The sequence below is a fragment of the Canis aureus genome, chromosome 27, assembly GCF_053574225.1.
Source record: "Canis aureus isolate CA01 chromosome 27, VMU_Caureus_v.1.0, whole genome shotgun sequence".
NCBI classification, from domain to species: domain Eukaryota; kingdom Metazoa; phylum Chordata; class Mammalia; order Carnivora; family Canidae; genus Canis; species Canis aureus.
The window spans coordinates 24,236,117-24,380,295 of record NC_135637.1 but is presented as its reverse complement, the minus strand read 5'-3'; the positions used below and the strand labels follow the sequence as shown (position 1 = coordinate 24,380,295).

General features: G+C 48.5%; 1 long non-coding RNA gene across 1 annotated transcript; it reads left to right on the top strand.

Annotated features, from left to right (window-relative positions):
- Positions 1-60,552: 60,552 nt before the first annotated feature.
- Positions 60,553-131,156, top strand: LOC144298985 (uncharacterized). The gene is made up of 3 exons (XR_013365814.1): positions 60,553-62,072; positions 126,275-126,408; positions 127,447-131,156. It is a non-coding gene; the product is annotated as an uncharacterized LOC144298985 (long non-coding RNA).
- The last annotated feature ends 13,023 nt before the right edge of the window (positions 131,157-144,179 follow it).

Here is a 144,179-nt window from a genome sequence, read left to right as displayed (position 1 = left end):
GGCTGAGTCCACATTATCCAATGGTCAAAAACCCCACCTCAGATCCACCTTGCTTAGCTGTTTACACCCCTCAAGAGTTCCCTCCAAGAGTCGCCCAACCAGCCGCGAGGGCGAGCAAGCTCCCCCTCTCCTCAGTGGCAACCCCCTTGGGGAGGAGGGAGCAGATAGCAGAACCGTGCTATTTACAAGCTTTCAAATGGCTTATTGAATCATAAACTGAAATCACAGGCTGTAACCAAATCAGCAAGGACCAGATTCAATAAAGTAAACAGGGAGGGGGAATAAAAAAAAAATCCCACCTAGAAGCTTGTTAAAGCCTTTTCTCCCTCTCCCGGCCTTGGTTTCTTAACGTCTCATTGTTTCTGGTGAATAAACCCAGCCTGGTCTGGTTTGATGCCGGTGCTATTAATTCCATATGTGGTTTATGAGTGGAGGAAGAGGCCGTCATTACGTGCTGTTGGAACTTGAAAGGAATCCAACGGGTGCCTCGTCTCTGCCTTGCCGGAGCGGCCGATGACTTGGCTACACTGTGAGAGTCTTGAACTCTAACAAATGAACATTTCTAGGGCGGGGAGGCGTACGCTCCACCATCTGCGGTGACGGCGATGTCTCAGTGTACAGGGTCTCTGCCCCTGAGGAGGGCCCGACGGACATCCAGTGACTCCACTGGGGTGGCGTGCGTGCACAGGGCTTCACTGTTCGTAGAGCAACTTTGCATGTTTTACCTGAATTATGCTACGGGCTGAGCGTGCATCATGCCGGCACAGCACCTGGCCCAAAGGTGACGCCCCAGAATATCAGCTTCTGTTGGTGTTAGGACCATTATTTCCTATTAACTGCATGCCTACTGTGTGCCAGATGCTAAGCGTATGTTACCTCTAATTCTTCAATCAAATGCTGCAAAATTGGACTTAGTGCGCCTGTGTTACGAGGACTCCAAGAACCAGGCTTGCCCAAAGGCATCAGCTGGGAAGGGCAGGTGTCAGAATCAACCTCAGAACCACCAGGCTCCAACTCCTTGGAGTGGAGCTAACAGGGAGGCAGTGGCACCACTTCTCTTTATTCTGTTCATAAGGCAACTAATCTTGAGGCTCAGAGAGGTTAGGCGGGCACAGAGTGCAGCACAGCAGGCATCAGGGGACATAATGATGTCTCTTTCTGAACTAGCTGCACAGACCTTTACTACTCAAGAGGTCACATCGGTGCTGGCCAGCTGTCTTAGTTCAGGGATCAGTAAACTGAGGCTCAGAGATGTTAGTCCCTGTCCAAGGTCACCCAGCCAGGAAGTGGTCACAAGTAGGACCTGAACCTACAGCTCCCTGTCTCTGGAGCTTGCATTCCTGCCACGGCCGTGCCAGTTCTGGAGAAGGCATTGTGGTGACTCAGATGCCATTGTCCCTGGGAGGGCCTGCCAACGCCGGCTCTGCTCTGATGGAGGCAACTATGTCCTTCTCCAGCTTGAACTGGATTCCTTGGTCTGGAATCCCCCGCATATAGCCGTGACTTTAAGCTTTAGATCAGATTCGGGGGAGCAGAGTGCTTAAGAACCCAGGGCCTGGGTTCAAATCCCAGCTCTACCCACTTCCATCTGTGAAATTTGGGTCAAGTTATGATCTTCTTAAACCCACAACTTTCTCATCTTTAGAGATGATAGTAAGAGCATGTTTCTTATAGGGTTGTTGTGAAATCAATAAACATAGCTAATATCGAATGAGTCCCCCCTGGTACTCTTCTAAGCACTTTGCACATGTTGGCCCTCCCAATCCTCGATTTATCCCCATTTCAGAGATGAGGAAACCAAAAGAGTGAGGTGACCTGTCCAGGGTCCCACATAGGTGGGGTCTGTACCCTGGCAGGTGTGCTCCAGGACCCTGAGCTGGCTTTGGGTTTTAAATGAAGTAGTGTAATCACACATGGGGAAAAGCCAACCTGACACTTGTCACATCCTTCTGTATTCTGGAGGATGTTCATGTTTTGCTGGGCAAGAGGGGGCCTCCAGTTAACAATGGCATTGCCAAAAGCTGTCAGCTGCGGGGCTGGTCCTGGTACAGTGGGCTTGGAGGGAGGTTTACCTGGGAACCAAAGTCCACCTTCAGAGCACACCCAGCTAATCTGGGCGCCCTCCACTACCACCACCACACACACCACCAGGCCAGCCCTGCCTCCTGCATTCGCTCTCCATGGAAACTGCTGTTTCTTTCACTTCCCAATACACCCTACACCCCTATGAACATGCCCTATGCCCTATGCACTGTCCTGCCCCTGGGCCTTACACATGCCATCCTGGGGCCGGACGTCCTTCTCCGCTCTGGACTACCAGCAAACACATTCTTAGAGATTCAGCTCAAAAAAACACCTTCTTTTTTGAAGCTTCTCAAGAACCCCCCCAAGCAAGAATATTCCTTTCTCTGCACTTTGCACAAATGGAGTGACCCCCACTCCCCCATGGATCCTTACCCACCCTGGTTATCATGGCAAGTCTGTGTGTCTGCCTTCTCTTCCCAAGAAACCCTTGAGAGAAGGAACGGGGATGTGTTCATCTCTGTATTCCATGTCTATGGAAATGGAATAAAAAATGTTTATTGGATGGATGGATGGATGGATGGATGGATTGTAGCTGATGTCCAGTCATCCATCGTATGGGACCTGCACTCTGCCCCCAGCTTGGCAGTGGCCTTGCTGCATTATCCTAGTTGCTGGGTGTCTGGGTGGCTCAGTCTGTTAAGCACCTGCCTTCCCCTCAGATCATGATCCTGCAGTCCCCAGATGGAGCCCCATGGGGGGGGGCGTGGGAGAGTTGGGGGGTTTAGCAGGTTGGGGTGTGTTCAGCAGGGCGTTTCCTCCTCCGCCTCCATCTCTGCGCCTTGCTCTTCCCCCCACGCTTGTGAGCACTCTCCCTCACTCTCTGGCTCGCTCTCAAAATCTTTTTTAAAAAAAGGCACACTGATTTTCAGTACCTCAGTTTCCCCATCTGCAAATGAAGAGGAGGGTGCTGACTAGCTGGCCTCCAAAAGCATTTTGTGATCGCAGATTCCTCCTCTGCACCCCCCATCCCATGCCACCTCTCCCAACGTCCCCATCATGGCAGTGGCAGTGTCGCTTCCCTGCACCCCTTCTGTCCCTTACCCCCTAATCCCCATCAGCCAGAAGATTCTAGATCCTGGAGATGTCCCTGCCTAAATTCCCTGCAGAATCTGTCATCTTCTCCCCTGCAGTCCCTAATGCCGCTCTTCCCAAGTCCCAGCAGGCCACTGTCAGCATCTTCCTTGGGCCCTCCAGCCCCCTCCTCACGCAGGGTCACTCAGCAAAAGTGTCATCTTTTCAAATACACACGCTGCCTGGCCTCCCCCAGCCCCTCCCACGCGGCCCTGAGCCCAGGGCCAACTGGAGGCCTTGCTGCAGGGAGTGTGGCTGGCCCTCCCCAGGCCCAGCCCCCTGTGGGGCTTCTCAGCAGCAAGGCCCTTCCATCCCTGATTCTCTCAGCTTCCCTTGCTTGGTCCATCATATCAGCTTTTGCACGTGGTGTTCCCTCTGCCTGGAAAGTGCTCGGCCTCCTCCTCATGATCAGATTTCAGCCCCATCATCAGGAGCGTTAATCTGAGGATGCTCAGGGAAGCCTTGCAGGACCTCCCGGAGATCAAGCATTCCTATTACATCAGCTCTCCTGGCTCCCATTTCCTCCGTTTCTCAGCCTTTATCCGGGTTCCCGGTTTACTTGGGAGACGCTGCTGCACATTTGTGCCCACACCTGGACTCCAAGTCAGAGAAAAGCAGGGGACCCTCTCCAGACATTAGGTCTCCAGCCCTCATCCCCAGGCCCGCAGGCGCTCACAAACATCTGAAAAATGAATGGATGTGCTCTCCAGCTCAAGGGTCTGATTGTCCCTGCTCAGACCTCAGTTTCACCAACTCTGAAATGGGCTCATGATGTCCCATCTCCTGTCAGCACTCTGCAGGAAAGCTCCAAACTGGCCTGGAGCAGAGCAGGGTCTAGCAGAGGTGGAGCCAAGGGCCAGCTGTTGGGAGGACCCAGGCATCGTGATAACTGGGCCACCTCTGGATCTCGTGACCATCTGCTCGGCTTGCTGAGCCTTGGGAAACAGAACCAGGGCCCCGAGTCCTGGGAAGGGCTGGAGAACAAGGTGCTCTGTGTTCAGATCTGCAGGGGGACAGAGCAAGGTCACTTTGCCCCTGTTGCGGTGGTCACACTCTGCAAGCGTTGAAGCCGGGAGGAGCGGTGGAGGGGCTTCTCCAGAATTCCCAGAAGAAACTGTGGGCATGGGTGCTGCACCCACAAGACAGTCACCACAAGCTCGAGCCTTTCCAGTGCGGGTTGGCAAGCCAGAGTGTTCTATTCCCCAGTGAAAACTCTCTTTTCCGATCAGATACCTTAAAACAGACAGGATTCTTGTTTATCTGCAGTTGGTGTTATTCACTTAGAATGATTTTCCTAACACCAGGCGGGTCAGGCACTGCTGGCTCGGGGCGACGCTGCAGTCACGGGGGCAGACCAGGCCACCGTCTCTGCGGGGTCCACAGGGGAGCCCAGAGATAATGAAACCCGTGCTTGTGGGGTGCAGTGGGTGGGAAACGGGGAGCAGAGGCCCTGTGGGAGCAGCCTTATCGGGGGGGTGGGTAGGGAGTCACAAACACCTCCCTAAAGAAGCCTTTTTTTCTGTTGCTGTAAAACCTACATAATATAAATTTTAACATTTTAACCATTTTTAAGTGGATAGTTTGGCAGCATTAAGTATATCCACACTGTTGGGCACCCATCCCCACCATCTGACTTCAGAACTTTTTCATCTTCCCTAATTGAAACTCTTGGCCCAGCCAATTATCACCCCCTATGGGCCCTGCCCTCAGCCCCGCACCCACCATCCTACTTCCAGTCTCTATGAACTTGGCTAGTCTAAGCGCTCCGTGTTAGCGCGCTCCTACGGCTCCTGTCCTGTGTCTGGCTTATTGCACTCCACACGACTGTCTTCCAGGTCATCCCCGTGGTAGCACGTGTCAGGATTTCCTTCCTCACTAATCTGAAGAATAATTCATCACATGGACGTACCGCAATTTGTTTAACCATTTAACTACCGATGGACACTTGGGCTGTGGCCACCCTTTGGCTACTGTGAATAGTGTTGCTGTGAACTTAAGACGTCATGTTTCGGCCAAAGCCTGATGGCTTAGAAGAAAACATTGACGTGCATGGAAATCAGCCCATGAGGAGCGGGAGAATGGGCTTTAGGGTGAGACCTATATGCTCACGTCCCCCGGCTGTCACTTACTGGCTGTGTGACCTGGGGACAATTACTTGACCTCTCTGAGCCTCAATTTCTACACCTGTGAGAAGAGGGAAGGAACATCTCCCCATGTTGGTGTTCCGGTTAGAGCACCGAGGGTGGGGACTGGCCCAGAGCAGGTCATTCCATGCTCCTGCCCAGAACCACCACGCGCAATTATGCTAGGTGTTCAGTGCTTGAGGGCAGCTGGTCCTGGAACTTGACTTGCTGGTCTAAATCCAGGAGATAGGGGCACTGGGTGGCTCAGTGGTTGAGCGTCTGCCTTCGACTCAGGTCATGATCCCAGGGTCCTCGGATCGAGTCCTGCATTGGGCTCCCTGTGTGGAGCCTGCTTCTCCCTCTGCCTGTGTCTCTGCCTCTCTCTCTCTGTGTCTCTCATGAATAAATAAATAAATAAAATCTTTAAATCAATCAATCAATCAACCAATCCAGGGGCTATATTCTGCTGGAGGAGAATCTTCTCCCCCAACCCCTCAAAGGCACCTATGTGCTCGTGCAGACTGGATCTCCATCAGCATAGGCACACAAGCTTAGCCCCACTCTGGCAAGGCACGGAGAGGCTACTTAGCCAGCTTGAGGCCACACAGCAGCACTCAAACCCCTCCTGGTATGGGAACACCACTCTAGGTCTGAAGGACAGAGCAAGGCATGAAATCAGGAGCCTTCTGCAGGCAAGCAGAGGAGGGCCCTAGGCTGCCGCTCCACCGCTCCCCACCTCCCTCTCTCCCCCATTCAGAAGCAGAAACTGAAATGAAAAATAAAAACTCCATCTCATTCATGGCCAGGCCCCACCTGGGGGAGGTAGCCTCAGACTGGCCACCGAGACAGGGCTCTGCCTTGTGGACTGTGCCCCCCTCCCAGCCCCCTCCCCAGCTCATGCCTTCCATCCTGGGATCATTTTCCAGACAGCCCAGAGCCCAGCCCGCCAGACTATTTAGTCTGGGTTTGGTGACCCTCGTCTGACTGCAAGCAGGCTGCGCTCAGGTTTCGCGGCCTCCTCGGTACAATCACTGCTGGCCCCCTCCTGGCCCCCTGCCCCAGCTTCTTACACAAACACTCACCTTCAGGCAGAGGGCTTCCTGGCACACTTGTGTGAAACCCAGCCACCGGCTTCCAGAAGGGAGCTCCGCAGCCCTAAGACAGCCCTCTGTCCAGGGTTCCGTGGGTCCCCATCTGTTTGTCTCAAACACTGAGCCTTAGTGGCCAGTGTTTGAGATGGGTGCCATTCCCTTCACGGTGACTCTCCTGGCTCCCTGGGGCCCTAGCTATGGCACATACAAGTCCACTGAAAGAAAAAAACATTTATATGAATTCGGAATGTTTTGCCATCACTTAGTGGGTGCCAGAGCAGCTATTTGTCCTTGCTCTGTGTCTCAGATGTGAAAACAGAGGCCCCAGAGAGAAAAGGAAAAGAATGAGCACAAACCCATGAGGTGGGAAAAGGCAAAGCCAGGAATTGAACCCAGATCTTTAGACTTTCCATGTCATCTCAACTTTGATGCAAAGCAGTCGTTGCCTTACTCCCTCCCCTGCCACCACCTCTTCTCTGTTCTGGGTTCCTCACTGTCTTTTTTTTTTAAAGAGTTTATTTATTTATTTATTTATTTATTTATTTATTTATTTATTTATGAGATTGAGTGAGTAGAGGGAGGGGCAAGGGGAGCTAGGGAATCCCAAGCAGACCCCACACTGAGTGCAGAGCTGGATGCTGGGCTCAATCTCAGGACCCTGAGATCATGACCTGACCTGAAATCAAGATTCAGATGCTTAACTGACTGAGCCACCCAGGCACCCCTTCCACTGTCTTTTAACAACATGTTTTGAGAATCTCCTGACACCTCCTGAGACACTAGGGAATTGGGTGTCCTGGAAATAGAACTTCCTTACCCTTGTCATCTTACTTAGGTGCCGTAACATAGGGGAAGGAGATGTTGATGGCTCCCACATCCTAGAGGATTCTGATGTGATTAGCCAAGTTCCTTTAAAAACCTGTGTGCCTGGCACCTTGCCAGAACGGTTGGCAGTAACCAATATTAATGGCTCCTATTCTTTGAGTGCTCGGTGTATGCCAGGCACTGTGGAAAGTTCTTTATGTGCAATTCTCTCAGTAGGTTGAAGCAGGTACTGAGTCTACTCTCCATTTTACAGATAAAGAAACGTATGAGCAAGTGACTTGGAGAAAGTCATGCAGCCCACAGGCTGAGAAGTCTGAACTCTAGCCCGGGAGCCACACTCTTGCCTTCCAGAGAATTCCATTTCTGGTTCACCACTCACAGGTAGGAATGAGAGGATGGAGTGTATCAGTCTTTTATGCATTTCTGTGTTTTTTTTCTTCACCATGAACACGCTTGGATAATACAAAAAACAAAACAACATAATCCAGAATAACAAGAAGAAGAAGCAAACATGATCCATCTTGGTGCCCATTCTATTTTTCTTTAAATGCATTACATGTAACCAAGCCTCCTTTACTTCCCCCTTCATGCACACACCAGGACTAACTGCTGTTGACAGTTTGTTCTGTTTCTGCAGCTTTCACCCCCTATCAAATGCTAATATATATGCAGACGTATCGTTTTATAGGGCTTTCTAAGCTATACATATTTGCAATATTTGATTTTTAAAAGTCAATACGAAATGTATTGCTTTTGCTATGGGGAAGAGAATAAAGATATTAAAAATTAAATCAAATTTCAAAACATCCCTGGGTTGGGCTTTTCAAAGTTGTGAAGGCAAAGTTCTCTGTCTGAAAGTTCCACGCCAGAGAAGCTAGAATCCCCGCAGGGATGCTCAGAGCCTCATGGCTGGCCCTTGTACTTGTCTGGGGCGAGGAGTAGGGGGGATGCCTTCAATTCCCACCAGCTCGCCTAGCCACCCCCTCCCCGCTGCCCCCCGGTCGATGAGCATTGTGTTCAGTTTGTCGACTCAGCAAAACACACCCGCCCTGCTCACTCTCCGTTCGGATTGGAAGGTGATTGCCTACTAGCCAATTAATTCTGCTTTAATTGCTCCGGCTCTAAAACACAGGCCTCAACAGCTAATCTGGTGGTGGTGTTGGGGGGGGGGTTCCCCTAGCCTAGCAGATGTGCACCACCAGCTCTGGGAAGATGCTCAAAGGATCTGGGGAAAAAACAATGCATCTCCACAGGCTCCTCTTGGTGATCTGGAGAGAAGGAGCCACTGGCCAGTGGGGGTGTAGCCCAGAAAATGAGCCAGAAAGCAGTGGAAAGGTGGTGTTGGGGTGGGGTGGTGGGGTGTCTAGCCCTACTATCTACAGCCCCACTTCTGGCATTTATCACTACCTGGCCTGATTCCTCCCGTGTTCTTGCCTTCCCCACCCAAATGTCAGCTGCCGGAGGGTAGGGGCCCCATCTTGTTCATAACTGTATCCAGTGCTCAGAGTGTCTGGCATATAGTAGGTGCTCAATAAATAGCGGTCGATTCAATGAACACATTCTTCCCTTCCCAAACTATCTCCTGCCCTCAGCTGCCAGCAAAGTCTCAGAGAATCTCAGGAGATAGATGGGGAAGGGGTTTGGTTTGGTCAGGCCAGTTCCTCTCTCATGCCACCTTCCAACTTTGCTGCTTAGGGAGGGCAGATCGTTTCCAAATGGCCTGTCATCATTGCAGGAGTGGTGAGACCTGTCCCCTGCTGTCCAGAACAGGAGGGGGTGGGGAGCATCCATGCCACTTTCTTTTGAAAAGGGCAGCTGCATCACAGTACTCTCGGACCTCGCGGCCAAACAGCAAGTTCTTCTCTCCTTGGTCTGTATCTTGGGGGCAACCTGGAACCGGCTCTCCCGGGGATCAGCAGAGCAGGCCCTCGCAGAGGATACCGTATCTCATCTGACCTTCAAATGAGGGCAGGGATCATCAAGGATTTCGGATAGAGGGGCCTCCACCTAATTCTGTCCTCACCTTGGGCCATTTTGGGGGCGGATGCCCTCCAGGGCGTGGGCAGGGGGGTAGAGGTGGGGAGGGGGGGCAGGAGCAAATGAGAGCAAGGGAGCCAGCAAGGCAGGCTGGGAAGCAGCACAAAGCTCACAGGAAGCAGAGGAAGAAAGGCAGACGAGAGACAGGGATGCCAGCCCATTTGGGGTGGAGGGAAGCGCAGGAGGAAACACGCAAAGCAAAAACAAAGAGGAAGAAATCCAGGGTAAGAAGGAACTCAATAGGGCTTGAAACAAAGCCATGGAGAAAACAAAGGGAAGGGAAAAAAGCAGGCAGAGGAAGGAGCAGCGGCAGGAACAAGGAGAGGAGGCGTCCAGGATGTCACCTGCCCATCCCGAGGGGCCCCGGCCCACCGCCTGGCCCCAGCCTCGCCCCGGGCCTCACCCGCCTGGTACCCACCGGCTCCCAGGAGCCTTGGGGCAGGCAGCTGGGCCGCCTCCCGCCTCCCAGCCCGCCTGCTCTGATTGGTCAGTCTCCCAGGGCGCGGGCGGGCCACGCCCACCCATCAGTGCCCCAGACCCGGGCTTCCCGAAGTGTGCTGAGCCACCCAGTCCTCCCTCCCCTCCTTCCCCACCACCTAGAAAGCTGTCCAAGTGGAACAGCCTGCAGCTATTACAATAAACACCTCAGCCGCAACCTGTCTCTCATTTGCATATTAGCAGCCGTAATTCCGATGAAATATGCAAATGTATGCAAAATGAAATTCATCTCATAATGACACAAGGCGATTAAACAATTTTTATGCTTAAATATTCTGTTTAATGAAATCAAACAGACCTGCGCGTGTGACAAATTCTCCACAGCATGGAGAAATTAGTGGGGATTAAAAAAAATTAAAAAAAAAAAAAAAAGAATGCTAAACCACTAGCACCCCCCAGCACAGCCTAGATCTGCTTCACCTTTTTGGTAAGAAGAAAGGGGGGAAAAGTGTGTTTTTGATAACCGAATGAACTGAAAATTATATTACTGAAAACTGTTAAAATAAGTTAGAAGCAATATGCCTTTGTTTCCGGCTCTTGAGAGGAACCCGCAAACCCCGCCCAGCGCCGCCACAATATGGCCATAATGTATTTGTTGATGGAAGGAAGGGAGGCCCAGTGGGCAGCAGGGAGGTGGCTCAGCCACCCTCTCCTGCCCAGAAAATGGAGTGAGGAGCCCTCCGCCCACCCAATACCAGGAGGCTGGCCAGCAGTGTCTCTCAAACTTTCTTGCTTTGCTCACTTGGGTAGAATGTGTTCTTGCTTTGGCCACTGAGAGATAGTTTGAAGGCATTTCTTAGCCCTGTTTGAGTAAAATCTATTGTGTTATTTACCTGGAGGAGAAGAAGAAGAGTCAAGCAAGAGAAGGAGGGGGAGGAGGAATAGGGCACAGAGGACAGGACAGAGAGAAAGAAGTATAAGATCAGGAGGATAGAGTAAAGAGGTATCACGGAAAAGTAGGAGTGGTCAGAAAAGGAGGATGAAGGGATAAGGAAAAAGAATCAATAATTGCAAATACTTTTGATCCTTAGCTATGCGGGGATTTTTTGTATATTATCTCGCTGACTCTTCCTGGCAATCCTGTGAGTTCGGCACATTAACACAATCACCAAGGTTCAGAGAGGTTAAGTAAGTTGCCCAAAGTCACACTGGAGAGACCAGTAGAGGGAGGATTTAGAATTGGAATGCAGACACAAAGAAATGCTGAAGCATTCTCCCAGGGGTTGGAAATAGGAAGCTAGGATCTAGGATATTTGGATGAAACCACCAAGAGTTAATTTCTCTATTGACCCCCTTAGACTCCTGAGAAAAATCCATTTGGGGATTGAATGCTCCCTCCCAAGGCAGTGTGTGTGAGTAGTCAGTGGTATGGTCTTCTCTGATCTCCTCTTCTAAAGGGGCCTGACACCCAGATCCCTCTATTCATCACCATTGTAATATTGACTTGTTTCTTTCTATCTTCCAAATAGAATATGCTTTCCAGCTGGACAGGGGTCCTAACTGGCTCACCATCTGGAACACACTCAGAAATTTGTTCCTCTTGTGTCTTGACTTTTTCCCCCATGGTCAAATTTGCCCTGAAAGTGACTGGGAGTGCCTCCCCCCCCCCAAGGGCCTCTATTATTCCTCAGTCCTGGAGGAGGAAGAGGACCTGTGTCTGGAACCCTGGGGCTCTGGGGATGAGGAGGACAGTGACAACACCAAGAGAAGGGAATAGTTGCTTCCCAGAGGAAGGTCCTTGTCAGTGTGTAACAAATGAAAGCCTTTTGCTCCTATGGGGCAGAAGTATCCCAAGGTAAAGTCAAAAGCAAATTCAGGATCAATCTATCGGTTCTCTCCCCCATCCCAAATCCACCCAGCTGCCTCCCCTTCATGGGCTCAGAAGCAGGAGGCTGGGGGCCAAGAAGTGGGAAGAAATTCTTCTGATGATTCCTGAGATTTCTTTTGTTTCTGATATTGTAGAATTTTAATTCAAAATCCAGAATAGGCAACTTAAAGTAAAAGGTAATAAGTGCAACCATAGCCTCCACGTGGCTACGATGTACTGTGCGCTGCCTGTGCCACCATTCTACGTGCTAGCTTACATTTGTGACTGTTTAAACCTCACAACAGTCCTGTGAAGTAGGAGCTATTATCATCCCCTTTGGCAATGAAGGAAACAGAGAGTCAGAAACATCAGGTTATTTGTCTAAGTTTGTCCAGCTGATCATGATGCAAGGCCAGGACTGAAACCCAGGCATTCATGCTCCAGATGCTCCACCTATCACAACAATTACCACTAAAGCATTTGGTGCATGCCTGGCATTGCATGGAGCCCTCTTGAAGCAGTCCTGGGAGGGAGAGGGTGCATTTCTTTCCCTGTTATAGATGCGGAGTAGGAGGTCCAACTGACACGTCCAAGGTCATAGAAGCAAGTCTCTGGCTGTGAAGACAAGTATCCAGGTATCCCAGGTCGAAGCCAGCAGCTGTAAGAGCAAGAAAGCCACCTTGAATCCTCCAAGTGATTTCTAGGGATTCTTGGCCATTATATTCTCCATCCCCTCCTGGTCCTAAGGTCAATGGACTTTGAGACAAAGGATATTTCATTAGAAAATTAGGAGAAGTATTTATAATTAATACAATTAGAAAGGATATTATTTCTACTGTGGAAGGAGCCTCGGTGTCCATCGAAAGATGAATGGATAAAGAAGATGTGGTTTATGTATACAATGGAATATTACTCAGCTATTAGAAATGACAAATACCCACCATTTGCTTCAACGTGGATGGAACTAACTGGAGGGTATTATGCTGAGTAAAGTAAGCCAGTCGGAGAAGGACAAACATTATATGTTCTCATTCATTTGGGGAATATAAATAATAGTGAAAGGGAATATAAGGGAAGGGGGAAGAAATGTGTGGGAAATATCAGAAAGGGAGACAGAACGTAAAGACTGCTAACTCTGGGAAACGAACTAGGGGTGGTGGAAGGGGAGGAGGGCGGGGGGTGGGAGTGAATGGGTGACGGGCACTGGGGGTTATTCTGTATGTTAGTAAATTGAACACCAATAAAAAATAAATTAAAAAAAAAAAGAAAGGATATTATTGAGAGGCTAGCAGCTTCATCACATGGCTGGTGATAGCCCAAGGAAGAGAGGGCATGTTGCTTTCCTGGAAGTGGGAGAGTGGGGTGGGCCCTTCTCGTCTGTTTGATGAGGGTGTCACGTGTTATGGGAACAGGAAAAACAAAAATGTTCAGTTCAGCTCAGCACCCGAGTGATAGGACATTGGCACTCCCGTGTCTCTGTTTATGTGCCTGGCACTGAAGGAAGCAGCTTAGTATGGTGGTTGCTACTCTAGCCTAAAGTTATAAGAAGAATACTTAAAATTCAAATTCATTTATTCATTCAACAAATATTTACTGTGTGAAGCTCTAGGGAAGCAGAGCTAAATAGGATATAGCTACTACCTTGAAGCATGCCAGTATACTTGTTGGTACACATGAGGAGATTACAACAATAAATATAAATGGCACAAATACAGTGCAGAAACAGGAGAGACATTTTCTTCACTGTGGGAGGGCAGCCTGGAGGACATGTTAACTAAGTCTCTAGATACAACTCGAAACTTGCCAAAAAGGGAGAACTTCCAGAGATGAAACCGCATGTGTCACTGTGTGGAGATGAGGAACTGCAGGGTAGGAGGTGTGCGTGGTTTACACTGAGGCTAGGCAAAGCCGTGGGGATGAGCAAGAAATGAAGCTGGAAACAAGAAGGAAGACCCAATAGAAGGAGATCTGCACGCTTATTCTTCCTCTGCCACTGGGTAACCGTGTGATCTTTACAAGGTCCCCCCAACTCCCAGAGCTTCCCTTTTCTCAGTTCTGAGAAGGAGAAAGGATAAACCCTCAGCGCATTGTGAGCATCAAACATGCCTGGGAGTGCTCTGCTATTGCATGCTCTTGCCCTGTGTGACTGAATATCTCAGATCCCAATAGGAGATTAGCATCAGAGGTAAAAACAATAAGGAGAAGATGATCCCCTATTTGGGTATCCAGGTGCTGCTTGCCTTTCTAGGTACCAAAAACAAGTGGCACCAGCTTGCCCAGGGCACCTATAAAAAACAGAGCCCTCTACCCTCATCTCTCACCCCTGCCCATCTCTACCCAATAGTTTCTTGTATGAATCCCAGAAACCACACTCTGCTTGAACCCTCCCTCCTTGGAAGCTCCCAAGGCTATAGGAAGTGGGTTCAGGCACAGATGACAGAGCCCACCACCTTCAGGGCATAGCATCAGATTTTAGAAAGTCAGGAATGTGGGAACACTGGGAATCCGCATCCTTCTCTGTATTGGGCGTGGTTTGCAACCAATTGGACATGGATGGTCCTCCTAGGAGAATTCCTGGCTCACTACATTTTTCCCTGCAGGAATACCTCCCCTCTTTAATAGAGACCTTGAGGACCAAACAGTCCACCCATCTCAAGGAGCTTACAGTCCAGAGTCTCGAGAGATGACATTTACTTTCTTCCTTCCACTTCTTGACGTCTGCACTTCCTCCCTCTCTTCATCTCCTGGTCTTCCCTCCTTTCCTTCTGCTTTCTCACACAATTGGAAAGTGTCAATTGCACAAAAACAATAAAGCTGTTTCCAAAAACAACATCAATTGTCACCACGCTGGAATGCTTTATTGCCAAACTCCCAATCTTTTGCCAGTGGAGGACTGTCAGACCACAGGGCCTCTGGCTGGATGACACCCCAGAGGAACGTCCAGCTCTCCCTTCTGAACTCTGATTCTTAGCAGGTACTCTCAACACCTTCCATTCACCTGGGCTCCTTTTGGAACTCCATGCCTTTGAGGTGACTGCACAGCCAAAGCAAGTGTTCAGAACATCCACTGTCCCTCTCTCCTGCCCCATCACAGCAGGAAATAGTCTGCCAGGAAATATGGACAGAGTCCCACTTTGATGGAGGCCCATCCTGTCCTTCCATCAGGGTGGCTGAAAGTCAACTTTTCCTCTGAAACTGACCAAAAATATTAAATATAAAATCCCCAACAAACCCCAAACTCCCAACCACCACTACATGTCTGCTTTTCCAAGACAAGGACGAGCAGAGAAATCTGATCCTCCCCGCCCCCCCCCCATGCTTTATGGGGCCCAACTAACTCTGTGTGGATTGTCAATGAGGAGGGCTGGGCCTCATACTGAGTATCCTGCCTGGTGAGGGGGCTTAATGATTTGTGCAGACCCACGGCTCTCCAGCCAGGGCCCAGAACACTGTGCATTGATTCCAGCAGATTGAAAGCCCCCGCGCCTGTCCTCCCACCCGAGGTTTCCTTGCATTCCTTGCTGTTGCATGGTCCTCCCTGCTCTCTCAATGACATCCAAGAAGTGTGAGAAAGCCTGAGGTGGAGATAATCACTTTCCCAGGCCTTAATTAATTTGGTGTCATTGGCTAATTAGCTGGAGGTGTCATTCAGTCCATCAGACATTCTAAGGTTGCTCATGCTAGGAAGGTCCTGGGGCCATCAGACTCCATCCCCTTCAGTCCACAGAGACAGGGATCAGGCCAAGGAAGAAAGGGAGTGGCCCAGGGTTGTCCTGCAAGTGAGGGGCTAGCAGGGATTTGAGGCTAGATCTCCTGATTTCCAGCCCTGTTATCCAAGCCCTAATGCTCACTCATTTAGTTGAATTTCTTTTTGTTGCAGCATGCACTGCATTTGTGCATTATATCTTCCCACCCTTCCCCTATCAGTAGATTCTAGTCACACCCAACTTTCTAAATTCTCCACAAACTCCTTTAAAAAAAAAGATTTTTATTTATTTATTCATGAGAGAGAGAGAGAGAGAGGCAGAGATACAGGCAGAGGGAGAAGTAGGCTCCATGCAGGGAACCCGACATGGAACTTGATCCTGGGACTCCAGGACCACACCCTGGGCTGAAGGCAGGCGCTAAACCCCTGAGCCACATGGGCTGCCCAATTCTCCACAAACTCCTAATTGCCTCTGGGTCTTTGCACTTGCTGTTTCCACACCCATGAATCTGTGTGGCCCATCTTTTTCTGGTTATTCAGGTTTTTGCTTAACTGTCATCTCTCTGAAAGGCCTTCATCAGCAAAATCTATGTGACAGACAGATTGTAGGGTGGTCCCCCAATAATTTTTCCTTTAAAAATTGAGATATAATTGACAAACAACACCATATTAGTTTTGTGTTGTGCAACATGATACCTGTATGTATTGTGAAATGATCATGGCAATAAGTCTGATGAACATTATCACCATACCTTGTTACAGATTCTTTTTTCTTATGATGAGAACTTTTAAGATTTACACTCTCAGAAACTTTGAAATATACAATATGGTATTATTCACTATAGTTGCCCTACTGTCCATTACATCCCCAAGACTTATTTATCTTATAACTGAAAGTTTATAAAATAACTTTTGACCCCCTTCACCTAATCCCCAACCCCTCATCCCCACCTCTGACAACCAGCAGTCTGCTTGATGTTTCTATGAGTTTTTCTAGTTTGTGTTTGGGTTTTTTTCCCCTATTTTTTTTTAGATTCTAAATATCAGTGAGATCATATAGTATTTGTCTTTCTGACTTATTTCGCTTAGCATAATGCCCTCAAGTTTCATCCATGTTGTTGCAAAAGGCAGAATTTCCTTTCTTTTTATTGCTGAGTAATTATGTATATATGTATATACACACACATCCCACAGTGTCTTTATCCATTCATCCACTGCTGGACTTGGATTACTTCCATATCTTGGCTATTATAAATAATGCTGCGATGAACACGGGAGTGCAGATATCTTTTTGAGTTAGTGTCTTTGCTTCCTTCAGATAAATAACCAGAAGTGGAATTTCTGGATCATGTGGTATTTCTATTTTTATCTTTAAAGGAACTTCTATACTGTTTTCCACAATGGCTGCAGCATTTTACATTGCCTTCTGGTGTGCACACATTTGTAGTCATCTCCCTTTAAATGACAGTGGGATTTGTGACTGCTGCTAACCAATAAATATGGCAAAGGTAATGGGACATCACTCTTGTGGTTAGGTAATGCTGTGGAATCAAGATAAGCGTATTCTTGGTGGGCCTCATTTAATCAGTAAAAGCCCTTAAATGAAGGGACCACACCCTTCACTGCCTTATAAACTGGTCTCTGAGACTGAGGGCAGTCTCCAGCTGATACCCAGCAGAAATCCTAGGCCTTCGGTCAAACAGCCACAGAAACTTAATTCTGCCAAACATCTGAATGAGGGTGGAGGTAACTGGTTCCCAGTTGAGCCTCCAGATGAAAACACAGCCGAGCCAACACTTTAATGCAGCCTTGTGAGCCCTGGACAGAGCGCCCAGAAACTGTTGCATAACAAATATACATTGTATGCAGCTGCTACATGTATGATAATTTGTTACTCAGCAATAGATAACTAATGCAATCTATAGCAGGTCTACCTCCAACCTTGGTGATGTTTCAAGCCGCCTTGTTCATAAGCATCACCATACTTGCCACTCTCTGAAAGTGTCTTGTCTAAATATCAGGTTCTTTCTTGTGTTCTGTCTCCCTGACTCTGTGCTCCATGAGGGCCAGGGGCTCTGTTTATCTTGTTTAATTCTGTATTCCTGGTACCTGACAAGCAGTAGGTGTACAATAAATAACTTTCTAATAAACGAATGAATGAATAAATCATGGAGCAAAAGTATGATCCTGGAACGATAAAAAAAAATCAATAAATTCAACACAATTAAAAAAAAAAAGCACAGCCAAAATCTCTGCTAAAAAGAAAGACAAATTGGGGAAAACACTTGAAATTTATATCACAGAAAAAGGTCTAATTATTTTACTCCATAAAGAAGTAGTAGGAATTGAGACAAAAAATGCTTCTGAAACAAGTAAAAAGATGTTCAGCCTCACTTGGTAATAAGGGAAATGCAAATCAGACCTGTGCCAGAGTTCCATTTTCACCTGTTACCTAGGCAAAAATCAGCCTATGATAACAGGTTGGCAAGGGTGCTGGGAGCAGAGTCCTGGCCACCTGGAAAATCAAGTGTCATGATAGCACCAGCCCAGCTAGGTTGAGATAAGTTCCAGGCAACACCCAAAGATCCCTCCCATCTTCCGGTGCCAGCTCCTGCCTGAGTTCCCAGTATCTGACCTTGCTCCCTTGATGCTTCCTCCCTCCTCTGGGGCAGATCTGAGCTAAGAAATCTAGCCACCCTGCAGCCAACTGAAGTAAGTGGATGATCAAACAGTCATCATAGTGGACCCCAGAGTCACCATGAGATGTGACTCACAACCCACATCTGCTCGGGTCTGTAGAGGGAAGAGGGACATGAGCCTGTCTAGTGGATGGAGGAGGCCTGATGCTGGAGGAGGCAGGCAGTTCTGCTAAAGGATGGAGGCCAATCCGTTGGAGCTGGAGAATACAGCGCTGGGACCCAGACTTGAGTCCTGATGTGGGTCTGCAACTGGTCAGCAGTGCAATTGACCAGTGATCAAGGGGGCCTGCCCTCACCAACCCTCTGTTTTATAAGAAACAGGGACACCAGACTTGGGCTCTCTGAGGTTCCTTCCAGCCGGGACAATTTTGTGGCTATCCAGAGCACGTTAAGAGTTTGCTTTGGGCCCCTCATCTCAGACAGATGTAGACGCATTGAAACAGAGCCAGCACAAACCGGCCACTGTGACCAGGCAAAGTGGAGATTGGCTCCAGGGCAGATGAAGGGGGCTGACACCTCTTGCCTTAGCCAGGCTGCTGTGAAGGGGTGGCTGACAAATATCTGGGTTAGGGGGACAGTGGAGATGGATCTCTCTGGAGGAGGCAACCATTGCAGGCAGGACCAGCCATCAGTGGGCCAACCATTGGAAGGAAGGCGTTACTGTGAGCCTGGCATGCTTCAGCTAAGCCACGATAGCATTCACCCCCTCAACAGCCACCACCACCTCCTCTTGCTTAGACCATGGCCTTTAGTGATGTGCCTGTGTCCATCTTTGCTCCTTCAGTCTGCACTGAACATACCAGGCTGTGTTCTTTCAAAACATGTCACATCACATCATTGCTGTGCTCGAAATCCTCCAAGGGCTTAGAAGTCCTGCCATCCCTAGAAAAGGCCAAAGCCCTTATGATGGTCATATCTGCCCCATCACTTTCCTGATCCTGTTGCCTGGCTCCTTCCCCCTCCTTGGCCTCCAGGATGCACCCCAGGACCTTTGTCCTTGCCATACCTCTGCCTGGACAATTTTATTTCAGATGATCCCATGCCTCATCCCCCTGCTACACACTGACTCTCTCAGATGTCACATCTTCTCTGAGGTCTTCCCTGGCCACCCCAGCAAGATTCCAACCTCTTCCACCACCTTATCCCCTCTGCTTGCCTACCTTTCCTCCAAAGGAAGGGACTTACTTATCCTCGGGTAACATGTTCTATAGTTTATTTTGTCTTATCTGTGCTTCTCTCTCCCATTTGATTATAAACTCCATGAGAGCTTGTTCTAATCCCTTCTCCCTCACAAGCATCTAGAAAGGTGACTGGCGCTTAGAAGCACCCCGAAAACACTAGCTGACTGTTGACCTTGCTCCCTGACTGGCGTTGTGCTATAAGCTCATGATCTAGTATTTCCCTATACCACTAGACAACTCTTAATCTGGGGTCTTTATCTGGGGCCAGGACTCTCCCCAAGACACTGTCCCCCTGGAAGAACTTGCAGTTGGGGGCAGAGTCTCCAGCAGCAGCAGCAGCAGCAGCAGCAGCAGCAGAAGCAGCAGCAAACAGAGCCTGGTTTTCCCAGGCCACTACACAGTCATATTCTTTTCCATAAAGGCCATTTGAGAAATGAATACCTAAATGCGATGTCAGTTTTATACCGATGTAAGATGTTGCACATAAAGAAATTCACAAATCAGGGAAATAGCCCTCATCCTTATTTTTCTATCATAAAATGTGGTCTCCGTAGGCATACCTCCTTCCCTCCAGGGCTATTATCAGCTGCTCACTGCCAGCAGGAAGTGCCTGGACCCATGGAGCCAATGGCTTAGGGGATGATGCTCACATGGGTGGAGGGCACTGGATGCGTCCCTCTGGTGTGGCATGCAGCACCACCCTACTGTCTTCCATCCTCATAACTACCCTTGTAAACTCACTCAACAAACCTGGGAGTGGCCTTCAGTGTCACTTTTCCATCTTAGAGACACTGAGACAAAGACAAGGACAGGTGAATGTCCTATCTGTGCTAACACAACTGGCCAGGAGCCAAGCTGGATTCAAGCCGGGTCCAAGCCCAGGTCTGTGCGACCCCAAAATCCAGACTTGTATCCACTTTCTTAAATCTTGTCGCCTAAGATCAGAGCTGGCTGATTTCTTTCTTAGTATCAGGTGGCTTTGAGTCCTGAAATAAAGTGGAGCAGATGGGCTATGTGCTCTCCCCAAACCTGTTGGAAATTCCCTGGGCACAAAGGAAGATTGCATTTCCTAGACTTCTTATGGCCAGTGGGGGCATGTGACAAGTTCTGGCCAATGCGATGTGAGCGAAGTGATGGATAGCTTCTTCGCTGTGCCAGGGTGCACCTGGAAGCTCTTCTTTCCCCCCACTTATTAAAGATGGTGGAGTCCCAAGAAGGAAGGGCTTTGGTTCCTGCGTCACTACTGGTAGGACAGCCTACCTACATTGGACTATAACATGACTGAGAAATAGATCACTGTGTTCAATTACCAAAATTTTTTTAATTGCAAAGATGTTCACCTCTCTTAACTAATAAGAATATTTACTGGGGGGGGGGAAGAATATTTTACAAGGAGGTCCATGATCTGAGAAGGAACATTGACATGTCTCAAGGCCTCTGTGCTGATTTAGTGACTTTCAGACTCATTTGCTCATTTATTCACCTACCCATGAGCCCTGGTCATTTTCGTTTTGTCTCCAGATCCTTTTCCTTCCCCTCTTTGCTTTGCTCTAGTCCTGAGAGGGTGCCCTCTGTGGGCTGCACGAGCCGAGGTCCCTTAGTCTCTGGCTTCTGGTTGAGCAGGATCGATGGCAGGTACCAGCAGGAGATCAGAGGGTAGAAGGGAGTGAGATTCAGTATTTATGATCTCCTTCTGGGCCCTGGGCCCTGGTGTCGGCAGTGGCTGAGCTTTTCCACCTATAGCCAAGCTCTGGTCAGGTCACAGTGATGATTCTGGGACACTTCTAACTCCTTTACTCTTGAAGACCAGTAGTGGCAATATCTTCCTTTATAGCTAGTCCCTGTGTACCTCAACATTTCTTGTTGGGTCCCTAAACTCTGCTCACACCTCTGTGCATGGTCATTTCATTAATATCTCTTTAGTTGTCATTTGAGAATCCCATTTATTTCCTACCCATCCATCCATCTATTCATCCATGTATCCATCCACCCTTCTATACACCATCCACTCATAAATGCATTCAAATATCCATCCATCCATCCATCCATCCATCCATCCATCCATCCATCCAACCTATCCACCCAGCATTCAACTCACATGCATGTAGTACCTACTATGTGCCAGGCAATGTGGTAAGAGTTTTATATAGTAACCTGGATAAAGCCTGACAATATCCTGAGATTAGTGCTATTATTACCCTTGTTTTTCTCAAGAGTCACCCTGCAAAGAGGTCTTCTCTGATCATCAAATCTAGAACAGCCTCTCTCTCCCTTTCAATGCCCTCACCCTGCTCTAATTTTTCCTTAGCATTTATAATCTTACACTCAATATTTATCCGTTTGCTTATTTGTCATCTGTCTCACACACTTAGTGGGCAGAGGCTTTGTCCATCTTCCTCTCTGTTACATCTCCTAACCTAGGATGGTTCCTAGGTTTGGAACCTAGGTGCAACGCTAAGTAGGCATTCAGTATAATATGGATAAAACAAAGAATAGAGAAATGGAAGGGGGGATCAGAATCTCAGGAAATGAGATTCACTTTCTCCCAGAGAAGATTAGAACTCAGATCTGTCTGAGCTCAGCAGGGCACTAACTATTCTGGAATATCATCCGGGTCCCTCTAAGGCATGGGCTGACCCTGACCCACAGAGCCCACTGGAAGGGGATGGGGAATACCTCTTTCTTCTTTGGGAAAACCAGTACCATCTGGGTGCATTCCTGTCCCCATGGTGTTTGTCATTCTCAGACTTTTCAATTCCTTTTGGAATTATGCAGGGCGTGCCATCCTCCCTGGGATCATTTCTGATGTGTGCTGACCACTTGAAGGCTTGTACCTTGTCCACGGTTGATGATATCATTAAGCCATTTTGTGGGTAAGACTGAGTCTCAGCTACAAGGATAGTTTGTCTGAGGTCCCACAGCTCCGAAGCATCAGGTCAAGTGCTGAAGCTGAATCCTACCTGTTTGCAGAGCCTGTTTACAGAGCCTGTTTTCTCACTCACTGTGCTGTGCTTTCACCCAGGGCTTCAGAAATGAAGAGGTTGTTAATAAACGTAAGCATAGTGTCTTGTAATTTGTCAGGGACTCATCATGGGCCCGGCATAGTTCACAGTTTGTAGGCACTTCTCATGCACATTTTACCAATGGGGAAACTGAGGCTTGGCATACATCTGGCCTGAAGGTAAATGGCACAGCCTCTGTGTGGGCAGCGGGGAGCTCCCACTCCCTCTTCCTCAGGCCACTGCCATTCTTGGGCACACCTGCCCTGTGGCCAGCCTTGCTCGCAGCCACATTTCTGCCAAGGCTGCCTGCTGGGGAGCTCAGCAGAGGCCTGAGACAGCGTCTGCCCACAGCTTGGGAGAAACCCAAGTGCCATTTCCACCTGATAATAAATATGTGTCAGAGAGGACTCGATCCAAGTGACCTTGGGCTCTGGGGGCACTGGACCGTGAAAAGCCTTTGACAAAGTCCTTTTGCCTTGAGAGACTGAGTCCAAATTACAGATGATTATGGACGCTTGGCGTGACTTCCCCAGTTGGCCCTTTATTTCTCATGAGCAGGAACAGCTCCTTTGTATTGGAAAGGATCCCAGCCGGACACCTCAACCCTCCTTGGCAGGGTCCATTTCCTGAAGAGCCAGAGGCCAATCCCAAACCTGCTTCTCAGGTTCATCTGATAATCGTGGCTGGTGGTCACACCTCAGCACAAGACAATCACAACCGCAGCGATATTTGCTGGTTATGGAGCGCCTACTGTATGCCTGTATGCCTGGCCCTTCACCAGCCGCACTGTCTCCTCCCAGGGATGCTGTGAAGAAGGTACTATTACGGTACCCAGTCTCCCAACAAGAAAACTGAGGTACCATGTGCCTAAGGCAGGGGTGGGCCAACTTCTCTGACAAGGGCCAGATAGTAAATATTTTAGGCTTTGCAGGCCACGTGGGTTTGGTCACTTGCACTCTATGCTGTGGTTTTAGTGTGAAAGCAGCCACAGACACCACAGAGATGAATGGTTGCAACTGTGTTCCAATAAAACTTTATTTTTTTTCAATAAAACTTTATTTACAGAAAGAGGAGCCAGGCCGGACTTGGCCCGCAGGCTGTAGCTTGCCAACACTCGGTCTCTGTGACCTGCCCAAACCTGCTGGGCATAAGTGGCACATTCATCCAGTATCTGCGTGCTGGCCCTGTGATGGTTGCCTCCCTGGTCAGTCATAATTGTATTGACACATGTTATGGGTTGGTTGATTTTATGTGTCAGCTTGGCTGGGCCATGAGGCGCCCAGGTATTTGGTCAAACATTATTTCTGGGTGAGTCTCGGCGGGGCGGGGGGGGGGAGCTGTTCCTGGATGAGATTAACCTGTGAATCCACAGGCTGAGAAGAGCAAACTGCCCTCCCCAATGTGGGTGGGCCTCATGCAATCCACCCGAGGCCGGGGTCAGAGAGGACTCTGGCTCTCTGCCTGACCGTCTTTAAGCCGGATCATTGGTCTGCCCCTGCCTTCTGACTCGGACTCGGGGAACCATCAGGATCCCTGGCTCTCAGACCTTCAGATGAGGACTTGAGTGGCACTTTGGGCTGTCCTGGCCTCCAGCTTCCTGACCACCAGGCCGGGACTTCTCGGATGCCTCTACTCACATAAGCCAATTCCTTATAACAAATATGTTACCTATTTATGTGGAGTTACATGGGTACCTATCTGTCCTGTGTCTCTGCAGGACCCAGACTAATGCATATTCCATCGTTGTCAGTGCGCCCATTTTGCAGACGGGGAAACTGAGGCTTGGCTGGAGTGACTTTTTGCAGAATCTGAGCAAAGGGACGGTAGCAGCAGAGCTTGCACAGGGCTCAGGAGGGCTAGGCAGATGAATCTATCTGACTCTATCTATCCCGGGGGACCCGGATGACTTGAGGTGGGGGGCACCAAGGCACGTTTCTCCCAAGGAGGTGGCTTTAGTCTGGTTTTCTAGGTCTTCACCAGGTGGCCTCCAGCTGCCCTCCCTGGATGCCTGGTCTACCTTCTCGGCTGCTATCTCCAGGGCCCTCGGTGGAAACCTCTGCCCTGCGGTCACACTGCTGGCCGTGCCTGCCCCCCTCACTCTTACCCAGGCAGTCCCTGCTGCCGGGCGTGTCCCCTTCCGGCGTCCCAGCCTGAGACCCCCCCCCCTTCCTGAAGCCTCGGCCAATCCCGGCCTGTGTGAGCCCTAAACCTGCCACATCTCTCTGTGCCCTCACCTTGTCCTTGCTGGCTGCTCTGTGAGGGGTGGACACTGCACGACACCCTCATCTCCCTCCTCCCTATGGAGAGGACACGTTGGAAGTGCAAACACGTCTTACTCATATGTGACTTAATTGATAGCTAAGGAGCATTGCCCTTCCAGGAACCACACTGTGACTCCTCTCCTGGGGGCGGGGAGACAGAGCCTGGTTTGAGGTTGGGGACCGATGACATCAGGCTCTGCACGTAGTGTGCACAGAGCCCTGGGTGTGCAAGAAAGGTCCTACTTTGGTGAGAAACGCTGACCCTCTCCGTCCTCCCTGCTGGATGCCAGCCCACTGGTCAAATGCTCTACGGTGATGTGCAATATTGTGTGTGTGTGTGCATGTGTGTGCAGGTGAGAAAAAGAGAGAAAGGGGGAGAGAGAGAGAGGGAGAGAATGGGGGTGAGGGGGGAAAGGGAGAGAGGGAGAGAGGGAAGAGAGAGGAAGAGAGAGGGGGGAGACAGAGGGAGAGAGGAAGAAAGAGGGGAGAGAGAAAGGGAGAGAGGGAGACAGAGAGAGAGAGGGAGGGAAAGCGGAGAGAGAGGGAAGGAGAGAGGGAGAGAGAGAGAAGAGAATGTGAGAGCAGATGCTTTAAGCAGCAGGAAAAAGTCTCTAAGTGACAAGAAGCCCTGAGTTCACCAAAATGCTTAACTAAGATAAGAAGGATGTAACCGATGTTGGAAAGGTTGTTAGGAGATTAACAGGAGATTAAGGGGGGCGGAGAGAGAGCCAGAGCAGGAGGGAGGGACGCGAGGCGGGAAGAGGCGGAGGCCCGGAGGGACGAAAAGTGAAAGCCCAGAAGCAGATGAATGTGACTTCTGTCAGCTGGGAAAGGCAGCCCCAGCCCCGGCCCCGGCCTCTGCGGAAGGCACAACTTGGAACAAAGAAATAGAACAAAGGGGAGGAGCCCACGGGGAGAGGAAGCAAAGAAGGACCTTTGATCCAGCTCAGGAGACCCCCCCACAGCCACCCACCCAGTAAGGGCAGCCTGCACTGCCCTCTCTTTCAACCCTCTGGGCAAACCTGCAAGACAGACGTAGGAGGCCCACTTTATAGACATGAAAACTGAGGCTCAGCGAAGGGCAGACGCTTGCCCCGGGCGGCCCAGCTCACCAGCAGCAGAGCCGGCTGTGTGGCGCTGCCGCCCGGCTCTCCCTGCCAGGAGGCAGAGCCGGGGGAGAAGGGGTTAGAGAAAGCCAAGCCACGAGGGGGATGTCCCCCCTGCACCCTCGGTGCGGGGTGTCCCCTCCCCGGCCCACCTGTCCCTTCTATGCTCAGGGAAGACGGAGTGAAGGGCAGGGCAGTGGCCTGCTGGCTGGGCCGCGGTGGGTGCCGGTGCGCGCCCTCCCCAGGACCCGGGGGGAATGGAGCCGCCTGGGCCCAGCTGGCTGCCCAGCTAATGAGCCCCGGAGGGAGCTGCTCGGGCGCAGGAAGCCGGCACAGGGCAGCCCGCGGGAGGCAGCTGGGGCGCCGGGCTGCCTGCCCCCACCCGGCCACATGCCTGCTGAGGCCAAAAGGTACCTGGGACCTTAGCAGACAAGGCAGCCTTGCCAATCCCTGCTCCCGGGCCCCGCCTCTCCGCTCGCATTCCAAACCTGTGTCCTCTCTGCAAAGACCACTTCCTCACCGTCTCAGGACCACACAATCCTGATGGGGAGGCCCCAGGTTCAGGTGAGAGCCGCCCGGACCCTCGGAGAGCAACAACCCCCTATGCAGCGGCCCAGAGACAACAAGCTGTTTGGGCGAGGTCACACAGCACCAACGACGGGCCAGTGCTGGGACTTCCTTCAGCTGGTACGTTTGCCCTCCTGGACGTTGCTCTGTGAGTTTAGGCACGTCTTAGGCACGTCTCTCCAGGGGAGGAGGGGAGTCCATTTGCCCAAGGAGTGATTGGAACACGGGATGTGACTTGCTCTGGTAAAGGCAGGCGATGACACAGTTGGGAACCTGACTGTTGCCAGCACTTACATAAGGCTAACTCTGCGCCAGGAATTGTTCTCAGGGATTCACACCTATTAACATATTTAATCCTCCCCCAAACCCTCATAGGGCACTATTATCATCTCAGTTCTCAACTAAAGAATCTTGAAGTCCAGAGAGGTTAAGCAACTCGTCTCAGATCACACAGCAAACTAGTGGTCACGCTAGAGATTGAACCAGTGTCCACACGTGAATATGATATGTGCCCCCCCCCGCGCCCCCCAGCATGGAAGATGGAGCCGAGTTCCCCCAGTGTGGACAGAGGCAGGTTCTGAGCCGAACACCTGCCGGGGAAGACAAGACCCCAGGGAGCTCACAGCCAGGGGCAACGGCTCCTGGTGGTTAATGACACCACCTGATATTCTGGTGACTGCTGGGCCGGGTATGGAGTTAAACTCACTGACTCCTACAGCTCGGCGGAGGCTGCAGGCAAGCCTCACGCCCACGTCCGCTCCCCGCCCAAGGCTGGTCCTGGCCCCTTGGTCTCGCAGTGGGCAGTGATAACACGGGCGCTGAGGCCAGCCTGCTCCCATCTGCCTTTTCCCAGCTGTGTGACCTTGGGCAAGTTACTTCACCTCTCTGGGCTCTGCTTTCCTCATCTGGAAACGGGATGATGATTGCACTTGCCTCAGGGTGAAGATGAACGTAGCAATTATATGCAAAGTGCTTTAGAACCCTGACAGCCATGTAGGACCCAATACAAAGTACTATTACTCTCCTTATCGCTTAGCTGTTGCTACTACTGCTCAGGAGCCAGGGAGTGCCACCAACTGCGTTGTCACCGCAGAGCCCCGTGGAATGTGGTCTCTGCTATCCATTGCCAGCAGTGGCCGCCGGCTGTGTGCAAGGTGCTGAGAACAGTGGTGAACAGGGTGTGCCACCCCTGCCCCTACGGGCCTCCCAGGGATCAGGGCTGCTGAGGGAAGCCCGGAGGAGGCTCCTGAGCCAGGCAGGGGTGGGACGTGGGCAGGCTTCCTGCAGGGAAGAACTGGAGATGGGGTTGGACTGAGTCAGAAGACGGTGAGTAAGATTGCAGGAGGAGATTGCAGGCGGTGGGACCAGCATGTGCAAAAGCCTGGTGGTGAGCAAGGCGCAGGAGCATTTGAGGAGCACGTGTTTTCATGGAACAAAAAGATAGAGTAAGGGTGGGTGGGTGTATCGAGAGGAGCAGGGGCTGGAGGGGTTAAGGAGGAGGGAGGTATGGAGGTCAACAGGGGCCAGATCTTGCAGCCAAAAAAGAGAAGGGATTTAGACTTAATTAGAGGGCAGTGGGGAGCTATGGAAGGCTATAGATAGAGAAAGGCACGGTTGGATGAGGGCTTAAGAAAGGCTTTGTTCAGCGTGGAAAACATTGGGGTTGGGTTGGTCCTCACTTTCAGAAAATAAGTCGGAAGTGACCAAGCAAAGTCCCCTGAGGTGGAGGGATCCCCATATTCCTGGATGTGTGTGTGTGTGTGGGGGGGTGTCCCTGAAGCTTAGATGATTAGCAACCCCAAGCCTACTCTCCAGGCCCCCTGGAGTCTGGGGTGGGAGGAGTCAGAGGTCACTGGAGCCAGGGGTCACCACTGATTTTAGGGGTCCCAGGGAGGCCACAGCCAGCAGGGAGGGGCGGGAAAGAGGGGGACCTGCCTGCCGAGGCATTCCATACAACCATTTCCTCAAGAACGTCACTGTCCAGGAATGTAGGGGCACCCGGAGGCCGCGCTTATCGCTCTCCCCGAGCGTCTGGAGCAGCCCAGTTCCCGTCGGCTGTCCATCCAGATGGGCCCTAAATCAGTGGGCTCTCACCCCTGCAGCTGCAGTCGGCACAGAGCTGGACCGTGGCCAGCAGCTCAGCCCAGAAGCCCGGACTCCAGCAAGTTCCCTCCCAGAGCCGCGGACCATCCGCTCCAAGACGCGCCCACCCGGGGCAGCCGGGGGCGCGTGGCACCTGGCCGTGCTCGTATCAGCCAAGGGATGTTGCAACACTCAAAGAGCATAGAACTGGCCAGGCCTGTGCTTGAAACTCTGCCTGGCTGGATGACTCGCCTCGACTCCCGCATCTCTATGATGGGAATATTATAGGACCCCTCTCTTCCGGGAGCCGTGAGGATTAAGTGAGACGAGGGATGTGACCACACTTAACAGGCTCTGGCACCTTCTCTCTGTCTCATTAAACACATGCTCTAAAGCTCTAAAGTTTGTTTGACGGGATCAATGCAATTATCCATATATAGCTTCCAACAGAATCCATCTCTGGGTTAATGGCTCCAGATTTTTCCATAAACATCTCCCAGTACATTCTCATAACGCATTCGTGTTTTTTCCCAGTTTTGCAGGAGCCTGTTTATTCAGAAACCCCCTTCTGGGGAAGCACACAAATTAGGAGAAGGAACCCCAGTCCTAGGGATGCAGGCTCTGGGTCTCCCCATTCTTCTCAGCTTAATTCCCCCACCCTGGAGAGTACAGAAGTTATAAATCACTAACTCCACAGGCTGTTTGAAGGTGGTAAGTGCTCTAGAAAGGACACAAGTAGATTAGGGCAGGAGAGATTGGGCGTCCCGGGGGTGGGAGAGGATGTTGGAATTTTAATAGAACTTCTATAGATAGTTTAGCTTTTCCTTTTAAAATTTCCATTTCTGCATCTGTTTTATAACAGACATTATCTGTGACTACAGTAGTACATGATCACAATTTATAAACATGTATATATTTATACATGTGATACGCACCTATGTGATATACACATGTGTGTATGTGTGTGGATTTGCTAGTTGAGTTCCAATAGTTGGACATCCCTGGGTTCTACAGACACAGTATCATGACCCTAATGGTTAAGAGCGAGCTGAAAGACCCAGAGGTCACCTCTGGGACACTGTTTGCCCCCCAAGGCTAAGAAATCAGCTCCTTGCCCCCAGACTTGGCATCACTGGTGAGCTCACTTTGGGTTTTTTGTTTTTGTTTTAAAGATTTATTTATGTATTTTAGAGAGGAGGGAGGAGGGCAGAGAGAGAGAGAGAGGAGACTTCCCACTGAGCACAGAGCCCAACTCAGGCTCCCACAACCCTGAGATCACGACCTGAGCCAAAACCAAGAGCCCGGATGCTCAGCCCCCTGGGACACCCACGCTGAGCCCACGTTGAAGTCACCCATCCTTGTCCACCCCATTTCACAGATGGGGAAATACAGCCTCAGACAGGAGCCGCAGCTCACCCAGGGACACACAGCTGGTATGTGCCACAGTGGGGACTGTCACCCGGATCTTTGCATCGATTCCCGGGGATGCGACACTCCCTGGATGTGCTGGTCCCAAAGCGAGGCAGTGGAAGTGCAAGCAAATAGAGACGTGGGCCTGAGATTTTTCTTCTGGTCCCTCGCCCGCCCGAGAGGCCACTTAGGCAGGCGTATAACTGCCCCGTGATGTATCGAACCCCCCTCTCCGCGCATAAATGCAGCAGGTCAACCGCCAGGCAGAAATGCCACATATATCTCCTCCCATTAGATGAAATATGCCCCTAATTTGGCTGCGGTTTTGTTTTATTAGACCTGTGGCAGCGAGGGGGCCCTGCTGCAGAATAACCTCCTCCTGATAGCTTAGTTCTCTCCGGAGAATGCCGAGGGCCCGATCAAGGGGGAGAAGAAGTGCCCTGGCCTATTATTTTTCAGCAAGCATTCCCAGAACAAAGATCTTCCCCAGCCAAGGAGATGTCGCGCGCAGCAATTTAAAGAGGCCCCTCCTGGAAGAATGTTCTGGGGGCTGGGGGCCGGGAGACCCGTGTTCCAACACCAGTTCCGACTCCTATCCAACAAACAGGAAACTCGGCACATGGCCTCGCCCCCTTCTGGCCTTAGTTTACCCACCCGAAAAATGTGGTTAATAACAGAACCTCCCTCCTAGATTGGAGGATTAAGGAAGACTCAGTGCTCGGTGAGGGACCAGCCCAGGGAGGGTATTTACTATACCTCAGTCGTGGACGTCACTGTTGGCAAAGAGAAGTGAGGTTTTTATTTCTGTTTTCGGTTTTCTTTCTTGAGATTATATATTTATTTATTATTTATTTGAGAGAGAGAGGACATGAGGTGGGGGGAACAGAGGGAGCAGGGAGCCCGATGCTGAGCCCATCCCAGAACCCCGAGATCATGACCTGAGCCCAGAGGCAGACACTTAATTGACGAAGCCACCCAGGTGCCCCCAAGAAGTGAGACCGTATTGTGAATTCTACTGGGCTTCAAGAGCGATTTTTCCCCCACGGTCCCTTAAAGGCGGCCTTATATGAACTAATTAGCTCCATGCAAGGCCGATGTATGTGCCAGGAGGGAGAGAGAACAGTCACGGGGGTGGTCTGGCTCAGGACCGGCGTGTCCTTTCCCGAGTCCTGTGTCATCACGGATGACGGGAGGGATGAGGTTAAAGGGTGCGTGCTCAATGATACCCATGGGCACCGAGGCTAGGTGGTCTCCTTGTCGTTCTGGAGTTTGGGGGACACTGGCTCTGTGTCTTTGGCTCCGTGGACCTTGCCCTTGACTGCACATTGCAATCACCTGGGGACCTGTAAAAAAAAAATCCACCCCAATCCCAGACCAATTAAAATTAAGTCAGACTCTCTGGTTGTGGGAAAGGAGGGATCCTAGTCTTTAAAGCTCCCTGGGTGATTCTAAGGAGTGGCAGGGTTGAGAATCACAGCTCAGCCCTTTCACTGTGACGGAGCCAACCAGACCCTAAATCTGTTTTTCCTCCTGAAAAAGGTTAAGTGAGAGATCTTTGAATCAGTTTGAGCCTCAGGTCAAACCTTGCCCTCTGCATGGTTCCCTGACTTCCCAGCCTGTTCACCTCCCAGCACCTCAGCTTCCACATCCTTAAGAGGGGGGATTGTGACTTTACCTGCTTCCCCAGGATGGTCGGGAGGATTCAATATAGCAGCACGTGGCAGGACAATGCAGCCTACAGAGGACCTGGCACCTGGCAAGCTCCATCTGTAGGGGGAATGTTCTAGACCCGGCAATCTTTTTATCAAGGGCTAAGTAGTCAACATTTTCAGTTTCAGAGGCTAGGCCATCTTGGTCAAAACTACTCAATTCTGTCGTTACCCCAGAACCACAGACAATAAACAAATGAGTGGTCTTGGTTGTGCTCTAATAAAAACTCATTGACAAAAGCAGGCAGCAGGATAAATTCAGCCCTTGGCTTGCAGACACCTGGTCTAAGAGATATCCTGAGTTTGACACCAGAGCAGATGCTGGTTTTATTTGTTATGTTTTGGATTTATGGGGCTTTGGAGTCTTTGTCTCTTTTTTTATTCCACTGGCTTTATTACACCTAGAACCTTAAAACACACCTTTTTTTTTTTTTTTTTTAATGTCTAGCACATAATAGGCTCTTTGTAAATGTTACTTTCCCTTTTTTGGCCACTTCCTTCTTTTCCAAAGATCGGCCTTTAGGAAAATCGATGCTTAAAGCAAGTGTTTATTTGGTTCCTGCTTGGTGTCACCAATTTTACACATGCTATTTTGCTTCATTCCCAACAGCCACACCGCAGGTACACACCATTATTATGCCCATTGTCCAGAGGAGAAAACAGAGGCTTTGAGGCTTGCCCAAAGTGATGCAGAGCGGGGACTCCAACCTCACCTGCACAATCCCAGAGGATACGCTTCTCTGCACCTCCTTTCTGCTGGGGACGCAGGAGTAGGAAAAGCCAGGCTGCATCAGCCACACCTAACAGCCTTATTGTTCCTAGGACAGGAGTGTGCAGCGAGCAAGCTGGCACCCAACGGACAAAACTGTTCCTTTCATTCCGAGGGTCTGTAAGCCATGCTCTGCACACCCCTGCAGAATCCCCTTTGCAGGAAGCTGGGCCTCCAGGTGGTTATACATCAAGCATCTCTCCTGGAAGCTGGGCAGGGGAAAACCGCATTTCGGACTTCCCTCTTCAGGGTCTCATATCACCTCTGTGTTGTCAAGGGCCTCCTGGAATCTGAACGAGTGGGGAGATGTTATTCATCAGACTGAGGACCTGCTATTTCTCGTTGTGAGCAGTTTGGTGGGGGGGGGGAGGGGCCATCCAGATAGATATTTTTACTTTATGCAATGCCATTTTTGTCTGGACTTATCTGATCCTCCAATTCTGCAAGGGACTTTATTTCCTTAGAATGTTAAAACCCCGGAGCTTGAAATTCTGTCTCTTGTAAGCTTCCAGAAACTGAAGACCCTATTCAGGCCTGAGCCAGATACCCATCAGGCCTGGTGGAGGCGAATTATCACTTGAGTCATCGTGCCTGCTTACAAATCCACTGAGGAGATGCTTCTCCCTTTTCTTCCTTGGAGGAGTTGGGTGTCAGATGCAGCTGAGGAGTAATGAGCTGTTCTAGGGGAATGAGCCTTGGAGACGTGGTCCTAGCACTGGGGTTCATTGCCAATAACTGCCTAACTTCAGAGATGTCTTTCTGGCCACCCTCATCCTCAGTTTCCTCTACTATGACTCTCCTGTATATGCTGCTCTCTTTCTCTGACACACTTCTTAAAAACTTCTTAAAAACTTAAAAACAAACTTCTTAGTCTCCTCATAGGACATGAGCTCCTTGAAGGCAGAGACAGTGCCTTTAATTTCAGCTCCTCTGGATCCCCACCCATGCCCACCTCTTCAAATGGCATCCCCCTGCACCCAATAACTGGATGCACCCCTTCCTATTTCACTGCCCACATTCAACCCTTTCTTCTATCTACTTGTACATGTGAGTCCAATGCAAATAGTCTCTTCCATGCCTGCTGCCACCATGCAGTCGGGGCCACCATCATCTCCCTCCTGGACACCCCAGCAGCCTCATGACAGGTGTCCACACTTCCAGTCTGTCCCTCCCCACACCCAATTCATTCTCCAGCCTATGAGAATTCTCAGATTTGCTCTCAGATTAGGTAAGACTCCCCTACCTAAACCCTTTTAATGGTCTCTCAATGCACATAAAATAGGATTCAGCAAACTACAGCCTGTGGATCTAATCCAGCCAGCTGTCTGTGCTCATAAGCACACTTTTATTAAAAAGCAGCCATGGTCATTTATTTATGGTTTTTATATGGTTGCTTTCAAGCTCCAATAGCAGAGGTGAACTGTCGTGACGGAGACGGTATGATCCGCAAAATCTGAAACATTTATGATCTGGGCCTTTATAGGAAAAGTTCGCAGAGATCTGATTTAGAATAAGAGCCAAATTCCTCACCAGGGCCTGTTAGTAAGGCGATCAGGTGTGCTAAATTACTTTTTGTGAAAGGTACTGCTTTCCAGCATCCTGGTTCTCCAACCCACCCTTGGCTGCGTGACTTTGCAGAGAGCGGAGTCCATTCTCCCACCCCTTGAATCTCACCTGGCCACAGGATTGACCTTGATCAATAGAATGTGTCAGGAGCAACACTGTGTCAGTTCCAAGCTTAAGACTGGAGAGGTCTCACACATTTCCCCTCTTGGGTGGAACCTTGCTGTTGCCATGAGAACAAGCCTGAGTTAGCTGGCCAGAGGATGAGAGACATATGGTGGGCCAGTCTCCCCCATCACCCTGTCACCCCGGCCAACCCTTAGAAATAGAGAACCTTGCAGTTCTGCAACCAGTCACTGATGCACAAGGAAGCCCAGCCCAGATCCACAGAAACCCCAGAGGAGCCACAGACTCATGAGCTAACTAAATGCTTGTCGTTTTAAGCCACTAAATTAAGGGGTGGTTTGTTACACAGCACTACCTCACAGATAAACCATGCATCATATATACATTGATCTTTTAACTTCTCGATCCCATGTTCTAGAATTTATCCTGAAGATTTGACTCTGTGAACCTAGAACAACAAATGTACAGTTATTCATTTAGGCATTATTTGTAAGCAAAATATTAGGAACATCCTAAATGCCTACTCTTAGCAGATGGGTTCAATAAACTATGGCACTTCCAGTGCTATAGAATGGAGTACTATTTAAGCTAAAAAAAAAAAATGGGGATCCCTGGGTGGCGCAGCGGTTTAGCGCCTGCCTTTGGCCCAGGGCGCGATCCTGGAGACCCAGGATCGAATCCCACATCGGGCTCCCGGTGCACGGAGCCTGCTTCTCCCTCTCCCTGTGTCTCTGCCTCTCTCTCTCTCTCTGTGTGACTATCATAAATAAATAAAAATTTTTAAAAAAATGAAGATACTTTCCAGGAAGAGAAACAAAGCTGCCTCTAGAATACACTGATAAATGAAAAAGCAAAGTGTAACATAGTATCTAGTGTATACTCTCGTTTATCAAAGAAAAACAGGAGATAAAAATATGTGAATATGAATTTACAAAAGGAAAACTAGCAAGATTCATTTCCGATCGAAGGAAATGAAAGTGACCACTTAGGAGGGGGATGGAACAATGATGTAGTGGGGATAGAAGAGAGACTTCTCTTGGGGCTTCTTTTTCTATAATTTATATTCACGAACCATATAAATATTTTACAGATTCAAAGATAACATTCGATCAAAAATATTGAAAAAGACCGCAAACCCTAAAATTGAGCACAAATAGAAACAAATGAACCTGGCTGTACACCAAGTTGATAACCCTGGTAGGCAGACTTTGAACCTGGCTCTCCAGAGTCTCCACCTCCTGGTACTCATGCCTTTGTGTGATTATCTCTCCTTGAACGCGGCTGGATGTAGCGACTCACTTCTAAAGAATGGAATATGGCAAAGGTGTTGGGGTGTCACTTCTGGAATTAAGTTGTACAAGGAGTGACTTCTGTCTTGCTGACACCCTCTATTTCTGGCTCTTCTACTGGGCTGGTCTTGAGAGAGAGGAGACCACATGGCAAGGACTGAGTGGCATCTGACAATAGCCAGAGAAGAACGTTCAGCCCAATGCTCTCAAGCAGCTGAATCTTGCCAACAATGATGTGAGTATGGAAGTGGAACCCCCCCAGTTCCACCTTGAGGATGGACCCCACTCTGGCTTTAACAGCTTGACTGAAGCAGAGGGCCCAGGTAAGCCACACCTGCATCCACAGACACTCTGAGATAATAAACACTGTTTTTAGCCACTGTGTTCTTTGCAGGTGGTTTTTTTAAGTGGCGACAGATAATGCAAAACTATAACCACTCAGAGAATTAGTTCAAGCAATCTTTGAATGCAGCACTTTAATTGAGTCTTCTTAACTGAATATATTCTAAAGTCAAGAGGAATGTCAAAGAAATCTTGAATCTTAATGGACAGGTAGTCATTGGTAAGTTGGATTAGTATGATTTTGAAATCATTTCAGAATAGCCTGCAATAGGCTTGGGAGGCAGAGCAAATGAGCAAATATTTTGATATTTGGGGAAATGGGGTTCTTACAGTGGAATCAAGGAATGAGGAATACGAAATGGGGAATATGAGGAAGAACCTTGTGATGCTGGTTTTAAATTGGAGGTGTTAGAATGAACTCACACTTACCTTCTCTTCTCTGAGAGATCCAAGAACCAGTGACAGCCCAGCAGCAATGAGTGCACCTCAGGATCATATCTTGGTTCTTAAATATCATTCTTCCTCAAAAGGAACATCTTGGAGAAATGGCAGATCCTAGGGTTGAAATGAGGAAAATACAAAATGAGCCTAGAGCATTCTATTGTATCAGGAAATAAGGAAGTCCTTGAAGAATGAGGAAGACTTGTGCAAAAGAATACAAGAGCCAGCTTGAAGAGGCTCCCGCTGATAAAATCTGGGATGATTTGAGCATTAAAAAAATGCTAATGGAAAACATGAAATAAAAAGGAGGGGCAGTGGGAAACCTTCTTTACCAAAGCATATTAACTAATAAGTGTAAAAAAGAAAAAAAGAATGATACGTTTTTCAAACATCCCTATGTTGCAACCACCCCTGCAATATTTGATTTCAACAAGAACCATTAATGGATAGTGAAACCCCCTGAGTGAAATGAAATTTTTTACCAGAGAAGGGAATGTTTCCCCAGGTATCAAGGAAAATCGTAAATCTGGCAGACCAGACCTTAACCAACTGACCAAGCTAACAACCTCAGCAATGGGACCAAGAGGCATCAGGTGTCCTGGAAGGAGATTGAATGGGAGGCTGCATCTTTGTGACAACAGGTGCCCAAAAGCTTTAGCCTGCAGCCTGTGGCGAGGACACAACTGGACACCCCACACATTGGGGGACATTCTATAACACGATCGGTCTGGATTCTTTAAAAATGGGATGTCATGAGGAAGGAAGAAAGGAAAAGCAAACATGGCAATGTGAAGGGAAGGATACACCGGTATCCTCCTGTTCCTGCAACTTATTCTGCAATTTTGATATTTATAGAACTTAGAAGTTGAGGAGGGATGGTGTTGCTATCTGCCTCACTGAGTTGAGGAGGGGCTCAATGAAGACATCTGGGGTGGCACTGCTTGAAGGCTCCACACAAGGTGGACCGGCTGGGTGACAGTGGGCTGGCGCCTGGCCCTCTCTGAGCTCCACTTTCTTCATCAGCAGATGAGGACCATGCTGAGAGCCTGATACTGCAGGGGATGGGAGGAGTGGGAATGAGACAACGGGCATAAGGTGTGCAGAGCTGAGTGCAGGAGAAATGAACCTGTCATGTGCACAGTAGATGCCTGGCCAAGGTCAGATCCTTCCCCTTCTCCCCCCACACCCCACTCTCCTGCGTACATGGTGGGCTATCATCTTTGAAGCCACATCCTGTCACTCCGGGGTCCCCAGCAGGGTGCTACTCCTGGGAGCCCTCAGTGTTGTCTGGGCCAGTGAAGACAAACGTCCTCCCCCTGCAAGGGCACCGCTATCCTCCCAGACACCCTCACTGCGGCCTCAAGCTTGGGACCCCCATCCCCACCCCCGGGATCTAGAGTAGCTGGTGGGGGTGCGGAGGAGGGACTCAGACAGCTATTTGCTGAACTTTCTTTGGACGTTCCCTCCCTCTGCTTGGCCACCCCACCCCGACTTCCTGGCAAGTGTTCTGGTTGCTATTTCATCTGGAATTACTGGAATCCCACTGTCTCCTGTCAGCTCCTCCCCTCCCCCGGCTCTCCTGGGAGACAGGCACGATGGACGGCATAAGTTGCCAGGGTCGTGGCACAGCTCAGCGCACACACCGCACACACGCGCGCACATGTATGTCAGCTCCCCTCCTTCTGCCTCCACGTCTCCATTATTGCTTGCTTTACTTTTCCTTCCACCTCTCTGTGCCTATCTGCCTGAAGATTTTCTGTTCTTAATCCTCCTTTACCTCCCTTGCTGTCTTTCTCCATCATCATATCTGTGGGCACCTCTGTCTCTCGTCTTCGGTTCTCTCTCTGTCTCTGTCAGTCGCTTTTTTTTTTTTTTGCCTTTCTCTTTCTGGGGGGCATTTCCACCCCAGTTTCTCTAGATGCTAAATATGACATTTCCCCCTGGAGGATAATAGGACTGTTGTCTCTGGATGCAAATCCTAGCTCTGGATACACACATGGATGTGTGACCTTCCTTCATGCCTCTGTTCCTCAGTATCCTGGCTCCTACCCTGGGGATAAAACAGGACCCCCTGCATGAGGTTCTTAAGCATTTAACAAAATGGCACAAATACCCCATAAAACCTCCTGCAGTTTAGAACCAACATGGCACACTTGCATCTACAGAGCACCCCAGCTCCTCATACATATGCACCAGCCTGGTGCACATCATCCTGTTCCTAAATAGGACAAGCTTGTTTCACCCCCCACCCCAGGCTTTTGTCCTTGCCAATCCTCTCCTCAGAGGGCTCTTCCTGCAGACTTTCACAGCACCTGCCTGTCACATCATTCAGGCCTCCAGGCACTCACAATGGTGGTTTTAAAACACGGTCCTCACATTGTCTGACATTCCTCCCTTCCAAAGGCAAAGCTCCCCTCAACTTCTCCCTTGAGTGTGACTTGCTCCAAATGAATAGAATGTGGCAAAAGGGACCGTGTGCAAATCCTGAGGCTAGGTCACAGGAGGCATTGGACCTTCCCCATGCTTTCTCTTGGATTACACCCAAGAGTGGAACCCACCGCCATGTGGTTGGGATGCCACTTTCTGGGACTGTGTGCATGGTGAGGAGCTGAGGCCTCCCACTGACAGCCAGCACTGACTTACCAGGCATGCTTGGGAGCAACCTTGGATGTGGAGCCTTCAGCCCTGGTCAAGCCTTCAGATGAGACTGCAGCCCTGGCTCACATCTTAACTGCATCAGTGTTGCTAAATCTGGGGTTATTCACTATGCAGCAGTAAGTAATCAATAGAGTCTCATTCCTTTACTCTGATGCCATACAATCTTTTTGTTTAGTGATTTTTGTTCCCCCACTGGGTGATAAGTTCCATGAGGGCAGTGGTTGTGTTTCTGCAGGTCACTGCTGTGTCCCCGACATCAACACATGGAGCTCACTAAGTAACCATTGCACGAGCGAAGGGAGATCAAGGATTTCAGACTCAGCTCCAAGAGACTTGTGAATCTTAGTCTCCCCAGGGAGGGCAGGAAAGCGTGCTGGAGTCCCTTTTCTGTCTTTTTTTGTTTGGTTTCCTGTACCTTCTGTGGTTTTCTATTTGGTTTTATTCCTGGATGCCTGACAGAGTGGAGGGTTTGCACAGCTAAAGAGGTGTCCGTGGGAGGAAGGGCTCTGTGTGCTTTCTTCTCTAACAAGCTGTACCCAAAAAAAAGTCACTCTCCTTCACAGCACCAAGGACAAAAATAGCCCGTCCGCAAAATTCTGATGGAGGTGGCAGGCGGGTGCTGCGTGGCTGAGGGCTGGGGCAGCTCTGCTTTCTCTGGGAAGCCCGAAAGGTGTGCCACACTGATTGCTCACCTACATGGACCACCACCCACTTAGTCAGTTATCCATCCTTCAACCCAGTCAGCTGGTAAGTCGCTTTTGATTATTTACTCATCTGTTTGCATCTCCATTAATCCACTCCATCCATGTGTCCAACCATCCACTCATCCCACATGCACCCATTACCATTTGTATATTTTTAGTTTCATGCAAACATCTTAGTCACCTTATGTTAATTAATGAGTCCTCTCATGTGACCACATGCCTATTTATTATATATCTATATTTTTTGAGAGAGAGAGAGAGAGAGAGTGAGCAGGTGAGTGGGGGGAGGGGCAGAGGAATAGAGAGAGAGAATCCCAAGCAGACTCTACACCCAGTGTCGAGCCCAATGTAGGGCTCGATCTCATGACCCTGAGATCATGACCTGAGCTGAAACCAAGAGTTGGATGCTTCACCGACTGAGCCAACCAGGCGCCCCTATCTATTATATATTTTAATTCATTAATCCACTCATTAACTTACTAAAGCTGCAATTCATTTCAACCCCTTAAGTACTTAATACGAGCCTACTCTGCCCCAGATGGTGTGCCAGACTCTGGGATTGTGCGGGAATGAGACAGACCTGGTCCCTACCCATGGGCGGGCCACCTAAATAATTTCCTGATTCAGATGAGCTGCTGGTCATGAGGTGAGGTGAAGTAAAGACAATGTCTCTGCATCCTGAAGATTCCTGATGTGATATAGCCACAGTAGAGTGAACATAGTGTTGAGCCATGACACCTGTTGCTGGTCCACCACCCGAATCCTTAACCTTGCTTAGCCTCAACATCCTCTTCTGGGAAATGGGGACCATATAGATACACTCATCTATGGCTCCTATATGAACACGTGAATGCAGTCAGGCAGTGCCTTTATCAACTCTAGAGTGCATTGCAATTGCGAGTGTGTGTGTGTGTGTGTGTGTGTGTGTGTATAGGAAACTTTCAGGTTTCCTGTCACCCACACATCACCTCACCAGGGGCTCCTCCCTTCCAGTCTGGGGTCATCTCTGGCATTTTGCTGGGATAGCAGACAACAGCTGGCGTCCTGCCATTGGAGTGCTTACTGTGAACCCAGGGTATTTGTAGGGAGCTAGGAGTCCTTCCTCCTTGGGAAAGAGATCATTTTTGTCTCAGTGTCAGCTGGGGAATTATTTAGATGCCTTTAAATATTCCCCTAGAACTCCAGATTCCCAGGGTTGAGTGTATCTTCCAAGTTTGTTATTCAAGAACCACTGTGACTCAGGGGAAAGTTGGTGGCTCAGGAATAAGACAGGCCCAGCTTCTAATCACTGCTGAGCTCTTTACTGTGTGACCTCGGGCAGGCGGCCTCACTGCTCTGAGCCTCCATTTCCTCTCCTTTTTAATGGAACTTCACAATCCTTGCAAGGCTGTCACTGGGAGCATCACGTGCACGGTGTCGGTGCCTGGTAACAGGTGGCTGTTACCACTAGTTTTTGTTTTTTGAGGTTTTTTAATTTTTATTTTATTTATTTATCCACGAGAAACACACACAGAGAGAGAGGCAGAGACATAGGCAGAGGGAGAAGCAGGCTCCCCGTGGGGAGCTTGATGTGGGACTCGATCCCAGGACCCCAGGATGATGCCCTGAGCCGGAGGCAGATGCTCAACTGCTGAGCCATGCAGGTGTCCCTGTTACCACTAGTCCTAAGGGATGGTGGAAGCCTGTGGCCGAGTCCACAGTAGAGAGAAGCCCAGGACTCTGCCCAGAACCAGTGAATAAATCAGATGTGGTTTCTGTTTCCCAATTTATTAGGTCACCAGCCCCAGGGACATGGAAGGAGATGGGAGATTCGTCTCAAGGCCAATGCATATACAAGGTTCTTCCCACGCAGCTTTGCTGTCTCTATAGCTGGGCTCTAGCCCCGGGTCGTCAGACTGGAACCCCTCAGGCTGGAGACTCTGATCTGGTCCAAATTGGTTTTGAGGAGCAGAGACCCAGTGAAGCCCTAGCGAGAAAATCGGGGCCCCAGCACCCTCTGGGTTGAGGCCAGGAAAGATTGACGGACACTGGCCACCCCTCTGGCTTGGCCCCACTCTCCTGCTCTGTCCCTGACTCACCTTCTCTGTTCCCAAGCTCATCCCAAACACATCCCAAGCACATCCCTGAAGGAGCCAGCTGTCCTTTGCATGGGCTGTTCCCTACTCTGAAAATTCCCTTCCTTCTGCTTTTTACCCAAATAATCCCCATTCATCTTTCAGCACTGGATTGCAGCAGGTCACACCGTGGGAAAGCCTTCCCTGACTGTCCATGGGCTGAGGGAATAGGGCATGTCTTTACAGTTCCACAGCTCACTGGGCCGCCCACTAAGAGCCCTCATGGGTCTGTTTTCTTGTCTGCCTGTCCCCCTGGACTGGGAGGTCTTCAAAGACTTGGTGGGGACCCCCTTCACTCCATGTCCTTAGGCCCAAGGGTAATAATAGCACCCAGACATGTCCAGAGGGTTTATCTAATGAATGAGGAGAGAAAGACAGAGACAGACAGAGACATGGTGAGAGACAGAGACAGAGAGACACGGAGAGACGGAGACAGAGAAAGAAAGAAGAAAAGAAAGAACAAATGAATTATTTTTGGCACAAAAACTTGGGTCTTGTTTCTTTCTAGCTGATATTTTTTCAGCACCATCAGAACAGAGTATCCGAGGTGCCCCCACCAGGTGAGAAGCCGGGCCAGCCTTCGGTGCTGTTACAATGTCAAATAGACATTTGGCAATGAAGAGCACTCGGGTCTTGGAGTCCAGAGACCAGCTCACACTTCCCTACAGGAGCTGGAAGAAACCCCTTTTCCTCTCTGGGCTTCCATTTCCATGTCTGTAAAGTACAAGTTGTGTCCACCTACGCCGGTCTGAGTGTCTGGGTCCCTGGGGCTGCTCGGGACACCTTCACAGAAGAAGGAAGCCTGCCTGCACAGGTGAGGCCGTGTGTTCCAAGCAAAGGCAGGGGAGCCAGACCAGACAAGTAAGGGAACGGAAGGGAAATCAGGCTGGAGCATCAGCAAAAGGAAAGGGAACCTGAAGCTGGGGCTGGTCAGGGCAGCCCAGGGGAGCCCAGCATCTCCTGGGGAACCCAACTCCTGCTCTTGACCATGGCTTTGATCTCAAGATGTGTCCAGATGAGAGACACCAGATGCACCTCGCTGGGCCTGAAAGTGCAATTTCACCCCTCTGGATTTGTGAAGAGAATGCTTCCCACTCTGTCCATCCCACCTTCCTGGCCAAATCTCAGCGTTCAGTTCACACAAGGCAAAATATTTGGACACTGGGAAAGCATTACGTAATTGGTGGATTCCCGCCCCCCCCGCCCCCTCCGTTTCCACTTGCATTGCCTGACACCCGCCAGCCTCAAACTTGGTCCCGTTCCCTCCGCAGCTGGGCTCCGGGGAGCTCAGCTCGGGCTGTGCACGGAGCCCCTGGCCCGCCGGGCGACCAAAGTACACAGACAACCATGGGTGCCGAAGGGCTCCCGTGTCTTCGGGGGAAGGGAGATTATGGGAGCCGTTTCCCCAAAACACCAACTGACTGTACCCTCATTGTGACAAAACAGGGGCGAGTTCAGTTGATCAAAAGAGCAGCTGCTTTGACACAACTCATCCCCCTGCTTTTTGACATACAGCCTCACGGGAGGCGACGGAGCCCAAGGGTCCTTGTCCGGAGACCTGGCTGGGGGCCGCCTCTTCCAGCCTCTGGCAAGTCGTTTTAGCTGTGCTGTTTCCTCTTCATCTGTTAGATGGGTTCTTCCAGCTGCCGGCGCAGTGAGTGAAAACACAGGGCACCCAGATAGATTTGAATTTCAGAGAAATGATGACGTTCTAGTGTAAGTATATCCCATGCCCCATTCCAATACACTCATATGGAAAAAATATTCTCTGTTTCTCTGAAATCCCAACTGAATGGACCATCCTGTATTTTATCTGGCAGCCCTGACAGTTGTAACAATAAAGTGAAACGTATACACTTACATCACGGTGTGTCTAACCCTGTAGAAAGTGATCGGAACCCGGTAGCCACATCTATGGGAGTCTGATATCGGGAAGACTTAACATTAATATGACTATTATTTAGCTCTTATTGATTAATGTTACTAATCACTATTAACTAATACTAATTAATACTCACATGAAAATGCATCATTTGCTGAGTAACTACTGTATTCTAGTCATGCCTTTTGCATTATTACTCAGTTTCATAACAAAACTCAACGTGGTTAAGTGACATCAGCGTCCCCTTTTGCTGCTGTGGATTCCAGGACTCTGCAAGATTAAACACTATCAAAGCTGTGACTTAGATTGTCAGTAGTCCAAGGGCTGCTCTGAGTGTCTTGCAGAGGTTCCTTCCTTGAAGGAACCACCACCACCTCCGCGAATAGGTAACTATCGTTCTACTATGACTGTTACCTTAGTTCGCAAACAGGGAAACTGAGCCCAAAGGCTTGCCCGAGGTCACACAACTCATTAGTGGCTACATGAAGTTTTGAACCCGGGTTCTATCCCAAACCTCAGCTGCCTCACAGCCTTATATGGAGAAAGAATAAGGGTAACTGAGAAGTGTGTCCCAAGAAGGTGGAACACAGGGTACCGGGCTGGGACACACAGCACCCCGGGGACCTCGCCAGCTGTATTTCCTTTAACCCTCCCATCAGGCCTGTGTGCAGAGGGATCATTGGTCCCATTTCCGACGGGGCCTGAGTCTTGCCCCGGTGCACACAGTGAGCCAATGTCAGGATAAGTGTTCACAGAATCCCGGGTTGAGCGCTGGAGGGGCCTGGGGCAACTCAGAGAGTGAAGGGAGGGGTCAGCAGGTGGAGTCCGCTCCTGCCTTCAACTGAGAAGCTCTGACAACTCCTGCCTGCATGACCTTGAGCAAGTCCTTGGCCTTCCAGACCTGCGTCTCCCCGTCTGTCAAATGGGAGTGCTAACAGTGCCCTCCTCTAGGACAGTTGTAATCTTTAAGTGATCCAATCCATAAAAATCCCTTGGCGTAGTCACGATCCCTTTCATGTATTTGTGTAAGTTCGAGTCCCTCCAGAGCAGAACTTGAGGTAAGGACCCCAGGGCAGGTGGTTCCATTGGGAGGGTCACTCACGAAGCCCCCACAGTGGCGGGGTGTGGGCAGGGAGACAGGAAAGGGAAGAAGCCAACACAGAGCCTACTGGTTGGCAGGTGGATGCTGAGGACCGCTGGCGCTCGGTCTTGGAGATCTTGGAGACCACACCCCAGAGCTGTCCCACCCAAGGCAAGGTTGCTGGGTTATTTATCCTCCGATACCTGTCAGTCACGGGTGTAGGCTACTCCCAGAGAAATGAGCTCCCCAACATCCCTGGCCTGACCCACTGCACAGGCCCGGTACACCCTCAGGGCCCCAGTGGGCCCCCGGGGAAAGGCAGTGCTGAATGCAGGGTTAGTGGAATAGTGAGTGACAAGCAGACGTGGGCAGGGCACCAGCCATATCTATCCCGCATCCCCAGAAGATTTAATTTAATTTAACTTAATTTAATTAAAAAGCATCCTTCTGCTAAAGCAATGACAACAATAATAATAATTCAGGCTGAAAACCAGGGGCATGATGTGACCCCCATCGCCACCCCTCATGGAATACCCAGCCCAGTACTCTTCTCCAAAGCTGGCAACGGGGTTGCTGGCTGGGTAGAGAAGCACCCCAGACCTCCCTCCGCTCCGAGGAGGAAGCAGGGCAGCTGCCTGGGTTCTAGGAAAGAGGAGGACACCAGCCGTCCTTCAGGCCTGCACACACTGCCGAGGCCGAGAGCCCATAAAGCATGCTGGGCGTCTGCTGGTGGCTGGCTGAAGGCAAGGCCTGTCAGGGACCAGCACTCAGCTTTGATTTAGCATCTGAGCAAAGGTTGAAAAGAAAAGTGGGGAGGAGGTGACTCCATTTGGTTGGGTAAAAATATTCATTCTAAGTGCTTGGGCCAGGAGTGTATCCATTCACCCTGGAAAAAGAAGAGAATTTCTATTTTGATTCCTGTACAAAGTGGCTCCCTAGCGTCTGGCACTTTGCATGGACCCACTCACCCTCCGAGGAACAGGTGCCGATTTATCTTCCTTTGCAAGATGAGTGAAGGCTCAGAGAGGGAAAGCAACCTGCTCAAGGACACACAGCAAGAAATGGTCAGAGCTGGGATGAGGACCCGGTGCTGGATCCAGAGCTTATGTGGGGCCGCGCCCTCTTCAATATGGGCTACAGGAATAAAAGTTCTAGGACACACTGGGAGGTGGTGGATGTCAGTGGTTAGCCTGGGGCCCTTCAATCAGATTACCTCCCTTTATTCCCAAGCTTCCACTGGCTGTGTGGTTTTCATTGAGTGATACAAACTCTCTGGGACTCAGTTTTTTTTTATCTTTAAAAAGGAGACACAAAGAATATGTGTTTTCTTGGATTGTCTGCTGATAGAATGATATCAAAGTTTAATTTATTCTCCAGAGTAACTGATGCTTCATAGATATCCCACCCATGTCAGGACAATTTCTATCTTGCAAGGGGCTCCTGGGGCAGAAAAAAAAAAAGAGCTATTAGTGGTGAAGCCCAGGCATTGCACAGGTCAGATGTGAGAGGTGAGCCGAGCCTGTCTGCGGACCTGCATGCTCTTGCCATCCACCCCCTCACTAATCCCGAGGTGCTGCCCAGAGCAGGGTGGCAGCCAGTGTCCTCAGCATCACATCAGCTGGGAGTGGGTGCAGCTCCTGTGCCAAACACTTTACCGGTTTCATCCTCCAGAATCTCAAGTCCGACCCCTGAACAAGGTCCTCTTAACATTGCCATTCTACCGATGAGCAAACTGAGGCTCAGGAAGGCAAGATCCCTTGCTCATGTCACACAGCTGGTAAGCACCGGAGCCAGAAATCCAGCCCAGGACTATCCATTTCCAGAGCCCACGTCCAGCCACCCTCAGCTGAGCTAGAAAATGTGAATTTCCTCCTGTACACTCCCGATGAAGACCCTGAAGAGGGCTGCATTGCCCTGGGCAGATGGCAACCTCACCGCCCTGCCAAGCAGGCACTGGGGAAGATTTGGTCACAGCTCGTCAGCTGGGCTGGAGGCTCCCAAAGCCTCTGACCTGTCCAGTCCCCTCCTCCCCACCCTGTCCAACTGCATCCGTGTTCTTTCTCCATGAACACATCATAATAGCTTTGGACTTGGCAAGATTCATCTGTATCTAGAGAGAGAGAGAGAAAGAAAGAAGAAGAAGGAAGGAAGGATGAAAGGAAGGAAGGAAGGTAGGTAGGAAGGAAGGAAGAGAGAGAGAGAAAAGAAAGGAAGAAAGAAAACTAGGAAGAAAGAAAGAAAGAAAGAAAGAAAGAAAGAAAGAAAGAAAGAAAGAAAGAGAGAGAGAGAAAAGAAAGCAAAAGAAGAAAGAAAGAGAGAAAAGGAAGAAAAAACAGGAAAAAAGAAAGAAAGAAAGAAAGAAAGAAAGAAAGAAAGAAAAGAAAGAAAGAAAAAAGAGAGAGAAAGAGAGAGAGAGAAAGAGAAAGAAAGAAAGAAGAAAGAAAGAAAGAAAGAAAGAAAGAAAGAAAGAAGAAAGAAAAGAAGAAAGAAAGAAAGAAGAAAGAAAGAAAGAAAGAAAGAAAGAAAGAAAGAAAGAAGAAAGAAAAGAAGAAAGAAAGAAAGAAAAAGAAAGAAAGAAGAAAGAAAGAAAGAAAGAAAGAAAGAAAGAAAGAAAGAAAGAAAGAAAGAAAGAAAGAAAGAAAGAAAGAAAGGAGAGGATCTCACTCTGGACACTGGACACTGGGCCACGTTAGCTCATGGCCCAGTTTTCTGGGTCAGGGTTGGAGGGGCGTGATACTTTTATGCAGGACATTTGACGGCAGAGAGACTCGAGTTCCTAAAGATTATTATTTTAACAAACCCAGCTTTGACGTGTCCAAAGGCAGCGGGAGGCTCTGAAGGGTTTTCCAAGAAAGCGTGTGTTTCTTGGGGTTATTATTTCAGACTCAAGTTCAGGGAGGGAGACTGTTTTGCTCAACTCGTGTTTCTGGAAAAACAGGCGCTTGGAAAGAGTTGGACGAGGCGGGCAGGATGTGGAAGGGAGAGCTGCTGGCCCAGGGAACAGGGGACGGGGGAGGTGGGAGGAGGAGGGCCAGCACCTCGGGGAGGCCTCTGCTTGAGCTTGGACTCAGGAGCCCGGCCCCCGTCCTAGGGAAGAGGCTGCCTGAAGACAAGAGTTGGTTGAGATCCCTGTTGGCTCACTCTTGAAGAACATGTCTTGGCCGGCCAGCCTTTTCCATCTGGAGAAGGGATAGTAGCAGAAGACAGGGCCGTGGCTGCAAGCCGCCATCTTGGTTAGCTTCCCAAGGCATGGGCTAAGGCATGGGGATGCTGTCTAGATATCACTGGCTCACTGCAGGCCTCAGTTTCCCTCCTGGAATCAAGAACTTTGAAAGTGCACGTGGGGCCCTGCCCTTATCTGTCCCTCCCTGCCTCCTCCATACCACTCTCTTCCTCATGCGCGGGGCTCCAATCTCACTGATCTTTGTTCAGAGCATTGAAGTCCACAGTCCTACCTGGCTCAGTGCCTTTCCTTCTGCCTAGAACCTTCTCTTTGCTCTTGATCTGCCTCTGGCTCATCCTTCTGGCATCATTTAAATATCCCCTCCTCCCAAGAGCCTTCCTTCATCCCCCAAACTGAGCCAGGGGACTCCCTCGTACATGGATGTACATGTTGTCCTAACTTTCTGAGTTAATTACTTGTTCAAATTCTGTCTCCCTTACCTACTCTGAGGCCATTAGGACAGGAACCATACTCATTTCACTCACTATGGTTCCCCTGATGCCTGACACGTAGTAGGTGCTCAAGTCACAGATGGAAACATCTCCCAAGCAAGGCTCCCAGCAGTGTGTGCCCCAGCCCAAGGGTGGGGGCAGACCCCAGACTCGGTGGCCAGCCCATGACACCAGGCAGATGCCAGACGGACCAATGGACAGATGGAGACACCTTCTTCCACCCCTTCTTCTTAGTATTGTGTGGAATCCTAAGGGATAAGTGCATCCCACCCACCTTTATTAGTGCCGCTCACCAATCAAAGCCATCTGCAGACCAGCCACTCTGTCTCGTGGACTGCCTCTCCCCGGGGGTCCCCCATTTCCTCCTGTACCCTGGCTTCAGTCCAGGCGTCTCCCAAGTCCGCCAAGCGGAGACTCCCTCCGATAACCTCCCCGCCGGGATCCCACCAGGAGACCGTGTGTTCTCACTTCTCCCTTGCTCCTGGAGCCTGGTCCTCAGGGGACCCGCCATTCTTTCAAGCCCAGAGGTGAGTCATCACCACGTCACATGTCCCACTGAATGTCAAGTGTCTCCTGCTTTAGAGCCTCACGCCCCGGACTTTGTTTTATGGGGTTGGGCTGTCTGGAGCTGCTGACGATTTCATCCATCAACTCGGGACCGCTCCAACACTAATGCTGAATTTATAGAAGTGGTTAAACAAAGTGTTGACAATATGGACGGCGTGTTTCTGATTAACACGACGATTCCGAGGGAAACTGCCAACTGTGGGGAAGTCAGTAAAACACAGCAGCGATTTCCCAGGCTCAGTAAGCTCGGGCCTTGACATCACGGGATTAGCAGATGTTGCACAGGGAACTTGCAAAGCTTTTGAGGGCATTGCTTGATGGAGAAGGGTGGGCTCCTACACAAGCCAAGAGCTATGCCTCCCTCCCTCCCTCCCTCTCTGCCTTCCTTCCTTCCTTCCTACCTTCCTTCCTTCCTTCCTTCCTTCTTTCCTTCCTTCCTTCCTTCCTTCCTTTTAAAATTAAATCTGAATCCTCTTTCACCCTTAAGAATTTCCATCGGGAAATTTGGTCAGTTGCAGGGAAGCTCCCAGACTCCTGTTCCTACCTTGCCCTCTTTCCAAAGGCAAACAACAACCCCAGCTAGTGTGTGTGGAATAATTCCCTGGCACCAAATACTTTTTAGCTCATGTCATCCACATGTCAGGTACTAACGGTGACTATCTTCATCTTCCTTAATTCAAAAATTTTAAAACTTACAAAAAGCTGCCAAAATCGCACAGAAAGTTCTCATGTACTCTTCCTCCAGCAGCCCCAACTGTGGTAATATCTTATGTAGCCTTCATGTAGTCTTTGAGCATTGTCAAAACTAGGGAGCTTGACTTTGGTGTAATACTTACACCTCACTTTACCAGTTTTGCGCCTGTGCTCTATAGAAAGCAGAGAGTTCTGTGAGATTCTATCTCAGGCACAGATTAGAAGGGGCCATCACACACGATATACAGAAGAGTTTCATCCCCATAAAAAAATGAACTTCCCCAGGCTGCTCCATATAGTTGCATACTCCCCTCAACCTCAACCCCCCCAGACACCACTGATGGGTTTTCATCACTGCAATTTTGCCACCTCCAGAAGATTATGTAAATGGAATCAGACAGCATATAACCTTTGAGTGGCTTTGTTCACTCTGCATAACGCTCCTGAGGTCCAACCAGGTCGTGGGTATCAGTGGCTTGTTCCTTTTTCGTGGCTGCATAGTATTCCGTTCTGTGGATGCACCACAGTGCACCCACTCACCTGCTCAAAGATAATAGGGTTGTCTCCAGTCTGGGACTATCATGAATAAAGTGGGATAAACACTCGTGTTCAGGTTTTATGTGGTTATCTATACTAAGCAGATGAAGAGAAAGAGGAAGAGAGAAGGGTGAAATGACTCACCCAAGACCAGGCAGCCAGCAATCTGAATCAAGATTTGAACTCAGGTAGTAAGTCCAGAGACCATGTGCTTATCCATCTGCAAGGTTGCACTCCAGGAAGATGCACGGTGTTTTTTCAGCGGTTTGGTATCCCCCCCAAGAATATGCTACATGTTCCTTGAGGTACTGGAAGAGGAGTTTGAGAATCCAATCCTACAGAGTCAAAGCCAACCCCTGGGCTTGGCATGCAGGGGCTTACCAGTATGGCCTCAGCCCACTCCTGGTTCTCATCTGCTGACACTCTTGTCTGGCTGATGAGAAGCCATGTGCCATTTTCCCTGGACAATCTCTGACTTTCCAGTCCTCCTCTGGGTTCTGCTCACGCTGACCTCTGCCTGGAAAGCTCCTCCCTCTGCAGCCCTCACGGCTGTAGCTCATGCCTTCCTCTTCCATTGGCCAGGGCCTCCTTGGTGAGGCTGCTTTATCCTCATCCCCCGCCATCCCAGCCACATTCCCGGCTCCATGAATATTTATCCACATTTATAAACATGCATCTATTCATTAAGCAAAGCTCCCTGAAGACGGAGGCTGTGCCAGGCATGGAGCTGGGCCTTGGGAAGCAAAAATAAATAATCTATAACCTCTGAGCCCAGCCTTGGCGGAAGTCAGTCCACAGGCATAGAAATCCATGCCACACTGGGATGGACGGATGAAAATGGAGAGAGACAATCACAGCGGTTGGCAATTGGGCGTCCTGAGTGTGAGTCCCCGATGAGCTGTATTTTAGTCTGCTCCAGACGCTCTAACAAAATACCATCAACTGGGTGGCTTAAATAATAGAAATTTATTTTCTCATAGTTCAGGGGCCGGAAGTTCAAGATCAAGATTACAGCGGATTCAGTTTCCCGTGTGGACTCTGGTCCTGGCTTGCAGATGGTCGCCTTCCCACTATGAGCTCGCACGGCCTTTTGCTCACCGCGAGTGTGAAGAGCGAGAGTTAGAGCTCTCTGGTGTCTCTTATAAGGACACAAATCCTTTCGGATCAGGACTGCACCTTTAGGACCTCATTCAGCCTTCAGTTGTCTCCTCTGAGGTCTCATCTCCAAATACAGTCACGTTGAGGGTTAAGGCTTTAACATACGGATTTTGGGGGGACACAGTTAAGTCCACAGCAGGCTTCTATGGGTGGTGGCATTGGTTTCTGCCCCAGTCTCTTACAAAGAGTCCGTGGAGGAGATATAGGGGTGACCGGAGATGCACAGCTGCTTCCTCCCCTGGGGTCAGGCTCCCCTTTGCTCCCCTGGGGCAGCCAGCGCCCCACTGTTTCAGCACCAGCACCAGAATCTGGGCCCTTCCCGGCATCTGCAGCACGCCACTCCAGAGAGGACAGCATCCGGCTAGAGCAGGGGGAGAGCAAACAGAGGGCCCCAGGGGAGGGACTGACCTCAAGTTTTGCAGCTCCATAAACAGCCCGAGGAACCCACACTCCCACCTGCAGCTGATCTTCCTCCAAGAACCTTTCATGCTTGCTCTGCATTTGTATTTCCTCCCTCCCGTGGCCTCCCGCTCCCCATAAAACTCAATCTCCTTTTGTTTTCAATTCAATTAAGGGCCAATCATTCCACCCACAAGGCCACACATTGAAAGTGCTGTCAATAACCCAGCTGTGGCCAGAGACAAGGCGGCCTGGAGAGGGACACCGAGAAATCTCTGGAGCCCCGACTCAGGTGAGCGGAGGGCTGGGATGGGGGTGGGGGTGGGGGTGGAGAAGAGGCCCGGATGGGACTTAGTCCTGACTTCTGGACTTGGCGGTGGCACTCATTCGCCCCCACGATCTTGGCCAGGAGCGGTCCTCCCTGGGTCTCAGCTGCTCCATCTGGAAAATGGGACCAAGAAAACCAGCTGTGAATTGTTTGCTCCATTCTTCCACTCACCCCGACTGCAGGGTTGTTATTTCAAACCTAATTTGACAACCGATTAAAGAACATATACCACGTCCGTGGTCCCAGCCAGGAGGCCCATTTAGAGGAACTTGGCCTCTAAGATGTTTATACAGGTATGCAGAGACGTTCGTTTAAGTCCTTAACGTCCATCAGTCACTGATTGGGGGGCCGAGTACATGCACTGTGCTACAGCCATACTTTGGGGATAACTTTCAGCTGTTAAGGAGAATGGGGGGAGATCTACACACACCGTTATAAAAAGATGATCAAACTCTATTGTTAAGGGAAACTTGCAGAAACTATATATATAACATATATGGTATGCATAGGTAAACAGATATGTAAATATGTATTTCTTTAATTAAGAAACAAACTATTATAAACAGGATACAAACCCAAACAGAAACGAAAGTGATACAGTAAGAGCACCAGTGTGTGTGTGTGTGTGTGTGTGTCCCAAAGGATGCATGCCCTGCTCTAAAATAACAGATTTTTTAGTGGGGGGTGGGTAGTTTGGGACTTCAGAGTTTTCCAATGAGTATAAATTACTTTATAATTAAAATGTATATAAACCTATAAAATGAAATGAATACCTGCTTGTGGTTAAGAACTGGAACCTCGTATTAAGGTAAAAGGGAAGAATATTTAATTCCCACTACTCAGCGATAACCACTGTTGACATTTTTATGCATTTCCTTATGAGTCTTTTTCCTTATTCGCGTACACATATATTTTTATAATAAAGTTGGAATTATGCTCCATGAGAAATTTCGTAGCCTGCTTTTCCACTTAACGTCTTAACATAAGGATTTTCCCAGGGCATTAAGATTTACCTAGTAATCATGCTATGAGGCCCCGGGATAGCACGGCCACCTGCACTGGCTCCAACCCCGTGTGTGTGTTGGAATTACCCGCTAATTGCTAGGCTGTTCTGATGGACCCGCGCCCCCCGCCCCCCAGACCAGGGACCTAGCCGTCCTGCCGTTTCACTGGGATCTTGCCCCGTGTTCTGTACATAGTAGGGGCTCGATAAATACTTGCTGAATAAATTAATCAACGACAGATACGGTGAGCAAGTGCAAATATTTTTTTAAATGGGTACGAAGTAGTGTCTGATGAGCCTCCTGTTGTCAAGCTCAGAGGCTGCCCCCATGTCTCACCTTCAGAACGATAAACAGGCCAGCGCCACCCATCTGCACCGAGGCAGGGCTTCATCTCCGCTCCTTCTAAACCTTTCATTTCATCTCTGATGCTCTGAGTCACTGCAGGGTGGAAAATCAGGCCCTCGCCACCGCGCTTGGCTTTGAACACAGCCCAAACAAATTGCTGCGCGGGTCCCTGGAGGGGAATGTCATTTCATCCACATAAGAGGCTTGTGATTGAAGCCAGGGAGTGGCGCAGCTGGGAAGTCAGTGTTTCCCAAGGCAGCCCACGGTGCTGGGAGAGCCCTCGGGAGGTGGAGCGGCTGTGGGCGACTTCCCAGGTGGGATTCAAGATGCCCGGACGATAGCTGACGTCTAATCAAAGCTTTTGAGCTCTAAGTCTGAGGTTCAACACTTCTACTTAACAGAATTGTGTTCAGATCCCACTTTGCCACTTCCTGGGTGGCTTTGAGCTCTGCGAGCCTCAGTTTCACATCCTTAAAATGGGGACGATAGTAGAAGTCATCTCTCAGGGACTTGTGAAGGCTCAGGGAGGTAAAGCACATGACATCCTTAGCACGGTGCACACTGTTGGACACGATCAAGGTTGACTATTATTTGAGCCTCTCTGGGGATCTTTGGACCAAATGTGCATTCCTTTTTCGCCTGCTATGTGAGGCCAGCTCCAATTTCTTTTTTAAAAAAATATTTTATTTATTTATTCATGAGAATACACAGGAGAGAGAGAGAGAGAGGCAGAGGGAGAAGCAGGCTCCATGCAGAGAGCCCGATGTGGGACTCGATCCCCGGGTCTCCAGGATCACGCCCCAAGCCGTAGGCGGCACTAAACCACTGAGCCACCGGGGCTGTCCCCAGCTCCAATTTCATTATATTTGTATACCACTGCTGCTTTTGCCTTTGTAGAAATGGAGCCACACCACCAGGAGAACCCGTGTGACTTGGCTTCAGCCATGGATGCTACATGTTTTCTTGATGGTTTGGGAGGGGACATGGAATACCTGTGATGGAATGTCTACATGTTGGGTCACAGACCCAGGACCTCTGAACATCTCTCAGAAAATGATCTGAATCTGGCAACATGAAATTTAACTGAGAATTATGAAAATCCTAGAGTTAAGTCCAAATTTTCAACTCCACGAATAATAAAACATATGAAAATAGCGTAGAATGCCACATTCTATGCCAAGAACTGTGCTCAAGGCTTTGAGTACATTCTTATTTGACTATCTCTATTTGTAGAGGACTCTGAGGCTTGGTCTCCATGCCCACAGTCTTCCTGCTGGTAGATTGGTCACATGGAGACTCAAAGCCAGAGGAAATATGACCCTAGACCCAAACTCTTAGCCCATGTGGCTGCCATCTTGGATGATAAGGCTATTACATCTGAATCACATCATGTATGTGATTCAAAGTGGGTCTAGGAAGAGCAAAGAGGTTAATATGTCACTAAAGGTCTGCGCGCCTGCCAAGAGGCTGGCTGTCAGTCATCCCCACATTTATTCGTGCAATGAAGATGAACTCAGGTGTTATACAGGCCAGGTGCCAAACAAAGCAGCAGATCCAGGATGGACCAGCCAGGGACAGGCCCTGCCCTCCTGGGACTCACAGTCTAGCAGGAGAGACAGGAAAGAAATAAATGACACCAGGAGTGCCCTAAGGGCTGTTCCAAGGGACTCAGCCTTCATCCACAATCCCCCAGGCACCGTGGTGCTTCCCTTGGCTGCACTCAGCCCCTTGCTGAGGGAATCCGCTGCCTCTTTGAATGCTGGGCAACGTGCCTGGTGCGTAGCAAATGCCCAACATTAGCTATAATAATAGTAATAAAAGCGACCACTTCAACTCGAGCCATTGACTTTTTGGACCTGTAGGACAACTTCAGGCTTTATTTCTATTCAACTTCACCTTTATTGGATTTGGTACATGGCTCTGCACACTCATAACCCCTCCCAAAGACCTCTGTCCTAACTTTGAAGATTGGTGGGAGTGATTTGTTTGGATCCTATTTCTCATGATTCCACTGGTTCAAGCCTCCTTCACGTCTGAGCTTATTTAAGGGCTCAGCCGTGGTTACAAAATTTGTCTGTACTCAGGTACTCAGTGGTCCAAGATTTTGCTCCAATTCATCTCAGAGTGACTGGGGCCCCAGATAGGTTGAGCCTGGAAATGTCATTTGCAAACAAAAATTAAAAATAAATATCACTTTGGAAAAGAAAAGAAGGACTTTAAACAAAATCGGTTCTGATGCAAAGTTTCACCCTACTTAGATATCTCCTATGTGAACACAGCTTATCATGTTGCCTCCATCAACATGCTTTGCTGGTCCCACAGTCCCATTTCACAGATGAGGAGACCGGGGCCACCCGCAGACGTGATCTGGCCAGCAGTTCGAGAAACCTAAGTTGAGTGATGAATCTGTTCTAGGTCCCAGTAGCTCCACCTGCCCGGAGCTGGAAATCTCATCAGATGGGGTTTCTCACAGAGCCCCTGCCTTTCCTGGGCTGCCCCTCACAGGGGATGCTAGGAAAACAGATTCTTACAAAGTGTTTCAGAGTTTCTGCTTTCCGGCCCCACTCTGTACCAGGAAACCCAGAGAAGACAGATGTTGCAAGGTCTTGTCTTGGGTGGGAGGCATTTCATTCATTCCCCACCCTCACTTCCAGCCACCCCCTGGCTTCTCTGCTTGAGTTCTTCTCACCTGCTAATGAGAATTCCTGACTCTCTCCCTTAGCTCCAGCCCGTGAGGGGAGAAGGAGGGGTCCCAGGCCCGGCCTTTCTTAAGCTCAAATAATGCATGAGCCTCTTTTGAAGAGCAAAATGAAAAGGTTCCTGTGTTTACTTACTTAAATCAGTTCCTTTTAAAATTTTCTTCGAATTTATACAAATAGAAGTCAACACAAATTCCTTATGTATTCCCATTTTTGTGGGAAGCCCCTTCACTGTATTATTAACATAATCATGAAACTAGAAAATTTAAATTATCAACAGTAGTTCAATATGACAGAAAATGCTATTTGAATCTAAACCATCCATGTCATGTTTACATAGAAAGATGGTCTTCTAGATCTGCTTCTATATATAAACTCTGTATCAATTAGGAATGGCAATAAGGACTAATGAAAGTGACCCAGAATGGCCAAGGTTTAAATAAATTGAAGTTTTATTTTTCTCTGTGTCACAGAAATGAGGAAATACTTAGTCTTTTCTGTGTTAATAGTCCTAGCACACAGCCACCTAGTTCAAGATGCCTCGTGGTGACAAATGGTTGTTCCAGCTCCAGCTATTGCATCTAGGCTCCCTGCAAGAGGGTAGAAGGAAGGAAGCATAGATTCCAGGTACATCTACTATTTTTTTTTTAAGAGCCTGCTCAGAAATCCCTCCCACCTAAGAACCTCAGCTTATGATGCGTTGGTAACTCTATACCTAAGGAAGGGGGAAAATAAAAATCCTTTAGCTGGGCATATTAGCACGTCAAATAAAATAAGGTGCCTGTCACTACGAAAGAAAGGGAGCATTGATGTGGGGTAGGAGAGTAACAGTGGTTGCCAGCTCTGGGCCTGCTTCCTAACCTGCATCATTCCAAAGCAGAGAATGCCTTTCCAGACAGGGGTGTTGTCCAAAATGGAGTGCGCAATGACAGGTCTTCGCTTGTCAGCTCAGGAAATGATCAGATCTCATATTTAACTCAGTCTGCTGAACCTAGCGAAGCATCACTCACGTACATGAGAAGGTGGCCCGCTTTGCATGAACCGTGTTTAGAAATCATCACTAGATGAGCATCTAGTACAATTAGTATCAGGAACAGAGAAGGGTCTCCACTGTGTCCGCGCAACCTCGCTGTCAGTGAGTGTGCAGAGCGGGGTGTGTTGTATCCACTCGCGTGTGAGTCTGGAGCTGACACGGCAGGGCTGCCCCCCCGAGACCACCGTGCTTTCAGCCAGCCACGTGATGAGACAACTCCACCCCTCCTGCCTTCCGAGTGAACTCCAGCGACATCTTCACTGGAACGACACATGAGGCCATTTGCTCTTGACTCAGCAAGCTCGCAATTGTGAGGCACACACCGACCCGGCCACCGGGCTCACATGGACATCCTCGATCATAAGATGATCGCTCAGGTTATCGGCAGTTTTCCAAGTTACAGTACAAATGAGAAGACAAAAACAAACAAAGAAGTGGACCCTTTGGGGATCATATGTGTGCATCCAAGTGTGGGAAACAGTGGCTTCCGCCACCAGCCAATTTTAAAAGGACCCCGGTGCCCATGAGCTTGTGCAGATCGTGCCCTGCCGTCCTGGAACCAGGTAGAAGGATTACCTGGTTTGAGAGGTCAGGTGTGGGGGGGGCATGCCTCAGAGAGGGCAAGGTCACACAAGGACCTTGTGTGACTCCAAGGTCACACAGCCTATGAAGGTCAGAGTTGAGACTTGAGCTTGCTCTGCTTTAGAGCTATGCAGGGCTGGGCTCTGGAGCCTTCTGCATTGTTATGCCTGAGAGCCAAGGCCCCCAAATTGCCACTGTCATCCCCAGGACCCCCTAAAGCAGAGGAGACCCTCTAGGCTCCAAAGATCCTCAAACATCAGGTGAGGACTCAGAGATGATCCAGAGCAAAATGCCCATTATACAGATGGGGAAACTGAGTCACGGGGGGGGTGAGAAGCATTGAGTTGGGAAGACAGCGACAAAGTCCAGGGCAATGGTCAGAAACCCAGCAGAGCTCCAGCTCAAAATCAGCCAGGCAACAACCAGGAATCATCATGGAATGCATGGTATGTGGTGAGTAGGGAGTCTAATTACCAACGAGATAAACAAAAATAAAGCAGACAAGGGAAGTCCACTCCCGTGTGCTTTATGCTGTGCGACCTCGGACAAGCTCTCGCCACCTTCCTGAGCCCCTTGTCCTCGTCCATCATGAACCTGGCAACAACCCCACTATCTCCTCATCAGGCCACCGCAGAGATTCGATGTGACACAAGAGCTAAGCCCTCGGGGGGTACAAGAGCAGGGTGACTGCTCATCCTCTGGAAGCCTCAACCCAACCCAACCCAACAACTCGCCAGCCAGGCCGCTTGGCGCACGTATGCGTCAGTGTCCCCATCTGTAAAATGGGGATGATACCTCATTGCAGGAATGTCGGAGGGTCGTGGAGGGAACAGGATGAGTTTCCAGCATGTGAAGCCCCTGCAGTCATGAGGGGCGCACACAGCAGGTGCTTTGCAAGGGCTTGCTCCTAGGATCGTTCCTATTATTGCCCTATTACTGTCTGTGGCAGCAGTGCCCACCAGAGCCAGCTCTCAATAACCATCACCTGTTCCTATTCACTGTCCTGCCATTCAGACTTAGGAGCACAGTGCCTGGCACTATTATTATTGGTATTATTCACCATGTACTCTGGCCCCTCGACGTGCTCCATGAATAAGCTAAGTGAGGGAATGAATGAACGATTCTATCGCAGTTGTGGGACTCCCTGCCCTGCTCCCCCGGCTGGATCATTGTCTGCCGCCCCTGATATGAAGGCGCCTTTCACATCGCCAGCACGCATCGGACTCCTAATCCACCCTTCTTTGGTTTAAGAGTCATTACAAAGTGCTTAATTAATTAAGCCTCGCTTAATCACCAAATGTTTGCATGCGAAACGAGTTCCCGGGAAGCGGGGCACTTGACATGTTCTGTACAGAAATAATTATGTGGAGCGGGTTGGGGGCGGGGAGCGGGGGAGGATAGTGGGCCGGGATGCAGAGCCTGGACATTTCATTCAAGAGCCTCACGCATTCATCACCGAAGGGGAATTAAAGGACTTTAGTTGAAGCCACAGGGAGGACTCCCACATTCCAGCAGGATGAATCACAGGAGGGGCCCCGGAGCAATGGGAGGAGGGATTTGAGGGGTTCTGGGAGGGCTTCCCAGGGGCACGGGGATCTGCCTCCCAGGGCCAGCGTGGTGACACGTCCTCCAGGCACCACCTTGGATAGGGTTGGTGTTGGTGATACCGGTGTACCTACAAGCATGCATGGCTACCATTTAATCTCAGCCCCCTGCTCTCCTGCTCCAGCGCTTCCCACAGAGCCCTGGATTAATCGGAACGAGGGTGAACTTGTTTTTCTTCTCTCAATGGCTATATGTCTATTTTCATATATATTAGAAAATATATATATAGAAAACCAGCACCTCATCCTCTGATTTCCTGGTTCTCATCAAGTCAAAATTGTTGTAAAGGAAATAGTAACCCTTATAAGGTAGAATGTAAGTGGGATCAAAATGAGGGAAGAGGGACACACCCACAATCGGGGTTTGGGAAACCTCTGTCCTGACTTCACTGTTTCCATTGTACGCATGTCACAGCGGGGAACCATGACCCGACCCTGGGCTGTCAAGGTCTCTCATCATATCCATTTTGCAGATTAAGAAACTGAGGCTCGGGAGACCCAAGCCTCCCTCCTCTTTTCGGGGATGGCGGTGACAGGATCGTACTGTCAGGAAAGCTTGCAAACAATGTTGATAGAAGCAAAAAATAATAAGTAAATAATAGATTGCTGGATGTTTGCGTCTTAGCACGACCTCCAAGCTCCCGTGCCTTTCATTGTCTTCCTAGGACATCATAACTCTAAGTTGGAAAAAAAAAAAAAAAACTGATAGTAATACAAATGATTCATGCCGTAGAAATGCAAATGAGGTTTGTCCAGTGGAATGCAATTGATTATTGCCCTAAAGTTATCGGCTAATTTTGCACCTACTTGGAAATGAATCCCAGCACTTCCAATTGCCTCTGTGTGTGTGTGTGTGTGTGTGTGTGTGTGTGTTGTCTGAAATCTGCTTTGAACCGGTTGTGCCATGATTCTGGCTCCCTCATTAATGAATGAGTTAAATACAACCTTTGATGCACATTTATGTTATAATTGCTCTGGAGTTGCGATGTTACCTTTATTTAAAAATTCTCCTTTCACTGTGTTCGCCCAATAAAACACCCCTGTTCGGTGGTTGAAGGAAAGGCCAAATCAAACAGGCAGGTGGGTGCTTTGAATCTGAATTGTCGGGTGTGTGTGTGTGTTTCTTTCCCGGGCAGCGTTCCGTCTTTTTCTGCCTCCCGCATTCCGTTCGAGCAGGTCCCTAGCTCTGGTGTCGTCATGTGGGGACGAGCAGAGGCTGAACAGGGGCCACGGCTTCCTGGTAGTGTTTCAAAACCAAGACCCTGGCTGTGGCACCACGCCGGGGTACACTGAGGGCTGGGCTTTCAGAATATCTGTCTCAAGTCATGTTTCCCTCCAGCCCAATGGGAGGGGGTCTGGGAATAGAAATTAAGTTGATTTATAGAATATAAAAAGCCGTGACATCTCGCACACTCCTGAGTGGTGGGCGCGACTCAGGCCTGCCGTAAGGATGGCAAGGGTGGCCTGAATTTGCTGATGGCTTTATATGCAGAGCTGGGCTCTGCGGTTGGCTCCACTTTTCTGATTGAGAGGAACAGGGATCAGAGAGAGGTAGCTGGTTACCCACAGCTGCCCAGCAAGTCAGAGATGCCGGCCTGAGCCTGGAGACTGTGCACTAAACCCAAACCGCCAGGTTTCCCAAGAAAAAGACTCGGCATCCCCTGGGGGCTGGCTGAAATGCAGATGCCAGGGCCCTCCTGCCCTGATATGCTCACTCAGTAGCTCTTGGGAAGTGGGCAGGATCTTAGTACTCAGTGGACCTCAGCCTTAGTACTTGGGGATCTTAGTACTCAGTGATCTTATTTTCCCTACAGTCACTCACTCTCACGCTCACTCACTGGCTCACTGATGCATTTCCCATGCTCACTCATTCATTTATTCACTCAATGAGCATATATTAAAGCCCCTTTACCCACTAGGCAAAATTGTTGATTAAACAAACACTTATAAGGAGGACGGAGGAATGAAGCCAGGGATCGAGAGACAGGGAAAGCCCCCGGGGAGCCTGGCAGTGCCGAAGCACCTGCTCTGGGCCAGACTCTGAGCTAACTTCTGGTGATCCCAGGACGAGTAAAACCTGGTGGTCCCTGCCTCAACTGGCTCGAAGACTGACAATCACAATTATAACTCATTGTGATGAGCCCTCTGACATGGAGAAAGGTCGACCAAAAGCCAGGGCTGGCCAGGAGCGCCAGTTGGAGGAGGGGCCACGTGAGCTGAGACTGAAAGAACGTGGCCGTGCTAGCCTACAGGAGGGGTGGCATTCTAGAAAGAAGGAATAACGGAGAGGAACTGGGGAGCAGAGCAGCCTGGGATGCTCACATGGAGTGTGGGCTCGGAGGCTGCAGAGAGGCAGGGCCAGGCTCTCTGGAAGTTGGGCTTGTGTGTCGGGGTCCTCTGGGAGAGCTCTCACGAGCTCCAGTTTCAAAGCTGGGGCCACCGTTTCCAACTGCACCCACCACTGCGCAGGTGGGGCTCTGAGGGTCCTCTCTCTCTCTCTCTCTCTCTTTCTCTCTCTCTCCCTCTGAGCTGGCCCTTTTCGGAAATCCAGTTGCTGCCTCTGAGCCGTGACCCTCGTGGGCTCCTCCCTGGGCTGGGGATGCTCCTGAGTGCTGCCAGGAAAAAGCCGCAGGTGTGGCGCCTGAGCACAGGACAGAGCTTCTGCACGGGACACGGAGAGAGAACAATTCAGAAAGATGACCTTGGCTCTGATTCCCGGAAGGAGAGGCTGACCACTCACCGGAAGACACGCAGAGGGAAGAGAGGACTCCAAGTCTCTTCCAAACTTGGTCATCTTGCTTTGGAGGCAACTGGGTTTGCTCAGCCTTGGATGGCAGGAGGGAACACTGGGGGAAGGGATTTGGGTCCTCGGTGCGGAGAGGGTGGGGGCCCTTGGAGCCTTTCGGCCTGCTCTTAAGCGCGCAGTGGGAGAGAGACCGAGGAGCTGCTCTGAACTCAGCGTCTCCACTTTACCTCCCTTGAAACGGAGGTTTGCTGGGCAGCCGCAGGTGCAGAGTTGGAGGCTTGGACTGCAATCTGCTGTGACTCTCCCCGCTGCTCAGGCCCTCCCATGACACCCCCAAACACACCATGCACTTGTCAATCATCACCGTCTCCGGCGTGCGTTATGATCATGGCTTGGCTCATCCTGGGTCTCCCGCCTTTGCTCTGAGCTTTGTGGGGGACCCCGGTACCCAGCACTCAATATTTTCTGAGTGGGTGAGTAAATGGTCACGTGGGGCACTCTCTTCAGTTGTCGATATATCACTTTCTTTCTCCCGACCTCGGTCTTCACATCTGTCGAATGGGGATGATGCTCTTTGGTTGTCTGTGCGTGTCCCGTGTGTGCATAGCTGGGCTTCAGGATGTGATGGCAATTGAGAGGACGGATGTCCCTGTCGGCACCGACGGTGCTGTAGGAGACAACAGGCTCTGTTTACTTACTTTGTTCTTTGTCTTTGAAATTGAAAGGAATTTGGACACATCGAAGTAGGTTCTTTCTGCAGTTCTTCCCTTTGTGTCCCTATTTACATGTGCTAAAGGCCTACTGTACCGTGCATACCTTCCAAATATAATTTCTCAAGCAAGCCATCCCAAGCCGGGGGCCTAGGCTGCCCAGTGAGATGGGATTTAGCATTCGCACCATTTATTAGCAAGAGTCGTTGCCACGGCACCTGTGTGGGGAGGAAAGAGGGAAAGTGGGCCGAGGGAAGAGTTGGATCTGGATGCAGACAGGACAAGCCGCGGTCGGCTCCCCGGGCAGCCCCAGAGCCAGCCTGGCCCTTGAGAGTCAAGCAGGCCTGGACGCCCTGAGGCCATCAGTCCTTGGATGTGACCTTGGGGAGGTGGGTCTCTGGAGCGAGGCTTGTCCCTGAGCGAGGTTGTGGCTGTCTGTCGATGACTGCCCTTCCAGCCACTGGGGCAAGAAGGCCTTCCTTGAAGGGCACTCTGGGTGGTGCCACACGGTGTCCGCAGAGATAGGTACCATGATCTCCACTTACAGATGGTGCCACAGAGGCTCACATGGATGAACAGTCTCGTGCAAGGACACACCAACAGCAAGGGCCGGGACTTTCCACCTCCAGAGCCGCCCAGCTCACTCGCACCCTCCCGGGGCTGCGCAGACCTGCGCCAAGCAGCCAAAAGCACATGCCCTGAGCCGGAGTCACTTCCCGTCAGCTGGCAGGGCTGTCACCCAGCGTTGTGCCTGAAGCCTGTGAGGCGAGGTGGCTTTCCAGCCTGAACTCATCCATCCACTTGTGTTTATTCTGCGCGCAGCCAACAGCTGCTGGAAGCCAAGGCTGCCAACTCTGCGGCGCCTTGGGGACACATCTCCCCACCCACTTCAGAGAGTCCTCCTCTGCTAGCTGTTTCTGAGAAGCCCAGCTTCCCCCCGCCCCTTTCTCCTTCCCAGCCTTGTGCCTGGATTTCAGAGGAACCTGGGGGGGGGGGTGTGAGAGGGGACACGACGACTGGAAAAACACCATGTAGAATGTATGTGTGTGTGGAGGGGTGGCTCCATACATCCTACTTTGGATCTTAGCGCAGTTTCATTTTGAAAGTTTTTCTTTCTTTTTACCAATAACATTGTAGGGTACGGGCAGTCACATGCCTGGGCTTATTAGTGGGGGTTTGGAGCCGGGGTTTGAAAGTAAGGCAGCCTAGACTTCCGATCTGTATTCTGCTGTGTGACCTGGACTAGGCGTCTTCACCTCTCTGGGCTCCTGATTCCTCACCCGTGAAGTGGGCTAGTGATCTCAACACTCAGTCCGTTTGGAGGACTGAATGCGGGAACTTTAAGGGAACTGCAGTGGACCCAATAGATGCTTAATCAATGAGATCGAGGAGTATGAGTACTTGCATTGTACTCTGTCTAACCAGATTGTCGATGGCCCTGTCCTCCACTATTCTGGATAATTCCTCAAGCTGGTATGGCGCTCTGCAGCTCACCATACGGCATGTGCATCATCCTTGAAGATGTGGGGAGTTTTCTCCAACCTGCAAAGCCAACCTCTCCCAGCCCCTTCCAACCATTCCCAGCGGCCAGTTCTGCACCCGCTTCAGTTCTGGTCTCAGATGTCACTTCTTCCAGATGGCAGTTGGTAAACTGATTCTGTAAATATCTGAGGCTTTGCTTGACACACGGTCTCTGTTGCCACAACTGGACTCGACCCTGCTGTCCTGGTGAGGGAGCGGCCGTAGGCAAGGTCTGCATGCCAAGGGCTCGGTTGTATCTCAAACCAGCTCTGTCAATGGATACTGATATTTGAATTTCATGTGGCATGAAATATTATTTTGACTTTTTAATAGATCGTTTTAAAAATGTAATAGCTTCTTAGCTCCCACACAGGGAAGAAGGCCATGGACCAGATCTGGCCTGGAGGGGGTGTGTATAGCTTGTTGAGCCCCTGGGGGGGGGAGGTTTTTGTCACCTGTCTCCCAGCGAAGGTTCCTTAAGGGCCCTTTGTTGAGGCTTCCATGGGGTCCCAGAGTTACCCTGCCCATCACTGATCACAGGCCATCAGATGAACCTGTTCGTGGGCCATGACTCATCTGAGGGAGGTACTGAGCCTCACTGACCCCTGAACACCTTCAGCACCCAGCACACAGTAGGTTCTCAATAACTATGTCAGAGAAACCCACTCTGTCAATGGCTCCGTGTAGCAGGTATTAGAAGAAACCCATTTCACAGATGTGAAAACTGAGTCTCAGCAAGGGAAAGGAATTATCTCAACATCACATAGCCGCAAAAATGACTGACTCCCAACATCCTATCGCTCAAGTGTTGGATTCTGCACCACCAGAGCACGAGGCCGTGCACTCCACAAGGCAGGGACGGCAGCCAGTCCCCAGCACCTAGGCTTGCACTCCGCCCAGAGTAGGGCGTAGTAAGATCATCTGTGGCACAGTGAATGAACCCCCCACCCTTGCCAGGCCACGAGCCATGTCTTGCAGTTCGGTGTTCAAGTCTTCCATCAACCATCACCGCAAACCAGGAGTGCAACCTGCAAATCAGCTTAAAGAATACACATTAATTAATTTAAAGGAGAGAGAGAGAGAGAAAAGCGAAAAGCAGTGACCCCCACGCCAGCTGCAGCGGCATCCGCGGAGTCAGATGGGTGATCCATCCACAATAATCGACGGCTCATCATCGAGCGGTTTCCCTCCTCCAGATACACACATGAATACAGAAAGGGGCTGGGCGTGCAGACAAAAGGACAGCTAAGGCGGAGAGGCCGCTGGCTGGCCGCAAAAGTCACTGGCCAATGTGGGAGATGCGGGGTGCAGGCCCAGCCTCAGCCCTACGGACGGCCGCCCGGACGCCCTCCCCTCCCCCAGATTAAGTGGGGTGGGTGTGAGTGCCAGCTGTCCGCAGCAGGTCCCCGGTCCAAGTGGCTCCCGATGGTGTGTTTGATCCCTGGTCCAAATCGTGCCCCAGGGCCCGGCCCGTGGAGCGGACCCAAGTGTGCAGGAGGCCTGGGCGGGAGAGCGAGGGGCTTCATCACACGCGCTGGCTTCTTGGCGGAGCCCCTTGGCCGCACTTCACAGGCACCGCGCGGCCTTCTCGCCAGAACCTCTGCGAATCCCACTTGTTGACGGCGGCCTTGTAGCAGGATTTAATGGTGGAATAATATTTACACTGCAAACTCCTCTGGAGGTGTCCTAAACACCGTAAAAGGGATTTTCGGAGCTTAATGAGCGTTAGTGAAGTCAAGACAGGATAATGTGGCAACTGGTGGCTCTAATCTGATCTGGCACTTTCTATGCAGTAAGACTTAGTGGGGCAGAACCATGGGGAGAGCTGGCAAAAGTCGCTTTCTCACTCTTTCCCTCCCCCCGCACCCCCAGCTCTGTAATATTATTAGCACCACGTGGCCTGCAATGGCCCGGCCGGCTGAGTGTAAGGGCCAAGGAACCCCACGCTCCTGCCTGGGGCGGGGAGGGTGCATGGATGGGCTTTTAACAGCTGGGTGGGCAGTGAGGGAGACAGACCCACTCACCTCTGTTTTCTTTTTTTTTTTTTTTTCTGAAGGCAGCACAAAATTTCTAAGCCGTTTTCATGAAAAAAAAAATCGATTTTAAGATGTCAGTAACAGATTCGATTTCATGCCCTGTGGGCCTGAAAGGCCTCAGTCACAATCCATTCCTTCATCTGAGCCAGCGCAGGCACGCCTCCAAAGGCGAATGTGTCATCAAGCGTACAGGCTCTAGAGTCGTAGGTTCAAATCCAGGGTTACTTCCCTTCCCAAATCTCAGTTTTGTCATCTGTAAAATGGGAGTGGTGGGCTGTACCTATCACCCACGGGGCTGTTGTGGCAAGGGCATGAGTCAAGTACGTAGAGAACCCAGCCCTGGGCCTTACACAGAGCAAAGGGTTCATCAAGACGAGTGTAAAAAAGTCTTTTTGGACGTTGGTTTCCTCATCTGTAAAAGGGGACTCCTCTTACCTACTTTTGAGGATCAACTAAGAAGAGCTGGTCTAGCTTGGATTGCCATCTGGGAGCTCAACCCCCCAAAACAAATGCCTGTTGGGTCTTTTGCCTTGGGTTCCCTGTGATTGATGGACATCTGAGAGGCTGCCTTAGGGGGAGAAAATGCCCTCAGAACTGAGAGGGGATCTTCCATGGCTGGAGAATTTACTCTTTAGTTTCCCCATAGCCACAGCCAGATCGTGAGCTCGGCACCTTGTTTATGCCAGAAAATAACCTGTTTGCACAGAAATAATGGAAGGACCGGGTAGCTCCTTCAGGGATGCTCCGGTTACTGGAGGTTAGCAGTTGCTTGGCAGCGTGTATTTGGGAGCCTGGTTTGAGGGTAGTGAATAGCTCTGGCCAATGCGGTTCCAGAGGTGGGGGGTGGGGTGGGGGGATGGCTTGGGAGCTCCAGGCAACCTCACCAGCCCACGGGGAGTCCTCTGCACAAACAGTACCGTAACTAAGCCTGGCTTTGAATCCTTCCCTTGCTAGCTATACTCCCTTGGGAAACTGAATTAGCCTCTCTGTCCTTCAGTCTCCTCATTCAGATGGGGAAAGGAAAATTCTCACCTCCCAGGATGGCTGTGAAATTTGAATGGGATGGTCTGTATGGAGTTCCTGGCATTGAGTATTCCTTACATCAAGAACTCGTGACCCTCAGGATCTTCAAGCCTCGGAGCTTAGAGCCTGAGATTTATAAGAAAGAACAGATAGACTTTCATAACCCCCAACGTAGACAATCCCAGGGAAGTCCTCTGACTTGTCTCTGTTGTGTGACCACCTTTTAGACCAATTGCTGCATCCAAAGGGCTGGCCATGTTACATTATAAGGCTTTTTACCTTAAGGAAAGTGGGCACATATTCTGGGAAGACAGAAATAATAGTCACTAAATGCCATTTCAATGGTTCTGTGAACTTGGGTACATTTCTAAACACCTCTGAGTTTGGTTTAAGGTCTGTAAGATGGTCACAAAGATGTGTCCTCTCTGTTGAGTTGTTTTATTAAAGATGAGCCAAAGACACCATGGAGCCCAGTGCCTGGTACGTGACCTGACTCATCTGAATGGAACCTGTGTTGGTAGTTGGTACTACTAGCCCCAGGGGCTTTCAAATGATTACTAATCATATAGAATTAGAAATAATTTACTCAAGTTTTTATTCTTTTTCCAGGAGCTCAGCAATAGAAAAATATGTGTAGGAGATAAGTCCATATATATCTCAGGAATTCCTAAAATTAATTCATTTTTCGTATCATTGGTCTGAAAGAAAATCAAAGTGGTGAAGCCAATGGATTTTGTACTAAACTTTTATTTAATTAACTTATTTGTTTTGGCATGGAGCCCAATACGGGGCTTGAACTCACAACCCTGAGATCAAGACCTGGGCTGAGATCAAGAGTCAGATGCTTTAACCAACTGAGCCACCCAGGTGCCCCAGTCCTACACTTTTTTTTTTTAAGATTTTATTTATTCAAGAGAGACACAGAAAGACAGGCAGACATAGGCAGAGAGAGAAGCAAGCTCCCTGCAGGGAGCCCAATGTGGGACTCAATCCCGGGACTCTGGGATCACAACCTGAGCCAAAGGCAGACGCTCAACCACTGAGCCACCCAGGTGCACCCCCCCACTCTAAACTTTTTTTTCCCCACCCTAAACTTTTAAATGGGTTCCAAATCCTCTTTTTAACCAACATTTTATTGTAAAAAAAAATTGCAAAGATGGAAAAGTTGAAAGAAATTTGTAACAAACTTTTAATAAAAGTTTATGAAAAGTCTGAAATGTTTTATAAAGTTTAGGTTCCCCACCTGAAATCTACCATTAGCATTTGGACACTTGCTTTATCTTGTCTCTCCATCTATCCAACCCTCTGTCCATCCATTAATCTATCTTATTTTTTATGAATTTCATGCAAACATTTGAGCAATGCAATATCAATATTTGCTTGCGGCTTTAAGGTTAAAAAAACATATGAATTCAAAGGCAGAAGTCATACATGTACCAACACTGAGTTTTGTCAGATGTAGCCACCTGTGAAAGCCAAATCCTACATTGCCCAAGAAATGTGCTTCTTCAGGGTTCCTCCTTGTCCCCACCCAGAGGCAAGCACTGCTTTGATTGTTTCCCATCATCAAAAATTTGTTCTAGAACTTCATGTAAGTGGTTCGTGCAATTTGTGCTCTTTTGCATCTGGCTTCTCTCATTCAACACAAAATTGTAGAAACCGACCCATATTGTTACGTATATCTGGAGTCTTGTCCCTTTTACTGTTGGATAAGATTCCAACGCATGGATGTACCATAATTCATTCATCCATTCTCCTCTTTACGGTCATGAGTCTAGTTTTGCTATAAATAAAGCTCCTATGAACATTCCTCTACAAGTCTGTTCAGTAAACATATTTTATTTCTCTGCATAAATACTTCAGAGTAGAGTTTCTGGGTTGTCGTAAGGTAGGGGTATATTGGGTCTTATTAGAAATGTGATGGTTTTTTTTTTTTCCCAAAGTAATGATACCATTTTGCATTCCCGCCAGCAATGCATGAAGAGTTCAGAATGCTCCATGTCCTTGTCCACATTTGGTGTTGTCAGGATTTTTATGTTAGCCATTCCTGTGAGTGTGTAATGCTTTGTCACTGTGTGACACGCCACCTTTTTTTTTTCCTAACCAGAGCCAAAGTCTCATACATTTCATGAAATGCCTGAATTGGGAAGATCCCTTTTTACAGATGGGGAAATTAAGGTCTAGAGAGGGAGTGAGATTGGCCCAGTGTTCGGCAGCATGCTGAAGGTGAAGATGGATTAATAATCGAGACTCATGGCCCCTGGCTCAAGGCTCATAATAAGAATATAATTAAGGGGCAGCCCTGGTGGCACAATAGTTTAGTGCCACCTTCAGCGCAGGGTGTGATCCTGGAGACCCCAGATTGAGTCCCACGTCTGGCTCCCTGCATGGAGCCTGTTTCTTCCTCTGCCTGTGTCTCTGCCTCTCTCTCTCTCTCTCTCTGTATCTCTCATGAATAAATAAATAAAATATTTTAAAAAAAGAATGTAATTAAGCTGAGTGCCTACTATGTCCCAGTCACCATAGCAGACTCTCTTTGATTTATTATTTAAATTATTTCATTCATTCGTTCCTTCACCCATTCAGTGGACACCCACTACTCCATCTCCTGAGGCCTGCACCCTCTACAGGGACACAGACAATAGTAAAATCAGGAGCTTGCATCTAAGTGCATGAGGATCTTCAATCCTTAATCTAATTAGTAGTTTTTTCCACTTAGACACGGTGAGACCCACGTGCACTAATGCATAAGAAGTGCTTTCTTCAGTATAAAGGAAACTGCTACAAGTATTTCAGGAATCTTGATTATTAGAGCAAAGATGGAAGATCTTAACTCCAAAAATATATTTCTGTGTGTGTGTTTACTCTTTTTCTTTCTTTCTTTCTTTATTTTGTTTGCTTGTTTCCAAACTTGGGCCATCACACACCACATTTGCCCCCCAAAAGTGTTCTGCTGAGTGTCTCCTGAGGAAAGGCCCAGTTCAAGAGCCCAGTTCCCCACCTGGTGGGAAGGGGGTTCTTTTCTCAACTCTGGTAACTCACAGGAGGCCTCTGGAGTCCAGAGAAACCTGCTTGGTTTTTCCTAAAGTGGCTCGGCAATGCGTTTCCCATCTAAGGCAGAGCACCATACAATTTTAAAAGAAGAAGCCTTAGTGATTTTTATCATCCATTACATTCTGTACACACACCAGGGAGGGCCCAGTTGGTTACCTACATTTACCTGTGTACGGAGGGAGGTGGGGGAGGTATTAAAATGCAGATTCCTGGGTCCTATCTTTAAGGTTTCAAAGGTTTGAAGTGGAACCCCAAAATCCCTGCTTTAAAAATGCTCAGTTTGGAGGGGTGGTGCCTGCCTGGCTCAGTCGGTAGAGCATGCAACTCTTGATCTCAGGGGTCATGAGTTTAAGCCCCATGTTGGGTGTAGAACCCAATTAAAATAAAAAATAAAAATGTTCAATGGGAGCACAGGTGATTTTTATTTTTAGGGCATTGAAATTATTCTGTATGATATGATGGCAGGTACGTGTCATTACACATTTGTCAAGACCCACGGAATGTACAATAGCGAGAGTGCACCCTACTATAAACTCTGGACTTTGAGGGACAATGACATGTCAGGACAGATTGGTGGGTTCAAACAATGCACCATGCTGCTGTGGCATGCCGATGGTGGGGAAGGCTGTGTGTGTAGGCAGGGGGCATGTGGGAGCTCTGGACTTGGAACTCAAGCTTGCCATGAACTTAAAACTGATATAAAAAGGAATCTGCTTAAAAACACACACACACAAGTCTGTGGGCTTGGAAATCGTAATTTAGTACAACCCTCCCCAAAGCACAAAACTTCTTCACAACATCCCTATCAACTGCGCGTATGACCAGTTGCTTGTATGCCTCTCGTGCCAGGAGGCTTACTACTTTACATACTTGCCCTTTTTTCTTTTTGGAAGGCTGTGATTTGTTAGAGCTGAAGTAGGCCTCCTTGCAGCCTTGACCTTTGGGATCTAGGTCAGCCCTACAGAGCCCGAGTCATTCCCTAATATGTCCTCCCAGGCTTCGCTTGGAAGCAGAATGGGAGTTTGGCTTACTGATGTGATAAAGCATGAGGATAGTGTGCCTCATGATTCACAGGGCGCTGTGAGTAAATCCTGATGCAGTCTTGTACTTTTCTGGCCGCTATTGTGCCAAGCAGGCCGCACAGTCCGTTCTGCTATAACGTGACATAAGCATCGCTAGACTTCGCTGTGTGCTACACAAAATCGCACAGTAAAACCCATAGGGCTTATGAGGAAATTGGGTCAGGTGACAGGACTCTAAACATTTGCTAGGAACATATTAATAAAAAAGATAGGAACCTAGTAAAATCGGTAGCATGATTTTATGCCTGATGAATGGGTTAGGCATGCTGGGATAACACAATAGACATGCCTCTGTACCTTTGCAAAAACCCGAGGTGTTGGACTGGTGGCTTGACTTATGTGACAGATGGAAGGAAGGTTGTCTGAAACTGAATGGGGAATGTGGCTCCTAACACACATGGTAAACTGAGGTAACTGGGAGACATTGGAGGATGCGTGCACATCGGCATGCATGCAAGCACTGTGTTTTGTGTACTCTCAAGCAACGAGGTTCAACTGGACCCAGTTTCCTGCATTTGCCTGGTATTTCTCGTGAATGAAATTGTACACATGCAAATACGGAATCTGTGTCACACTCAAATTGTTCCTTGATATATCAATCATGGTGGAACAAAATTCGTGGCTTCAGAGCAAGTGTTATGATAGAACTGACCACACAGGACTTTTGAACTGAAACACAGTTTAGTTAAGGAATCTGGGCAGGAGTGAGTGTTCCTGCTTCGTCCTCCCTCCGTGTCTGAGCTGGGTTAAGCTCCTAACCCTCTCTGGACCTCAGCCCCCAAGTCTTTTCAGGGAGAAAATAGGCCCAACATTTCCCAAGGCTCCCTGCAGCCCTGAAATCTGAGACTGGTTTGATAGGAAGAGAGATTTTAATTCACACATTTGTTTTTGCCCTAGAAGGTGGGCATCCACAGAAATGGAAGTTGGGCGGTACTTTTATGCTCTTAAAGATAACCATTGGGTTTTGGATATAGACTCTTGTCACTTTTCCTTCCCGTCCCTCTGCCACTGTCACATGGTCTGGACCACATCATCTCTCCCCTAGACTCCACAGCAGCCTCCAACCAGGCCTCCCTGCCTCCACTCTGCCTCTCTATCCACTCAACTCCCAGCAAAGAAATTTTCCTAGAAGTTTCATTATGCCTTTCGTGGCTGATGCATTTTCGAAGTTGAGCACAGCAAGCTCTCTCATGCCACGTGTCTTCCCAAGAACATGATGTCGACATTTCTCCCATGGAGCAGCTCAGGGAGTGTTCACATGGAAAACACTGTGATTTCTGAAGCTAGGCTGTCAAAAGGGACACTCGCCCTTGATATCTGGCTGCCCTGGTGGGATGAGGCCCAGATTGTGTCAAGAAGCCAAACGTAGATGCATGTGTCGGTGCTCCAACCGAGAACCCAAGCAGAGGTCCCAGCCAACAGCATTAAAAGGTGGGTTAAAAACCCCTCAAGGAGACTCTAATCCTGTCCAACCCCAAATCCACACATCCAAACTCCAGGCCCACGTGGATGGCCTCTTTGTAGTCCATTTCTACTCAACTGTCGGACAACAGCCAAACTCGAGATGGTTAGGGCAAACCTCCTTATCTCTTCTTAAATATCACGTTGGATGTCCTAAGTATACACTTCCCTCTCAGGGCCACCACCACTCTCCAGGTACCAGATTTCAAACATTGGCTTCATCTTTGAAGGCTTCGACATGTCTTTCTGTGTTAAAGTCCTCAAGCATTCTGGCTAATATCATACAATCCAGAACTTGACATTTTCCTGACACCCTTACGGCCATTTGCCTAGCTTTGTCTCAATGAACTTGCTTCTGGGATGGGACCTATTCATACCATCGTTCCAGACTAAAAGATTCAGGCAGGCAAGAATTAATAGGACGGTCAAGACATGGCACAGTTTTGGGCCATGGTAAATACCTGTTGAATAAAGAAGGGAATGTTTATATCTCATCCAGTGAAGAACACAACCCTAAGCAGGCTGAGCTGTTTGTAAGCTGCTCGATGATTGCCTGGGTATTTGATTTATAAGAGATGATATTGTGATCAGGAACTAAGTGCTGCTCCATACTTGTTGACTGGCTTGTTTTCATCAAAGGACACCACATGGAATCTATCAATCAATCACTAACCTTACTACTCACTAAGAGTTACCTAGCTAAGCCCAGGCAACCCCCAGAATGGTGAGAGATAATACAAAAGTGAGTGTTGTTTTAAGCCCATAGATTCAGAGATCATCCATGATGCAGCCATAGATAACTAAAGCACCTTCCCTTGCCTCAAACCCTCCTGTGGTTTCCCAGTGTCCTCCTAACAAAGCTATATCGCTTACCCCAGTCTATGGGGTCCTATGGGGTCCTATGGGGTCTGGCCCTGCCATTTTGCTCCACACTCCTGACTCAGCCCTTCTGAACAATGCTGAATGCTAAGATAGACTCATTTGCAGTCCAGAGTCTTCCCTTGCCTGCTATCACTTGCCATCACTGCTCATCACCCCCTTTGGCCTGAAGAATTCCTATATCTTCTTCAAGTCTCAGCTTAGATGTCACCTCTCCAGGCAGCCTTGCCTGATTGTCTCTAGCTGGTTCAGGCAGTTTTCCTGGGCTCCCATCGCTCCTTCTGTTCCCCCAGTTGGGCACTGATCACCATCCTGCATGAAGACTTGTCCTCTTCCCTTGCCCCTAAAAGACTATCAGCCCAACCAGGGCAAGGACTGTACCTACTTTTTATACTGTAGAATTCTTAGTGCAAGCACAGGGCCTGGCACATAGTAAGTGGTCAAAAAATGTCGAGTGAATGATGGACTGAACCCCCTGGTTTCACAAACCCTCTCTTGCTACCTAGCTTCAGCTAGTTTCTCTGCACCCAAAAGTGTGATCTGACAGTGGCTGATGCATCTTGGCAGTTGGCCTCCCTTCTCAAAGCTGTACCCCACAGCCCTGTTTCTCTATTAAGCAAGTAAGACCCCAGAGGGCCTTGGGCAACTTCTGGAGGTTGCAACATCTCAAGAAAAGTGAGGGTGGAACATGTTTCTGGAGCCTCCTGCTGACACGCCGCACTCTTAGAAAGGCAAGGATTGCACGGCACTGTCCGTGGCCAGGGGCCCAGATGAGAGGGCCCACGCGATGTCGTTACAGGCAAGCGGCTCATGAGCAGACATGAGCTGCAAGCCAGGCCCCATCCTTGCTCTGTCCCCTAGCCGTCCTCCAAATCCCAGCAAGCTGATCAGGGACCTGGTTCTGTTCTGGGTTTGAGAATGAAGGGTGGGCGGGGTCAGTTCCTGGACAGATTCTGCCCTGTGTCCCTTTTCGAGAGAGTACATTTCTGATGAGCCACAATCCCCACGCAACATTTTATGGCAGGAGAGCCCCTTTACTTCTGCGTCCCCATCACAGCCCCTCTGGGACTCTGTAAGTTGCACAGAGGAGGGAATGAGGCTTGGGACCCAGAGTAGGCGTCCTCGATATCGCACAGCGTACCAGCTTCGACGCAAATACCAAAATCGAGCCCAGGAGTTTTAAGCAGGTTGTGAATTAACACAGGAGTGAGGTGCATAGCGAACCATTGCAAGGACAGTGGGAGGAAGTTCTAGGTTGAATCTCTTGGAATAACTCCCGGAAAATACAGAACAGAGGCACCCGGACAGCTAGTGCTGGAATTATGCTGGAATCAAGAAGTTGCTTCAGGTACACTGTCTCTGGGGACCCAGGGCGTGGGAACACAAAGTGGGGTCTCTCCTGTCAGAAAGTCTTGCATTCACACCATTATACCTGCCAACAGCAGCAACCACGAGCCACAAGAGTGGGGCTTCGCATCACCTTCCCGAATCCCACATTGGCGCCTCCCGTGGGCAGGGACGGATCCGCATCCAGAAATACACTCTTGGCTTTCCCGCCTCCCCAAGCCGTGGGAGGTGCGGTGGAAGCTCAGTGAAGCCACCCAGAGGACCTGGCACATGGACAAGAAGCCTGGAACTGAATCCCGCTGTGCTTTCTAACCGTACGTCCCTTATCGTCACCATGTCAGGGTCACACAGGCAGCCACCTCCTAGGGATGCTAAGAGGAGTAAATGAGTAAATAGGAGGATCGTGTACAGTGCTCAGGGCAGAGGCTGGACTCTTAAATTCTCAACCGAGGGTGGGCAGTGAGACTTTGAGCATGACTGCTTTAAGATACTCCTCCCCCACCCAAAAAATACAATCAATTTACAACCACACAAAAAAAGATTTTCATGCTATTTCTGGGAGCAAGGCGTTCTTGGAGAAACACAATTTGGATGCAGAATTCTTAAATTCCCAGAGCTTCTTTTTCCCTCTTGGGGGGCAATGGCAAAGACTACTTGGAGTCAGGACCATGGGAGGAAAGCCTGTTCTATCACTAATCACCCTGGGCTCGGCAGGTCAGCTCCAAGAGGTGGACAGCACGTCAGTGGAAGACAGAGGAGTTTTGGGGATTGGTTCTCCCCCAAAACACACGAATGCCCCAATCTTCCCATGGCCACAGAAAAGACGAGGGAAATGCTGAAGCATCTTCATCTCCAGCCAGTGTTCTGGGAAAATAGAGGTGGCTCTGTTCCTAGGGATACAGCTGTGTGGGTAGAAAGAAGAGAGAGATGAGAGTCAGGCCACCCTGCAGGCCCTGCCCAATGCCAACTCCTCTGAGCCGCATGACCATGGAGAAAAGTCATTGTCTCTTTTGTAGGCCTCCACTTTCCCATCCACAAAATGGGTCAGTCACTCCTCCCTGGCTGACTTGGCTATGAGGACAGCAAGCCAGGCCACACACTGAGCATTCTGTTCACTGGCCTCTGCCTACAGGCCATGCCTTCCTGCCAAAAACTGGCAGGATTTGTGAGCTCAGGACCAGAAACAGGGGGGCAGGGGTGCAGATCCTGGTGGATGAAAGTCTGCTCTGGGCATCTCTGTGTCTCTGCAGCAGCCAAGACATCTTTTGTAAATAAACCACCCTCTACTTCTCCCATCTGGGGTAGGGCAGGGAATGTGACAGGGATTCCCACCAGGCCGGAAAGGCAGTGGGGATGCTCTTTCTTATAGTTTCCCAGGGTCAGGTATCAAGGTAGCTGCTTGCAGGCAACAAACACCATCAGAGAGGGAGGTCAATACAGGGACGAGGAAAGCCAAGCATTGCAGATGGCTGGGTCTGAGTCACGAGATGACTTCTGTCCTGCTGCTGTCTGTCTACACAAGCTGCTGTGGCTCCTGCTAGAGCGGCTGAACTTACTAAGGAACGACCATCACCATCGTGGCCCGTTTTGGGGGGCAGGGGTACTAGCTGTCTGCCCGTTTGGGCACCTGAGGCCCGTGGCCCGAAAGAGCCAGGAGGACACCATAGGGAGGCCTGATTAGCCCGCCTGGCAGCCGGACCCAGACCTGGCTGGCTGTGCCATATTGCTCACCGTCTGGCAAATAGACAGATTTTCACAAACCAGATTCCTCTTCCCGTGCCTGGGCCCTTCCTGTCCAACTGTTCTTGCATCTGTTTCTCTTAAAATGTATTTATTACCCCGAGAGGAATAATAATGGGGCTGGGTCTGAGGCCTCGTTTGACAGCTATCGCGCTGGGGAGAACGGGGTGGTGCTCTCAACCTGGCCACAGCTTGCCCTGCTCGCAGGAGCCAGAGAGCCACTGGCCCCGGGGCTATGAGACTGAAGGGGAGGCTCGAGTGCCGGGGCCGGAGTCGCTGTGTGAGTGGCACGGCTTGGGTAAGTTTCTATACCTTACCCAGCCTGTTCTCTCTGCGGTGAAGTGGGCCTGAAGCCTCATGATCCCCAGGGTGATTTATTTCTCATTTTGCCTCTGGAATGATCAAAAAGCTTATGTCTGTGGAACTCAGTCTCCCGTGCACACCCAAGAATATTCATTCATTCATTCATTCATTCATTCATCAGATTGTTCAATGAACAAGTTCTCTGCAAGGCACTGGGGAGCACCTGGCAGACACAATGTCCTCTGACACTGCCAGGTGCATCTTTGTTCCTATAGGAGAGATGGGGGAGGTCGAGGCTCAGGAAGGGGAAGCAACTTGCCCAAAGTTACACAGCAAATACAGTGACAGTCAAACCTTGGACAAGGATCTCACTATCAGGTTGATCATCTCAGGTTCCTATTTAAATGTCTTTGCAGCTTACAGAGATTTATTGCCCCCCCAGTCCTATTCTATTTCTACAGTGGTCCTATATGGTGGCTGGAGAGGAGGGTGAGGCCCACGTTATGTTGAGTAAACTGAGACCCAGGGGTGGAGAGGGATTTCTGAAAGGTTACAAAGCAAAGCGGCGGCACCACTTGTCAATCCAAACACAGAAGCAAAATGGTAAAACCTCAGATTCCCACTGTTTTTGCTCATCGGTGCTCTTGCTTATTGGGTGTCACAGACAGTTGATTCCAAAATGCACTGGTTTAGATTTTAATGCCTCTGAAATCGAGAGTCATCTCACAATGAATGGCGAGTCACATTTTAAAAGGTAGCTTGCTTCTTTTGTTAGCAAGATGTAAAATAATGGTGCGCGCCATGACCAATGGCATATCTGATCAAATGAAAGATGGTGTTTACTGAGCACCTAGTAGGGGTAAGACAGGTGGTGGCATTCTTCTGCATTACCCACCTCACTCAGAGAGGAGATCCTTGGGGAGTCCCGGGGAGAGGACTTTAGATGCCAGTTCAGTTTACCGTGTTCAATCCCTTCAGCTCTAGTCACAGCACAGGCGTTGCAGACAGATCCTGCTTTGAGGCGTGATGATGGGGATGGGAAAGACCAACTTGAGCTTCTCAGGAGCCCTCAAGGCAGGGCTTTTAAACCTCTGTCCAGGTGCTGGACCCTCAGCTACACTCGGGCACCTTCCCCAAACTCCCTATGCTCCCCCATCCTAAAGGGGCTCGGCCGAATAATGGTAGCCTTTGTTGGGAGTGCACTGATGATAATCCTAATGCTGCAACCATGAGCTTTTGGGAACAATTGGAATGAGACCATTTTGCTGGCTCAGCCACCACCGCTGATTTCCGAGAGATGGAGCAAGAACTACTGCAAGAGGAGCAAGGGGCTACAGCGAAGCACAGTAACGGGTTAGTTTGCCCTGGGTGGGCACCAAGCTGGGAGCAGAGCAACCAGCACCAGGAGCCAATGGTCCCTGGCAAGGAAGGACCGTATTAGGAAACTCATTGCTGCCTCCATTCCAGGATCTGGGGGCAGCATGGAAAATTAAGTCACAACACCAAGGTATCTAAACGCATTGAGTAAATGTGGGCAATTTACCCCTTTATGGCATGTCTGGCCCCTAGACAAATAGGGTGCTTAGGCCTCTCAGGAGTGAAGGAAACCCTGGGAAGACGCACAGCTGGTGATCCATACACGAATGCATCCCCTGGGAAGCAGGCAGAAACACAGAGCCAGGCTGGAACTGGAAGGGCATTTAAAGGCCAAGCTCATGTTCTTCCATTTATAGGTGGGAAGCAGAAGGGGAGTGAGACACCATGATCACATAGCGAGGTGGCATTGTGGCATCCTCCTTCTCCAGGTATAGTGTTTTCAAACCCATAGCTGCAACACACACACACACACACACACACACACACACACACACACCAACTTTCCTATCGTAAAAGCACTTCAAGTAAGGGATTGTCAAGAAGAAAATTTCTGATGATGTTTTATATTCACAAGGTTGTGCCATACAGGAGTAGATCTAGGTTATATTAAACAGTGCTCAGGGAAAAGAAAATCTGTCACACATCCATCCTCTCCACCTAATCTTTCATCCATCCATCCATCCATCCATCCATCCATCCATCCACCCATCTCAATTCCCACACATCCACTTACCTGTCTATCCAGCTTTTCATCCATTCATCCAACCATCCATCCCTTCTCCAAATATTCCCACATCACCCACTATACGCCAGGTACTATTCAAGTACTGGAAACTTGGAGCAGGAAAGGGGTACAGGTACAAAATGGACACTTCCTATTTAAGAAGCATACCTATAGTCCATGAAGGAGAGGAGAGGAGCATATAGAACAACCATGTGCTAACTCCAAGTGTGAATTGGCTCAGCCCTGGCACAACCCTAGGGAGTGGGTGTCCTTATCTCCGTTTTACAGATGAAGCTACCAGAACTCAGAATGGAAACACCTTGCTCCAGCTACTGAATGGTGCAATCAGGATACAGACCTTGTTCTTTCTGACTCCAAGGCCCATGCTCTCCCACTCTGCTTATGTTCAAAGAGGGTAGAACAGAGTTTCATGCACATTTGACCTAGCTTCACTGTTAGATTAGTGGCTACTGTACACCTACTATATGCACAAGGAGGCTAGGGCTGCAATAGTGATCCTGACAGTTTCTCTCTCAAGAGCTTGGAGGACCATCCCAGCAGAATGTGACACAGATTATGCTGGGATGCAGGGAGGTAAATCCCCCAGCCCAGACTAAGAATCCAAGGATTTTCCTGGAGACAGTGCCTCAGAGGAGTACATGTTAGCTGGGGAAACTGGAGGCTGGAGGTAAAGTGAACAAGGAAGCACATTCCAGAGAGATGCAGCAGCCTGTGCAAAGGCCCTGGGGCAGGAGAGAGGAGAACACCTGGAAAATCTGCAAGTAGCTCCCTGCAGGTTAGAAGCAGAGGGTAGGGATAGAGAGGAGGAGGAGAGCTCATGCCATGAGATATCTCCCAAGCTTATGTTTAGGAACTTCAGTCCTCTTGCCTGTAAAATAAAGTCCATAATAATTATGGACTTAGGCAGCAAGAGGGACCCCCACCTTACACTTGTCAGAGTCCCCATTTTGCCTGTGTTTGCATGTGCTTTGCATGCGTTGCACTTGGCCATCGGTGTCTATTTCCACACCAAACCATGAACCCCCTGAGAGAAAGAACTTGAGCTTTTTTGTTCCTCTGTACATCCCTTAAAGCTGAGCATGGAGCAGGGCATTCTTAAGCATGATGTCTGCTGAAAGACAGGCTGGGCAGAGAAATTACCGCACCACGCTCTTGTGGGCCTGCTCACGAGGATGCAGTGAGATGCACATGGCAGGTAGTAGATGCTCAGGTGTGTGAGTGGCCTCCTCCTGCCTGGCTCTCCTCACCCCATCCTGAAGCCCAGCCTTGGGAGAGGCATAAGGTCCGGGGCGGACGCTGAGTGCTCCTTGCCAGCTGCCACCAGGGCTGCTCAATGAGGCCTTTTCTGTGTTCTGGGAGTGTCTCAGCCCATGCTGCGCTCCGGAAACAGCTGCCTGTGAATCAGCCCCACCAGTGTGACGGGGCCGAGGACTCTTCTGATGGTTTGAAGGAACTTTCCAGTATGACCTAAATCAGCAGCAGCCACATAGAAGTGGGACAGAGAGGGAGACTGTGAAGCTGCCCCTCCCAATGCTAAGTCAATTGCCTTCTCTTTCACTTGGAGAGGTCGGCACCCCATTGGAGCTGTGATGTCACCCGACGCAAACAAGCCCATGGCATTCTCTATTTAGGAGCTGGTCTGGGCCACCCGCTGTGATGTCAGTTGTCCCAGCTCAGGACCCCACCCCTTGGCTCTGCCAAGGGCCCTGAGCATCTCCTCAGCTGCCTCTGCTGCTGCTGGACTTGGAGCCGGGCCGAGGACAGGCCTGTTTTGGGAAGGCTCATCTGGACCCCACTGAGCTGTCACCGAGCGGTTCCGTGGGGGGAACCCGAAGCCAGTCTCCCTGGAGTCACAGCCCACTTTTGCCCCTTTCTAGCCATGTCACCTGAACTAATCACTTCTCTCCCTGAGCCTCTGTTTTCTCATCTGTAAAACGGGACTGATCACAGTCATCCTGAGGAACAAGTGCCTGGGTACGAAACTTCTGTTGGTAAAAAGCGCTTAGAGATCTGCCCGGCACACGTCAGCATTAAATGCGAGCTGGCTAATGTATTATTCTTGCTGCCTGTCATAGGTGGGTGGGTAACAGATGTTTCCTCGACAGGAAGGCCCCGGAAAGCAATGACTGGACGTCCTGGGAAGTCGCCCCTTCTGTTTGAGCCTCAGTGGCAGCTCTGGAGAATGGGCACATTCGTAGCTCTTACCTTGGAGGGTCATGTGAAGATTAGATGAGAACCCTCATAAAGCCCAACCCAGAGCCCAGCACACAGTAGGTGCCCAATAAATGTGGCTCTTGTAATCGGCACATCCCCTGTGCTCTCCTAAATTCCCACCCCCGGGGTCAGGCCTTTGCTCAGCATCTCCCTCTGCCTGTACCCTCCTCACCCCCACCCCGCCTCTCCCTTCAGGCTCTTCATGTCTCAGCACAGATACTCCTCTTCTAGAAAGCCCTCCGTCACCTCCAGACAGTGTGGGGAGCCCTCCGAGGCCCTCTGCAGCTGCCTGGGTGCCCTCCGTGGCTGTACTTCACCCTGGTTGTCCTCTTCCCTGGCTGTCTGCCCACCTCTGCCATTAGACTGTCTTCTTCAGAAACAGCACCTCTGACCCCAGCATCTTCCAGCTCCCCGCTGTCCAGTACATAAAGACCTGTTGCCTCCATAAATGGCGGAACCACAACCTGCTCCTAATTGGCTGTGTGATTTGGAGGACGCCCCCTGACCTGCTGGCCTGTCGGGAAGCCGCAGCAGCAAGCACACAGGCTGGTCGTAGGGCTGACACAGGGATAAAGTTTGTGTGCTCGCCTGTCCGTACCAGGATCTCAGTAAGCACTAGCTCCTCTTCCTCTTACAGCCTGTGAGGCCCTCCAGCAAGTTCTCCTAGCCCCCTGAGCCTCCTCCATTCACTCATCTATAAAAGGTGGAATGCAACAGTGCCTAAATCATATTGTGCTTTCAGGATTAAACATAAGCGTGTAAAGCGCTCGGAAGCGCGAACAGGATATAGCGAGTGAGATTGATTTATTTTAGAGAAAGAGAGAGAAGGCGAGCAGGGGAGTGGGGCAGAGGGAGAGAATCTCAAGCAAACTCTGTGCTGAGCAGGGAACATGATGTGGGGTTCGATCCCAGGATCCTGAGATCATGACCTGGCCTAATCAAGAGTCAGGTTCTCAACCGACTGAGCCACCAAGCACTGAGCTTGTTATGTGGCAAGGGCTTAATCGGTATTCACAGGCTGACTCAATGAGCAAGGCTTAAAATCTTTGCCAGCAAAGCCACCCCTCTCCTGGTCTGTACCTCTGCTGGGGGAGGCCCCTGGAAATGTGTTGTCTTGACAACGTCCGAGAGGACGTTCTCCCAACATAGGCATCCATGGGCAGATCCTATTTATAAGTGTTGTAAGACAGACAGAGTTTGTGAAGGACAGAGGGGATGAAAGGGGAAAAAAATGTGACTTATGACCACAGGGAAAGTCCTTCCTTCCTTCCTTCTTTCCTTCCTTCCTTCCTTCCTTCCTTCCTTCCTTCCTTCCTTCCTTCCATCCTTCCTTTGCTCAGTATGATTGAGCTGCTCTAACCCAGAACTTGGAGATAGTGAGACACAAAGGATATGTCCTGGACCTTGGATGTCTAGCCAAGGCAAGGGGGAGCCATAGAAGACTTGAGAGAAGGCATGGCTGAGTGGGGACCAGGCGCCTGCCCCCTTAGCATCCCTGCTCAGAGATCCTGTTTGCTGCCCTGGGGACCTCTCGCCTACACGCCAACATGAAGCATGGAGTTCCAGTCCTCCACTGGCCAGGAGAGTGGCCATGGTCACTTCCTCTTCTCTGGGCCTCGGCAAGGATGGCCTGATTGATCCCTCAGCAAAGTGAGGTGTAATGGAAAAATGACCTTTCTGACAGCCACCCCTGGTTGGGGTGGAGAGGCGGTGTCACTGTACCCCACGGCGACACTGTGCGCTCAAAAACACGGTGGGGGAATGGCAGGGCGGGGATCAGAGGCAGAGCCAAGTGACACAGAAGGACACGCGCGGCATCCTGTCAAGAGGAAAAAAGCAAGTCCCAGAGTAGGGCAGGATGATTCTGTTTATTGAGAGTCCAGAAAGACACAAAAGTAAACAACACAATGCGCAGGCTTAGAAACGTAGCTAATAAAATTATGATGAAAAGCAAAAGCCCATAAGTACAGAATTCAGGATGGCAGTTACTCTGGAGAGAGAATGGGAAGGAGCCCTGAGAGACCGTGGGACCGTGCTGGCCTCTCCCTTAAACTGGGTGGCAGCCTCAGGGGACTCTACACTCTACACACACTTTTATAAACATGCGCCGATAATAGCCCAACATTCAGATTCATTTCTTAAAAGAGCAAAGGGAAAAGTGTTTATGATACTCTACAGAAAAAGAAACCCAACAGTTTCAAAACAGGAATCCGGTGTGATTTTATTGCCCTTCCCCATTTCCCTTATGCTTCAGACATATGAAACAGGTGAATTCATGCCCAACGCAGCCTAGGACAAATCACTTCCCTTCTCTGGACCTCAGTTGTCTTCCTATAAAATGAGGATAGTGAAATAAGGGGAAGCCTTGGAGCACTTACCAAGGTGCTTGGCAATTACAGTAAATGCTTAATAAATAAATTGCCCCAAAGGGTTGGCGGTTGGGGGGTCATTTAGGCAACTCTTGCCCTCTCCCAGCTCTTTGGCTGTCGAACTGGTCACTCTTTTAACTGACCTCCACTTACAAACTGGCTCGATTCACCAATGTTCTCCACTTGCTCCCTCAAACATACTGTGAACTCCCGACACCCCGAAACACTCTTGGCCACTTGCTGCGCTTCACCTCCCCTGGCACATCTCCTCCCACTGGCGAAGGTACCAACTCACCAGAAACCAGTTTTATTTGTTCCCAAACTTACTCATGATTCCAGTTTTACTCAATAGCATAGGTAGCACAACTAGATTGCTTCGTGAAACTTTAGGGAGATCGATGACTTCTGAGTTTCCAAGGAAAATCAGTTGTTTCCATGAAAATTAAGCTGGATTCTTAAAAAAGATGCAATAAAGGTGAATTGCTTTAAAATATATATTTTTATATATAAATGCATATTTATATATATAATATACAGAGAATATATATAAGATGTAAGCAAGAAAACCATAAGACAAACACAGGGAAGTCACAAAAGGTTTAGAAAAATCTTGCACTCAGATGGCCTTTTAAATGTTTTGAATTCTTGATCCCCTGAAAAGAAATCAAATCCAGACTTTGTTAATGATAGAAGATGCATTAGGACCATGGGCGTTAGTCAAGGAAGAGGCTGGAAACGACCTTCGGGCAGAGAGGAAAAATTCAAAGGTAGAGCCATGGCCCAGCATCAAAAGTTCAGCGAATAAATGCATAATTATGTGCCGTGAGTAAAAATACAATATTATTTTGTCTGACTCATAGCTGTAAAGTCCCAAGACAAACAGAAAACAGGAGGAAAGTAGTGGCACCTCGTATTACAGACAAAGGGCTAATTTCTTAGCTCTTAAAGAGCTCTATTTGCCAATCCCTAAGAAAGACAAACGATTAACATGATGAAAAAGGAAAGAAAGGAATCAATAGAAAATTAACAGAAAGAATATACAAATGGCTCTGAACCACATAAAAAAAATACTCTACTTTTGAGGAAAGAAATGCAAATTGAATGGGCAAGGAGACGCCCTTTGCCACTTGTCAGGTTGGCACAGATTCAAAAGGTCAAAGCCCTCTCCGGGCGCGGGGCTGCGGGCTCGGACACTCCAGGTCCCAGGTCCCAGGTCCCAGGTCCCAGGTCCTCGGCGCAAGTCAAACCGGGCGTACCTCCCCTGCAGAGCCACTGACCATGGTCATCATAACTACTCATGCATCTACCCTTGACCCCTCCTTCCATCCACCTATGGGGAACCTTCCATTTATTTGTTCAACGTGTCATGCATGTACGGATTTTTACCGCTCTTTTGGCTGAAATCGCCAAAGAAATAGGAAGCAACCCTAAAGATCCATCGGTAGGACGACCGTGAAGGAAACAATCACCCTTCCACGTGTGGCTCCACATAAACAGGACGAGGAGGACCTTAGTGGTTAATGTCTGAGATGCTCTGTTAAGCGAACAAAACAAGATGCAAAACGGTATTCCTGGTCACCTCTGTTCACAAAAAAAAAAAAAAAAAAAATACCTAAATATGACGCTCATATGTGTGCAGCCCATTGAGGGAAGAATTCTTAAGAGCCCATGGCACCATCACCTCTGGGAAAGAACTGGGTGACAAGGACATAGAGGAGGGATGGATGCTGTCCCCCTGACAGAGTGGGACTCTGTCTCCTGTTTTTATTTTTATCTTTTTGCACCGTTAGAATTTTGACACACGTGACTGTGCCCAATGGAGGAATCAACTAATTTAAGATGAATAAAATACTTAATGTAGGAACACCTCATTTAAGAAAAATGATTTCCTTGTTTTAATCGATTTTTTAAACTGACTTAACATTTGGTCCTGATTTGATTTTTAAATCCTAGATAACTAAGCTTTGAGTCTACCTATTTCCTAATTTTTCTATAATGAACATATATTGCTTAAGTAGGAAATATATATATATATACACATATATATAATACTGATGTACATATAAATGTTGAAATAAAACACAAGCACACACACAATAATTTTAAATAACCCAACCCAAACAGACTTCCCTGAGGCTGCGGGGGACTGGCTCCCAGGTGCACAGCAAACCTTCCCAAGGGAGCCCACTTCCCCCGACTTCGCCCCGCTTGCTGTAACACGTGTTTGCAGGCTGATAAAGGTGTGCTGTGTCCCTGCCACTGCTTTTAATTAATTTCTGACATGAAAGCTCCCAGTCCCTTCTCCTGCCTCGGAGACCTGCACACAGGCACGCCTTGCTCTCTTTCACAGAAAGCAGCTGCCCGTGTGTGTAGCTGAGTTTTCCAAAAAAAGGGGGGGGGAGGGGGTGTCACACTTTTTTTTTTCCATTTGCGCTGATTTGCATATTAATAGTTTGCATATTAACCAGCGACTTCAGAGGGTGGGCGGGCTAATGAATGCAGCAATCTCCTCAATTTTAACTCAATTTGCCTCATCCATATTCCAATGACTTTGGGGATTGGTGTTCAGCGTTCATTGAAATTATCCGAGCCAGACCCAGTGTGGGCTGCTCTACCATTAATCCAATTAATTAGCCCCGTGGATGTGGCCGCCTGGGCGAGGGCCCTTTGTTCAGCACTGGGAGCTAATGACAGCCCCAATCTGATGGGATAATGAGGGAAGCTAAGGAGGGTTTGACCCCCAGCCCGGGTCCTGGGTGGTGCTTCGAGCAGGGAGGGCAGAGTAGCTTTTGGGGAGGGGAAGCCTGGGTTTCAGGAAGACAGCTGCTTTCCTGTACCGCTTACCCCTCACTCATGCACCCAAGGCTTTCACTAGCTCATTCCATAGTAGGAGAGGACTCCCATTCGCCCCTCCACATTCACTCTCCACCCCTCTCCTCCCTGCTCTGGTGCCTGGGGAGGCTGAGCTGGATCAAAGGGCCCCTGTGCTGTGCCCTCCCACTCCCCAGTAGGTCCAGCCAGTGGATGGATGTCCACAGGAGATGAGAGGCAGTTGGAGTATTAACTCCCTGGCTTCCTCCGTGCTGGACTGCAGGCTGGCTGTGCCCCTTCGCTGAAAGTCTTCACCCCTGCCAAGCAGTTTTCTCTGACAGTTTTTCTCCCAAATCCTTACAATAGCTCCTGGCCTTGCTCCTGTAGACCTAAGGATGATTACGGCTCCCATTCTTGCAAGCCCTAAGCTGACTTATCCTCTGCTCTTCCCACTACCACTGTCCCTTCGAATGGGCTACCTGTCTGCCTCTAGGACCCTGAATGGTAACCGCCCCCCACCCCTGCGCTGCTTCACCTTTAACATTTTCTCGAGAGCATAGCCACTCACTGGTTCAGAGATGATCCCAAGGATAAAACAATACGCTACGTTTACAAAGTGTTTAGCACGCTGCCTGGCGTATACTAAAAAGCTCAAAGATGTTGGGGATGGTTTTATACAGAGATAGGTACCTAATTGGTTAGACGAAGCATCCCTTAGATTCATCCCATGAAGTAACAGCTTCATGAAATGCTTTCTGATAAAAAGTAATAATTATCTAGGATCCCAGCCAATCCCATTCGTAGACATTCATAAAGGGCGTTATTGCAATAAAGGCCATGAGAAGTCTCGTGGTAAAGGAAAATTTGGGTTTCACGTAAATTCCAACATCCCTAGAACATATCATCTCTCATGTATATTTCCCACTTAACGTTTGAAGAAACCGAGGCACCATGAGATCATGTGTGAAAGCTCAAAGCCAACCGTCCCATGGCCAAGGGAGGTGCTGCATCTGTTGGTTTTCCCAAAACGCTTTCTGGAGCTTCAGAAAGACAGGTGCCACATCGAGTCCTGCCAGTCCACCATCTCCACCCGGCACTGCAGAGAGATCCCCTTCTTCTAGCCTCTGTTCCCAGAAGCCACCGTAAATGCCCCCAGCCCGCACGGGGGCCGGCGCGCACTTACAAATTACCACAGCAAAATGGATTGCCTTGACAAAATGTAATGTTTTGTGACAGAGCCCAAATATGCATTTCATTCTTGAGGAGCAGCTCAAGGAACTCGTTGGAAATATTAAATTAAGCAGTGTAACAGCTGAGAATAATTGGGTTTTCTGCCCTGTTGCCTGCGATTTTGTGCGGTGGTTGAGGCGGCCGGGCAGTTCTGTTTGACTTGGGGACAGCAAGTGCCTGGGATCGCTGTGGGGTGTGGCAGCGGCCCCTGGGAGGTTCGGGGAGGCTGGAAGGTGGCTGTGGTTCAATCCCATGTTGACACGAGAGAAGGGCCTGGCGCCATCCCTGGAGTCCCAGAATCAAAACTTCCCAGCCCAAAGTGATGGACGCCCCTCTGCTCCCATTTCATGGTTGGGGAAATTGAGTCCTAAAGAGACATCTTAGTAAGACAATGGCAGAGGTAAGACTTGATCTGTGGATACTAACAAAGCTATTTCCACTATGCTGCCCCTCTTTATTATGGTCCTGAAACCACAGAACTCAGCCAGTTTACTTCTAAGACAACCCTAAGATCACAGGTTCTGGGGACAGGGAGAGCCACATGCAAACAGCCGAGCAGTCTTTTCCTCCCTGGGAGACCATTGGCAAGTCTCGTGACTCTGAGACTCGGTTTCCCTCTCGAAAGTGGAGTTTGATGCGCTTACATTAGAAGGGAGGCAAGGAGGATTTTTAACCGGGCTGATGAACACATGTATCGCCAGGAGTATTGTTAAAATGAAGTCTTGGATTCAGCAGGTCTATGACAAAACCTGAAATTCTGCATTTCTAACAAGGTCTGTAGGGAAGGCCGTGCTGCTGGGATCAACTTTCGAAGAAAAAAGAATTCATAACGCATGGGGATCTCTCAGCCAGGGCCTGGCATGCAGTAGGCACTCTATCAATGTTCTTCTCTCTTTGTTATTCCATCATTCTTTCCAGGACCCTGCCTTATCGAGTATAGTTCTGAAAACTTCATTGAACAGAAGATGGGGTGGAGTAGAGGGTGTCTTGGCAGCAAATGCGAAGGGCTCTTTGGGAGGCATAAACATCAGATTCAACCTCGTGTGCTCCTGATCCCCACCCTCAATGACCAGGCCAGCTTCGTGGAGGGGTTGAGTCACGGCCGACGAGCTCTGCGGGGCTCCACAGACGGATGGCTCCCATCTGCACACCACCCAGCTCTGCGGGGGAAATATTTCTGCATTTGCACATTTTCCAGCAGTTGGTCCAGGAATGTGTGCCCAGTTAGCCTCGGCACATACTGCCTGGCACGGCACCGCCTCTTTGATGTCAGGGGAGTTTCTTTTTCTGTATTTAACTTTAAGAATAGACACCTTTGGGCACTCAGAAATGAAGATGGAGTAGAGAGACCCTCCCTCTGTCTCAAGATCCCCCCCCCCTAAGTTTTCCTCTGATCTCACACAGCTGACAATGTCATGTGGAAGCAGATTCTGACATTTAGTGGCTGTGCGGTGTCAGGCAAGATTCCTCCCCACTCTGGGCCTTGGTCTGCTCATCCATAAAGTGTGTGGAAGTCTTTAGCTGTGGAGCATAGAGCTCATAGATGTAGAATCTGGAGTTTGTCTCAGATTCAATCCCAGCTCCATCATTTCCTAGCTAGGTGAATTAACTCTCTGAACCTCAGCCTCTATCTGTAAATGGGGTTAAGAGTAGTGTCTACTTCACAGATCAGGTTTGAAGATTCAGCAAGATAACGTGCATAATTCTTAGCTCAGTGCTGCCGCAAGGGAAAAGCATAGTCAGTGCAGTTATTATTTGCAGAAATAAAGAAAATTCTTCTCCTTCAACAGGTGTATATTATTGAAATCGATCCCAAATTCTTCTTTCAATGTAAAGTATCAATTTTTGTGACATCACACAAAATGATGATGATGATGGGGATGATGATATCAACTTGCCCAAAGTTGTTGGATGCCTACTACAAGCTAGGCACTGTTCTAAATTCTTTACTTGTGTTACTAAGTAAAATTTTCACAAGAACTCTGGAAGATTGGGGATCCCTGGGTGGCTCAACATTTTAGTGCCTGCCTTTGGCCTAGGGCATGATCCTGGAGTCCCGGGATCTAGTCCTGCATCAGGCTCCCTGCATGGAGTCTGCTTCTCCCTCTGCCATTTATTCTCATGAATAAATAAATAAAATCTTTAAAAAAAATAAAGGACTCTGGAAGATTGATTATAGGAGATAGTATGTTAGTCTTTATTTTACTAATGAGGAGACTGAGGTATAACAAGCTTATATAAGTTGCTAAAGATCACACAGTTGGTGTATCAGTCAGTTATGGCCACAGTAATGCCATGTAACAAAAAACCATAGACATCTCAGGGGCAAACAAGCAGTGTTTTCTCACTTGTGCATCTGAGCATTGTCTGGGATAATCTAGGCTGGCCTTGATGGGGCTCAGCTCCAGGTCTGCTCCACATGTTTCCCGTCCTCCTTTGACCAGCAATTTCTTATGGCAAAGGGCAGATGTCATGTATGCTAGTATGCTAACATCCCATAAGTCAAAGCCAATCACATGGGCAAGTCCAGAGTGAGGGGTTAGAGGAGTAACCTTCCCTCTATGAAGCCCTAGAAAAGGGTGAACATATCACCCTATGACAGAAGAGTCAAGAACTGAAACCAATAATCCAATATTCCACAGCAGATGAGGAGACAGTAAGGTGAAGAGCCCAGTGAGACTGGTGGAAGAACTTGCCATTTAAACTTCTACACCAGAAGTCAATAACACTCCTCTGAGTGTTAGGTACCTAAACATAAATTTCTGGACTCTGTAAGGAGCCTAGTTTGACCAATGTAAAATGCATGTTTTACATGTGAAGCCATTTGACAAAATTTTTAAAAAGCATCAACATAATATTCAACCTGCTTTGCTTTAAGGGATTTCAAGGAGGAAGCATCATTTATCTACCCATTTATCCGTGCATTCATTTGACCACCTACCTTACAATCCATCCATCCACTCATCCATCTATCCACCCACCCACCTACCCATCTGTCCTTTTATCCATCCATCCATCCATCCATCCATCCATCCATCCATCCATCCACTCTCCCATGCATTCACTCATCCATCCATGCATGCATCCATCTGTCCATCCCCTTAACCAGCTATCCAACAAATATTTGTTGAGTTTCTATTGTGGGTAAGTCAGTGTAATGCAAATACAGACCTGGTCTCTGTTTTCAAGGTGCTTACAGTGTAGTGAAGGAGAAAGATCTGTCAAACAATTACACAAGTATCACATTCTAGCCAAATGATATGGAGGAGAGGATTGTGATGTTGTGAGAGGGTGGAAAAGGGGATCTGGCTTGTGTGGAGTCAGAAAAGTGGCGTTTAAATAAAGATCAGGGGGATGTGTAGGAGCTAAGTAGATGGAAAAGGAAGAGAAGGGCCTCCTGAGCGGTGGGAACACCTTAGGCCCAGAGCAAGTGGAGCGATGGAATACAATTTTCTCTCAGAATTCCTAAAAGGCTATAATTGGCCCACAGTGTACAAGAAGGACTGTGGTGTGAAGTAGTGTTGGGGAGGGCTTCAGGGCCAGACCTTGTGGGATCTTGTAGGCTGGGGGAGGGTATGAGTCTATATCTATAGGGAAAGAAAAGGTCTCAGAGATGAGAAGATCCAGGATTCCAGAGGCCAGGGTGTTGGAAATATCTAGGAGGTCACGCAGCTTTGGAAACACTGCTGTAGGAATTTGGGGCCAGCAGTGGGAAGAGCAGCTGAAAGGGCTCCATGTCTCCTCCATAGTGCCAGGCACCATCTGCCAACTCCTCAACCCCATAGCACAGCTTTGCTGACAGAATTCAGGTCTGGGTTCAGAGAGATATGGCATTGACTTCTGGTTCCATCACTCCCTCAATATGTGACACTGGGCAAGTTATGTAACCACTCTGAGCCTCAGTGTGCCCATCTGCATAATGGCAGTCATCTTTGGAGGGAAGGAACACACCCCCCTTCTGCCTGCCCCAAAGGCCCTCCCTAGAAAGGAATAAGGAGACTCCAGACTCACAAGCTGAGATGCACGGTTCCCTGAGCCACATTCCGTGAGTTGCATTTTGGTAGTGGCTGGGATGCTGCATTAGAAAATGCTGGGCAACCGTGTGAGGTCTGTAGCCCTCCGTTCCATCACTTGGGCCCTGGGTCTGAACGATCCATCAGGACAGAGGCCAGCACTGCTCACATGACAATGCAAGGAAGCTGTTGGAGCACCTCCTGAGGCCTGCAGGTAGCTGCAATCAGAGTCATTACAAGTAACGCCCTGCATGCTGTTTACACGATGCACTTGTATTGAGCCCTTGCCACGAGCCAAACCCTGTGTGCTGTGTTGGAAACACTTGGCACAGTGGAATTCCAACCCTGACATGCCCACAGATTGGAGGTGGGGCAGGCTCCACACAGAAGGCGGCTCTCTGGGAGGATCAGAAAGATGACTACCCTCCAGGGAAGAGAGTGGGGGAGGACCCAGCCTAGTCTTCTCCAACACGGTGGCCCCCAGGGCCTGAGCGCACAGCTACACCTGCTGGCTACATTGGTCTCTTAGAACCATCATAATAATTATACGGCACCTCACTGTGTATTTTTGGGTGCCAACAAACAAACATAAGATCGGCCTACATGTGTGTCCTACCTGAGACCCAACACCAGGCCAGGGAGCTATGCCTATTACTGGCTCCCCTTCGCTCCAGGTGTCCTCAGATGCTTGATCTGGATTATGTTGCTACTTTGGATCCTCACTGCCTGAAGCAGAAGGGGAAATGCTAGCCAGATGATGGTTTCAGGGACCTGGCTTCTCACCCTGGTCCTGCTGCTAGGACAGTGTGACCTCCAGGGAGAATTTCTCCTCCCCTTACTTCACAGATGCCCCCCAAAGGTCCTTCCTGCTCTGCCAAAGAGAATTCTCTTGTTTGAGTCTGTTTTCTTCTTTGATATCACGAGTCTCCTCCACAACAGCAAACAACTGCTCAGTGGTGTGCCACAGGCTGCCCCAACTTGCAATTCATCCTAACAACAAACGTCCCTCTCCTAAAGCCAACACTAGGAACTGGAAACAGAGTCCTTTCCAAGCTCCTGTTCTAGGCACAGCTGCCTCCAGACTGTGCCTTGGAAAACACGATCCATCATTTCTTCCTCCCTTCATCGATCACTCACCGAACACTCAGAGCGTGGTAGCAGGCACTCACGCAACATGATGCATCATTTCTCCTTTCTCTTCGATTTGTCTTCCAACTCAAAGTGCAGTTTTCCCCGCTTTTCGTTTTATTACATATTCATTCATTTATTATTTGTTTATTTTCAAACCCCAAAGCCTTTCAATTTAGCAGATGTGCCTGCGAACTTCCCCCAAACACAGTTGTGTGTGACATTGACAGAAATAGTTTGTGATCAATTCCAAGGGCCCCACTGATCTTTTTTTAATAAGGTGCTGCTGTGGTTCTACAGCAAAGTATGCCGTTGTGATTTCACAAAGTACTTGCCACGAAATCTAGAGCCCCTGCCCCGCCTCCCTTCTTCCTGCCTTGAAATGACTGTGCCTCCTTTGGGGAATGTCTAGTAGTGGCTTCAAATCCCTGGAGTGGCTGCTGCGGCAGGAGAAATTCTGCATCTTTGGGGCCCTTGCTCGGGGTCTGCAGGGAGCAGTGTTTCTCCAGGTGTGGTCTGGGGACCACCAGGATCAGAATCTCCAGGGGTGAGGCCCAGAGATCTGCATTTCCACCAGGCCCCAGGCAATGTTTGATGTCCACTGAGGCATGGAGACTGTCTCCTGTCATTTGAAGGAAAGGAGTTTTCCAAAGGGAGGAAAATAATCATTGAAGTTCTACATGGTTATGCATCTCAGCAAATTAGCTTCAAGTTTGGAAAATACAAAGTTTTTGTCACATGGCTTCTGGACTCTGTCTTTAGTGCCACCCACAGGTAGACTGGCATGATACCTGACCTAACAGGGTTTCATAACATATCTGTCATCCCAATTCCACTCCCACTTGATGAACCAGGGATACCTCCTTCCTAAATTATATTATTCCTCAAACACGCCATTTCTTGCTGTTTTTTTGCCCATTAGACTGTTTTCCTGGAATGTCTATCTCTAGTAGGTTTGCCTGCCACCAGTCTCCTATGCATGCCTCAAAGCCCAAGTCAAACCTCACTGCTTCCTCCTAGCTCAGGGAATACTCTCCCCTTCTTTGTACTTCTCTGGTTGAACATTCCACACAGAAGCAACAATCTGAGCTCCCAATTATTGAACCCCACAAAGCGCCTGGTACTTAACTCAAGCACTTGAGACATTAATGTAATGTAATGTAATTACATGTAAACACTGGGCATGTTTACTAATAATTGAAAGCATATTACACTCGTCTCTTTACATGCATTCTCCCCTGGCCCCCTCCAGCGCAGGGACTGAGCCTAATTTCCTCAGGCTGTGTAGGTGCTCAAGTCACATTGGAGGAGGCATCTGGGTGGCTCAGTTGGTTGAGCATCTGCTTTCAGCTCAGGTCATGATCTCGGGGTCCTGGGATTGAGCCTCTAGTCTTGCTCTCTGCTTAGCAGGGAGTCTGGTCTGCTTTTCTCTCTCATTCTCCCTCTGTGCTCCCTCTCTCCCTGTCTCTCTGTCTCAAATGAATAAATAAAATCTTTAAAAGAAAAAGTCACATTGGACAGACTGATGTTCACACGCCCATCTCACCAGCTTGGATCAGCCAGGAAAAAATAAGGCCATGAGACTCTGAGAAGGAACCCAATAACACACGATGGAGAAAGGGTCTGGGCAAGCCAGAGCGGAGCCCTTTGACTGACAGCTGCCTTCATGCACCTGCAAGCTCCAACCGAAGCAGAGCTGAGGTCCCAGTTGGGGCTGTTAGTGGGAGAGTGGCTTGCTAACCTCGAACCCTGTCCTTGGTGTAAAATCAAACTCCTACTTAGCGCTAACAGAGACACCAGCTACAGACAGACCACAGTCTTCCCACAATGAGGACAGTCACCTTCCCTTGAACCAACATGGCCCAGGTACTGCTTATGTATAGACCCGGAGGATCAGAGGGGTGGAAGGCCATCCAGATCAGCTGTCCCTCCTTGGCATGAATGTATCTGTGTAGCCTGATGCTTCAGGTAAGCTTCTGAGCCTTTCAGAAAGTCAAGATCCTGGCTCTGCTGCTTAATGGCTGTGTGACTCACCTAACCTCTCTGGGCCTCAGCTTCCTTACCATAAAATAGGAATAATAAAAATCTTCCTTGTGTGATTGTTGTGTGTTTCCATGTGGAGAACACTTCTGACAGTTTTTTCCTCCCTATTCTAACCATTAACATATTTATTTGTTTTTATGATCGTATCTTGCTGGTGCTGTGATTCCTTTTTTTTTTTTTTTTTGGTTTGAGAATTCCTACACTAGTGAGCTTTCTAAATCCCATCTCTGCTTATGAAAACTCCCTCTAAGCTTTTCCTCTTTCTTGGCTTTATATATTTTCTCAAGTGAGATCTCTCCGCTAAAATTCATTTCCCTGCCAATCTCCAATTTGATGCATCATCCCGATCATGCTATATTATGTTTGGCAACATAATGTGATGTGACTGTGGCTGCCGATGACGGATGGGGTACCCGTCAGCAAATGGAACAGCACCCAATTTTCTAAAGAGCATTGTTACAGAAACAAACAGGATGGCCTTTTAACTTGTATTGATTTATTTCTGAAGAATGAGCCCCTCTCTTACTTTTACAAGAGCTGTAATTAGAGGGTAGAATTACCTTCCTGGGGCGAGGGCTCAAGGAGCTGAACAGCCAGGGGGTCGTAGGGGAGAGCACAGAGAGTGTGAGGGGGGTGTAGGCAGCAGCCCCTAACACGCCATTGGGCCAGATTGAGCACAGGAAGCATGGGGGTTAAACACATAAAAAAATCTGTCTTCCCCCCCTGCATCCCTCCCTCCCTTCCTTCTTCTCTCTTTCTTAATATCTATCCATCCATCCAAGTTTTTATCATTCATCCATCCATGTATTTTCTTTCTCCCTTCCTTCCTTTCTCTTTCTTCTTTTTCTCCTGCTATCTGCCATTTATCCTTCCATCCACCTACCCATCCCATCCATCCTTCCATCCATCCATTTATCCAACTATCCACCATCCGTCCAACCATCCATCACCCATCCATCTACCATCCCATCCTTCTACCCATCTATCCATCCATTCATCCATCCATCTTGTCTTCCTCCCTACCATCCATCCCCATCTTTCTTTTCTTCTTCTTTATTTCTTGCCATTTTCCACTCATCTATCCATCTGTTCATCATCCATCCTTATATCTGTCCATTCATCCATCTTGCCTGCCTGCCTTTCTTCCATCCTTCCTTCCTTCCCTTTTCTATTCAATATTTTTGGGTTTTTTTAAAAAAGATTTTATTTATTTATTTATTTACTTATCTATCTATCTATCTATCTATCTATCTATTTATTTATTTATTTATGAGAAACACAGAGAGGGAAAGAGAGGCAGACACACAGGCAGAAGGAGAAGCAGTATCCATGCAGGGAGCCCAACGTGGGACTCGATCCCAGATCTCCAGGATCACACCGTGGGCTGAAGGTGGCGCTAAACCGGCTGCCCTCTATTCAATATTTTTGAGAACGATGCCTGGTATAATGTAGAAATGTGACTCAGAAAAATCAGGGTCCATAGCTAGCCCTGCTGTGTGACCTCGGAGAAGTCAACAGTCCTCTCTAAGATTCCCTGGGCTCCGCTGTCATCCCCCCCTTGCTCCAGCCACCCCAGCCACAGTGTTCTTTCCTTCACAGTCCAGGTACCCTCCCACTTGGGGGTGTTTGCATTCATTTCCCCTCAGCTTCCTGCAGATAGCTCCACGGCACCCTCCTTCCTTCCTCCCAGGTCTCCGTTCAGTGCCACCCTCTCCTGTCACTGTCCACTCCCTAACTCTGCTTCACTTTACCTTTAGCTAGAGCACTGTTTGGAATACTACACATACTGCTTATTTAAGAATATCTACTTATTTAATGTCTGTTCAGCAAGGTGGGAATGAAGGAGGACCAGCTGGAGGATGGTTGTCAAGGGTCATGGCTATGAACAGGGGCTCAACTGCCCCAGGACCTCTCCGGATCTCAGAGTGGACTGGGGGTTGACCTTGGGGGTGATGGCCTCCCCACTGACAGGACTGATATCAGCAGAAAGCAAAAAGCCTCACCACTTGTGCTCAACATGGATGCCTGCATCTAAACTGTCTAGCACTGCCCACCACAGTTGGGCTGCCATTGGAGATGAGCTGAGGGCGGGACACAAGTCCCAAGGGCCACTGCTCGGGCACTGTCTGGCCCCATGATATTACAATGGCCACTTCATCCCCCAGGTTGTGTTTGTGGAAAAGAGTGGAGGCCCAGAACCCCAGTCTGTCTGGCGCTCACGTGCTGTGACCTTGGGGAAGTCACTCTTCTGCTCTGTGCCTCATTTTCCCCATCAGTAAAATAAACAGGGTGGAACAAACAGACCTCGCTCTCCCAGCTTTTCAAGTCCAAAAAACTCTCATTTAAAAAAAAATCATGAAACAAGTTATATGGGCTTAGTGGTGAAAAGGAGAACAAGAAGGCAATGTAATAGAAGAAAGGAATAACTCAACAAAAAGGAAACCTCTATTGACATTTTGACATTTTTGATATCCAGAGACATTTCCATGCTCACATCCTTCTGCTTCTCCTTTTCTCCCTTCTCTCCCTCCTCACCCTCCCCCTTTCTCTTCTCCCATCTCTCCTCTCCCTCTCTTCCCTACCCCCTTCCTCGCCCTTCCCCACTACACGGTCCTACTTCTCTTGCCTCTCCCCCACCCATCCTCCTTCCTCCCCATCACCATCCTTCTAATAGAATGTAAGCTTCATGGATCCCACAATTTCTCTTTTGGTCACTATTATATCCGTAGCACCTCACTCAGCATCGGGCGCGTAGCAGGTGCCTAGTACACACCTATGGTAGGAAAGCATGGACAGTCATCCTGTCCGCTTAGTGACTATTTATTGAACACGGTGTGAGCCAGGCTCTGTGTAGGGCAGGGACCCTCAGGGATGAATGGGACGGGGCCCCACCCTTTCGGGACTCTCAGCCTTGCCTGGGAGGCAGAGCCTTCTGGGATGGCAGAGACTCCGTTGGAATCCAGTCAATGAAAATTAGCATGAAATGACCCATAAACAAAGTATGGAGGGACACAAGTTGAAAAAACAAGGAGCCAATGCAGGTGCAAAAGACAAGTGGAGAATGCTCTCAACTCCCTGCAGAGGTGGGGAAGGGCCCTGGGGCCTAGGGGCAGCCCGTGCACATTATGTCCAGGAGGCAAGCAGGGTGAGAGCAGGGGCTGGGGTCCACCAGGCAAGGATGGGAGGAGGGCACAGGCAATTGAGAAATGGCCTTGAAGTCAATGGAAGCTGGTGCATGTGTCTGGACCAACAGGGACCAAAAAAGCAGAAAGTGGGGGGTTTGCATGGGGCAGGGGACAGGGGTGCTGGACAGAGCTGCAGCTGCAGACATTGCAGACCAGCTGTTGGGCACGTGGGCTCTCAAGGTAGACAGTCCTGTGTTCGAATCCTGATGGGCTCTACTGTGCTCCCCATATAAACCCCAGCACACTCCTGTGCTTCGCTGAGCTTCAGTGTCCTCCTCTGAAGAATAGGGGTCCTTGTCCGTGCTGGCTAGTAGAGAGAGCGACATGCTCTGCCCAGCCTAGGGTCTTAGAGTGAGCCACCGACCCCATGGTGCAAATCTGTCCTATATAGTGACAGGACGGGAAACTGTCCTGTGGAAAGATAGAATTGCAAAATGCCGTGCCAGGGACCCCCAAGGAGCACACGAGCACACCATGGAAGCATGTTGTGTAGCTGGGCTATGCAAAATAACCACTCTCAGGAATATGACAAAGCAGACATTAATCTCTGCTCAGAACCTGAAACCCAACCTGCAGCCTGGACAGAAATGTTTGATTCCATTGTGATGACCTAGAAGGGAAGGCGTCCAAACCCCTGGAGGTGGAAGATGCGCTGTGGGATGGGGAAGTGTTTCTGGAAGAGGGGGTCCTTCATCCCACCCTTGGCATTTTCTCAGATGATAAGTCTGAATGGTTGTCACCCCCCAAGACCAGGAGATACAAAGCCACAAGGAGACAGTAGCAGTTGAAAGGGGTTCATATCCAATCGGCCGCATACAATTTTCCATCTTGTATAGGGACGAGAGCTGTCGGGCTCACAGAGCACAGGGAGAGATGAAATCAGGAGGTCCTTGGAGAGCGCTGGAAAAGGCTCAGTGAACGGTGGCCTCTACAGTTATATCCTGGAGGGAGTCTCTTTACTGTGACATAAATTCTGCCCTTTTTAACCAGAAACTACCAGCCTTGTGCTCAGTGAGTCGCTGTCCCTGCATCCAGTATGACTCTGCAGCCCCAGTGCCTTAAACATCAGGAATGTATTGTCTCACTATTCCAGAAGCTGGAAGTCCAACATCAAGATGACACAGGGCTGGTTCCTCCTGGGGCCTCTCTCCTGGCCTGTGTCCTCACATGACCTTTCCTCTGTGTGCATGCACACCGGTCTCTGTGCATCCAAATTTCCTCTTCTTATAAGGACACCAAGCAGATTGGATTAGGGCTTCCTTTTAACTTAATCACTACCTCCCAATACAGTCACATTCTGAAGCTAGGGTGGGGGGGCGGGGACAGGGTGGGGGGGTGCTAGAGCTTCAACAGAGGAATTTTGAGAAGGAGAGACACAACTCAGCACATATAACAAGGCAGCATCTTCTGTACCCCATTTCTCCAGCTTTTAAGTGGTGACACAGGGGAAGGGGCAACCCTAGGTATTTTTTGCCTCCGCCCAGAGCCCTTTGCAAGTCTCGCTTAGAAGCATTCACTCCTGGGCTCACCCAGACCTTCAAGATTTGCTATCCAGAGTTCATGACCTTCTGCTTCTTTCAAGCTCCAGGATCACAGCCAATAACCTGCCTCAGTCTCGGCATGGAAACACAGGAGGGGTTTGTGCTCCAGAAAAGTCTTCAGAGGAAGCAAGGTCCCCTCGCAGCCCCTTTGAAGCTGTTGTTCTGTTTATTTATTTATTATTTGGTTCCAAGCCATCGCTCAGTAGACCAGAAGGGCCCACATCCTGTTTGCCACTGGGTCACTCGGGATTTTGCAAGCTTAGGAGACATTGTCACTACACACCCCCCCTCCAGCTCCCAAATACCCCTCCTCTCCTCTCCTCTCTCTCTCTCTCTCTCTCTCTCTTTCTCTTTCTCTTTCTCTCTCTGCCTTTTCTTTTTCACAAGGAGCCTGGAATCACAAATATGCGGGGGGTAGGACAATGCCTTCGGCTAAGGGGGGAGCAGTGGGGTCATCTTTTATTAAGAAGAAAGCTATTGAAGTGACGCTCTGGAACATATTGCGATTAAAGCCTTGAAAGGTATTTCCCTCGTTAGTGTAAATGGGAAGAGGGGAACTGGCAATCTTGTTGATCAGCGGTGGCAATTTATTTTAAACTGTCCATTTTCTGGATGTCAGAGGACGACTTTTATGTATAATCTTATTTCCAATTTCAACAAAGAACACTTCACTCACGTTCTATGCGGAGATTTTTTTTTTCATAGACAATAACCGATTATAAAAGCGGTTCTCCACCACCCACCCCCCTATCTCGTAGTGGTGTTGACATATGGAAATGAATCAAAATGTAATACGCATAATTACAAGCATTGTAAGCAGGGTACAATTAGTGTCTCTTCAAACCAATGTTGTAATCAAAAGACACCACTAAAACAGTCCAAAAAGTGAGGAGACTATCTGTGGGATTAGACACGGATTGGAAATAATTTATTTTTCTTTTTTTCTTCTCGTCTCTTCTATAGAGAGACGGAAGTCACCTCGTATTCTATTCCTGAGTGGGTGCAGAGAAATCAATTCTAATTATTTTCTCCACCCATCCAGTTGAACACAGACAAGGAAACCTTGCTTTCAAAATAAATCCAGCCACATAGCAGGGGGTTATCTTTTCTGAAGCATGCAAATGAAGGGGTGGCTTTTAAGGTCATGTAGGCCTGGGGAGGTGTCATGTGGCAAGCTGGCCAACGGGGCCCTTTGGGCAGAATTTTGTCGTTTGGTTGCTTTTCTGTTTAGCCTACAGGGCATTTGGCAGTGGGTGTTTGCTTTTTTATTTGTTTTATTGGCTGTTGATGTTCATTTGATTTTTATGGTGAATCTCTTGCCGACATTTAAGAATTAGAAGGGGTTCATGTGAAAAATAGGATCTTCACCTCTTCCTGAAAAATGATCTGAGCTGTCCACATATGAGCCACACCCTCATAGGGCACCGTCATCCCCTGGGACTCGGTACCAGCAGGGCCTAGAGATAGGGCACCTTGTCCTGTTCCCCAAGCCTTCACCTTTGTTCCTGTCCTAGCCCCTGTAGGCACCTGACCTCCACCCCACCCATTTCTGAAAGAAATGAGTCAAAGGGGCTGGGTGGCTCAGCAGTTGAGTGGCCACCTTCAGCTCAGGGCGTGATCCTGGGATCGGGTATGGAGTCCCACATCAGGCTCCTTGTAGGAAGCCTGCTTCTCCCTCTGCCTGTGTCTCTGCGTGTCTCTCATGAGTAAATAAATACAATCTTAAAAGGGGGGGCTCCATTCACCTGCCATGTGCACGGAAACCACTCCCCACCAGTCACTTCCACTCTGACTTGGTGCACTGCCTTTCTATTCTCTTCCATCTCTCAGAAGAGCCCTTCCCACCTGAAAACTCCCATCATCTTCTCCCCAAGCCCAGTTTGGGTGTTTCCTCTGCCAGAAAGTGTTCACTGACTATACTCACCCATCTTCCCCAAAGCTACCCTGGCACAGCACTGATCACCCTTGACCTTGCTCATGCCTCCTCAGAACCCCACCCTCCCCCACCACCCCCCAGCGCTGTTCATCTGGGCATCACTCCGTTGTCGCCTGGTGCTCCCCGAAAGTGAGGTCCCTGCCTTTTCCATGGCTGCGTCCCAAATGCCTAGCATAGAATCTGGCATAAGGGAGGTGTGAAGTCCTTGTTTGGATTTCTGAATGAATTATTCAGTGAATGCTGCCTCTTTGTTGTCTCCTAACCAAGGCAAAAGTAAATGAGAAGGGGAAAGTGATTGACCAAGAACTTGCTAGGTTTCTGGCCACTTGGTCCGTGTGGTGTCCCAGGAAGAAGAGAGATAGCCAGGCTCTCCCTTCCATCTACAAGTTGATCACCTATCGAGATATTTACCCTCTACTCAAAAAAAGCAAGTTCTCGTTGTCAGATAGACTCTGATACCACAAGTATCTGCATCTGTACCTATGCCTGTACCTGAACTCCATCCTTATCTATATGTTCATGTGTACCTACACCAGTAGTATCTTTCATCTGGATCTCATTTCAGCTTTGGGCTGCTCATAATAGCAAACATTTGGAAACTACTTAAAGATCCATCATCAGGGCACCAGTTCCACACACTTCAGTGTATTCAAGTCCTGGAATATTCTGAAACCATAAACATAAAGGTGGTCACTTATGGCCATGGGGAAGGGATCCAGCTTGCTGGGGACAGGCCAAGCCCTGACCGGACACGAGGGAGATGCACATGTGCAAACCGTGGCTCTTCACCTAGAAATACACACATGCAGAGAGGTGTTTAGAACAGTTTCAGCCAGATGTTAAGAGTAGTCTTCCCAGGCAGTAGACTTTCTGCTGATTTTTGTTTAGAAATTTCCATTCTCCTTAGCATTTTTATTATGAATTGTGATTTTCCCCCGAACCAATAAATTGATCGGAAATGCATCGCTCTGGCGTCCACCTATTCTCTTCTCTCCTGCTCATTTGTCTGAACTTTCTACTAGGTGTCACAGTCCCCTGTCACACCTCCCTAGCACGTGATGGACTGGGTCTGGGCTAAGCTCTCCCAATCTGGTGAAATTCATAATTGACTCCATTCATGTTTGCATTCCCAGGAGTCAGGGCCCCTTACAAAGCTGGATTTAACAAATAGTTGATCCCAAAACAGGGTCATGAAAAATTCAAATGCAAAACTGCCACGGGGAGGATCTAGATGAAAGCCCATTCCATGCAGATGGGGAAACTGAGATCTAGGGAGAACACTGGAAATCGCAGGAAGTCAGAGGTCGACATGCTGGGTCAACATCCCAGCTCAGCCACTTCCTGGCTGTGTGACTCAGAGACAATGCTTGTACCCTGTGCCCACCAGCACTTTCTCCTCTGTAAAACTGATATAATAATGGCACAAGGAGGTTTCCGGATTAAATGTGACAGTGGCCCGGCCTGAGCTTTTGCAGATGGAAGAACCCTTAGCAGGATTAGAGTTGTCACAGTGGGGACGCCTGGGTGGCTCAGCGGTTGAGCTTCTGCCTTTGACTCAGGTCGTGATCCAAGGGTTCTGGGATCAAGTTCTGCATCGGGCTCCCTGCAGGGAGCCCGCTTCTCCCTCTGCCTATGTCTCTGCCTCTCTGTGTGTGTGTGTCTCTCATGAATAAATATACAAAATCTTTAAAAAAAAAAAAAGAATTTTCACGGTGAACTTGAACCAGTTTCCCCAACTATAGGGAAAAAAATATACATATATGCATATATCATAAAAACTGTAGTCATCAAAACACTAGGCTCTTGGGAGGCAGATGCCATTGCCACATGCTCGCAAGTGCAAAGTCCCTCCTGCCTGGCCCCAGAGGACAGAGGCACATTTCCTTTCCCCTGGAGTCTGCTGTCCCTCAGCCCAGGGCCTTCTGCGGAGGTCTGGGCAGAGTCTCCCAGGCTGTGTCTCTGGGGCTGGTGCACCAGGAGGGCCATTTCTATCCAGCCCAGGGCCTCCTGTAAGCCAGGGAAGGTGGAGAGGGGAGGCTGTCAAAGAGAAGCAAAAATCCACTCCAGGTCAGCAGGGTGGCTGGCCCGGGGCCCAGTCGGGGGGATCCTCTCTGGAAGGGGCTCCCACCCAGCAGGCTCTCCCACAATGCACCAGGTGCCTTCTGCTGATAAGACCGGGCTGTGGAACCTTGAGGCGCGTGACAGGAATAGGCGAGAAATGCGTCTATTCTTGAGGGCCGTGAGAGCAAACTCTGGCTCGATGAAGAGCACGCTGATAAGACAGGAGCAGTCAAGGCCTAGGGCATATTTTCCCCTCCAATTTTTTTTATTTTCTTATTTATTCATTTTTGTTTTGTTTTGTCTCTTGTTCCCTTCTTATTGAGGGAAAGAGAAAAGGTGGCACCTGCCAGCCAGGGGTGGATGAAATCTGTGCCCATTCGTGGAAGACACTCAGAATGGGTCCTGAGTTGCCAACCCTGAAATCCCAAGGGCGGTCTCTTTGCCTGCTGTGACATTGTGAGAAATTTTTGTTTCTTCCTTACCTTGTGCTGAATTTTCCAAATTTTTCGTGCTGTGACCAAGCATTGTGTTGCTCATCAGAAAAAAAAAAAAAAAAAAGAGGTTGCTTTTGAATGTAGGGTTTAGGTCTCACTTCATATTGGCTCCCAAACATGCTCACAGGAGAGGAAGGAAGAATATGTGTTTTCTGTGACAGCCCCCTAACATGGTGCTGCTCATCAGAAGATGCCCCTCACCCCAATCTGCTGTGGGGGGAATGTTCTGGAAAACTGTTCTGGGAAACAGCTTGGTACTTTTCTTATAGACTTTACATATACCAGGGCACCCGGGTGGCTCAGTGGTTGAGTGTCTGCCTTCGGCTCAGGTCGTGATCCCAGAGTCCTGGGATCGAGTCCCACATGGGGCTCCCTGCAGGGAGCCTGCTTCTCCCTCTGCCTCTCTGTGTGGCTCTCATGAATAAGTAAACAAAATCTTTAAAAAAAAAAAAAAAGAAAGAAAGAAAATTCTCGAAGTGAGACAGGTAGAGCTAGATGGAACAGATCGGTTACTGCCGAGCGCTAGAACCGCAGTAGGCCATGGTTATTTGGGGCTGAAGGAGGGAGTCTCTTTGTGGTGATGGAGCCATCTGTATCTTATTCTTGGTGGCAGTCACTCAAATCTACACGTGTGACAGAATTTCACAGGACTATACACCAAGAGAAAAACAAATTCACCACTAAACCAGTGAAATCCACATTAGGTCATGTTCAAGTTAATAGTGTCGCACTAATGTTGATTGTCTGGCTTTGCTCATTTTGTTACAGTTATGTAAGATTCCATCATTGGGGGAAGCTGGGTGGGGGATACATAGGAGCCTTTGTAACTATTTCCACAACTCTTCATGAACCATTAGCTATTTTAAAATAAAACAGTATTTTAAAAAATATTTCATTTATTTATTTATGAGAGATACACAGAGAGGCAGAGACATAGGCAGAGGAGGAAGCAGGCTCCCTGTGGGGAGCTTAATGCGGGACTTGATCCCAGGACCCCGGGGTTCATACCCTGAGCTGAGGGCAGACCCTCAACCACTGAGCCACCCAGGTGTCCCTAAAATAAAACAGTATTGACCAAAAATTTTAAAATATTTTTAAAAACCTATGTCTAGAGGGCCTTAGAGCTGGTGGAGAGGAAAATGAGGCTTATTCAAATGAATCGAATCATAAGATGTGGTTCATCATCCCACTGAACTGTCAACAAAGCCATAATTAGTGATCACCAGCTCAAGTGCCAGGGGGTCCTGGAGGTGTCACCAACAATAGCTGGTCATGCTCTCCCAATTGACCAATTGCTACCCTCACTCTAAATCTTTAAAAAAAAAATCCAGCACCCTCTTAAACTAGTGTCAATAGCAGAATTGCCCAGGGGTTGAGATTAGGGCGTCAGGATCCAGGAAAATCTGGGACGACGCTGGCTATTCTATCAAATTGTGTGGCCTCGGTAAGTTTATGGTTCTAGATTCTGTGAAAGATTTATTATTAATATAAACACAGGGTAAGGGATGCCTGGGCGGCCCTGTCATTTAATCCTCTGACTCTTGGTTTGAACTCAGGTTGTGATCTCAGGGTCAGGAGATCAAACCCCACATCGGACTCTGTGCTCAACTTGGAGTCTGTTTCATACTCTCCCTCTACCCTTTCCCATCTCTCTCTCTCTCTCTCTCTCTCACACACACACACACAAATAAATAAATAAATACTTTTAAAAAAAATGAAGTGAATCAGGATCTTTTCAGATTCAAGTGACAGAAACCCAACCCAAATACCTTGAGAAATGGGAAATATATTAGCTCACAGAACTGTAAAGTTCAAAGAATCTAACTTCAGGTGTGGCTGGATCTAGGTGGTCAAACGGGGCTCTCAGGACTCTTCTCTCATCTCAACTCTGATTTCTTTGTGTTTGTCTCATTCTCAGACAGGACCTTGCTTCACAATAACAAAAAGACTGCCAATAGCTCCAAGCCTATCTCCTCCTAGTTTAGCAGTTGTCGTTGAAGGAACATCCCTTTCTCGATAGTTACAGCTAAAGTCCTGCAACTGGGCCTTATCTCTGGTGTATATCTCATTCCCATCCCTGTCAATCACTGACACCAGAAGAATGGAAAACACTGATTGGTCAGACCCAAGTCATAGCCAGACTCCTGCTCTCTAGCAGGCAGAGAACATGGGGATGCAGAACATGTCAGAAGCACATGGGGACTTTTTTTTTTTTCCTGGAAGAAAATCAATGTATCTTTAGCAGAAAGAAGGAGGAATGGAAGCCAAACTGGTAAAACCAACAGATGTCCAGCAAAGAGGGAAATAGCATCATTATAAGGATAAAATATTACATGAGACAGCTCGTGCAAAGCACATGGAAGGTGGCAGGTGCTTATAAGGAGATTAACAAAGAGGTTTTCTTCATCGTCACTGGTCACCGTTGCTGCTGAGAGGAATCAGGTAGGTTCGAGATTCCAGCCCACTTTGCCATTTGCACCAGCAACAGCTGCTTTTCGGACCAGTCCCTCAGCAGCGCCAGGCTGCCTTTCTTACTGAGCACACCCACAATCCTGAGCCTCTTTCCATTTGGTCCCAATCTGAGACTGTGTCTTCCCTACCGACTGACTGCCTTCCGAGAGTCTGATTCCTTTCTCGCTCTAAAAATCAGACCCAGTTGGCCTTAATGGCGGTGCGCCAGGCACGGTGCTAGACATTCTTCATTGTGATTGTTGCCCCAACCCGGGACGGATGGCAGATGGCTTTGCTCCATTTGGCAGGTGAGCAAACTGAGTTTCGGAGGGGGCCAGCACATGGCTTGGAAATGGCAGAGCTGATTTCAAACCCAAAAGCTCCAAATGCCTTTTGCTTCAGAGGAAAGCCCCTCAGCATCCCCAGGGTTTCACCAGTGAAATTCACCTGGCAAAGCTGACCTAAGCATGGAGCTTCCCTCCACCTGCTCCCGGGGATCCCTCATTCCTGTCCTAACGGGGTTCCTGCTTCTCTCGATTTTTATGATGCCTACCTACTGGAGGCCAAGGCATTAATAACCCCCGTAAACCAAGCTGAGGTAGAGCAACTAGCAACACAATCACTTCTGCTGCTCCACTTACACCCAGAAATCGCATCTGATCCTGTTTGCCAGGCTGGGGCAGGGGCACCCATTTTCCTAGGGCTGAGGAACCCTTGCTTTTGCCTAAGACATTATGAAAATAAGGTCCATTTTTTGCCTTGCCCAGCCAGCTGGTGGAATGCCAATCAAGAAGCATCCTTTTGGTGGCTGGATTAAGGGTTGGAGCCAAGGAAGTCCTCTCATCTCACAAGCTAAGCACACATGTTCTACACTTGGTTTCTCTCTTTTTAACTCATACACACAGGCACACATGCATACACATATGCACACACATGCACATACTCACACGCACATGCATGCACATGATCACACATGCATGCACACACACGTCTATAAGCTGTCTATTTTCTTCCTTTTAATTACGATGATACAAAAATTCTCCTTTTGTTTATCTTCATTTTTTTCCACCTTTTTTCTGGGAAACTTGGTTGCTATTGGCTTATTCTCTGTATGTGAATGTGTGCATCCACATGCATGTACACGTGCATGCACGTGTGTATGTGTGTTTCCTGGTCATTATTTTTCCCAACTACATCTCCACAATGAGTTGAAATTCAGCTATGTTTGGAAAATAAATAGTGCCGGCATCACATTTGTTAAAGCCGGAGCCTGTTGTCAAGATCAGCCTGGCTCTTGGATGCCCTGTGTGGGTCTTGAGAGAAACAGAATAATTCACCTGGCCAGGTTCTCAGGCTAAGCTAAGAGCAGAGTATGCATTCCATGGTCCCTGTAATGTACAGATTTCCTGGGTGTCTTTGTTTCCTGGTGTGGTTAAAGTTGGACACCCAGGATGGCAGACAAGTTTAGTTCAAACCACTTCGCTTGGCCACTTCTGATCATTTTAAGAAAATTTCAGAAGCCAGGATTTACCGAGGACCTACTGTGTGCCAGCATCTATGTGAGAGCCAGGTCCACATGGATCTACTTTTCCAGATGTGATTCACCCAAAACCTGATATAAAATCAGCTATAAAAAAATAATAAAAATAATAAAAATAAAAAAAATAAAATCAGCTATACAAGGAACTCTTGGTAATAACAATAATAATAATAGCTAACATTTATTTGCAAACTCTATCCTAGGTAGCATACAAATCATTACATAGTACTAATGTTTTGTAGATTAACATTAGAGACTCAGTATTAGTGTTTTTGTTTTAATGAAAAGTATTTCGAACAGAGAGACAAGAATCCAGAAAATTTAATGAACACCAGATTTGACAAATCTTAACCTGTCCTTGTTGTAGATTTTTCTTCTGCAAAGAGACATTACAGATAGAGCTGAGCCCTCTGTGTGTCCACCCTGATCTCAGTTTTGTCTCCTCTCCTCCTACCAGGAGCCTAAATTTGGAGTTTATTATGCCAATAGATGTTGTTAAATGTTTATTACGTGATTATGCATCCATAAACGTGACAGTGTGTTGTTCATGCAGATTTTTAAACTTCTCAGGAACGGTATCTAGAGAAACACATTCTGTCTCTCGCTGTTTTCTTCCCACTGTGGGTAGATGATCAGATTTGATCTTCACAATGGGTTTAGGTGGCTGGCACCATTTCACAGATGAGGAAGCTGAAGCACACGGGGAATAAATGCTTGGGACTTACATATCCTAAAGCTAAGCGTGTGTCCGAACAGTGACTCAGCCGTTCTACTGTTGAGTACACACCCAAAAGCAACAAGCATTTTGAGGCATGGAAGACATGCATAAGAATGGGGGCGCCTGGGTGGCTCAGTCGGTTAAGCATCTGGTTTGGCTCAGGTCATGATCTCAGGGTCCTGGGATCGAGCCCTCAGTCAGACTCCCTGCTAACCAGGGGGGCCAGCTTCTCCCTCTCCCTCTGCCTGCTGCTCCCTCTGCTCATGCTCTCTCTCTCTCTCAAATAAATAAATATAATCTTTTTAAAAAAGACTTGTCAAAGAATATTCCTAAGATCTTTATGCATAAGAACTGAAAATTAGAGACAACCCAAATGTGCATCAGCAGGAGAATGGGTGCACACACTGTGGTGACATCCCACTATGGTATAGTACACAGCAATGAAAAAGAATGAGCTCGCAAGGCCCTACAACAGACATCTATGTGCCTCATAGATGGAATGCTGAATGAAAGAAACCAGGCAGACAGGAAGCCTACTGCATGGCCCCATCTGCAGATGACAGCAGGGGTCAGAGCAGTGATGACTTCTGCGGCAGAGGTCAGGACTGACTGGGAGGGCCATGGTGGGGGCTTCTGGGCCATCAGGAGTGTTCCACACCCTGATCTCGGTGGTAGTTACACAAAGGTCTGCCTATGTAAAAAACCTTCTGGCTCTGCATTTAGATTTATGAATCGTAGTATGTGTGCCCCATACCTCTGTGATGACGATGATGAATCACACGTGTGGAGGTATACAGACTATCTGTGAAGAGGTCAGTTTGAACACAAACATTCGGAATCTGTGTATTTGACCATTACTCTGAATATTTATGAAGGGAATGTGGAGGGGCAGATAGAGTTCTCTGCTCAGGTTTACGCACTGAGCAAGTAGAAAAGGTAGGATGTGAACCTAGTTCTGTCTGACTCCCACATCCATCCCTCTTCTCTTTGTCTCGGGCCACTCCCAGGCACTGAGCGGGGGCTTTCTGGGCACTCAGATCTCAGTTAAAGACTGAGTTTTGCCCTCTTAGTTTAACATACTCCATTTCCAGAACATGTTCACATCCAGGCTCATATTTTCTCATTGCCTACAGCCTGCTGAGCACACACAGTAGAGATGTTTGTGTGCAACACGCCCAATTCACAGATAGAGAAATGGAGGCCTGGTCTGGCACTCCAGGTGACCAGATCCCCGGTACCTGTGAGGTCCCGTGCACAGAGCATGAAGCCTGAGGTCAAGCAAATCAGATCTAGTGGAGAGTCTCAGTGGGGGCCTGGGCCAGCCATCACTCTGTGACTCAGTGGGCATCACGCTCCTGGCTCCGCAGGGTGATTGTGAGTCTTAAATTGAAGAAATGCCAGTACAGGGCATCAGGGCATGGCGCTGCTCTTAGACCATCTCATTTCCTGACTTCTTGGCTCCTCTTGGATTCAGGCTTCCTTGTTCATTGCTTGGGGAGCGGGTTGACCTCTGAGCTTTCTTGCAGCTTTAAGATTCTATGATTTATGACATTTTATGCAAATGTCGATGAAGCACTCAGCTCTGCACACTGCAGAGAAAAAGAAGGGGGGATGGGCTGCCATGGTCCCTAATTCCCAATGGGTACCAATAATGTTGGCCAGGGAAGTGACCAGTGGCAGATCAGCCATCCCCTGCCTCTCCCGAAACACCCTGCGGCCACAGTTTGTTCTGATCCCCACTATTGCAGGATTTGGAAGGGATGATGCAGTTTGTGGTGTGGTGGCCTTGCGCGGGGGACCTGGGCACTGGGGAGTCGTCCCCCGGGACAGCCTCTGTAGCTGGCCTTTATTGAACATCCTACTCCATACTGGCCTATAAAACCAAGAGAAGAAACAAAGCCTCCACCTCACAAAGCTACATAAAAAAAATAATCTTAAAAGGGGGCATCCATAAAAGTGGGGCTGGTAATTATTCGGATCTAGTTAACCATGCAACAAAATGGAATAAACGCAGCTCCATTAACCTTATTTTAAAAGCGCTCTTTGGTGATTCATGTTTATTACACTGTTAACATTTAAAAGAGTGGACGCCCACCACCGTCCCTGCCCTGGAACCTGGTACAGAAGGAAACACACACTCGTTAGAAAGAGGAAGGGATCCAGCAAAGCTCATTTCTCTTTTGTCAGTCCCCTTGCCCAAAGAGACCCCACTTGGTCCTTCACTGCTGTCATCTGCAAGCATTTACTGAGCACCTGCTAGGTCGCGGGGAGATGGCCAAGTACTTGGGGTACAGCCGTGAACACAATGGCAACCGGCCCAGGGTGCTGAAGTCTGATGGGGCAAGACCCAGGGGAAGAAATCGCTTCTACTGCGATCTGGGACCCTGACCCAAAGCCCTACCTGGGCGACTTCAAACCTATCCTGCCCAATCCTCATCACACTTTTATTTCCTGGCTGTAAGCATTCGTCAGTGGTTGCCCAGACCTGCTAATCCATGGTGGCTGCGAAACGTTGATTTTCTAACATTATTTCTTTGCATTTATTCATTGCCTGCCCGCTGGAGAAAGGAGCTGTGACTTCTCTTCTGTGCATCCATCCATTGATTATCAGAATGGATTCTCGTTTAGTCTGTGGTCTGTGATCCACGACTAAGTTCAGGAAAAAAAGATTGGAGAAACTCTTTCAGGATGAAATAATCAGACATCTGGGAGAAACTCCAGACACGTGACGTCTAAAGGCAATGAATGATCTTGAATTGGGTCTGGCCCTCGCGATGCGGATGGGGAAGTAGTTATAAAGGATATTATTGAAACAATTGGTGGAATTTGAATCGGGACCGTGGTATGGGCTAGTGTGTAATATCGATGGTAGATTTCCCAATTTTGAGCATTGTGCTGTGGTTATGTGTGAGACTGCTCTTGTTCTTAGGATATACTCACTGAACTATTTAGTAGTTGGGTGACCAAGAGGGCCAGTTTGCTCACGACTCTGAGAGGCTTCCAAGACTGTATATATGTAAATATGTAATATTTACATGTACACACACAAATATATAGTATAACATGTATATTTAATATACTTGGTACATATAATGTACATCTACCTAATCTATCATCTATCTATACAAATATATGTATATGAATATAAAAATTTAGTGAGAAATTCAAGAAATGTGACAAAAGGCTTACACTTGGTGAATTGAGTAAAAAACTAATAGAAATCCTTTGTACTTGTATTAGCCTCCTGGAGCCTACTTTGCTATCACAATGTGACACAAACTGGGTGTCTTAGAACAACAGAAATGTATTGTCTCTCAGCTCTGGAGGATAGAAGTCCAAATCCAAAAGTCAGTAGGGCCACACTCCTCCCAAAACTTGGAGGGGAGGCTCCCTCTTTGCCTCTTCCAGCTCCTGGTGTCCCCAGATGTTCACTGGCTGGTGGTGACATCACTCCAGCCTGTACACGGCATCTCCCCATGTCTGCACATCATCTTCCCTCTATGCCTGCCTGCCCTGTGTCTAGATTTCCCTGGTCCATGAGGACACCAGTCATGTTGGATTGGGACCCACCCTAATGACCTCATTTTAACCTGGTTACTTCTGTAAAGACCTTATTTCCAAATAAGGTCACATTCTAAGGGACTGGGATTGGGACTTCAATATTCTTCTTGGGGAGGGGATACAATTCAACCTGTATCAGTCTTATTCTAGCAACTTTTCTCTGAAAAAGTCTGAAATAATATCAACATAAAAGCTATAAAAGTTATACAGATTGGTTGATACTACTTGCTCTCTCTAGATGGTCAGCGGAGTCCTCCCAACTCATAGGATAAGTGTCCACAAGCCCTGCATGCTCTTGACCATAGAAGGCAAGGCCGCAGGATGAGTCAGTTCAGGAGACTGATAAAGGGATTATCTCCAAGGATGGAGAAGCACAAGGGCTAGTCGGAGTGAGGAACTGCCACTCCTCGGGCTGGAAAGGCAGGGAAGGGAGGTGTTGCTGGGACTTGGAGAGAGTCCCTGACAGGTGCTCTGCCAGCAGCTTCCTTGGGGTATCCCTGCAGGGAGGACGCTGGAGGAATCAATACCCCCACATCAGACTCCTCCACCCCCTCCATCTACTGCTGGCTCCCCCATGGCTGACAAACCTGAAGTCAGGGATGCTGTCAAAGACATAGAGTGACTGTCCTGGGTACCGAGCACCATGGGGCTGGGTGGAGAACAGGCAAAGGTCATAGGAGGTGCCATGCCTGACTCATGGCCCTTGACACCTGCACTTCCTCTGCCCACCAGACGCTCTCACTCCATTCCCATCTCCCACCTTGACCTACACTCATAGCAACCTACCCCACTGCTCCCCCCTGCCTTATCACCTTCATTTTTTAGAAGATTCACTTAGGGGTCCCTTCAAAAAGCACTCTCTGCAAGCATGCTTACAGAACAATTCAAACAGCAACTACTCAGAAGAAGTGGATGTGCTGTCTTTTTTTTCTCTTATGGAAGGTGAAGTATTTATGGGTGTAAACTCGGGCTCAGTTTGAGCATCTCCCAAGAGAAGAAACCAGAACCCTCTTGGGAAGGGAAGTGGAGAGCACAGGTTGCCACATAGGTGAGTCAAGAAATACATATGAGCAACACAGAGAGAAAGTCTCTAACTGAAGGATACTTAGAATTTATAAATATGAAGACGATCACATTCTCACTTCTTTCTGTCTATAAAATCAGGCAGGTACCTGTCAGGAAAAAATTAGCCAATCTCAGTAAGATGCATAGTGTCAGTTTGGTTTTTTAATCCTTAACATATAATTTAAAATGCTGATTCCATGGCTGGAACGGTGGATGGTGCCAGATGACATAGCCTGTATAGACCATGTTCAGAAGACCTCCAAGCAGAGGTTGGGGGGAAGCTTGGTTGGAATGTTTTACTCAAAATGTGATATGTGAACCCACAGCATAAGCATTCTGGGGATTAGAAATGCAGATCCCAAGACCCCCAGATGTACAGAATCGGCATCTTCACTGTACCAGAACCCCCAGGTGATTCGTGTACATCTCACACTTTGAGAAGTATTGGCCCACAGGACAATTTCCCATCAGTCAAGAGGGACTTTAAAGGACCTTTAAGACTCCTGAGATCTCTGATTCTATACTCCTTCTGTCTCTTCCCGTTTATCTCCTCTCTGGAGCAATTGCCTAAAGAATCACCATGGGGACATCACCAGGTATTCCCACTTCCAGAGACATTCGCTTTGGGGCAAAGGTTCCAGCACAGGTGGCTAAAATCAGATCACTTTACAGTCAGCGCACTGGCAAAACAGGGAAAAGACAATTCAGATTATTTTATAAGAGCCGCTAGCCCAATTGCGGAGGGAAGATCTCCTTCCCTGGAGAATGCCAGCCGTAGAATGTAGAGAAAACTAGGCAGAAGGATGTAGAATCGGAAAACCAGTCTTTAGCCACCTCTCAATGAAATAACTGATTCAGGAAAATTTATTATTTAGTGTTAATACCATCAGGTGTATGGTGGAGGGGGACTTGAAACTCTGTGTGCATATTATTTTGTCTTCTCAGGGGAAACCCTCCATGCATGCTGGGATAACACTCAACCCTGACCTGTGGCCAGTCTCATTTCACATCACTAAAGGGGCTCATACAGATATCCTGGGTCTCCGGGTAGCCCGGGTGGCGCAGCGGTTTAGCGCTGCCTTCAGCCCACAGGGCATGATCCTGGAGACCCTGGATCGAGTCCCACGTCAGGATCCCTGCATGGAGCCTGCTTCTCCCTCTGCCTGTGTCTCTGCCTCTCTCTCTCTCTCTCTCTCTCTCTCTCTGATGAATAAATAAAATCTTAAAGAAAGAAAGAAAGAAAGAAAGAAATCCTGGGTCTCCTAAGAAGTGTACCAGGTCACAGATGCAGGTATGTGGTCATGAAGTTAGCGCTTACCCAAGGATATGATGAGCATGGAAACAGAGAAATGTGCTGGCTATGGGAGAATGGGGACCCACCTTATGGATACCAGGAAGGGAAGTTTGGGGTGGGGACAGGGGTGGGAGATGACACTGCAGGGCTTAACCCCACCTATGCTCTGATTTCCTAGCTCAGTTATTCTGACCTTCTTTGAAATTCTGAGGTACAACAAATTCTTTCCAACCTCAGGACCTTTGCACCTGCTGTTTCTCTGCCTGGAATACTCAGACTTACCTCTAAACACAGACACATCACACGCACACTCACATTTTACTTCTACCAATTTTATACCAATTTTACACTTACTCATCCTCCAAGTCTCAAACTTATCACTTTCTCTAAGATTCACCCCTCGGCTCCCCAGGCTGAGCCTCTTGTCATTTATCCCCACAGGACCTGTCCTTCACTTTCCTAGCACTTCGTACCATAGTCTATTAAAATCTATTTATTTTATAATTCATTGCTCAAAGTCACAAAGACAATTCCATGCCTCGTTCATTTGCACAACCCTACATCTTAGGACGCTGCCTAACACAGAGCTATTACTCAAGAGATATTTGCTGCCTAAATGAATGAATGATTGTTTTCACAGTTTGACTCTGAAAAATTCCTATGCAATTTCTGTTTTCTCTCATTCTGATTAAAACAGAACTGTTTTAGCAATTGCACCTGTTAGCAATTATTAAGGGCTTGCTGTATGCCTGGGGCATTGCCAACAATTACAAATGCATTAACTTGGCCAATACCATCAGCAACCCATGGTGTAAGTATTAGTAATTGACCCATTTTGCAGAGGAGAAAAAGGAGGAGTTGGGAAAGTCTCGATTTCTTATGAACGAGCTGGGAGAGGGTTCAGCAGCTCAGGCATGCAACACAAGACCCAGCCCATGTCTGAGACATCCGTGCGAAACAGAATAATGCCAGCAACACCTTCATGGCTGCTAGGTTGGTTATTTCTGCCTGGTACCTCATGAGCATCAATAAACACTTGGATGGGGGCTCCTCAGGCTTTTAATTTTCCAAGCAGAGTCCCTGGCAGACGCCCATGCTTTGAAATTTCATGGAGCAATAACCATGAATCACCCCCCAAAGATTCCAGGACAAAAGCAAGTTGGCTTTCCCCTGTGCAGCCCCGTTGTGCCGGGAGATGCTGGACACTGCCACCAAGTCAGTGATCCCAACTGCCGACAGGGCCTGGCACGGAAGGGCCCTCCCGCCGACCTCACTGAAAAGATCAGTAAATTCAGCAGCCAGTGAGTCTGGCTTTCCCACTTGCTGCCCCTAAATCTCTGTCGAAGTGGCAGGACTCTGGCCCAGCCACCCTGTCTGGGCCCATTTGCTCCATCTTGGAGGAGAGCGGTGCCAGGGACCTCCCAGGGGTTGGCGGGGATATTGTTTTTCCCACCCAGCAGCCTTCTTAGGAGCGGTTCCTCCTTTGCTGCCTGATTCAGCTTTGCTCAGACACGAGCTGCAGGCCCTGGGGGGCCTGGAGGAACCCCAAAGCTCCCTGCTCACTAAGTTGCCCTGGCTGGCTGAACTCAGGAATCCAGGACAGCCCATAGAGATAATGTTCCAGGTGCTGGCTTCCCCTGGGAACTCGAGGAACGGGCTTCCAAAGTCGCAGAGAGGGCCGTCGGGTGGCCCGGGGTCAAAACGGGGGCCAGGGCTTCTTGGACAAGTCTCTTCACCCTCCATCTTGGAGCTGGAGGGAACAAGACAGACAGTTGTCTTGTCTTTACGTTGGGATAGCACCAATGTCCCCCTTGCTAGGGTATTCTAAGGATTAAGCAATTCATGAATTCTTGCCATAGCGAGTAGTGATATACCACACACTGTGATGACACATCTGACATATACCAATCTTGTTCTCGGAACCGAGGTGGAAAGTTGGGTTTTTTTTACCCCTCATTATTGAAAAGTCATAGCTATAACTCAGAGAGGTAGAGTAACCTGGCCAAGGTCACACAGCAGAGCTGGGATTCAAACCAGGCCTGTCTGACCCCAGAGGCTAAGAGTTTGACACGCTGAGAAACCCCTAAGCTAGGCTCCCAGCCACAGCCTGCTGTACCCCTTCCCTGAGAGCACCGTAGGCGGCGCACTGCTACATGCATGAGAATCACGATGGTGCTTTACGTTTATTGAGAGCTGGCCATATGTCACGTGCTGCTACCTGGATTCCTTCCTTTATATACTTCCGCTATAGTTGTCATTTTGATCCCATTAGGTTGATCTGGACCAGAATATGAAGCATTTTCAAAACAGACAAAAGACTCTGGGCCACAGTCCATTGGGAGCCATGGCAGGTGTGCACATGAGGCCCTGATGTGATCAGGTTGGCCGGTTCTGAATATGGCCCCAGCTGCTGACATGAAGACAGATGAGAGAGAGAAGCCAGAGTCAAGAAGGCGAGAGCAACAGGAAAGTGTGGAGGCCAAATGCAACCCTTTGTTCCTTCTCTCTTCCCAGGACATGGTGCCCACAGGGGCCTGGCCTTGCCTGGAGCAGTACCTCGGCCCCCAAAGCCCTCTCTTCCATCAGCCAGCTTATCCCAGCTCAGAGCCCCACAGGACCCCAGGCTTAGAGCATTCTGCTCAAGATGGGCTAGGAAAAACCCTGCTCATTCATTCATTCATCATTCATTCATTCAGAACTAGTTGTTGAGTGCCACTGAGTGAACAGCATAGAACAAGACACCTTAAGGGTCCAGCTGAGAATCAGAAACATGGGGCTTGAGTCCTCCTTCCACCCTGAACGTGTCCAAATCCTACCTTTCCACGTCCCCATGTCCTGTTGTGTAAAACAGAGATCATATTCATACCACAGTGCTCTTGGGAGATACAATGAGGCATGGATAAAGCAGCTGGTGTACACCCGGCTCTCGGGGACTTTCAGGACTTATTATCCTGAAGAGGCAGAGAACATGGCAGTTGGGGTGGGGGGCACAGGCCCAAGGTGACAGAGCTGCGAGTCTATGTCTGGTTCTTAATCAGGGGTGACCTGGCCCCCCAGGAATATTAGGAGATATTTTTGGTTTTCACAGCTCTGGGGGTGGGGGTGCTACTGGCTTCTAGCGGGTAGGGGCCAGAGATGCTGCTAAACATCCTAAAACGCACAGCACAGTCCCCTCCATAAAGAATGGCCTGGTCTTAAATGCCATCCTACACGCCCAGAAGCCCAGGATGAATTACATTTTCCCCCTCTGGGCTGTGAAGGGAGCCCCAGGGTCCCAGCGCTCAGCTTGCCTGTGCATGGAGCACCCCTGGCCCCGAAGGGAGCAATCAGCTCCCAGTGCCGACAGCTCTGTTTGAGGCTGGGGACCTGCATGGACACTGCTAACCTATCCCCTCTGTTGTGACAGCAGCCCTCCCTGCTCCTGCCCCTGCTCCTCTATCTCTCTGGGATCTGCCGTAGTGGCTGATCCTGCTAGGAAGCTGCTCCAAGTGGCTATGTGATGGCCTCCTTGTTCCCCCAACAAGGGCTACTGGGGGCCGGGCTATGGCTCCTTGGGGAGTTATGTGAGTGAGGATGGAAGTGTTGGCTCCTATAGAGCAGGAGGGTCCCCATATTGAGTCTCTTTGTCCATTCAGAGTTAGCACATTTTGGTCTCTGCCAGCCACGGGGGGCTCATGACTGAGTCTGGGGGGTCTGATGACCTTTCTCCTTTATCTCTTCTGTCACTTAGAGCCAGGGACACACAAGTGGTCCCCCGTTGGTATATAATGTTCTTTCCCAAGTGCCCTGAAAACTAAACTAAGCTTGCCTGAGGTGGGGCAGTGTGGAGAGCATCTAGTCACAGTACTAGCCAGGCACACGGTAGGTACTCAATAAATACACAGTCAGTAAATGAAAGAATGCACACAAGGCATGTTAGGAGGCCTGATTTTTATTTATTTTTTATTTTTTTAAAGATTTTATTTATTTACTCATGAGAGACACAGAGAGAGAGAGAGAGAGAGAGAGAGAGAGAGGCAGAGACACAGGCAGAGAAGCAGGTCCATGCAAGGAGCCTGACGTGGGACTCAATCCTGGGTCTCCAGAATCAGGCAGGCCCTAGGCTGAAGGCAGTGCCAAACCGCTGAGCCACCCGGTCTGCCCAGGAGGCCTGATTTTTAAACTCAGCTTTGCGTCTACCTTGCCACATGACTTTGAGCAAGCCCCCTTGCCCCTCCAGACATCAGTGTACTGGTCTGTAAAGTGGAGGTTATCCTTCGCCACTGAACAGATCCTGAAAGGAAGACAACAGCCTTTGGAGTCAAGCAGGGAGGGAGCTGGAGCTGAGATTATCTTTGTGAATTAAACCACAAAAGAACATTTGTCATTTCTTGTTTCTTAAGAATAGTTCTGTTAGCATCAACTCCAGAAAGGCTGTGGCAAGCCCACTCTGTCACCTGTATTAGCTACTATGGCTGCGTAACAAATTATCCCCACGCTGAACAACATAAATCAACCTGCCTTCCTTATCTCAGAGTCTCTGAGGGTCAGGACTCTGGAAGGGGCTTAGCCAGGTGGTTCTGGCTCAGGGCCTCTCCTAAGATTATGAGACAGTGAAATCATCACCATTTATTTTCCAGATGAGGAAACAAAGAGCTCACACAGCTGGTAAAAGATGAAGTCGGGTTTCACCCTGCCAAGTGGCAGATTTCCGAAGCCGTGGAACTGACCTCACCATCTCCCTCAGAGCCAGTGACAGAAAGAGAAGGGGCATTTGGTCCAGGTTCCTGTTTGTTATTTGAGAGCCACAGAAAAGCCCAGAATCTTCTAGGGAGGGCACTGGAAAGTACTTTGCAAAGGAAACCCAGCTTTGGCAGAGCATGTTCCCACTCACATGCCTTTCAGCCCTGACGTAGGGGGCGCCCCCTGGTCTCCTGGTCTGAGACCCAGACAGCAGGTTGACATCACCAGGATCTCTCTGAGTAGCCTCCACTCCCTAAACTGCCCCAGCCGCCTTATGATGCCTGATTCAGATCCCGGCCACTTCCCAGAGGCTTCTCTATCCAGGGGTCCTGCGCTCAGTAGGACAGGCTCACTAATTAATCCTGACCCCAGCTCAGGTCCTCGAGACATTCATTCCTTGGGCTCCTTCGGACATCCAGGCACTTGAGTGCATGTGTATGTATATATGCACATGTGTATGTGCGTGCGTACATCTATATATGACACGGGGGACCTTTTGAAATGTCTAAGATGGGCTTAGCCAGGATACTATCTGCACATCCGCTGAGAGCACTTTGTCAGATGCCTGCGTGACCCGGGACTTACAAACCAGGGACAGAGCCTGAGTACAGAGGGTGAGGAGGGGATGCCCGCTGGTGGTCCCGTCACTATCTCTTTTGAGAAGTCTTAATCCCCTAATCACTTTTATTAATCTCATAACAATCTTTCCAACATCGGTTACATCCTTCTTATCTTGGTTAAGCATTTTGGTGAACTCAGGGCTTCTTGTCACTTAGGGATTTTTTTCCTGCTGCTTAAAGCATCTGCTCTTACATTCTCTCCTCTCTCTCTCTCTCTCCCTCCTTCTCTCCCTCCCTCTCATTCTCTCTCTCCCTCCCTCTCTCCCTCTCTCTGTCTCCTTCGTTTCCTCCCCCCACTTTCTTCTTCCCTCTCTCCAGCTCTGCTGTCAGAATCCAAAAACCCTTGAACTTCAGAGCAAGGAGGAACCTTCAAGACCACTCAGCAGACATTTCTCATTTCGCAGCAGGGAAAGTCAGGGCTCTGAGATGTGAACACCTCCTTCAAGGCCACAGCCCAGGGACAGGAGAGTACATGCCCACGCGTGGAGAACAAGAGACGCTCTTGCAGGTGTAAGCACTTAACCAGCATCATCTTCATTCTGCACAAATGCCTCTTGGGTGGGTTCAGCCACCAGCTCCATTTTAGAGACGAGGAGACTGAGGCAGATCAAAGGAAATCACTGGCCCACGGACATAGTATGTGAGGAACATAGCGGGGATACTGGAGCCCAGGCAGCCAGACTTGGGGGCATGAGTCTCCCACCACAATGCCAGGTAACACTGTGCCCTCCAATCCCTCTGGCAGCTGTGGGCTGGTGCACAAGTGGGGGCATAGCAGGTCCCTTATCAAATGAAATAATGTGTTGAGGGTTTCTGATGGGGTTGTTGCCCCTCTCGCGGGCTGGGAGCTCTGAGCTCCTGGGATGGAGTTCCCACAGGTCAGCAACGGAGCCTGTGACAGTGACCTGTGCCGCTGACCTTCAGCGGGCACAGCGGCCCCAGCCCAGTGTCCTACAGCTACAGCTGGCCTGGCCGCACTCCCCACTCACAGCAGCAGCTGCAGCCATCTCAACCCTCCCTGGGTGTCACCTCCTTCATCTCTCCACTGGAAAGCGGTGTCTGCAAATAGCCATCAGCTCCAGAGAGCTTTCTGGAAATGAAATGCAATGTGGGAAGCCAAGTTGAAAAGCTCATAAAAGGCAGTCACTGGCGCAAGCTGGGCTTTGAATGCACGGGCGTCCAGATGCCCATCTCCCCATCCCCTCGTGTGGCCCCAGAAGAACCTGGGGGTCCCAGACACTCTAGCTGCAAGGCTACCAAAGAGGGATCTCAATGTGTCCCCTGTGTCTGAGCGTCTGTGAGCTGAGAAACACCCCACATCCTCCTCTAAGCCCCCGGGGTTAGAAGAGAGGTTTGCACTTGGAGGGGATGACTCTCAAACTATTCCAAAATCAACAGAGACGTGGGATCTTGAAGCACCATCTTCCCCATCCCTCCTGATGCTGTGTGCCTCTCCCTACCTGATGCGATCACCTCTGTTCCCTCCTGCCTGCCTCCTGCCCCCTTTGTCTGCCTGACAAGTAGCTGATGAGGGTGAAGATGGAGAACCAAGCACCGAATTTAGAAAATAAAAATACGCCGATCGGCTTTATTAATCTCCTGAAATATGCTCCCCAACTAGCACCAAGCTGAAAAAGCCCATGTTTCCCCCTAGAACATCATAAAAAAAAAGTAGAAATGTTTACAAGGATGACTGGGGAAAAGTGCAGTAGATCTTCCTGGTAATGTACAAGGTGATGCAGTAATTGCTATGGAAACTAGTCATTATAATTCAATAAAGTGAGAGGGAAAAAAAAAGTTAAGTCCATTGTGTTACCTATGACTCTATAGTCACGTTCTTTACATACATTAGCATAAAATCAAGTCCCACTTTTATTCTCCAGGTTTTCGCCTGCTCTGCCTTCACAAAAGAGTGTATAGGGTTCAGCACAGATGAAGCCCTAAAGAGAAGAAAATTCACTTTGCAAGAAATCTCTCTCTCTCTTTTTTTTTTCCCTGAGTAAAATATTTAATGTTTCTGCATAATGTGCATGCATGGTTCTGGATGAGACCACAGCTTGTGCATGAGGAGTTTTGCCCAGAAAAACTGATTCAAGGAATCACCTTACCTCCCTGCGGCGCCTGAGGTGTGGTGGAAATGGACGTCTTCTCTCAGGGGAGATGCAACTTGCCAAATAAATAGAAAGCTACACCCACAGTCACATGATCTATTGCACACATGAAGTCTGAGCATCTTGGGGAGACCACTGGAGGGAGCAGGTTCTTGTGGGGCCTTGGGAGATACTGCAAGGGTTGGGGGCACAGCACCCTGCATGGATGCTCTAGCTCGTTTCCCACTAGGTGCATCGTAACCCACTTGGAAAGTTGATCTATAGGCAAGGCATTTGCAGTTCCAGGAGTGGTGGGGGAAACCCCAAACATAAGGCAGGAAGCACTTACTGCTCAGATACCTATTTTTGGCAAAGGGAGATAAAAGGAGTACTTTACAGCATGCTGGGGGCTGCTGAGTATGAAGATAATGATCCTTACCCCTCTTACCAGGAGCTCGCAAACCTTTACATCACTGGGAGTGCAGAGACAGGGGACCAGAGTTAGAAGGATGTGGTCTCCTGGCTAGTTGGTTCAGGTCTCTGAGCCTCTGCGATTGTACAAGCTGTTAAACCATTGTCGCTCAGCATCAAACGCATCCTTCTATTCACTGCCTTCCAGAGCCAGGGCTGGGATTCTGAGCCCTGCTTTTCTGCGGGAGCCGGGTCAGGTCTGGGTTGGCCTCTGCCCATAGTGGGCGCTAGCGGGAGACTTGAGGCAGGCTGCAGAGGGGACATGCTCTGGCCCCTGTTTGCTGGCAGTTTCGGTTGGTGTCTCCATCCCAGCGATGTTCCTCATCCCAGCAGTGACAGGTGGATCCAGTGATCACCTGCCCCGTCCCTCTTCCAAAGCCTGTGCCCAAGCTCCGCGTGGTTCCTCCCCAGAGCTCTGGAGCACAGCAGAATTCAGGTCCCTCCTCCAAGTCTGGTCTTTCTTCTCTCCCACCTTCTCGACTTGCTCTTTCAGCCCAAGGATGCCACTTGCCTCCTGCAATCACTGCCTCTGTGCTTCCCAGTGTGCCACTTTTGCCTATCCAGTTTGTCAACACCAGAGCAAGTGATTCCCTGTATTAAATTCTCTCCGTTAGAGTACCTGGTAGAGAGTTTCCCTTTCTCTCTTTGGGTCCCACTCTTCTAATCCCGCCTCCACTTAGTAGTTAGGATGATCTTTCTGACAACCAGTTTGATTGGAATACTGCCCAGAGGAGGTGAACTCCTAGCCTTTAGGCTGACAAAGCCCCTCTGCTCCCTACAGCAGACATCCTCTGGCAATCACATTTCTCCCCAGCATCAATACCCCCTCAGAACCCTTCCTAACACCATGCTTCAGGACAGTGCTATTCATGGCTCAGAACTGGCAGTTAAAAAAGAACCTGTTTTCCAAACTCGCCCTGGATGTGACTTCCATCTCTGAGGTATGATCCATACGAACTACCTATTAATTTCTCTCATGTTTATTGAGTGTTTATTACATGTCAGGCATTCTACCATCTTACCGTGTAGCATCTTCAAGGAGAAATCCATCCAGTTTATGCTATCTCTCGTAAGGGTAGCTTTAGATCTGTTTTTGTCCCAAAAAGCCCAACTTGCATACTCAGATTCACTCTTACACCTAGAGAAGTTCTTTACCTGAAACTTAGTGAAGTCACCACAAAGAGTTCTTTGAGAATGACTGAATCCTTTCCCTGGAAGGAGAACTCTGCTGATATTCAGCGTAATTACACACAACAAATTCCAAGTGGTACAAAGTAGAATTCTGCTATTGACTTGCTAATTTCGTCCACATTTAGGCATTGATGGAAATCCTCCTCTGGATGTGGCTTAGAGTCACAGGCTCTCTTGGTGCGGGGGCGAGGGTCATCTGGAGTCTTTCTCCAAGTTCTGCATCCAGCAATGTCTGAAGAGATTGTTGATTGTCAAAATTAGGCATGAAGTGGCTATTAGCATCTCATGGTTGGAGACTAGGGATTCGGGTACAGGATGGTCCTCTGTCGCCAAGAATTATCTGACCCCAAAGGTCAATAGTGTCAAGGGTGAGAACTTTTGGTTTTGATTCATGTTTCCTGTGCTGGCTGTGGTGACCTGGCATCAGAAATCACCTTTTTTCACTTGCAAAGAAAAGGTCCCTATTTGTACATGTAATTGCCGAAAAGTTGGCACCAAGTAGTGAGCTCTTTGCAATGACATTGCTGGTGAGATTTGTTCCCTCCGATGCATTGTGCAAAGTGCCCTCCCAGGACCCCAGAATAGCGCCTTTCAATCTCCCTTTGACCCTATCACCTTCTCTGTCTCCAGCCTGGCACTCTATCCCTAGCCAGCTGCTTCTGTGGCCCATCCGAGCCAGGTCTAAAGGCATCGGGAAGAGTCACCTCCAAGTTCAAATAAAACTGAAAACATATCTCCCATTGGCCTGACTCTTGGATACCGTGACATTCCCAGTGCTGTGCTAATGAGCTTCCCCTTTCCAACTGAAGCAGCTCAAACCCTCCCATGCCCCAAATCATTCCAGCCACATTCCTCGCCCTGGGGTCACACTGCCTTGAATCTAATCAGACTTTACATTCATTGTGGGTTCTCACTCATCAAATATGGCTCGACGAATGGATGTACACAGGGCTTCCAGGGGTCCACTAGACTTGCTCAACAGATACGCAATCCCTGCAGTTTGTCTCTAAACTCCGGGGGTTTAAATGTTGGCTTGGTTCAACATTTGTCGGAGATACAGATTTCCATGTCCCCATTTCCTTAGGAAAATAAAGGAACAGTCACATCGGATTAAATGGTTCAAGGAAAAATCCCAATGCTCCACCCCCCACCTTGTAGCCAGGGCTGTGACCAGACCACCTCATTTGTCTGTAAGTATTCAGTTAACTGTCAGCCAACTCCTCTCTGACTTGAGAGAGCTGATAAGTACAGGACCATGGAATCAGGAGCAGTGGGCAGCATGGAGTCATCACATTCTAGCACTCCTCCTTCATAGGACTGCATTTTCCAAGTACGCTAGAGTCATGAGATTTTAGGATCAGAGACTCTGCACTGAAGAGTTTGAATTTGGGAGGCATGGAATACTAGAACCACTTTGGTGGGGGCGCAGAGGGATCTTAGAATTATAAACTGTTTGGATCATAAAATCTCAGAATTTGTAGCTTTGTTTGCAAATTTCATATCCTGCAACCAAAGTTTCTTAGAATTACTAAAATTGAGGAACATGGAAGCTGAAAGCTTTAAGGGGAAACTCAGGGCTCCGAGCTCATTTCCAGGGCTTGAGGCACCTCTGGATTCCCTGGTCGCACTCCTTCGACTAGTAAAATTAATTGTTTCTTCCACATACGGTGCCACCCACAGAGGAGACACTGCCTACGAAGCCACAACAAGGAAACGGCTTTCTGCCTGCAGAGCAGATCCTTGCCATCCCTGGGAGGGGACCAAACACTGGGCATCCACAGGAATTAGGCAGATAATGTAGGTGAGGCAATGGGCAGTTCCAATAAAATAATGGGGAATTAGACTCTGAGCCTTCAGGTCAGGAAGACAAGAGGGAGTGGTAGGGACTGTGGCAGATGGAGGACCTTTGCACGTAGATACAGGAGCCCATCATGACCAGAGCATGCCTGAAATGCTAGAAATCTGTTTTCATGTAGAAATCTTGGGATTTTTTTTCAGTATGGGCAAGTGATTCAAATTCAAATGCAGTGCAGTCTCACACCGTGTTGCAATACCAATCAAAAATGCTCTGGGAGCCCCTTTTGGCCTGCAGGCCCCCGGTTTTCACTCCCTGTAGTAGGAGGCACCAAAGGAACCAGAGAGCACCTACCTCGTGGTGGTTTCGGAGCAAGGATTCAGCACCAGAATGCAAGGTTCAAACTGTTGCTCTGTCACTTTCTGGCTGTCCTACCACGGCCTCTGGGCCAGATTTCCCCAACTGTAAGATGGTAAATTTATAAAAGTACTATTTCATGGGGTCATTTTGAGGTCTAAATGAATTTATGGAATATGCAAAGTCTTTAGGAAACACACATTAGTTAGCATCTACAAAGAACTGAGGTAAAAGGTACAGGTAGGGAATGGGTAAAACATTAGCCATTCTTCTTCTGTTTTTGCAGATCCTCGTTTTTTAGAAAAAACTTAGGCTCTCCCTGGCAGTCTTGCTGGGAGACGAAGGGCAGGCCGAGGGGCCAGAGTGAGTACCTCCGTTTGCAGATGAAAGAACTAAGACATAGAAGGGTTTTCCACTTGCCCAAGGCCACGCAGCAAACACATGGCAGGACTTGGCTCAGGACCCAGCTCTCTGACTCTGTCTCCCTCTCTTCCCAGACTCTGTCTGCTGTCGGAGCCCACGGCCTGACCTGGCCATGGACGCCACCCCCAACCAGCCAGCCAGCCAGCCAGCAGCTCTGCCACACTGCCAGATGTCCCGCGCCACACTCCAGACGCAAAATGACAATGAGGTGTGTGTGTGTGTGTGTGTGTGTTTTTCCTAAAGAAAGAGAGAGAGAGAGAGAGAGAGAGAGAGAGAGAGAAAGGAGCAGGCGGTGGGAGAAGAACTGTTCTCATCACAAATTTCTCTCTGGCCCTCTTCCCAGATTTGAAGTTTCTGGCACAGCCAGCAAGATTCGGGGCAAGAGAGTCAAAGAGGGGTCCTGGGCAGCGGTGGAGTTGTTAAGGCCAGAACTGGCTGGCCTGATTTCTCAGCCAGACCAGGACCCCCACCCCACCCCCAGGACTAGCTGCATAATTGGGAGCCATACGAAAAGGAAATGCATGCAGAATCCTACTGGTGCAAAAATTATTCAGCATTTTGAGAGGGGGCCAATAGAGAGTCAAACCCAGGCATAGTGCCGGCCCTTTGAGCACAGACCCCATATGACTGCAGAGGTCACACATGTGTGAAGCCAACCTTGCACATTCCCCCTTGTCTGAGGGGCCCCCAGTGTCACACAACAGGGTACAAAGAGGGTTAACAGACACCCTCCCCTCTCCCCATGTTCTGGTGAGATAAAACCACCATTGGGAGACCCAGGACAATTTTTATATAGGATTAGAAAACAAAAATCAATATTTAATTATCTGTAAGCTTTTTGTGTCACTGAATCTTTAGCACCCTAACAGGGAGCACAGGCTGCCAAGGCAAAAGTAAGTCATTAAAGACGCCGGATCGCTGGCCATCCCTTTTTAGAGTCGGGCCATAAATAGAGGACATTATCAGTCCTCCCATGCTGGTATTGTTATTTATCTTTACAATCTCTATTTACCTCTATTTATAGCAGATTTCCCCCATATATTATGAGGCCAGGTTAACTTTAACGGACTTCATGAAAAGAGGTACTTAAAACTTTGGAACATGCTTATGTGGACAGATGGCGAGGTTTTCAGAAGCTATGGAGCCCAGAAGGCCGATTTGAAGGGTGTTGATTTTTTTTTTTCTTTCTTTCTCTCTTTTTTTTTTTTTTCTTTTTTTTTTTTTTTTGCTTCTTTTCTTATTGCAGAGACTCTCTCCCATGAAGGCTGTCCAGGGTCCTTCTTTCCCGGCATGGTAGCTACATCCTCAAGTGCAAATGGATGGGAGATAGAGCCAGAAAATCCTGGCTCTGGACCTTCACACCTCACCTGTAAAGGGGCTTTTTCACTTGCCAAGCTGACAGCAAAATCATCTTTCCAGAGGCTGGAAGCCTTTTTCTCCCCAGGACAACTTCACCCGGGTTACTTGATCTTATTTTAGCTTTAGTCAGAGTGGGTTATAATAGTCTGTTCAGTGGCCTGCCTCCACCATCAGACTGCCATCTCCTCTGGGCCGGGACACTCTGGGCCACCTAGGGATTCATGGCCCCATGCACAATGCCCAGTACAGAGTGGATGCACAATAACTGTGAGCCATGATTTTAGAAGGGGAGCAGCACTGGTAGAGACAAAACCAGTATTTGGCTGACCTGGGTTCAGATTTCTCCTGTCAACCTTAGTACCTGGGAAACTTTGGGCAAGTTAATCAGCCTATCCGAGACTCAGTTTACTCATCTGTAATGTGGGACTAAAAATATACCTACTCACAGGTGGATTGGAACAAAGTCAATAAGGCGGGTGGAGGGATGCACAGCCCAGTGTTTGGTACCCAGAAAACACGTGGTCAGAAAACGCACATGAGCTGATTTTCTTTCATTAATCCTAAGGGCCACATAACCTGCTTAAAACTAACATAAGTGAGTGAAAGCAAATGAATGAATGCATGAGTGGATGTCCAGGTGTATGGATGGATGGATGGATGGATGGATGGATGGATGGATGAATGAATGAAAGAAAGAAAACACAGAAAAAGACTTTCTTAGAAGCAGAGCTGGGCCTCATAAGATGTAATCTACGAAAGGATTAGAAGCATTTTTGTTCACTGATTTTAAAAATAGGGCAGTAGGTGTGCTTGGGTGGCTCAGTTGGTTAAACGGATGTCTTGGGCTCAGGTCAGGATCCCAGGGTCCTGGGATGAGCCCAGTCAGGCTCCCTGCTCAGAGGGGAGTCTGCTTCTCCCTCTCCCTCTGCCCCTCCCCCTGCCTGTGCTCTCTTTCTCTCAAATAAATAAAATCTTTTTAAAAAAATTAAAAATAAAAACAAGGCCGCCTAGAAACAAACCTGAGGACTTAGAAAATTTTGCATGCAATAAAGGTAGCACTTCAACTCAGATTATTCCACAAAGAGCATTGGGACTATTGTTTAACCATGAGAGAACAAAAATGGAGTTAAAGTGTTGCTTCACAGCCATTCAGCAAAATCAAGTGCCTATGGATTGGAGTTAACAGGATAGCATAAAACTCTATGACCCTCAGATGAAAATGGGGATTAGCAATTTATGATCTCAGGCCGTGAGGATGTTTCTAAGTATAAAAACAAAATAATATGCTATAAAAGAAAACATAAGATTGATTAAACTCCATAAAAATGAAAATATTTACAGGACTAAAAAACAAAAGGCATAAAGTACACTGGGAAAAATTATTCACTCCACCTGCACTAGGTAAAGGGTTAAATGATACACCACATGAAGAGTTCCTGGATATTATTAAGAAAACAAAAAACAAAAGTAAACAGGAAAAAAAATGAAACAAGTCTATGAATGTTGAATTAATCAAAGAAGGCATAGCAATGGCCAAATAAGTACATAGCACAAGCTAAACTTTACTCATGATTCTTTTTTTAAAATGCAATTTTCGAGAACAGATAAGTTTCAAATGGTTAGATCAGCACATTTTTCTTTAATGATAACACACACTGCTCATGAGGATGTTGCAAAATAGGCATTCTTAAACATTGTGGTACAATCCTAATAGATCACAAGAGTAAGTACTTTTTACAGTATGCCTTGAGATTCTGTGGTCATTTATTACACAATAGCTTTGTGTAAGTGTTGAAAGATACACTTTTGACAATCACCCTGTATCAGTTTCCTCTCATTGGGAGTATATACGGGTGACATTTTTTTTTATTAGACAACCCTTAGTAGTTCCCATTAAAAGTTTAAAATATGTCCATCTTTTGACCCAGCATTTTATTTTCAGAAATCTACCTTAGGGCAATACTTACACAGGTGCTTGGAGATCTATTTTCAAGGAGGACCATTACAACATTGTTAACAATAGCATAGAAGAGGTGGGAGAGGGTGATGGGCGAAATAGTTAAAAGGGATTAAGAGATACATGTTTCCAGTTATAAAATAAATAAGTCATAGAATTGGAAGGCATAGCATAAGGAATACAGTCAATAATACTATAATAATGTTGTATGGTGGCGGATGGTGACTATGCTTATTGCAGTGAGCACTGAGTAATGTATAGAATCCTTGAATCAATATGTTGTACACCCAAAACTCACATAATATTATGTGCCAATTATACTTAAAAAGAAAAAGAGAAACAATACATAGAAAAATTTGGAAACAACTTAATTACCTGTCAAGAAGGGAATGGTTAAGTAAACCAAAATGGTTATTTTTGTAAGTAAAATTGTGAAAACTGTGGCATATCTACAATGTCTATGTAATATATCCATGTAATAGAATATTATACAGCCATTAAAAAGAATGAGGCAGTTTGACATGCCCAGACTAGGGGACCATGACCATGTTAAGTTGTTAAGGGAGAAACACAATTTCTAGAGTGCGCTTATATCATGGTCTAACTTATGCAACTCATTGAACTGTGTATATACAAAGACCCCAAAAAGAGAGTAGTTGAAGGGAGTTTTTTCTTTTTACTCCTGGATTTCTGCTTATTTAACTTGTAACTTTTTTTTTCACTAGAATTAGCTTCTATGCCCTGTAAGTCTGCCCACTCAATCCAGCCCCCACGAGTCAACACAAGACTGTTTCTAAGTGCATCCCCATCAAACATACTCAAGGACTTGCGGGCCACCAGGGTGACACTCAGAATCTCAATCTAGCCAGTGAGGTCTCCTGTACCCTGGCCCTTACCCTCGCTCCTTCCAAATTCTCATGGCTCACCACATTCCCCTATCATCTCTTGATCCGAATTTTTCCCATACTGTGCCCTCTGCTTGGAATGCCCCTCCCTGCTCTGCCCGTGAAGATTCAGGTAACACATTCCATAAGAAGCCTTGCCTAATGTTCTAGTCTGCGGCAAGTGATTCACTGGACCTTTTTTTTTCTTCAAAAAATTGAGATGAAATTTACGTAGCATAAAATTAACCAGCATAAAATATAGAGTTCAGTGGCATTTTAAACATCTAGATTCCCAAGCCTCAACCTAGTCCCATTGCATTGAAAGCTCTGGTATTATTTTAAATAAAGTTCTCAGATCATTCTTGCATATGCTGAAGTTTAATAACCACTGCCCCTCTACTGCCTTATCCTTCCTTCTGTTAGTGTGTGGCCATTTGTATTCGTGTCTCTTTTTTTTTTTAATTTTTATTTATTTATGATAGTCACAGAGAGAGAGAGGCAGAGACATAGGCAGAGGGAGAAGCAGGCTCCATGCACCGGGAGCCCGACGTGGGATTCGATCCCGGGTCTCCAGGATCGCGCCCTGGGCCAAAGGCAGGCGCCAAACCACTGCGCCACCCAGGGATCCCTGTATTCGTGTCTCTTAATTTATAAGTTGGAGATTGTGAGAATCTGTATACAGAGAGGTAAAGCAGTCGGTATATAGATGTATACACATGTAGGAAATATATGTGTGTGTATGTAATTGTTTTATGATCATGCTGAATAAAGGATAACGAATCCCAATAGGAAGTTTGCAAACTGCAAAGCTCTGTCCATAAGGAGGAGGTGGAAAAAACTCCCCTCCGTCTTACCCCGCTGTCAGAGTGAGCCAGTAGCCAGCAACCCTTGCCTCAGCCTTTGCTGGAACCTGAGCAACGCTCTCAGCTGGGGATTTATTCCTTTCACTTTCTAGCACCGGCTGGTGTTGACTGTTGCCAGGAAGAAACAGTCTTGGGCAACCCTGCTGCCCCGGCCTCAGAAGATCAGAGATACGTTTTAGGCGGGGAGATGTCTGTTTTCCATGCTTTCCAAAATCCCATGCAGGGATGTCGCTGAGCTGAGCCTGAAGGCCCGGGATGTTGGCAGGTCCAGCATGGCTCCCTGGACGGAGTGTGTGGGGACCGTCTCTGATGTTGAGGTTCGGTTTCTGTCTCAGGAGCCCCATCCATCTGGCTGTTCTCCATCCTCAGCCAAGGACCTGCTGCCTTCTGGGAGCCTGCGGGGTGGAAGTAAGAGAAGGAGGGGAGGAGGGTGACAGCTGGGGCTGGGGGCGGGGGGAGGGTGGTAAGGGCCCATCTCCAAAAGCCATTGATTAATTTTGAAATAGGGATGCTTTCATTTCTTTGCAAACTGGAGTACCATGTGGAGAAAATCACAGCATGCATACCATGGGCAGGGAAGACGACGGGGAAGAGTATCAGACTCAGCCAGAACCTGGTTCAAATCCCGACTGTCTCACTTCCTGGCTGTGTTACCTGGAGCAAGTCTCCTGCCCTCTCTGAGCCCTTTCTTTGTCCATAAAATGCACTTCCCAGAATTTCTCTGTGTGCTTTAAATTACATAATATCTGTGAAAGGCTTTGTGCAGTGCTTGGGGAAACAAAACAAAACAAAACACATCCAATCGATACATGCTAATTATCTCCAGGAGCATATCTCTCCTTGAAAGGACGACTTTGTTTTACACGGTTGTAAAGTGCCCAAGCAAGGCAAGGTGGAAGCGGCTCTGAAAGCAGAATCAGAGACCCAGGCTCCATTTTTGGAACTCTTATTTTGCAACCTGGGGTGGGCCCCTTCCATTCCTTTTTCTGCAAAGGCAGGGAAGCATCTAATAGGATTCGAAGGACTCCAGGCCAGAGCCTTTCAGGCATCAGGCCGTTAGATCTTAAAAACCCTCCCGGTATTATTAGCACCTTTCTCAGATGAGTTACACTGAGGATCGGAGAAATGAAGTTTAGTTAGTCCTGTAAAGCAAAGAAATGCCAGGACAAATGGGGTTCCAAGCAGGTGTGTCTGATGCCTCTATCTAAGCTTTTTCTGCCTCCTTCTCTTTAGCTTCCAGTGTAAAGGTAGTGATCATCACCACCACCGACGTATTCCTTGCCCTGTGCCCTGTGCCAGAGGGCAGCCGTAGGGACTTGACTCTGTGCCACTTCTTGATTCCTCACCCAGATGAGGAAGCTGAGGCTCAGCTACCGCATGGAAGTCAAGATTTGAACCCGGGACCAAGTCTGACTCCCCTCCATTTCTCTGCTCTCTCCTTCCCCTCAGCGACTCACACAGGGGTTCAGACATCCTCGAACATACCAGATGCATGAGGGAAGGCAAGAAATAACAGCATCTCTCATCCTTCCTGTGAGCCACAAAGGAGGGAGTGAAAGATGCCTATGGAGGGAAACATGCGGCTTATCACATCTTTGCCGCGGCCCTGACTTTTTTCTTACTTAACCAGCCACCCCTCTTGCCTTCCCCAGTCACCCCAGTTAGTAATGAGACCAGAAGCTTACACCATAAATAAGTTGCACAAATTTCACAGATGCCCCCGGGAAACTAGAGCCGGGGAATGGCTCAGCATATGTCTAAATGGTTAATTGACTTAATTGCTGGGAGTTGGGCGATTAGCTCACTTGATCCACCCCAGTGGCCACAAAATGTCCTTAATAGTGTTCGGTTTATTTGTATGTTAAGCTCCAGTTACTATTACGGGGAACTTTTCAATTGCTGATTACCTCATAAATATATAATCATAGTCGCGGGAGAAAAAGAAGCCTGGCAGGCTCCCGCAAAAGGCTTTTCCAGGAACCGTGAAAGGCGCTGTTCATTCACTTCCTTGGAAGTTGTTTGTTGAGCACCTACTATGTGCCAAGTCTTCTATGAGCCCCCGGAGCTAGAGCTCTGAGGAAACCAAAGTTCCTGCCCGCATGGGGCGTACGTTCTAGCACAGAGAGTAACAAGTGAATACATATATGCACACAATAATTTTAGATGGGGATTGTAAAGAAAATGGAACAGAGTGATGGGATGGCCCGGCATGGGTGGGGAAAGACTTTGCTCAGGTAAGTGCGGTCGGAGAAGGAAGGTCTCACAGGGGACTGGCATTCGAGCTAAGACACGAACAATAAGTAGAAGTTGCTTCTGCCAATACATATGGAAACAGCCCTGGAGGCAGGGACAAGAGCAAAGGCCCTGTGGTGGGAATGAGCCTATCCAGCCTGAGAAAGAGAACAAAGACCAGGGTACCCAGGGTATCCTGTGTGAAGGTGCTGCTGTTTGAGCATGATGGGTGGAGATGGGCCTTACAGGATCATAACAAGAAATCTGGGTTTGGCTTTTTTTTTTTTTCTAAGTGCAACGGAAAATCATTGCATGATTTGACTTGTGGGTTAAAGGATCTGGCTCTTGGGTACAGAGTGGATCATATGGGCTTGTGCGGGGGGTGGGGCAGGACAAGAAGGGAAACTGGGTGGCCAGTGAGGAAGCGTCTTCCACCATCTGGGTGCTACAGGATGACTTGGAAGTGGATGATAGTGAAGTAGGTGGAGAAGTATGGCTATCTGTGGGTACGTGTTGGAAGATGATGAGAATATCCGTAGACTCCTAAGTGTGCAGGTGGGATGATCACGGTGCATTTTAGCAAGACAATGAACAGCTGGCGAGGAGCAGTTAAGCAGGAAGATTCATGTTCTTGAAAAGAATCACTGGATCCAGCCAAAGGGATAATGGTAGTGGAGTGCAGGAGGCCAGTGGGGAAGGTACCGCTGAAATCCAGACAAGACCTGAGGGTGGCCTGGGCTGAGGAGACTCATGACATGGCATGTGGTTACCTTTTGGATATTTAACCTAACAAGGGATGAAATGTCAGCTGCAAATCAATTTCGGTCAAACTCATGTTGCACAAGACCCAAAAATATAGGCCTCCGATCTGTCATATCCCAAATTATCACCAGTAGCCCCATCTTAATCCTTCCAAAGTTGGTTGGAAGTAAGGGAGGATGGATCAAAATGAGAATTAGATCAAGCAGAAAATAATCTTCGGTCTGGGTTGCGCTGATAAAAAAAAAAAATAGGGAGAATTCATAATTACCATATAAAACTGTTTATGTTTGTGATTATATGTTACTGCCACCTCCAGGTCCCGGCGGCAAATGACTTAATTGCTTTAGCCTGGAGCTGGGGCATGGGGAGCAGAAGGGGAGGTTTTTTAGGACGAAGAGAAGAAAGAACAGCTCCTCCCTCTACTGTTCCCCTAGTTGGGTTCTGGGTGTTGCCTTGGCTTCTGCATCAGCTTCTGCCAAACGTGGTAACTCCTGCCTTTGGCCTGGTCAACTTGTCAAAAGCCAGAGGGAAGGGCTGCCACCAGAAACCTTGAAGTTCAATGGCATTAGTCAGCTTTGCAAACTGGTCTGAGAAAGGGGAAGACGGGAAGTAATAAGATGCCAATTCAGAGGCACAATAATGGACACATCTGTAGTCTAGATACTCTCTAGATGCGTTATAAGGGTCAGCTGTATAATGGTCCCCATGAGCTGGGGCGCCCTTATAGGACAAAACCTCACCCATTTTCTCATCCACCTATCCCCAGTGCTTCGTGCCTGGCATGGGGAGGAGACACCTGTCCGGGAGTGTGCAAACGACATCCGATGGGCAGGACGCCACTATGGGGTTCCCACCAAGGGCCCCTACAGCCTAACTCTACTGAGGACCCCTAGGAGATAGTGTGGAGCTGAATAAAGAGGGCTAAATTATGTTTATATCAATTTTATTCTGGACATTTACGATAAATGAAATCACAGGATATGCAGCCTTTTTTTTATGCAGCTTCTTTCACTCAGCATTATGTTTTCAAGGCTCATGCATGTTGTGGCATGTATCTGTACCCTATTTTTTTATGGCTGAATGATATTCCATGACACAGATATCTTAGATATGCCAACTATTGTTTATCCATTCCTCAGCGGATGGACATTTGAGTTGTTTCCATGTCATGGCTATTGTGCAAAGTGCTTGTTTCACATCCCAGTTGTGTGGTGAGACCTACATTTTCATTTCTGTTGGGTGTAAACCTCAGAGTAGAATGGCCAGACCATGTGGTAACTCTATGTTTGACCTTTTGAGAAATAGCCAGACTGCTTTACAAATGGTGTGCCACTTCCTAGTCCCACCAGCCATATATGAAGGCTCCCTTTTCTTCACATCATCATCAATACCTGTCTTTTTTGATTAGAGCCATCTTGGCTGTTTTGACTTGGATTTTCCTAATGACTAATAATCCTGAGCATCTTTTCCTGTTCTTACTGGCCATTTGTATAAGTTCTTTGGGAAAACACCTGGTCAAACCCTTTGCTCTCTTGCTAATTGGGTTATTTGTCTTTTTATTATTGAGTGTTAAGCGTTTTTATATCTTCTAGATACAAGTTCTTATCAGACAATTTGCAAATTTCTCCCATTCCGTGGGTTAGCTTTTCACTTTGTTTATTCGGTTGCATTTCCTTTGGTTTACTGGAGTATAACTGACATATGATTTTCTATTAGTTTCAGGTGCACGACATAATGATTCAATGTTTGTATACATTGTGAAATGATCCCCACAGTAAGCCTGGTTACCTCCATCCTTGTGTTTTTACTTTCTTTATGGTGTCACTTGCAGGCATAAAAATGTCTAGTTTTAATGAAGTCCAATTGTCTATTCCTTTCCTTGTCTCTTGTACTCTTGGTGTCAAGACTAAGAAATGGTGTTAAGTCTTACAAGTAGACTCATGATCCACTGAGACTGAGCTTTGTTCTTTTGCATGTGGATATCCATGTGTCCCTAGTACCATTTGCTGAAAAGACTGTTTTCCGCCATTTAATAGTCTTGGCATCTTTCTCAGAAATCAATGGACCATAGATGTTTATTTCTGGACTCTCGATTCTATTCCATCGATCTACATGTCTATCCTTGTGCTGGTACCATGCTGTCACACCTTTCGTAAGTGGTGTCAAATCCTGCCTCTAGTATTATGCTGAGTGAAGTAAGTCAGTCGGAGAAGGACAAACATTATATGTTCTCATTCATTTGGGGAATATAAATAATAGTGAAAGGGAAAATAAGGGAAGGGAGAAGAAATGTGTGGGAAATATCAGAAAGGGAGACAGAACGTAAAGACTGCTAACTCTGGGAAACGAACTAGGGGTGGTAGAAGGGGAGGAGGGCGGGGGGTGGGAGTGAATGGGTGACGGGCACTGGGTGTTATTCTGTATGTTAGTAAATTGAACACCAATAAAAAAAAATAATAAAAAAAATTAAAAAAAATAAAAAAATAATCTTAATCCTGCCTCTAAATAATATTTTTCATGCCATGTCTGATCTCCCAGATTAGACCACAAGTGCCCACACACAGTGGTATAGGACATTGTCTTGGCAGTGAGTCATGATTTAACCTCTTTCATACCGTACGACTCTGGGGTCATTTATTTAACCTCTCTGAGCCTTTGTTTCTTTATTTGTAAAAATAAGGACACCACCATCTTCCTTCCTGCCTCCCATCCTTCCTTCTCCTACCTTTGAAGACAGAGGCTGTGCCTCATTTATCACTGTATCAGCACAGTGTCTGACACAGAGTAAACAGTGAGTGTGTGTTCGCTGAATGAATGAGTGGCCCGTCTTGCTGGAGAACTGGGAGGACACAGATTCCAATGTACTCACACCGCTGGTTCTAAATAAACAATGACTTGGTGGCAGCTGAAAGATCAGGTTTCCTGTGCCTGCTCTGTCTTGTATGCAAGGCATTAACCTCTTTCCCTCATCCCCTCTGTCCTGCCTCTCGGCTGAGAGCTGCCTGCCTCCTTCCCTGCAAACCGGGAGCCTTAGATCATGGAGCAGAAGTTCTCAAACCTCCTGGGTTCACGGCACCCTTGGTTTTCCAGAAGTGTTTCACCAAAAGAAATCCTTCATGGCTCTGTTTATTAGGTGCAAACTTCAAAGACAATTATGGTCTAACAACCTGATAGCTGTTTGAAAAAACAGTCAACATAAATTGATAGAAGAATAATATTTTGGGGGCAGCCTGGGTGGCTCAGTGGTTTAGCGCTGCCTTCAGCCCAGGGCATGATCCTGGGGACCCGGGATCGAGTCCCACTTCGGGCTCCCTGCATGGAACCTGCTTCTCCCTCGGCCTATGTCTCTGCCTCTCTCTCTCTCTCTCATGAATAAATAAATAAAATCTTTTTAAAAAGAGAATAATATTTTTATTTCAGTCTTAAATAAGCAGTGACTTATTATCGAAATGTGTCTGCCTGTTGGGTTCTGCACAGCTTCTGAAAACCTCCGAATTGGATTGGGCTCTGTAACCCTCATTTCCCGTTTCACATTGATTTTGGCTCAGATCTTGCTTTTTATCACAGCAACCACCAAAAACCCAGAGTCACTGAGATATGACATCATCAAAAGGAATGTGGTGTGCTCTCATGCTGGAACAGTGAATGACCTCAAGCCAGTGGTTCGTGTGTTTTCCAAGACATGTCAGGTATCACGATGATTACCTTGATGATGAAAAATCATCACAGCTATTCTTGTGAGTTCCTGTGACTCTCCTGAAGCACCCCAGTGTGCCTCGGTGCACAGTCTGGGCAACTGCAGCCCAAGAAGAAAGAACGCATTAATCAGCTTTTGTGAATTCCCCTGGGATGCCACCTCTGCTATAGTGATCCCCCATGAGACCCTGAGCCAATCACTTCCCATTCTGGGCCTCAGTTTCCTTCCTTCTCTGCAAAACCAGATGCCTGCCAGCTCCGACACCATCATCATGATCATCATCTTCAGTGTAGCCTTTAATAGCGAGGGCTCAGTCTGTGTCAGGCACCCTACCCCTCACAACAGCCCTGGAGGAGTCATCACTGGCAACCCCACTATATAAAGGTTAATTTAGGGGCTCCAGGGGTTTCAGTATTCTGAGCATCACCGGCAGAAAGTGGCATCTTCTGCTTTGGCTCTACTCCTGCCTTGGAAATTCTTCCCTGCCTCTCTGTATGTAGGAAACACTTTAGGAAGAGTAAGCAAGGTGACCCTGCGGCATTGAGGACAAATTGCACATTACATATTGACACTATAGGAGCACAGCCCTGTCCACCGATGACCTGAGTCTGTGTGGCCATTTCCTGTGCCTTCAACTAAAGCCCCAGAAGCCATAGCCTATGTGAAAACTGAAAATCAAATCTGCTCAGAACCAAGCAACTAATAATTGCATACTAGCAGGAAGAAAGGTTCATTTTTTTAAAAGTATTTATTTATTTATTTATTTATTTATTTATTTATTTATTTATTTATTTGAGAGAGTACACGAGTGGAGGAAGGGACAGAGGGAAAGAACCTCAAGCAGATTCCCTGCTGAGTGTGGAGCTCAACATGGGGCTCCATCTCATGACCCTGAGATCATGACCTGAGCCAAAAGAAGAGCTGGATGCTTAACTGATGGAGCTACCCAGGTGCCCTAGGGCGGCGGGAGTTCATTTTGGTGTTCATGTACAAAGACTAAACTATTTTGGTTTTCTTTGGCTTGGTTACATTGAAAACCTTCAGCAGGCTTCTTGCTATCTTCAGAACAAAGTGGAAATGACTCCGTTTTACAAGGCCCTCCCTCACCACTTATTTATTATTACAATCTACTCTCCTAGACCCACCTTCCCACTTTTCAAAGAAGCCAGAAAGGACCTGCTTCATTCAGTATAAAATGTTGGTGGGGTACAAACCCTGTGCCAGGCACTGTTCTAGGCATGGGGGATGCGGCAGGAAACAGAAAGGATGCAGTGCCTCCCTTCACAGAGTTTCTGGTCTAAGAGAGAAGAGAGGGTGAGGAATGTGGTGCAGAGAGAGAATGGCTGAGAGGAAAATTTAGCACACAATCGTGCAAATATAGCATTCTATTTTGCTATGGGTGTTATGAAAAAGCACGGCAAGCTGAGACCCAGCCCGACAATGTTCCCATGAGCCCCGTCCCTGCCTTATCATGTGGGACTATATATTTCTTTTAGGCAATTACACATTTGTCTTGATTGTCAATGCCCCGCCCCCAGCACAGGCCTGGCATATAATAGATGTTTAATAAATACATGCAACAAATGAGAAGGTACTCAGTGTGGTGACAACACAAAAGACAAAAAGAAAGTTACAACCCTCCCCCACACACATACACACGTGCAACACACACACACACACACATCTATGAGATAGCGCTTTCCCACATTTATCATGTGCACTGGCATGCTTTGTTTCTCTATTGGAGAACTTTTTCATGCTGCACTTACCATTGTGCTTCCTTTCATTCAGCTTTATATCACTGGCATTCCCCCCTAGAATGTATTTAATCCCGTGTGCCAGTTCCCACCCATCGATAGTGTCTGCCTGGGAGTGCTTTCCTGGAAAAGATGTAAAGAGGAAGATGAGCTGGGATTGATTGATGATGTCTGCCCTGGACAGAGAATGAGATATTTCAGAGTTGGAAATCTGCTTGGGGGGACAAGGTGAAGAGTTGAGCTATCAGAGCCGTGCACAGACACAGCCACTCACTGGGAAGCCGGAACAAGGGATGGAAACCCCTTCTCAGATGGTTTGGCATAAAATTCTGTCACCTTGAGTGGTGACAACATGGCCCAATCAGAGCCTCCCTCTCTTAGGAAGTATGTGTGTCAGATGTACAGTGAGAAATGGTTGCCAGAGCTGCTGTGACATCCCCCATGGGACCATGATTCGCTGATTCCATCTCCTTAAAGCATCCAGCTTATTCTAGACATAGAAGAGCTGGGGCCAAGAAGGAAATGATGTTCTCCTGGAAACAGAGCCTGAGGTCAGGATTCCTAGGAAAGGGAAAGGGGAGATGAAAGATGTATGGATTTTATTATCCACAGCGGGTAACTGGAGCTCAAGTCTGCTGGGAAGTGGTGTTACTCACCTTGGAGTTATCAGCCTCAGGTTATAGAGGCCTGGGATATCTCCCCACTAAAAGCTGCTTCTAGAGGCATTAACTCACTGAGTCCTCCAGCCTACCTTCTCTGCTCAGCTGAGCAGGCTTCCAAGGCCAGAACAATTCCCACCAGCAGTAACGAGGGTTCACAGCAAGCAGACATGAGTATAAGAATGGGCAGGATATGGTGAGATGCTAATAGTCTCAGGTCACAGTGACCCTTTTCAATTCCCTGTGAGTCCTTAATATTAACCCCCAGCAGCAAAAACAATTTTTTCTGTAAAAGGCCAGAGGGTAAATACTCTGGGCTTTGCAGGCCATTTGATCTCTGTCACCCCGCTCAGCTCTGCTCTTATAATGGGAAAAAGAGTCATAGATAATATGTGAATGATTTGAGCATGACTGTGTTCTAATAAAATTTTATTTACAAAAGCAAGTGGAGGGCCAGATATAACTCACATAGCTGGACACACCTGATTCTGATTCATAATCCAAGTCTGGATTGATGTTTGTATAATTTAGGCACTAGCTCCAATCAACTATCTGTGACTGCCATGAGTAAGGACTCTTTCTAGAGTCTGAGACTTGTCTCAAGTTCTACACAAAAAAAAGTGGCTGATCAATCACTGATGTCTACCTTGGCCCAAGATAGGAGATAACACCTTTTACATCTACGGCCTCAAGAAACCTTCTCAGCAATCAGAAAGACTTCAAGCAATATGACACAAATAGCCTCTGGCATTATGAATAGGGCTCATTTGGGAAGCCCAGCCTCTTCCCAAACAGATGGCAAACTTCTGGGACTTTCAGATGCTGTGCCTTTGCCGGGACTGCTCCATTCGCCCCCTAGGCTGTGAGTGACTTGGAGATAGAAACTGTGTGCCTTGTTCTTTGTTCCTCTAAACCTAGTGGAGGCTGGCATAATGTTCAATGAATGTCCCTTATATGAATGAATGAATGAATGAATGAATGAATGAATGAATAAACGAGTGAATGGAAGATTCACAGAGGCAACTAACATGTCCTGAATGCCTATTTTGTGCTAGGCTAAGACATTTGCATACCTATTGTCACACCTCCAATGCAAGAGTCATATAATGGCTTTCTAAATATGACATGCTAATAATAGCAATGATAGCGTTGGTGGTGTTGATGGCAGCCATCACTTATATCTACGGACTGGGCACTCTTCTGTGTATTTGCTTACGTCCTTACATGAAATCTAAGAAAGAGAAAATGTCTTTAACTCCCATTTCATAGATGGGGAAATTGAGATTCCAAAGAGGGTAGCCACTGGCCTGAGATTACGCCGTGGAACATTGCTGAGCCAAAATGTGGCAGCAGAGCTGGACTGTCTGCCTTCGAAGCTCATGATCGTGGCATTGAATCACAGTGCTGGCTGCATGCTGGGTCTTGCATGAATAGATGGAGGGGCTCAGCAGGACTGGCCCTGGCCGGTTCAGCTGGGACAGGTCACAGGCTGAGCAGGACGGGGCAGCAGGGGCATGCGAGCACGGGCAGGGGCAGGCTGTGCCTCCACCCGCGAGGTCCCACCCCAGCTCCTTCGCAGCAGCAGGCTGGGAGCCCTGGTGTGCCCGGCGCCCCTGTGATTGGCAGCCTGCAGATGGCGGGGGTGCCTTGGAATTTATTATTCAAGCATGCCTTTCTGAGGGGGCCTCACTGCCTGACACTGCTTTATCGGAAAGCTGGGAATGGTTAGCTGAGCCCATCTGTTAGCCAAAGAGGGGAACTCAGTGGGTGGGGAAGTCTGCAGAGTCATTTAAAAGGAATTTCTCTGATGCTGAGGCCAGGGTGGAAGGTTATCTGCCCGTGGGCCGTAGGCTGCCTGGTTTGGGGGCTTGGGGTCTCAGGAGGTGGTGTGTCTGGATTTGGTAGGGAGCTCTCCTTTCTCATCCTAAACCAAAAATTGCCGGAACCCTTCCCCCTTCAGAGCAGCAACTTTAACTCTGCAGTGATCCTCTATAGCTAAATCCACCACGTTAGCATCGTCAGTGTCTCGATGAAGAATATGGGACAGATGGGGATAAATGCAGCAATCTGAATTAATACCAGGGTCGCTAATGAATCCAGGAGCCGGGAAATAATTAGGAGAAGTTACTGCTCCTGCCATGGCGACGCTGTGTGTTGGATGCTTTCTCCTCTCTTCCCTTCCACCATCCAGGGCACACTAGAAGAGGGTCGCACAGCCACCCCGGGCATGTGGGTCTCCAGATTTGATCTTGGGTTCCATTTCGGGTGTGTTTATGACAGGCTGCTGAACGGGCAAGGTGGAGTCAGGAGAAGAGTAGCTTCGGCAGTGGGTAGCCAAGATTCATCCATGTTTGGGAGCTGGGAGACCCAGGTTTGGGTGCAGGCTCTTGGTGGGTGGGCCTGGGGCATGTGGTTCCCTTCCTCTGGGGCTCAACACAGATAAACCATTGTGAAGAGTCACCCAGATTGCTTGCTGCTCTGGGGCAGGCACATGCTAAGCGGCTTACCTATAGCGTCTCATTTAATCTGCCCCCCACAGCCCTGGAACCTTGTGCATCCTCATTCTTCCAAGGAACACAGCTTCAGGAAGTCATGCAAGGATCCAAGTCGACACCCAGAAATGCAGCTCAAAGATCTGAGCATCTGACCATACCACTCCACTGACTTTTGCCACAGATTGGGATAATCTTTGATGTTTCTTCCAACGCCCTGACACGTCAAAGCCTGCAGGATTCTAAATGCTTGGTATAGGGAGAGAGAGAGAGAGAGAGAGAGAGAGAACAAGCTATTTTTTCATAACTGGCTGTCTATAAACCCAGGCCTCCATTCTACGTGAGCATATGCTTTACTCCTCCTTTCCGAAACTTAGTATGATTGCAAATGAATAATTAATTGAGGATTTAATTGTTTAATGGCTATCTGCCCCGCTAGATCAGAGGTTCCACAGAGATACCATCTATTTTCCTCACCGCTGTGACCCTCTGGGCACATTATATTTGCTGAAGGAGTATCAAATGAATGAATGAATGAATGAATGAATGAACGAATGAATGAATGAAGCAGGCAGGTCAGGCTCGGCTCCACTAAACAGGTGCCCTGTGGCTATGCTACCCCGCAGTGGCCACTTCGTCCTGCCCGAGCTTCCCGGGCAGAGGCAAAGAAGCAGCCTTCGTGTTCGGCATCCTTACAAGAGCACCAGGCACTGACAGGGCTTCTCGGGCGCGGGGTGCGGGGCGCAGGGCCGTGTCCAAGGCCCCTCCAGCCCCGCCTGCCCCCCTCGTGGGAGCTGAGGAGCAGCAGCCGCTTCACACGGACACGCCTGAATGGCAACCAGGACTGTCTGGGCATCATGTGACCATCCGCTTGCCAGGGGTGGGGGTGCTGGAGGCCGCCAGGGGGGTCGGGGGTCACCTCTGTGGTGAAGTCATGTACCTGGCGGAGGCCGTGTTTATGGAGAATGGTTCAAGGAACAAAGAGTTCTCCATTCTTCTTTTCTCCCCGTTTTCTGCTTTCCCTTTGCCTGGCCGCCTGGATTCAGAACATTTCCCAGCCAGGCAGCCAAGGTGCGGGAGGATCGCAGACAGGGGGAGGACGATGTGCTTTCTGACCTGCAGGGCGCGCCGCCTGACTCCTGGCCCAGGGCTGGACTGAGAGTTCCCCGGGTTCAAACTGCGGCTTCTCCTCGACCCGGCGCTGAAATGACCTTGAGCTCCTTCATCATCCCCTCTGAGCTCTCCTCCCCCCTCGCCTGTTAAATGAAAGGCATCACAGTACCGAGGTCATTTTGAGGATCTAACAAGACAGTGCGT